This window comes from Manacus candei, unplaced genomic scaffold, assembly GCF_025592945.1.
Source record: "Manacus candei isolate 608988 ecotype Guabito, Panama unplaced genomic scaffold, ASM2559294v1 h1tg000065l, whole genome shotgun sequence".
Lineage (NCBI taxonomy): Eukaryota > Metazoa > Chordata > Aves > Passeriformes > Pipridae > Manacus > Manacus candei.
The window spans coordinates 12,678,451-12,799,467 of record NW_026138113.1 but is presented as its reverse complement, the minus strand read 5'-3'; the positions used below and the strand labels follow the sequence as shown (position 1 = coordinate 12,799,467).

At 44.6% G+C, this 121,017-nt stretch overlaps 5 protein-coding genes across 9 annotated transcripts; 4 read left to right on the top strand and 1 right to left on the bottom strand.

Annotated features, from left to right (window-relative positions):
- The first annotated feature begins 21,155 nt into the window (after positions 1-21,155).
- On the top strand, positions 21,156-74,643 carry BEAN1 (brain expressed associated with NEDD4 1). Its single transcript, XM_051805534.1, is given in 7 exon segments — positions 21,156-21,186; positions 22,528-22,602; positions 53,486-53,695; positions 56,869-57,010; positions 70,313-70,519; positions 70,521-71,515; positions 71,940-74,643. Coding segments are annotated over 6 exon segments (834 nt in total). The 3' UTR covers positions 70,690-71,515; positions 71,940-74,643.
- Positions 74,644-78,994: 4,351 nt separating this feature from the next.
- On the top strand, positions 78,995-83,859 carry LOC127479050 (uncharacterized). The gene is made up of 2 exons (XM_051805533.1): positions 78,995-79,300; positions 81,363-83,859. Exons 1-2 carry the CDS (start codon positions 78,995-78,997, stop codon positions 82,821-82,823), a joined length of 1,767 nt encoding a protein of 588 aa, XP_051661493.1. The 3' UTR covers positions 82,824-83,859.
- A 2,804-nt stretch (positions 83,860-86,663) lies between these two features.
- TK2 (thymidine kinase 2) lies at positions 86,664-99,425 on the bottom strand. 4 transcript variants are annotated; one of them, XM_051805794.1, is made up of 11 exons: positions 99,299-99,425; positions 99,032-99,244; positions 98,126-98,163; positions 97,499-97,573; positions 96,041-96,094; positions 93,947-94,036; positions 92,913-92,986; positions 89,177-89,265; positions 88,805-88,884; positions 87,511-87,591; positions 86,664-87,117 (listed from the first exon to the last, which is right to left on the bottom strand). In XM_051805794.1, exons 1-11 carry the CDS (start codon positions 99,423-99,425, stop codon positions 87,019-87,021), a joined length of 1,020 nt encoding a protein of 339 aa, XP_051661754.1. In that variant the 3' UTR covers positions 86,664-87,018. The 4 variants fall into 4 exon arrangements, with proteins under 4 accessions (XP_051661754.1, XP_051661753.1, XP_051661755.1 ...); XM_051805793.1 differs by having other exon boundaries at positions 99,032-99,425; XM_051805795.1 differs by lacking the exon at positions 99,299-99,425 and having other exon boundaries at positions 98,920-99,035.
- On the top strand, positions 99,351-102,839 carry LOC127479172 (chemokine-like factor). Its single transcript, XM_051805806.1, has 4 exons — positions 99,351-99,492; positions 99,656-99,814; positions 100,739-100,834; positions 102,448-102,839. Exons 1-4 carry the CDS (start codon positions 99,424-99,426, stop codon positions 102,550-102,552), a joined length of 429 nt encoding a protein of 142 aa, XP_051661766.1. The 5' UTR covers positions 99,351-99,423; the 3' UTR covers positions 102,553-102,839.
- Positions 102,840-102,957: 118 nt separating this feature from the next.
- On the top strand, positions 102,958-119,498 carry CMTM3 (CKLF like MARVEL transmembrane domain containing 3). 2 transcript variants are annotated; one of them, XM_051805799.1, is made up of 5 exons: positions 102,958-103,554; positions 112,861-112,970; positions 114,637-114,732; positions 115,957-116,074; positions 117,634-119,498. In XM_051805799.1, the coding sequence occupies exons 1-5, from the start codon at positions 103,083-103,085 to the stop codon at positions 117,660-117,662; spliced, it is 825 nt and encodes a 274-aa protein (XP_051661759.1). In that variant the 5' UTR covers positions 102,958-103,082; the 3' UTR covers positions 117,663-119,498. The 2 variants fall into 2 exon arrangements, with proteins under 2 accessions (XP_051661759.1, XP_051661760.1); XM_051805800.1 differs by having other exon boundaries at positions 102,975-103,554; positions 112,815-112,970.
- The last annotated feature ends 1,519 nt before the right edge of the window (positions 119,499-121,017 follow it).

Sequence of the window (121,017 nt, the reverse complement as noted above, 5' to 3'; positions counted from 1 at the left end):
AAAGGTTTTTTTACTCCCACCCCATTAGAATTTTCAATGAAATAATGACTTGTGATGAGAATCTTTGATAGGTATCAAAGCAGCCATGAAAACTCTTTGAGTGTGAACACCTGGCCCAGTGCCACGTGTCCCAGGTAGGTCAGGGGAGCAAAGATCCCCTGATCAAAGCAAATTTCCACTGTTCAGAGAAAGAAAGAACACATTCTATCACACATTATCTGATCACAGTCCAGTCCAACTGACATGCTGGACACAGGAATTCAACAGCAAATCCAGGGGGAACAGAAGGATCAGTTATAAAAGAGAAAGCAAAGCATCTTCTCTGAGTTCTTGTTCTTCAATAAGTGGGTTCTTCCCTTTTCTCCTTTCGGCAAGAGGAGCCTGGAATAGCACCAGGAGGGTCCTGCCAAGCACAGGAATTGTGCCCCAGCCAGCACTGATTGGAGGGAAAGCCATGTAAAGCCCTGCTGGTTTCTGGAGCTCAGAGTTCAGAGCACAAATGCACCTATGAACATTTATTGTAAATGTTTTCACTGCTAGACTTATGTCACGTGCAGGGGAAATGCTCTGGTGGTAGTAAACGTGCTGATATACAATCCTATTTTTGCTAGAAATAATAGTTATATTTATTTTCATTATATTTCAGGTGGGGCGAGCACAAAAGAAGAAAATTAACATCTTTTTTGACCTATTCTCTCTTTCTACCTAATTTTTTAAATAACCATTTCAAGTTTGAGAAAGTAAGAAATAAAACTCTGGTGGTTTTACCTTCACACACTTCCTGGAATGAAAGACATCACTAAGGTGATATTTTCCCCACTGAAGAAGTTATCACAATCTTACTGTAGCACAAGTCATCAAATCTTACCAGGAAATTAATAAGAGTCTGATCAGATCACAGCAGATGCTTTAGTTTGAATCTAGCCCATAGAAAAAGCATGACAGAAAGCAAAACATAAAGACACCCTTTTGGTCTGCATCAGGGAAAGAAGAAAATAATACCAAAAATGTTCTTTTATGAGCAATAAACACCCACAGCTCTTTGCTGACCTCTCTCAGCTTCCTGACTTTGTTTCTGCCTGATCTGATGGAAAAGGGAAAGCCAGCATTTCCTTCCACTTATCCTCAGTGAGAGGCTGTCCCACCTGCTGTCCCACCTGCTGTCCCACCTGCTTTCCCACAAGCTTCTCTTAATTCATTCCAGTTAACCCCTTCATCAATGCCACAATCAATCAGCAATATCTGCAATTCCTTAATTGCTCATTACAAAGGAACCTCCACTTCAAAGCCAGTGCTCAGGGTGAGGTTACCAGAACAACCAGAACGAGCCAAGGCAGAGCTCCCCAGGCAAAAACACCTAAACAACATAAGCCAAGGAAGGTTTGTCAGGAAGTCAGCAAGACCTGGGCTGCAAACAGTCCCAGAGCTCTTCTGGCAGCCTCGAGAGTTCGAGGCCTGGCCTGCAGTGTCCCTACAAACCAGTGCATTCCCAGTCGGGAAGGGTCAAAGGGAGCCCCCTGTGATCCCCTCTGCTCAGACCCATCAGACCTCCCTCACTGCAGATGTTCCTGGGGACACTGTGCACCCCACAAACTGCCCTAACTGGGGCAGGACAGAGAGCCTCAAACTGAGCCCAAGACCTGTCATCTAAAAGAGCCTTAACAAGCGTCCATGCTTCCCTCTCCCCATTAAAGAGCAAACCCGAAGAACCTAAAAATGCCAAAACCCCGAACTGCACTGGGTGTGTCCCCCAGCACAGAGGTGTGAAACGCAGGCTGGTGTCATGGCAGGAGAGCACAGGGGGCTTTATTGCACATCCCTGCTGCCAGCACGGGACACCTCCCTCCATCCCACATCCCTACAGACAGCCCGGGACACCTCCCTCCATCCCACATCCCCACAGCCAGCACAGGACACCTCCCTCCATCCCACATCCCTGCTGCCAGCCCGGGACACATCCCTCTATCCCACATCCCCACAGCCAGCACAGGACACCTCCATCCATCCCACATCCCTACTGCCAGCACGGGACACATCCCTCTATCCCACATCCCCACAGCCAGCACAGGACACCTCCATCCATCCCACATCCCTACAGCCAACACGGGACACTGCCCTCCATGCCACATCCCCACAGCCAGCATGGGACACCTTCATCCATCCCACGTCCCTACAGCCAGCACGGGACACTGCCCTCTGTCCGGAGTTCCTGCCGCTGGGACACTTTTCTTTATTCCCCGTCCCTGCTGCCCGTCTTGGGACACTTCTCTTCCTCTCGTGTCCCTGCCCTCAGTACCAGCACCATTCCCTGTATCCCGTGTCCCTGCTCTCGGCACCATTCCTCACCATTCCCTGTATCCCTGCTCTCGGCCCGTTCCCTGTATCCCGTGTCCCGGGGCGGGGCCGATCCCTGTATCCCGTGTCCCTGCTCTCGGCCCGTTCCCTGTATCCCGTGTCCCTGCTCTCGGCACCATTCCTCAGCATTCCCTGTATCCCTGCTCTCGGCCCGTTCCCTGTGTCCCGTGTCCCGGGGCGGGGCCGATCCCTGTATCCCTGCTCTCGGCCCGTTCCCTGTATCCCGTGTCCCGGCTCTCGGCCCGTTCCCTGTATCCCGTGTCCCGGCTCTCGGCCCGTTCCCTGTATCCCGTGTCCCGGGGCGGGGCCGATCCCTGTATCCCTGTATCCCTGCTCTCGGCCCGTTCCCTGTATCCCGTGTCCCTGCTCTCGGCCCGATCCCTGTATCCCGGCCCGAGGGGCTGCAGTAGCCGCCGGTGTCCGCCCGGTGTCGCCCGCTGGCAGCGCTGCCCCCGTATCCCGATGGATCCAGCTGGATCCCGCTCGGATTGCCGCGGGATTCCAGCTGGATCCGCTCCGCTGTGTCCCCTCCCACGGCCCCTGAGCCTGTTCGGGGACACCAATAACGCCCCGAGGGCCGTTCCACCCGGGCCACACTTTAACGCTGAATTCTCTGAAGTTTTCAGACTTTTCTCTGCAGGAGCAAAGCCTGGATTTGTAAAGGAAAGCAGTGCCCTTGTTGGGGCAGCAGTTCTGAAGGGCAGAAAGGGCAGGGACAGAGCTCTGGGGGAAGGACGCCAGTGCCAGATGTCTTCTTTACTCAAACGTCGGTCCAGATCAGCCTTCCTGGGCTGTGTTTGCCTTTTGCCAGAAGGAGTCAAACAGCAAGTCCTGCTCTTTTGTCATATGACAACTGCAATCTGCTTCTGGTGATGAAGGGCCAACCCTACTTTTTTAGAATATTTTCCTTCCAAACCAAACTACAACTACTAAACAGGATTTTCTCAAGCAACACCAAATAGTTTTTATTTTCAGTGACTCTTGTAGAATAGTCATGTTTTGCCTTGCCTTGACTGAGAATATTTGTGTACAAACACACTCATTATCCACTAGTCACTATTTGTTAATTCTTTCTATATTATAACCGTGCAGCAAAATTTTCCCAAGTAGCCACAGAAACAAACCAGTACAAGGCACCTTTCAGTGACCACCTAAAAGTTGAAATCACTTGTCACACAATCACAGTTTAACAGCTACACAAAAGTCAAAGACTTTGCAGGGGGATTCAGTTCAGTATTTGTAATCATAATTCAATCAGACTCCTCTGGACAAATTCCTGCAACTCTGCTGGTCCACCAGCTCTGCCAAGCTCCGTGTGCAGCACGGTGGGAAAAGCAGGCTCTGCCTTTGGGACACAGAACCATCTGCAGGTCACAGGGATGAGCTCCAGCTGGTCAGCCCCAAGAAAGACAGGCGAACACCTAGGCCAGGTTCAGATCTGTTTGTAATATTTCATGGGGCTAAGGTTATGATAAAGGTTTATGGCAGATAAGGGACTGTGCACACAATCTGCCCCATAACAGCCCTGGACAGCAAGCATGAGCTAGGATGAGGAAGCAGCAGCAGGTGAATTTGTAGGTCAAATACAGGAGAGAGGGAAAACAAGTTCTTTCTCCCTCTTATCCAAAAAGTTATGCCATGTGCAACAGCAAATGTTCTGTAAGCAGAGCCTGCCCAGAGGGACACAGCTTCCCTGTTCCCCAGCTGCAGCTGAGCCACCTCAGCCTGCTCAGCTCTCAGATCTGCTGCCCTGAGGCACAAGGTCCCATCCTGCTCCCTTCTGCTCCTCTGTCCTCCCACAGACACCGTGTGCAGCTGCCAGGGCCTGGGGACACATCCCACTGACCCCACCCTGCCAGGCCTCCTCCTCCCCTAGGGAACCAGGGGCAGTTCACCAGTGCCTGCAGCTGCAAGAGCAAGGATTTCCTCACAAAACCACAGTCCTGGCAGACTGCCAAGCAGGAGTGACAACTCTCAGGCTTCACTCAGACCAGCAGGTCCTGCACCCCTTGCAGATCATCCCTGGAGCCTCAGCCTGCTCCAAGGGCAGCCAGGGGAAGTTCTTCACATGTCTGTGCAGCTGCCTCTGGGATTTGCCTTGCCTTGGTGTAGAGATGAGGAGGGGCCTTCCTGGTTGGGGAATTACTGTCTGAACAGGAGGGAGGATGGATAAGATGGATTATATGAGTATGTAACACAGCTGGGGAGACTAAGAAGGTCTCCTCTGTATCATCCAGTTGGGTAAGTTATCCACAGGGACACTGCAACACCCCCAATGTCATTGCTGACTACTCCAGCTCTGGTGTCTGATGAGTTCCCACACCAGGAGTATTTTGCCATGGGACAAGCACAGGCTCTTAACAGTACTGAGCTTGAGAATGACATGAGCTCTGCTGCTGCAGCCAGGTGAGGACCCAGAGCAGCAAAACCCACCACCATTGTGACCAGCGCAGCCCAGACAAGGCTCAGAAACACATGATGACCATGGCCAGTCCTGCTGCCTCCAGCACTCAGCCAGCACCTGCCAGCAGGAGCAGAAGGCAAGGCCAGCAGGGATCCACTGAGACAGTCAAGTGTGTAAAAGATCTGGCACCAAGGAATACTCCTGGAAAGCTGGCAGAGGGCTGGACACTGGGCAGTCAGAAGTGCCAGGCAGCATGCTGGCAAAAAGATCATTATCTCATTCTGCTGATTTGGCAGTGACCACTTGTCACCTGACTGAGCAATCACACCTTGAGCAGCCTCAGATCTGTCTCTCAGGACGCGCTCAGATCTGGCAAAACTGCTCCTCAAGCCAGGCAGGGCAATCCTCTGGGGTGGGTACAAAGCATTAAATCCTTAGTGAGGAGCCATAAAAGAACACAGCCAGCCTCCTCTGCTTCCTTCAACAGAAGAGCTTTGAGTTAGCTAGAAAAATTAGGAGGTTCTCTTCAATCCTGGTGAACAATCTACATGATTACTTCCTTCCTATAAATAGGCAATTAAGCCTATTTAAGCCTTCTAATTAACCCTAATTAGAACTGGTTTTCTTGGATTTCATCACAACATCTGGATTTCTTTGCATGTCAGTGCAAATCCGTGGCCAGCAGACAAGGCAGTCTGTGGGCAGAGCTGAGTGACCCATCTGCTGTCACATGTGTTACTTCTGAGGGAAGTGGAAGCACCACAGCACTTTCCAGGAGAAGGATATCTGGCAGAACATTAAATAGTGACCAAACAGACCTATCCAAAGCTGATTGCCTTTGATGTAGACATATTTCAGGAGAAAATTTGTCATTTATAAACAACATGCTCTAATAAAGCCTGTTTTCAAGAGCAGAATTTAGGCTCATATACCCAGACTTCCCTTTTCATCTCAGGTGCATCATGTGTAGCCCAGACATTTGCCTTTACACACCAAGTGTTCAAAGTGCAACTCCCTTCTGAAAGGTCCTCTGGCCACTGCATTCCCTTTCATGTGCCACAGCAACCACACACATACACACCTCCCCCAGCACCACAAGGGTTAGTGAACATGCACAAAACCATTCTAAATCATGCTTATTTTCTACTGTTTATGCATTTTAAAGATGAAAGTTTACTACTAGTCATAATTTTACAGCAACTTCCAGCCACAAGATATTTTTGCAAAATATCTATGGAGACCTAATTAAGACACCCTCCCCTGCACCTATTTACAACTCTGCATGACATGTACAGTCATTGCAGTGAACAGAAAACCTGTAGCATAACCCGCACTGCTCAGGTCACTGTGAGCCAGAGTGATGGGTAACACAGCTAACAGGAGGGAGTGTTAAAACAAGGTAGTCACATCACATCTGGAAGTTAAAATTACCGTGTAATTTTAAAATCTGTGGCATAGCCACAAAGAGTATTGATTGCATGCAGAAAACACTGGTGAGAAATAAAGCATAAGTTTTATTTTTATGAGATGCAAAACATAAGAACAACATACCTCACGTGGCTCCATATGGGATGGACAAAGACATTGAGTCAAGGGATTTAAGTTTCAGTGCCTTTCATCTGCCTCTGAGCAAATGTTTATCTTGGCCATGTGTAGTCCTTATGTCAGACCTGTAATTTAGCTGCCCAAATTACCCTTTTCCAGACCACAGCAATGAACCAACACTCAGCTGGTTTTCTTGTATAAGTAGGATTACATTATTTTAATTTCTACCCATCTCTGATGTTTTCAGCCACAATGTTCCAAGGCCTCTGGTTCCAGTCCTTTACAGCACAGGAAAGGACTTCTGAAACACACTCACATCTAGTTAATATTTTCTTTGACCATGGAAAGGTCATCCCAAGAGAGTTGTGAAGTTCCCAAAGCTGGAGAAGGTTTCATTCCCATGGCAGAAGCTGCCTGGAGTAACATCCAAGGGATCAGCCTTGGAAGCATTTTCATGTAGAATTTTAACTTAAGATCTGACACACTTCAAATGAGGCTAAACTGGACTCCATTTGGCAGAGAACAGAAAATCCATGTGCACAACCAAGGTTCCACACTGTATGTGTTTATGTGGCACATTTGATTCTGATGCTTCTCAAAGGAGCCTGAACTGCATCACTATGAGCAGGACCTACTTCTACTTGTCACTGAAGTGACAGGAGCTGGGGATGCAGAACCTACCAAAAAAAATCACTGTGGCATGTCCCAAAACACAATAACACAGGCACTGCTCACAGGGTGCTCCTCTCACAGCCCAGCCTACAGCAGCCAGTATTAAACATGCAGTGCCTCAAAACTCCCTTATTTTGCTGGGAAAGGACAGGCCTTCCCACACCAACATTCATATTGCTGTTCCAAATTGGGTTCTTTCACCTGACCCACACACAGGGTGGAGGTGTTGGATTTATTTAGTGTTTTTCCAGGACAGGGAGATGGGTGGTCCTCACAAAGCCAGTACTCCAGAGGCCAAATACAAAAACAGATGTGTACAGTTGTATTTGGACAAGATTAGCACAGTGAATCTCCATCACTCTTGGCAAAGCTGCTCTTGGCTCACCTCTCTGTCAGCTCGATTTAAAGGTGCAGCACATTCTAGATCCATTGTGCTTGTTCTGGGGGGGTGTCTTTATTTGAGGGTGGGCAGACTCAGGGCTGTGGGTTCCACATTACTGGTCAAAGTCCCTCTAAATCACAGGACTTCAGCTGATTTAGCTAATGAGTAAAACTTGCACAAGCCAAATGCAGTTTTTAGTACCTAACCCAAGGTCTCTTTGTTCATACTATCTCTTTACTTGTTTTAAAACTATTCTGCAAGACCTTGCCATTTCCCACTTCTCTGGGTCTTAATAGTATTTATTGTTCTCTTTTCAATGGTTCATTCTGCAAAATCTTTTCTTTAAAACATTCATCCTCATCCATATGAAGCCCAGTAATGAGCAAATTTTAGTTCAGAATTACTGTATATATTTTATTTTAAATCCCTGGATTTATGGCTGGCAAACCCCTTGAATGAATATTATATCATCTTTACTTATTGTTGGGACCCTGATACATCTATATTAATCCCAAAAAAGACGGGAGAGACTGAACTCCAGGGTAGCTAAACTGAGAGCACCAAGTTCTGAACTGAATATCCACCGGTTCTCAGAGACAGCACAAAACACTGAGCACCTTCAAAGCCCCAGGAAAGCGCCTCTGCATTCCCACCCGGGGTGAGAGAGCATTGTTAACGTGCTGCCTTGGGAAACTAAAGTCTTCCTGAGGCTTCCTTGCTCTCTGAACAAAGGCAGGACACCCACAAAGGAGATGCCTGCCTGAGTCATTGTGCAGCACCCAGAGTGTGCAGGAAGGGAAGGTTACTGAGCCTCTTTCTTCTCCTCACTGCACTGAACTAGAAATCTTCTCTGGGTCCCTTGTCAGATGAACTGTTCTGAATTCAGATCCAAACTTCTGCCCACCCACATGTGCTAATGCACATTCAGTAGCTGTTGGATTCTCTTAACCCTGAGAGACTTTCCAACACTGCAAATGGAGAGAAAGATGCTGATTACATCCCTCCTCTGGCAGAGGAGATGAAAGAGGAATCAGCTTCTGACTGTCAGTCCACTGTGATTCTCCTGCCCTCCTCTGAGCACTGCACAACTACTTAATCATGCAGGAATAAGGCTCTTAGTGAAAAAAAACCATGTGATTTCACAATATTCATATATTCAGCTGCCCATTCCTCCACAGGCAGGACAGGCTGCAAAGAGTTTACATGGTCCATAGGCCTCTGGAACACATATATATATATATGTATATATGTGTATACATATATATATATAAAATAAATAGAAATGTAGATATAAATATAGATATAGAAAGGTATAGATATAGATATAGATAGATATAAACAGTTTGATTGGGGGTCATCCAGAGAAATGGGTTTCACAGCCCTGAGAGGAGATAGTGGGAAGTCAAAAAAAAGAATGCAAGGCATTTCTTCCGAGGTAAACGTAGTTTTAACTTGGTCAGCCCCAAGTTTGTTTTCCCTTCATCCCACCTTCCCAAACCAGGAGCTGTTCCCTCCACCCAGTCCCCCACCACATTCCTTCTCCCTTACACCCCCACCTTTTCCAGAAAAGAGCCCAAGCCTCCCCACCCAAAAACTTGTCCCACCCACACCTCCCCACAATGAACAGTTCCAATCTAAATTAATAAAATCTGCCTTGTTTTTCTACAATTCTAATTCATGTCCCCTAACTCAGAGAGAGACACTTTCTACAGCTGATGATGTGGCAACAGAGCTACAGGGAAATCCAGCCCTCTCTGTCCCCAGGGAATCCCCCAGTGGCAGTGACAGCAGAATCTGCTGTGGAAGAAGAGCATGAATTTGACCTCAAAGAGCAGATCTGTTCAGTGATAATCATCTTTAATGTTCAAATTGACTCATCTTCAACGACAGGACATGACCTAAGCCAATGTGTATACAAACATTATTATCGATTGTCTGCATTTGTCCTCAGACTCTAATGTCATGTTTCAATATTAAGGTATTTTGCTTAATCCCCTCTCTAGCTGCAGCTTCCCTGGGATTCTGATTTTTCTTATAAGTAATCCTGTTTTTCACATAAAATTGTAGTGGTCTGTGAAAAACTAGTAGATTATTTGCTCAAGTAATTGCTTATTTTTTAATAAAGTCTTCTAAAACATAGGTAATGATTGTGGGGTTATATATCTCTAAGGAATAAGTAAGATCAGACCACTAGAATTTTTCTTAACTTGGCAAAATACAAAAAAGATGCATTATTCATATATTATGTTGTCTTTTGTCTTGATATACCTTTTTTTCATTAGCAATTAATTCCACTCAATTGCAGGAAGATAATTTCTGTAAACTGATCACTTCAATAAGAATTTCTGGGTGAATTAACTAGGCCTGGCATTCTGTGCATCATAAAGATGTACTTTTACTGCATCTTTTGTAAGCTTCTAAAGTCACATGAACCCACCCAAATAACAGCAGTGACTCTCTCAGTTCCTGGGTTTCCCTCTCTCTCGTGCCCATTTCATCCAGGCCCTCCGAGGGAAGCACCAAGTGGCTCCCAAATCCAAGGTCATGTAGAGCCTGCCTAAAAGCCACTTCAGGATAGATGGTCTCTGTAAATATGTCTCTTCATAGCAGCACTGATCCCTTTCCATAAGTAAAGGAGTGCTCTTTACTCTCCCTCACCTCGGAGCTCCTGCCCCACAGCTTATCTGCACTCATTTAAATGCAGCTGCAAACTGGTCTCTGCCAAGTGTAAGACCTGCACCAAGTCCCTCCTGAGGGGCAACTACAGAAAGAGCATGCACAGAAAACCCTAAGTGGGTGGGACATATTTTCATTTTGTTTTCAGTTCACATTGTCAGATACAAAATGATTTTGAAAGTAGCAGAAAATCAGTGCAATAACTGTTCTCAGCGTGGATTCAAATCGGCTCCCGGGAGCCCCCGGGGACACACCCTGGGGATCACAGCTCCAGCCAACCACCACCACAGGCAGGGGGCTAAATAATTCACATCCCTGGTGCTTTTTGCTGAATAAGTGATCATTCCACACTTTAAATTTATTGCTTTGATAACACACTCCAGTAGCTTCCCAGCCAACAATCTCTGGAAGATTTCGGGTAGAGGAACAATCCCCTGAACAGACAAATGTCCCCGAGGGAGCTGCACTGTCCCTGCTGCACCAGGACTCAGCTCCACGCAAGGAACGAGCATCAGTCAGGGCAGTGAGGGCCTTGGTGCTCCTCCAACCCCACACTGGAGGTTCCCACAGGACTCTGGCAGTGCTGTGTTGGAGGGAACACGATTCAGGATGTGGAGAGAAGCGTGCAGCAATTGGCAGGACTTTGTCGTGTGGACTTTGCTGTTATTAAGTGGTTAAGATGGCCCGTGGAATACTGAAAAAGAGTAGCAGAGTAGAAAACATTTCTTCCTGCTTTGCATGGAAGTTAGGAGTGCCAAAATTGTGGTCTTTTATTTTATGTTCCTGAAAGCAGCAGTAGGTGCTCTTCTGCTCAATCTTCATTTGAGTCAATATTGCCTCCTACCCCTGAAAAACAGAGTGCTCTGCTCTTTCCTCTTCCCCAGTCTAATCCTTCAGGACTCCTTAGTGCAGTTTTGCAGAGTCAGAGGAGAGGAAGCTGAGGAGGAATTAAGTTGCACAGTTGGAGAGGTGAGGATGGGCAGGTGAGGACACAGGGCTCTTCTTGGCAGTGGTCACCTTGGGCAGGGGATTACAGGGGCACAGCCAAAGCTGGCTCTCTGTGGCCAACACCTCAGCTGGCTGCAGATCATGCCCCCTTCCACACTGGCATGAACTCCCGAACCTCCTCTGCCTTCAGCATGGCAAGTGCAGGTAAGCAATAGTTTGCGGTTGTTTTCCTCTAGTTGAAACAGGGGCATTTCTGGAGCTGACTTAGGAGCTCAGCCCCATAATTTTGAAGGATAGTGCAGGAACATCGAGGGCTTTCTCACTCAAATCCAGCACTGCATCTCCATATGTGTATCCTCGCTGGGCTTTCAGGAGCAGGTAATATTTGCTGGATAATTTTGCGGCATAAGTGGATTTCATGATTTAACTAGGGCAATGGGAAATTTTAGTGGCAGGAGCAAGATTTGGGTTATATTTTCCACAAAACCTGTTAGTGCCCCAAGCATTGCTTGTCAGTTCCTCCCTTGCTGCATGAAACAGATTTCCTGTACCTAGAGGGCAACAGAGCAAGGTACTATTTGGTGGGTGAGTCTGGCAGTGGACTGCGTTAGTGTCCTGGGTAGTTATGTCTACTCATTTCCCAGTCCTTCTCAAGTGCAGTGCTCTGCCTGTTCCTCAAATTTCACGTACATTTATTGTCGGTTTGCAAAGCCATTCACGTAGCAGTGACTCAGAGTTGTGTCGCGGCCCCACGTTGGGCGCCAGTTGTGGCGGTGCGAGGAGGGGCCGGGACACGAGGAAGGATGGAAGCAGAGTTCTCTGTTCAGGTGAGTGAAGAGGGGCCGGGACACGAGGAAGGATGCGGGCAGAGTTCTCTGTTCAGGCGAGTGAAGAGGGGCCGGGACACGAGGAAGGATGGAAGCAGAGTTCTCTAGTCAGGGGAGTGAAGAGGGGCCGGGACACGAGGAAGGATGCGGGCACAGTTCTCTGTTCAGATGTGCCCACTCTCTTTTTATCCGCTCGGGAGCGGAGCGGGCCAGAACATAGGGCGGAGCATGAGCCCAACAAGCAGAGGGACAAACCAGCATAGGGACAAACCAGCATAGGGACAAACCAGCATAGGGACAACGGCAAAAGGGGGAGGAGTGGGGGAAACTCATGGCAAGCCTGGGCCTGTCCAGGCTGTGCACTGTGCAGTGTGAATACAATGAAACCACATAATAACAGCGAAGTCCACACGACAAAGTCCTGACAATCGCTGCACGCTTCTCTCCACGCCCAGAACTGCTCCATCCTGAATCGTGTTCCCTCACACTGTGTTAATCCACATTCCTGTGGCTCAGGGCAATCCAGGAGCAGCAGCCACAGTCCCTCTGCTGCCAGTGGCTCTGCAAGCACAGTCAGCTCAACATGTGAGGCATAGGCTAGGGCTTCCTATCTTTTTGTAGCATGCACCAACTCTCTTCATACCTTTCCTCTTCCTCAGGGACAGTCTTCCTGCATATTCACAGACAGGTTTTTTTATTTTGACTTGACCATCAAGCCACAACATTGATTTTTGTATCAGTATTTTCCAAGCTGGACACATATGTGTGTCAGCTGGCACTGGCTTTCACACTGCCAAGATAACAGTAAATCCACCAAAGGCAGCAGTTGGAAGGTGATCCCAGCTATTTCTGGACAGTACTCATGGGAATGTCTGTGCCAATTTAATATGACATTTCAGAGCAGAGTGGAGACATGTCCTTCCATTTTAAAATGTGGTCGCTGGAAACTGGTTGGAAAACTGACATTGCACTACTCTCTGTATTCATTCTCCATTATTAATGTTTGTTGTATTTACAAGAAAAGAAAGGCATTTTCATTGCCAGGAAAGCAAATGCATATGGAACTTACAAATCTACGTGTTCTCTTTTAAACCTTGGGAGTTTAAACCCAATCTTCCTGGTGTTACAATGTGTTACAATTGCTCCATTGTTATTTATGTCAAAATCTGGTAATAGAGATCATATAGAACCATCACTTATGTATATATGAATAAATATTTTCAGTAGTGAGATTTAATAGCTATATAGTTTTGGTCTTGTCTCTCACTTAGTACTAAAATAAAAATGTATTATCTCCATTTTGGCCAAGATTGACATGCAATGAGTTTATTACATATAAAATACCAAACTCTACCATTGTATAAATTATTTCTTCAGAACCCAACAGGACTTACATTCCCTTGTGCACTAGCTGACCCTGATCTCTGTCCACACACACTAGCAGTCAAAGCTGCAATCCAGCACCAGTTCACCACTGGTGTTACTGGTGGAGATATTCCCTAAAAGCTGCCCCAATAGGTACTAGCCCAGCTTCAAACAGGAGCTGTACCTGGAGTTTAAACTATCTATAGGTAGCATGGATACAAGGAATAACCAACACAGCACAGTCAATATGCTGATGAACACCCTCATTTAATTTTTGGAACTTTATTTGGGGAAATACAGCAGTTTTTCATGTGTCACTCTAAAACCCCTTACATTTACTTGGGTGGTATCAGCAATACAAATGCCCCAGAATAAGCAAGGCTAACCTTACTAATATACTGCAGAGTCTGAATAATTGTACCTTTTTAAAAAAAATGCTCTCAGACTCCTTTCCAGTGTCTCTCTCAGTATCCAGAAGCAGAAGCAGCACAGGCTGAGTCTTTTTCCTCTGTAATGATGGTTTGAGCAAAGGTGACTTTCAAAATAAAATAATGGGCTCCTGAATGGTTTTTTGACACAGGCAGGGAATACTGGGAAGTGGTTTAATATTAGCTTGGAAACCAGCTCTTCATACTGTGATTTTACTTAGTTTTGCTCCCTCTGCACGCTTGTATTCCTAAACACAGGGAACCACCCGTGGAAAAGACAGGAGCTGTTGACTGAAGGCATCATTCCTGAGTTGTCCCAGCTGTGCATCTCAGCCACTGCCAGGACACAGTCTGGGGAAACACTAGGGGAGGGCACAGGGGGAGAAAGCAGAAGGGAGAGGGTTCCTGAGCACACACCTCACTCCTTCAGCACTGGAACGTTTTCATTCCAGCCAGACAACCACCCCTGCACTGCCAAGACCAAAGGTGGTTTAGATGTACAAGAACCAAAATACTACTAGTGCTAGTGAAGATCATAGAATGAAGATCATTACTCTCCCTCACAGTCAAACTTAATCTGTTGGGAAGAGATCCAGGGAAGGCACTGCAATCAAATTCCTGCTGCAGCACAGAAATGCAGCAGTAAATACCATATTTCTGGGGCCTTATGCTCCTGATCACATCAACACTGGATCATATCCTTCCTTCTGATGCTGGGTGATCTGAAAGGAAAAACACAGTCATATGGGACAACAGCTGTTTTATTTCCCCTAAGGCACTTGCTTACATTTTTGTGTAGCAGAACTGAAAAACCAACTGCTGAGTCATACAGGGAAAAAAATGTATTTATGTAGCTAAAAAGTCCAGAAATTAAATGATTTTTTGACAAATCATAACAACAAGGCTCAATTCTTAAACCTATTAGGGTAAACTGAATACTGCATTTACAGTATTTAACAGATGCTCCTTTTGGGACACCATTTTTTTTTTGTTAGACCTCTGAAACAAATAGGATGAAAGATAATTGGTTAGAATCTGCTCATGGGTGTACTTTAATCTTTAATGACAGCTAGATACTGGTAAGAACTTTAAACAACCTGAATAAAGGAGTCCCTAAAATACTAACCTATTCCAAATAATAAAGTACAAAACATGCACTGGAATTAAAAATAAATAAACAAAAGAACAAAAACCAAAACCCAGCCAGTTTTCAAGCTGACAACCAAAAAAGTGAAAAAACCACCCAAGGAAAATCCAGTTGCCCTTTACTTTCTGCAGCCTCAGTTTGACAGTCAGTACATTTTCAGTTATGCTTGGACCAAGTGTGGACCAGCAATAAAGCCATGTTCATTGTCCAGCTTGTGCTCTAAGTAATTAGAGCAGGAGTGGCAGGGACACAATTCAGTGCAGGGTTCAAGTCACTCCGTTGTTTCTATTGGGCTTTTGATGAAAGTCAATTGTCATTTTAAGTACCAAGGAACAAAAACTGGCTTTTGGAATCACAAGTCACTCCCTCGGGCAGCCTGGGGCTCCCTCCCCCTTCACTTGTTTTCTTTTTTCTCCAGATATTTCATCACCATTCCCCTCACCAGACAGCACCAGTTGTACTGGCTGTCACTCACTCAGACCTGTGCTCAATTCAGAACTGCTCCTCTACCATTTTATCAACAATTTTGAGACTATCTTGCTTTGTCCAAGGGATGTACCAAGGCTGACTAGAAATCACTGCAGTTCCAGTGCTGCAGCAACTAATCTGAGTTCTTTTTGGCATCTTTTTACTGGTTTGTGCCACACTATTTGCTCTTCCCACTGCATTAAACACCACACACGCCCAGCCCTCAGAGACAAAGCTTTACCCTAAACCCCTGTACAATTTTTGTATTGCAAAACCCTCAAGGCCCATTCCTTTTTCTTTGTTTTGTCTCCAAGCCCACATTCCATTTCTCTGCTAGTGAATAGCAAGAGCCACCTCAGTGCCCTGGTTTGCCTCATTTGTCACTGGGCTTCTCTCTCTCAGCAACTGAACTTCCCTGCTCTCGAGGTTTTAAATTAATAACCAGTTTGCTTATCCTACTGCATATTTACTTCCACAGGGCAAAACTATCAAAAAAGAGAATGTGTTTCACCCTTACTTTGACCATTAATAGTTTATAAAAAAACATGTCTGACTTCAGAATTGGTGCCAGTCTGACCAGACACCAGGAGAAACACAACCTGGAGGGTGCTGATATATTTTTTTCCATATAAGATCTGCTTGTATTTGAATCATACATAGTGCAATTCCTTTTCTGCCACGGGTTTCTGCATCTCATGGCAATCTCTCTCAGGCAGGAGCCTCCCAGTTACATTAAACTAAGCATTATTTTCAGGGCCTTCTTTTGCCCTCCCCTTTGCCAGCACGGTTTCAGTGAAATTAGCTGGGGTTGCACATGGGCTTCATGAGCCTGAAGGTTCATCAGCAAACATTTTGATCCCCAGTCTGCATCTCTTCTTAATGCTGTGAGAAATGCTCAAAGTTCCAGTGAGGAACTTTGCCCCTCTGCATATTTATAAATTTTTTATCATCTTCTACAAGTTCTGCAGATGCACAAACACTTCATAAATAAAATAGTATAAAGTGGAGAGACTCTGACTTGTGTATTCACTGGTAAAACACAAAAACCAAAGAATTACGGGGTTTGTACTTTGCCAAGGTGAGCTAAGTATTTCTTGCTAGTACACAATGGTTTCAGAAAGATAAAATCAATTTGGAGTCACAGATATTCTTTTTGGGTTGGTGCCATGCTGGCCTTTCCTCATTTGCATTTTTGGTCTGGGTTAACAAAAGCCTGGCTGGATTCACCTCCTTGCCTGCACTAACAGCACTGCAGGGCTCCCTTCCCTCCCCAAGGGCTCCCCAGCAAAAGCCTCTTTTAAAAACCCTCCGGAGAGCAAATGACAAAATATTCATATTTGATGGGGTACAAATGGATCTGATCATCCAAAGGCAGGAGTTTTAGCACCAAGGGCAACAAGAGGGGACCTACAACTTACAGATTTGTAGTATTCTGACATGCAGATTTAGTATTATTACTGCTGTTACCTAATTTTAAATTCTTTTTATTACATAATTCAGTATTTCTTTCTATATATTTCAGTATATTTATAGTTATGTATCTCCAGGGACATTGATATTATTATTTGTTAGTAATCCATTGACCATCCTTAATTCTAAATGTCCCATTAGAATTTATAACAAATTCATTCAAGGATTCTTGGAAATAAACAGAGAGACTCTATATTCACTGTAAGATGCTTTAAGGTCCTTGAAAGTTCAACACAAAATAAATTGCATAATTAACTATAAATTGAATTAAGGAGTCGCAGAATGAGAGGAAAAAGAACACTGAGATATAATTTGCCATTCTACCTCCTTAAAAATTAACTCAATTGGCATCAGGAAGATTGAAACCACAGTCAGACAGGGGAGATATAACTGGATTTTCAATAACAATCTTGGACCCTATTTCTTAGGGCATATGTAGAGATTAAAATATATATATATACATCAGGCAATGACAGCATAACTCTCCATTCTCCTCAAACCTCTGCAAGAGGTGAATAAACAAGAAATTAATTCTGGCCCCAGAGCCTGAGAGCACCTTTTGTTCCACAGAAAAAGACAGTTGTCAACTTTCAAAAGCAGAAAAACAGCCTCTGAGAATTTGGGCAGGACATAAAATTCCTACAGAATCCTTTTTTGACATAGGAACTATGGGAACAGAATGAAGAGCCCCTTCAGTCCAGGTCTCATTTCTTTCCATAGCATGTAAAAGAACACGACTTCTGCCTTTGGGCTTTCATGCTGCTGTAAAATATTTGTTACTGATATCCTTCATCTGTATTAGTAATTTAAAATTATTTTTCCTCTTGACAGATTTTATGCCTAAAGAAGTAAAACACTTGATTTAAAACTCTAGAAAATATTGTTCAAATAAATTTACCTGTCCTATAAACGCTAGCTGAAAAATGTTAGGCAGTAATTTTATGTATTTTTAATTCCACTATTTTCATTAAAATAGCTTTCAGCACAGAGGAATTTCCTTTGTTAGCAATTATACAATATGTTCAAAGTCAAAAAATCTATAGTATCTGGCAAATATCTGTCTGGTTGGTTTTTTCAGAAAATTTGAAATCTCTTCTTTCAAAGGATTCAGTTTATTACATTTCAGAACTCAGGGAGCTGCGAAAGGATGGGGTGCTTCCTGTCAAATTCCAGACCCTCTTTTCCTGACCTCTTTCGTTTCCAGCAGCAAGCACAGATTTGCTCAGCCTGGTCCATCACACAGTGGGAGCTCCCAGCAAGGAATTCCCTCAGCCCGGGTGTGATGAGCTGTCCCAGCACTGGGAATGCCCAGCTCTGCTGGCACTGCTGGGCAAGCCCTGGTCAAGTGACAGAGAGATCTGAATCCATTTGGTGATGGGACTCCTGCAGCAGCCAGCACTGAGGAAAATCACTGCTACTTGATTTTCCATATAAAAAACACTTATTAATCAATTTTGCTCGTCCTGAGGCATTTTATCTATGACTAATTGTGTAATCCAAATGACTGTGATTTCATTGCCACCTTTTCCATAAAGAAAAAGAAGGAAGTGAAAACAGCATCCCCCAAAGCCTTGTTATGAATACATAAAATTCTCAGTCGAAAGGAGACCTCGTTATAGCAATAGAATTTATTTTGCCTTACAAAAATTGGCTGTCACCAAGAGCCACCACACTGCAGCATCCCTTCAGCTCCAAGAATCCCGAACGAAGCCACAGGAGATGGGGCCTGAGCCGAGATCTGTCACTTCAGCACCAATGGCAGCTTTATAATGAGGTCCCAAGCTTGGGGCAAGTGTAAACTCATCCAAGAATAGAACTATCTGTCTTCAGCAAGGGTTCCTTGCTCATTTTCCCTTGTCAGTAAATTGGGAAACACTCACTGGCTACAGCAACTCTGTCCAGTTCCATCTATAAGGAATACCATTCCAAACTTTACCTAATGTACTTTATTTCCACAGGGCACACTCCTCATTCCTACAGATTAGGAAAGAACTTTCTTGAGAAGGGGCAGAATTCAGATGGGACACACAGGCCACGAACCACAGAGACAGATATTACCTTGGTCTCTCTTGCTCTGTGATGTTCTAAGTCAAGCTAAACTAAAAGCAGCAATAATCCTGGATAGTGGTCATCTTTGTTCCAGCTCTCCCAAATACAGCCCATAACCAAACTCCAATGTATAAATAATTTATTTGTGGAGAACTTTCTTTAATATAAATTTATTTTATCGAAACAGAAAAGTAGATGCCACAAGAAGAAACCAACAATGATGTAATCTGTCCACAGCATCACCCTGCCAGCAGGAACTGCAGAGTGTGCAAATAACAGTCTGCCCTGAATCCCACACCACATCCAAGTGCCAGTCAGGTGCTATTGAGGAGAAAAAGGGGAACCCCAAAAGCTGAAAAAACACAAAGGAAAAAGGGGTAAAAACCTACCCCATGTCCATATGAATGTGATGCAGATTTGGAAATCAGTGGGGTGAGCAAAGTTTGCAACAGTCGAGTCTATTCCAGAGGAGCACACCGAGTACTGGTGAGTGTCCAAAAGGTTTCTGATAACTGGGATGATGTTTCTGCAGGCTCTGATGGATCATGTGTCCACTGTGTTTTCTGACCCAGAACAAAGGTTCTGTCTCAGAAGCAGTTGCAACTCCTCCAACAGAAAAAGGACAAGACTATCACAGAAAGGGCTCTAAAGCCAGACTGAGAGAGAGATTTCTGCAGATCTGCCAAACTCTGAGCAGTTCCCCTGCATCCAGAGTTAGGTACTAAGACCTCTACATTTCCCACAGTTTGTTTTCAGTCAAACATAAAACCCCAAGGTTTTATGCCAGGACTAAAGTTAATACCAGTATCATGAGCAAATGTAGGGTGCCAATGGGGAAAGATGTTATCACCAAAATTTGCAGAAGGGCTAAACATTAGAAATTCCTGAAATTTAAAGTGGAGAATGTGTTTTATTATCCTTGAGTGCAGCATTACACATGCACATGGTTCTTCAGATGCAGAATGAGGCCAAGAGGGCACATATCCAAAATCCAGCATACAGGAAATCAGCTTATCTGCTGCATATGCAGATTCACACCTTCATATCATGGCTAAACAACAAAGAGCCCTAAAATGAAGCCATGCAGTTTCCATTTATTAAATAAAGAATTGCAATGAAAAGGTCTTTCAAGGAGTTGAATGTTCTGAGGAGGTGAAAAAGTGAATCAGAAGATAACTTCTGCAGCAGCATCTTAAGGCCTTTTAGGGTACTTGGGTACTACAGTTTTGTCCAGAGGAGCCATGAGGAAACACACCTGTAACATTCCCTAAACCTTGATTTCAATTGCCTTGTACTCACTTAATGCTTCCCTAGACTTAAAAAGAAAAGAAAAAAATTTTAAAAAAAGTTGATCAATGGCAGCAGGAAACTTTTTACAGAAAGACCAGAGAGTTCACAAGCTTTACATCCACCCCAAAGTCCAGCACAGCCCCGAATCCATCACCACTAAACCAAAGAGAAGTGAACAGCTCAGAGCTGTTCCTACGTGAGGGAACTTGCTCTCTGGACTACAAAGCCACCTCGGGCTAGGGAAGCAAAGAAGTCTGAGTACACACTCAACACTCGTGAAGCTCCACGTCCATGTCCCTCACTCACCAGCAGGATCAGCGCCACCACTCTGCGAGATCCTGCAGGTCCAGCGTGTGCCCGACAGACAGAAACTGCCAATGGAACTCGGATCCTAAAAAACCCCAAACTGCTGACAGACCACACCATTGCATTGTTTACCTCAAAAAGCTAATGACACCCTATTCTTACAGGTAAACACACAATTATGGAAGCTCCTCGGCTTTGGTACCGGCTGCAGCCCTGTTTCCTCTCTCTCTAGCACTAGGGCATATATCATCCACAGTGGGAAACGTTTCCAAGATCCCTGGTAACAAGCAGATCTTACCATTTTAAAGCGCTCTTAGCTCGACTCTAGACTACATTGTTCCCCTGTCCCTATCCGGCCCCACGGATTCCCTGCCTCTGCACTGCCAGCTAATCCCGTCCATCCCCGCGGGTTTGCTCCAGGCAGTCCCTCCCTTTCAGTCCGAGTGCTGGGCTGGACTCGGCTTTCCAGCGCCGTTATCCGCCTACGGTTCCTTTTCCGGGCGGCGGAACCCCCGCAGCATCCCCGAGCCCCGCAGCATCCCCGCTCCCCGCAGCATCCCCGAGCCCCGCAGCATCCTCGAGCCCCGCAGCATCCCCGCTCCCCGAGCCCCGCAGCATCCCCGCTCCCCGCTCCCGCTGCCGGGGCCCGCACTCGGCGGGATGCGCGGCGGGATCGCCCCGGGCCCCCCCGGCATGTGCGGCCCCGAGCCCCCCCGTGCCCGGCCCTGCCCGCCCGGCGGGGGTCACGGAGCGGCCCCCCCGGCACGGCCCCGCTCCGGCCGCGGCGGGCGCAGGGCACGGGCAGGGAGCGCGGCGGGGGCGCATGGAGAGAGCGGGCACGGCGGCGGGCTGCGGTAAGGAGGGCAGGGACACGGCCGGGGAGGGGGCATGGACAGGGATGGGGTGCGGATGGCATGGGCAGGGATGGGGGGAACAGGGATGCACAGGGATGGGGGGATAACGGGATAGACTGGGATGGGGGAGGATGGGGATAAACCGGGATGAGGAAAGGTAGAGAATGAATAGGGATAGAGTAAAGACGGGGATGAATCTGGATGGGAGAGGACGGGAATGAAACGGACTGGAGAGAGAAAAGGGGATGAACCGGCATAGAGAAAGCAAGGGAATGAACCTGACTGGGGTAAAGGAAAGGGCTGAACACGGGTAGGGTACGAAAGGAAGGAACAGGACTGGAGTAAGGCAGGGGCTGAACCCAGCTGGAGAAAGGAAGGGAATGAACCGTGCCAGGAAAAGGCAGCGGCCGTGCTGGGGTAAGGAAGGGGCTGAACCGTGCTGGGGTAAAGCAGAGCCGAGCCGGGTAAAGGCAGGAGGAGCCGCGGGAGCTGCGGGTCCGGCGGGGCAGGTCTCGCACCCCACAGGACCCTGCCCGGCCGCAGAAAGTTTGTTAGTCGGGAACTCCTCCCGAAAAGGGAGAAGCCCCTTCCCCGGCCGTGCCCCAGAGCCGGGGGTGGCGGAGCCGCCGGAGGGGCAGGAGCCGGGACACCCCCGTGGCACAAGGACGGGGACAGGGCTCAGCCCGGGTGCCACAGCCCAGCCCCGGACAAGGGCTGGGTCACACCCGAGTCACTGCCGGAACTCAGCTTTGCAATGCAAACGAGCCCATCTTCTGAGAAATCCAAAGATTTCTGTTATTTAAGGACACGTTTTACTCATGTGCATTTTGTTGCCTCTAAGTATAAATCTTTTAAGTGCAAGTTATAAATATTAAAGCTGGAATGCAGAGGGGGAGTGTTGGTATCAAATTTTACAATAAATTTATTCCAGCCCAGTTCGACACACACCAACCTGATGCATTTAAGCTGCACTTAAAGAAATTAGGGGAATTATTTGGTTTAACAGTGGTAGGTGCCTGTTTCAGGGACTGGTGATTGACTTAAAAACAATAATGAACATATTTATATAACACAGTGTTGTTTATATGTGGGGTTTTGAATCTAAGAGGTATTCACACCGTTTCCTGAACTGGAGTGATTCCTGGAGTAGGAAGCAATGACTGGTTTGGTGTTTCCCCTCTGTTTGAGCTACATCTCTGTGTACACTCAGAATCTGAAATGTGCAATCCTGCCCAGAGAGAGCAGGGGCACATTAACACAGCGTGTCTCCAACAGACATCTGGTTGCAAAAGAACCCCAAACTGTGGTGAAGGACTTTTCTCTTATTTTTTCCTTCCCTAGTTCTTTTCTTCCACCTTCCTCTCATCTCTGGAAGCTCCACTGGTATTGGAATAGGCAGTAATTATTCCAATCTCCGTAAGTAATCTCCTTTTCTTATGCTTTTTTATACTGCACTAATGGCATGCCTTGCAGTCATATACAGCTGTAGGAATATAATTTTTAAAAGTCCTCTACCAGATACACATCAACCCATTAAAAAGGAAATAGCTTCCTGACTAAGGAAACAACTGAGTTAACAGAAATGTGCTTAACCTTGTAATATTTATAAAGACAAAATTCATAGAAATTACAGAATTGTCTGAAATTGAGGACATAAATTTTGTGTCAGGTACAAGTACTTAAATATTTCATTTTTAAAAAAATTAAAATGCTCTTTTTCAGCATTTTCTCCCATAACAACAGATTAGCACATAGCTGCTAAAACTGATTTACACTGACATCAATCAAAATTTATATCATTTTGGCACCCACTAGTGAAAAAAATATGGCTAAAAATTACTTCCAGTCACTGAAATAAAACAATTCCTGACATTTGACTTGCTTCTACTCTCCTTTTGTAGTTATTACATGAAGGCTTTTTGAAAAGGAAATACAGCATTGAAGGAGCCAATTATCCTTGTGTCGCTGGTCCTATTTTGGCAGAAAACCATGTGAATGCAGGGAAACAGAGTAGCATGTTCAATGTCTTAGATGGAAGAAATAATGACAAAAATAGACACACACCAATTAAAATCCTCAAGGTCCCTCTTGGAGCAAGTGCTGCAGCTCAAGAAAAGCCATGTTGTAACTAGACCATGACTTTGTAACCATGTTCAATCAAAGATGCCCATAATGGATGAGAAAACATAAGATTATGTGTAAGGTTTAAAGAAAGAACAGACAAGAAGTTCCCTTATTTACTCTTGACTGTGCATAAAAGAACAACAAAGTGAGAGAGCTACTATCATTCACATACTAGAAATAACAAGATTTTAAATACTTGCTATCACAACCTACCAACTTGGAGAAATTAGTCAGAGTCAAGACCAGCTTCTGTCAACACCAGGTATTTGTAGGATCTACCCCTAAGAAAACTTTGGTAACTGGGAGCATTTTGGTTGGTAAAAGTGAAGACAGTGCAAAACCAAGTCAGTGCCAAGTGTTGTCTCTCAGGCTGCCTGGTTACCCTTAAACTCCTCAAAAAACCTGTTAAAATTGGGCTGAAGAGTGAGTGCAAAATTAGCAGCTGCTGATTAAAACTGTTCAGCCTCTGGCTACCTACTAGATGACAAACTGGCACCACCTAAGTCATGGAAAACACATAATAGCAGTACAATAATAACTGCAAAGTGTAAATGCTACATGTGGCAGCCTCCTCATTTGTTAGTGAACTGCCTGAAGACTTGGTGAGAAAATACTCACAGTGATGTTGAGAGTAATGTTGGGTTTACATGATGCACAAAATGACATTTCATAGCACTTCATTATATATGTAGCCAGTCTGTGCTTAGTTTGGAATTCATACAAGAAAACCATTATTTCCTACCTATTCTCTGCTTTCATGATCCTTGGCCCCCAACTCGGATTTTTCCCTGCCACTCTCCCTCCCACTCCTCCATGGCAGGACAGCTTTTACTGCATTGGCTTCAGGTTATGGAGCTCTGTAACAGAAATGTTGTAGCAAACAGTTCAGAGCAGGCTGAGTATTGCACTCATTTCCAAATGGGCACTTATATCTCTTAAAATTAAGTTTTTAGACTATGTGTTTTTTTACTTTGGCCTTACTGATACAGTTCATCAGGCCCAACATTCTGGGCCTCTCCACCAGGACTCTTCTCTTTAATTACTGTAGGGCTCAGACTGTGAAATGTTCTACTGACAAAGAAGATAATATTAACAAAATGCCAGGTAGGCATTAGCCAGGAAAATAACCAAACCAAACTGTGGCCATGGTTCAATTTTATAGTGACTATGGAAAGAGAGTGGAGCTGTCCCAGGCTTTTGGGAGGTACGACAGGAAGGAGACTTCTCAGTGGACTCCTCAGCTATAGAGAATTCATGTAAACCAGGGATTGAACCTGCTTACTCCCCCAACACTGAATTTCCTGAGCAAGAGCAAAGGCTCAGAAGCAGAACTGCAGCTCTTCCCACAATGAGAGGGCTGTGCCTGGAGAATCCTGCTCTTGTCCAGGACAAAGGGGTGAAGTCACAGGAGCAAAGTCCAGGCAGGAATGGAGCTTTGTGACTTCAGCCACTGGCAGGCTCAGCATTTAACACACCTTTCTGATCAGAAACAAACTTTGCTGTTGGCTTTGTTGCTTTAGATGTTTGTTTCTGAGAGAAACACAGGATTTTCTTCGCCAAGTGTTTCTAGGTTTTGATCAGCTATGTTTGGTTGGTTAAGTCAAGTTTATCTCTAGAAAGTATTGACAATAAATATAAATCATTATTAATCAGCAGTCATGAACCTCAGTCACTGTTTCAAATACTTGAATGAAGAGGGCCTAAAAGTGTCAGATAAATAAAAAGGTAGAAAAATGTTTCTACCCAAACTGCCTTCCTTTCCTTCATATTGGTACCTCCTCTACCTCCTTCCTAGCACTTCTGGGATTTGTCTCTGAAGGAATTGATTGTAGACATAGGTAAAAGCAAAAACAGTTATCCAGGTTGCCAATACATATCAGGTATTATAGAAAGATAGTTATTATCCAAACTGTATAGTTATGTATTCAAATATTAAATCTGCATGATAAACCCATTTAATGATATTCACTCTTATATCCAAAAGCACAAGGAACGTCCAGAGATATGTAAAAGGTTCATTTGCAGGCCTGAATGAAAAACACCAAAACTAGGAAATATACAGACAGTGCTTTCAAATCCAGCATTAAGATTCCTGTCTTAGAACCTCTGGAGATCCTACAAAATTATTCCAGTGACCAGAGTTCTTTCACAAAATGAGGAAGGAACAGAATCATTCCTGCTGTGGCTCTGCTCTGTGCATGAAATCCCACCTGGGATTTCCCACCACAGGGACAGCCACCTCCTAAAGGGAAAGGTGAAGGAATGACCATCCTGGAACCAGCAGGCCCTGGAGTGTCCCCTTTGAATGCTGTCCCTGGGGGTTTGGGAGAGCTCAGGGAGCAGCAGTGCCAGCCCAGCTGACTACACAGCAAGAATAAAATGCTCTTTCCATTGCTAGGGAGCCTGTAGGCAAATCCTGTCTTTTTAGCAGAATGGTGTCCCAGCTCTGCCAGTCTAATGCAGTTCTCCAGGACAGGAACACAAGCTCCCACTGACCCCCAGCACAACTCCCCAGAGCACACCCAAACCTTCGCTGCACAGGGGGAGCTGCTGCCTCAGCTCACCCAGGGGAAGAAACAGGCTGGGGTGTAAGTACCTCACAGCAGTTCTCTTGGCTGTCCCAGTTTTGGGACATGCAGAAAGACAAGGTTTCCAGCCTGGGTGTGGCAGCTTTGCTGGGAGTTGGTCTCTGGAGTGAGAACGTGATGCCAGGAAGTTTGAGACAGAGGGAATGGCTCTGCACCGAGACTTCTGCACAGCACAGCATCCCCTTGAGAAGTGTCAGCGATCAAAGCACCAGCATCAGCCACCCATCCTCAGTCTCTCTCTTCTCCAACACTGCCAGAAACCATGTGGGTCTGTGACAGCAGGCAGTGAGGGAAACATGCTGTAGTTGCCCCCTCTTTTCTTCAGAGCACAGTAAAGTTTGATCCCCAGAATAATCTGCTCTTTATCTTCATTCACTCTATTTTTTTCTCAGTGTGGATGTTTCCTGACAGTGCTGAAGAGGTTCCCACCTCCCTTTCCTCAAGGGCACACCCCGTGTATCCCTGCAGTTTTCCACATGCACTTCATGTTTTAATGACTGCAGCTGTGCAGAAGGGTTCTCAGGTCTCCAGAACCTCACCTCAGTTCTTTGTTCTTCTCCCCTAATAAGTAATATCCTGCTCAGTATCTTTCTACCATCAATTTATTTTATGGTGGCTTGAAATCATCTGTTATACCAAGAATAAATTTATCACCTTTTAATTTATTAGGCTGGAATCTGCCTAATAAATGGATTCACTTCCCTTCAAGCCTGACAGTTTCTCATCCTCCTGTTCATACAGGATGTTTCTTGAAAACTCCAAATTGTTCATTTCCACTGTAACTACTAACTTCATGTTTTGTTTAAAGCAGCTTCTCCCAATTCCCACCTCCCAGGTCTGATTTTTATTTAGTGGAGAGAATAACACATTAGAATTCATTCCTCTGGACCTTCATGGCAAACATACAGAGTCTAGTCCCAGCCTGCCCCTATCAAATGAAGAGAAATGATGCTTTAGTTTTTGGAGGGGATCCCATCAAGCTGGTACAAACAGCCATGCTGAGAAACTTCTCAGAGAAGGGTAGGGGGGGAGATGCTTTAGAGGTGATGATTGCATTGCAGCTGTTTGTTCAAGCACCTAAAAGTGCAGTGGATGCCCAGATGCCTTTATGCAGAGCATCCTTCAAGGAGAGGTGGACACCTCTGGGAAGCTTGCACAGAGTCTCTGTCCTCAGGTGCTTTGGAAACTTGGCCTCCAACTCTGAGCTGGCAGAAGAAAGCAATTGAGCTGGCTTTGACAGCATTTCTGCCAACAGGGATTTTAGCCCCAAGACTTAATATGTACCTTGCTAGAACTTCCTGAATCACCTCAGACTTTTTTAAAAATTACCTCACATGACATCATGACCCCTACAATCTTCAAGGACCTGTGTGAAGATAATTTGCTGAAGGACATTCCAGCCAAAGCCCCATGATTGTTCTCTACTCTTAATGCAAATAGTGCTTTTATGATATTTTTTTTCTGTGGGCTCTTTAGTTCTAAGTTCCTCATCTTTTAGTTGCTGGGTTTAGCTGCAAATATGTTAATTCCTTTATTCCTCTCCCTAAAATGAGGATTTGTCTTTCAGCAATTGTTTTTTTCTTCATTAGCAACTAATCTTAGTTTTGTGGCTCAACAGAAGCAGCTCTGCAAGCATCTGATCTTTACAGGTTTTAAGCATCAGAGCTTTATTATTAATTAGTTGCAAATTTGCTACAAACCTACCTCTGCTTAAAAAACCCAGCTAAGACTGAAGCTTTGTCATGCTGGATCCTGCACAAAGTAACTGGCCTTGTCCTTCCACATTACAGGTGTCCAGATAAAACTAAAGGAGGGAAGAGAAAAAAATTTTGGCAGAAATATTAATTGCTTTGTATTACATGGCAATATAAGGAGAAAGCCTGGCTCTCCTGGATTGGTATCTGTCCATTACCTGGCACTGACTCTTGTTAACAGGAGAGGAATACTCCGAAGGTACACTTCAATTTTCAGCTTCCACTCACTTAAGAACAGTATGGGTTTTATGGTTAGATGACAAATCCACTTACTGAGGAACTGTAGTATTTTTTACATTTGCATGACAAATACAGGGGTGTCTCCCTTCCACTAGGGAAGGGATTTTTACAGCAAGGACTCAGGGTCTCCAAGAAAGGAGCTTTACAAAAGAGATCACAGGTCCTTTATGGGAGAGAGTAACACAGCACATGGCAGAGCAACCAGCAGATTGTGAGGACAGTTGGAAGACCAGTTCTTATTATGACCACTTCATTTTGAATTTTGCTTCTAATCCACACTTAACCATCACTTCTTGTTTGCAGAAGTCAGTATTTTGTGCTAAATGCTCCCTGTTTGTTGTTATTTACAAAGTTACACTCTGTGCTTGAGGTAGACTGGCCATTTTCACTCTCCAAACACCCACAGTGTGCAAGTCCTTGGCCCAAAACTGCTGGCAAGAAACACAAGCTTTATTTAAAAAGATGGTCACAGAAGGCCCAACAGAGAAGACTGGAGTTTCTAGCTAGTTGTAAACCATATTTCCTTGTTTCTCCTTAATGAATTGCCCTGAAATCTGCCTCTCCCAGTGCAGTGATTATGCAATGAGACCCTCGCTCCCTGCCCAGCAAAGAAATATTAAAACCCTCCTGCCTTGAACAGACAATAAAGCTCTGAAAGGAAAATTAGCACTGCTGGTTTATTGCAGCTGCATGTTGACAAGTAATATCCGGTCATTTGATGTTGTAATTCCAGCTCTGCCTGAGAGAGGCACATTGGGAAGGACGGGAATCAAAAGTATTTCTGGTTTGGCCTGAACTTGGTGCTGGAGGAGGAACACACACCCTGCAAACAGGAGCAAAAAGAGTAGCTGTTTGGGAAGCCTTTTGTACATCATTGGAAGAGTATTTTAACTACACTAATCACAGTCCTCATAGTAAATGTATTCCTTGTGTTTGTGGAACCAGATGTTCCTTTAGAAAGAATATGGGACATCCAATAAGAGACTGAAAATGCAGTTCCAGCACACTCGTGCTGTGGTGTGTGGGCTGTGCTCTGAGCATCAGCCCCAGTTAGAAATGTCCCAATGTTTAGAGGGAGCACAAAATCAGAATACCACCAACAAAGACTTTGTACATACATAGACACTTTTTAGAAAATGCTTTCCTTTTAGAACAGCACAATCCTAAATGGAAACTGTACTTTTGCCACTTGATCCTATAAGCCAGCCTGAAGGATGTCTAAAAATCTGACAGATGCCTAAAATAAGAAAAATGAGAAAAAAAACCCCACACTAATTTCACATTTCTGTGCTTCTGATTAAAGAAAATATTTCTATTGAAGGAAGAAATCTGTAAATTGGAAATTTTCCCAAAGTGGGAGGCATAAGATGATGCATCTGTAGAGGTAGAAATAACAACTTTTTTCCCAGATTTTCAAGCATGCAAAATTATGATTCCCAAGGACCACATGTTAAAATGCAGGGTTAAAGGCAGTGTCAAGGTATGTAATAAGATTGAAATGACATCTTGTGTCTCTCCCCTGATTTAAGGTTATTTTAACTTTCTCTAGCTGCCATCAATGAAAAAATACTGAGGAATTGATGAGTACAAGGAGCCACCAGAGAGATGAGAATCTGTCTTCCTTATATCGTGTTTTGCACAGGTTTCTGTGTCATCCTCAGATAAATCACAGCAGCAGAGCAGAGCCCTAGACACCAAACCCACATGTGCCATGTGTTGTTTACTCTCTTGCCAAGCTCCAGGGCTGTTAAATCACCTCCATGTCACTGGAGGATCCTTCTTCACCACCACTGATTTTCCACAGCTGGCTCAGAGGTTTCAAAGCCAGGCTCCAGGCAGGAGTGAGGACTTGGGATTTTTAAAAAGTGGAGAGGGTTACACAGCAGAGCCCAGTTCCTGCTGGTGGGACATCAGAGCATTATCACTCAGTGGTGGAGGCAAGAAGTGTGTCCTCAGTTTAACAGATATACAATTCAAAGGTCATGTGACTAAAAAAAAATGGTATTACTAACATAGGAAAACTCTCTGTAAACTATTAGCTGTATTTTAATAATGAAGGTTAATTTTCAGACTGTGGATTAATTTTATACATCACATTTATATAATATTGCACCTTAACCTAAATTTTGTATGATCATTTTGATTGTTCTTAAATCACCAATTTTCACTGCAAAATTCATTCAGATGTGTGCTGAATAAGAATACAAACCCTAAAAGTCATTTGCACACCATCACTTGTCCCAAATGCTCTGTTTGGGAACACATGGGGTTAGAACCAGAGAGTCCTTCTCTGGAGGCTTTGTCATCTCCCTCTCGCCCGGAGTAAAAATGGTTTCAAATCAATTTTACTTTTAAAACACACTTTGAAGATAAAATACTTTATGATAGCATCTACTGAGAGAGAAACATCACCTTGGAAAGCAAAGCATTTTCTCACAAATGAAACTCTCAGGATCAAAGGAATTTTCACTGCATAGAACTGAAACATTATTTGCTCAGTCTGTGACACCTCCGTCCCTGCCTGCTGTTTGTTCCTGAGTTTCTTCCTCAAAAGATCATTGACATATCTTCATGGGGTTTGGGAGTTATTTTACAGCTCCTTTTGAGAACAGGTGGATGATTTGTGTCATCTGGCTTCACAAAAGACATCATTTGCTCTTGCTACACCTGGGAAATACAGTTGGGATAGGTTTGCACACACTCCTCTCAACCATCGTTGTACCCACTGCTTCTCATCCACAGAAAATTGGATCTGCCCATATAATGTTTTACAGCTCACAGTCTTAAATGGTTCCCTCTGAAGATAATAAACATCACTGTGGTGTCCTGGGGTTTTCATACAGTCCATATCCCAGAGGGACTTCCCCAGTTCCACCAGTAGCAGGGAGAAAAGCATGGCATTACCTCCTGCATGAGAGGGGTGTTCAGCCTGAAGTGACCTTCAAAGTAGAGCCAGTAAGTGGTGAAAAGTAAAACAGGAACTTTATGTTGAAGGAACTGTGCAGAAGGATAAAAGGAACTACACCATCAAAGGACAAGGCAAAATTACTCCTTTTGCCCCTCTCTAGGCAGAGATGAGTGATCCAGTTTCTACTCAGCCCCCCAAAATCAACAGTAGTCCTGGGAATTGGCTTCCATCATTCAACAGAGGAGCCAGTAAAACATTGGGTTCCATGCAGATCTGTAGACACTCTACATAGGATTTCATGTCTCTGCAAACCAGACCTGTTTATGCCCCTACAAATTTACCCAAGGCTTTATTCAGAGTATTCAAAAAAAATCCTTGCCCACTCTATCAGACTCAGTTCCTACCCTTTACTGTCAAACTGGGGATTTTGAGATAATTATACTTAGAGCTAAGAAGTCCTTAATCCAGTCCTTCAGGTTTATGCAAGATAACGGATCTCTTTTTTTCCTCTCATTTACCCATTTTGTGTGTTAAACTGGGGCAAGGATGGATTGTTTAGATGGATGTTAAATTTGGATGTTAAAGCATGTGAGGCAGCCAGCAGGCTCAGAGGCACAGTACCCCTGTGATTTCTTTGTTGTGCTTCACCTACACCTCCTCTGTCTGGAGCTTAAATGACGAGCAGCAACGGGATAGGAAATGTTTGTTTCAGTCTGAGGCTCTTTTCATGTCTGACAAAGAAAAGGGAGTGTTGTCATCCACCCAGGGCTTTCAGAGGCAGGAAGATTGACTTTCAGGAGACGTGGCTTTGTTGCTCGGGAAGTAATTGCCTGTTACCCAGTCATCTATTGTTTCTCCTCCTCTCAGCTGAACTGAGCACTCTGCTGTGTCACACACAAGTGCAGTGTGGTGACAGACTCTGCCTCTCACACTGGCTGTGCTGTCACTACAAGGGGGGCTGTGGCAGAGACCACAACAAACTCACTGCTCAAGGGAGTCACCCTTCACTTCCCGAAATCCTGACACGACATCCCATCAATGCAAATCCATTTGCTCACCAAACCAATATTTGTAGCAATTATACTGGTTTGAACATTAGATTTGATCTGGCTACTTAGAGGTTTATTTTTTCATATGTCTAAATGATTTTTGCTGTGTGCAGATTTCAAGGAGAATAGGTGGTTCAGGCAGCAGTGGTGATGGAAGATTTGGTAAAGCTCAGGATGCATTAAGCTAATGTATTAAGAAGGCTACTGCTCTGAAATGCCAGCTGAGTGGGGAGAGGGAAGAAAGCCTCAGAAATTCAGTTGCCATTAGCATAAACAATTAGACACTGGCAGCTCTGCAGAGCAGGGGCTGCTGGCTGGGCACTGCATCTGGAGGTGTTAATGTGAATAATCACCCTGCCAGCTGATTGGAGTCTTGCTCAGGCAGGGGAAAGGGAAGAATTACTGTCAGGTCAGGGATATCCAGTGCGTTTAAAGGTACTTTTTATAAGCAGTGCGGACAATTTTGGCCAATTGTTTAAGGTCCAGACGTGTTGCAAAGGAGTCTAAAGATGTGTTTGGAGATTTCAATGAACATAAGTGTGTTGTGGTCTCAGCAGCTGCTGTTTACTACCAAATTTTGTTATCTAACATCCTCAAAATATTCAATTCCTACTTTGGGCTTCTTATATTTATGTGTTCATGTCAACCTACAGTTTTAACCATGAAACTCCCCTTTTAACATACTCATTTTGTAACCAACAAAATCTGAGGACAAATTACTTTTAGACCTCAATTCTACCCCTACAAAAGGATTTATCACACCCTGCTGGCACTAATTAGTTGCCAGAAACACTTGGAGAATTGGTGATTATAGTTAACACAACATTGTACCCAGAATTTAGTCTCAGTTTTGTAAAAGGACCAGAAGGTAAAACAGGGAGAGCAGAATGACACCTCCATTAAGACACTTCAGAGGAAAGTAAATCAAAAATGAGGTTCAGGAGTGAGCCCAATACTCTCCATCCTCGAATGGGCATTCAGAATCATGGAGGTAAAAATCCAAAGTAAAGCCCTCTGAAATATGCCCAGTGCAGTCAGCAGGCCCTAACAAGCATCCCTGGAGGAACCACCTCCCGGGATCCACATTTCAAACCCTCACACAACACCAGCACCCTGCAGAACTGACCACAGGCCATTAAATAGAGAAGGATTCTTCTGTTTTAGAAGGGTCAGATCCATGGAGCACAAATGATTAAGAGTTTTTAACTGAGAATTCAGAAGGGCTACAGTGAAAATGCATAGGAGGACACACAAAACCTGAATTTAGGCAGGACCTCGGCTTCTTACACTCTTAATTCCTAATCTAATCAGCAGAGATTACAGCTGAACATGGAGCTTTGTGTTTTCCTCTGAGAAAACATACTGGGTGTGGCTGTGGAAGGTTTAATGGGGACACATCAGTTTTGATGAGTTTGCACTTTGCCAGGATCCCACGAAAACATTTAATGAATTTGCTTTGCATATTGTCAGGCTGGATGGAGCCTGGAGCAACCCGGGCTAGTGGAAGGTGTTCCTGGCCATGGCAGGGTGTGGAATGAGATGAGTTTTAAGGTCCTTTCCAGCCTAAACCATTCTGTGATTCTGTGATTCTATAAGCCTGCATTATGTTCTGCCCCTCTGTAAAGCTGCACATAAAGTAGTGAGTAGTAACACACTTCTTAACATAGGTAAAAATATATTTTTTAGTAAATGCAAAGCTGTCAAGAAAAAACTACAACAATGACAGCTGACAAAATAGAGGCAAATAGTGCCAGGTTTGCTCTGAACAAGTTACAGTAGTTAAGAGTTCAAAACACAAACTCAACAGACCACTTGCAATGGGCACAGATGTGCACACAGCTCAGGAATTGCCTAGAGGGAAAATCATTATTTTTCAGTGAAACTACTGATGATCTTCAGTCTTCACAGACTGACTCTCCACAAATGAACCTGAGAGCTGAGTGCCATCCAGAGAGCACCAACATCTGTCCCTGCACAGGCACAGAATCATTTCAGCCCAGGCAGTGCCAACACACCTCCCTCTGAGCGGGTCTGGCTGAAATACAGCAAGGCCTGTTAAAGGTCAGCAACCACAGAAAACCTGCCCAGAGTCACTGCAGTGATTCCTTCAGTCCCAGACTGTCCCCAACAGCACTGCTGCCCAGGGACACAGGGCAGGGGCAGAGGTGGTGGAATTCCAAAGCTGACAGGCTGATTCCCACAGGCAGTTGTACTCACGTTAGGAAGTCATGACTGTGGCTAAATGAGCACATAAAAAAAGTGTTTCTGCATAAAAACACCCACCATTATGACTAATCTATAGGCTACATTATACAATGTGTATAAGGTGGTGTGTACATATAGAAATTTTTATGTATCTTATTTATTAAGATGCATTTGTGTGTGTGTATCTATCTGTGTGCAGGATAGAGACACTGCACTGGAATCATTTATTTGTCTTATTTCTGACTGTCTGCTTTTGTAATTCTGACATCTAAACATTTAGTCAATTGATTAGAAAGTACCTTGGTTCATTCAGACTATTTCAGCCTGATCATCTCAGAATTTCCTGGCAGGACCCAAGCACATGGTGCTGCCCACTGAGGGCAACAGTACTCTAAATTACCACACCCTTGAGCCACAAAGCATGAATGAAAATATCAGGGGGTTATGTATTAATTACCATTTTTCTTTCTCGTCTTAAATTTGTTGCATTTACTTTACAGTTCATGACTAATCAATTCAGAAATTTAATTGTCTTTTCATTTTGACCAAGAAAAGCTTCATCTACTTCATATGAAACCCACACAGAATAAAAACCAGGTAGCAAGAAGGAAATATATTTCCATTATTGCATGTTTTTCTGTTCAGTCATTACCAATAGACATCTTCAAAGCTTGTCTCAATCATATAACCTATCCATTACTTTGTGTGTCCTTGGACAACTTGTCATGCTGTTTAAAAAACTGATTAAAAATGTAAATAGATCTATGGCATAAGATTGTTTTTTACTAAATCTCATGTTTTCAGAGACATGGGAATTGTCACCTTTTTTTTGACTGAAAAGGATTATATATATATATAAAACTGGGAATATACCTTTTTTTTAAGAAATTTACTTGCATATTATTATTTCAAAATGTAAGAATCTTTTGATAAGTGGCTTGAAGTCACTTTAAACTGATGCAATATTTTCTAAGTCCCAGTGCTGCTGTTCAGCAGTGGCCTCCCTGGTCTGTGTATGTCTGAATGCACATGCCTGGGGTGCATTAGGGCCTTTTACTGCCTGTAGTTATGGTGAATTAACTGGGAAAGAGCAGGAAAAAGCAGCTGTTGTTTAGGGGGTTTTTATACCCCAACAAAAGTCCAAATTTCTGCCATGAAATGTGGTATTGCTTGACTAGAAATGCCTCAGTGGATGCTAAGCAAATGTTTTGAAATTAATTTCCATTGAGCTGGAGGTTTATAATTCTCATAAAAAATCATAGTGTAAAATGGTGCATAGATAGTTAAAATTGCCATTTTTATTGTGTTACAAACAAGGAATTTCAGCATTAAAAAAATTTAACAGAATAAAGTCATGTCTCACCACTGAGCTCTCAGTGAAAACAATCCTTGTCAAAGTTCTTCATTACCAGCCAGAAAGGACAACTTTATATTTGAAGAGGAGCTTGAATCAGCTCCTCAGATTTTCCCAGCAGCTTATTAGGAAGATTTGTGTGATCCTCAAGAATTATGGGGGGAGTAGCAAATAGGAAAAGGGAAAAACTGTCATTAAGGAGATCTTCACAATCATCTGCTCTTGTTTAAAGCTTGACCCAGAGCAAGCAGGCTTGAGATTACCTGCTCAGCCTAGTGAGTAGAGAAAGCCCATGTGCTGTACTGGGTGCAGATGGAAGTGTCCATAAGTGCTGGGGGGGTCACAGTCCCTGCTCCTGATGGAAGGATTGAACACACAAACACTGCACAGCACTCAGCAGGCCAGGAAATGAACCCTCCAGTACTGCACACCAGACTGCTTTCCATCCAATTAGCAAAGCAATTCTGGGATGGAATCAATTAATTACATTGCCAAGCAGCTGGTGATGCAGTCACATGGTGTGCAGAGGTCTGGTTCTTAAATTCATTATCTGGAATATTTATCAAGGTCCAAAAAGACTTCCAATGTTGATAACATGCTTTATTGTGCCATTTTGCTCTGCTCCTTCCCCCACCTCTGGCTTTCTAGAAACACAACTATCTTTTACTAAAGGTGGAACAGCAGCAAATACAGAGTTTGTGTTTGGCAACTAGTGATCATGCAGCATACACACCTCAAAGAACTCACCTGTCTTTTGGAACTGTGTTGAAAAACCTGGACAATAATTTTGCTTTCAAACACACATCAACATGCAGGAAACTGGAAAATGAGAACATTTACAGGTGCTTCTGAAAAGCTGCACAGTTCACCCCCAGCAAATACCTACAGGCACGACTTAGGGGCTTAATTGTTTCTACTCCCAAGCAAATCTGGCTTTTGAGACCGTGGAATTTTTGATAGACTTGGGTTGTAGAGGGATTCCCAGGGAAGCTGATCACACAAAACTTCATTTGGCAAAGCTGGAATAAAACAGCGTTTCAGTCTCAGCTGTCAATTAACACAACAGAAGTGTCACCAAAAAGAAAAAAATATATCCACCAAACTAAAATGAAGGAATGTCTTCCCTATTGCCCCCAAAAAGTTATCCGAATCAATCTGAAAACTGGTCAAACATTCCCATCAGATCTTAAAAATGCATCACAGAAGTATGGTGGGGTTTGCTTTGTACTGCACTAGATCCTCTCTGATGGTACCTGGGTTTAAACTGGCAGCTGTGGTGTGAGCATTCAGGCCTTTAAACTAAACCACAGATTCAAAATACAGAATCCAAAAGCATGGAAGTTTGTGCTCTGTGCGGGTTTAAAAGCAAAAAGTCTTTTTTTTTAAACAGAGGAATAATGGGCAAGTTCCTCAGCCTGTTGTGTGCTCACTGTGCATGTGCATCCCCTCCAGGGGCTTTTGGATCTGCCACTCCCAGGGGATGTGCAAGGTCTGCTCCCTTAAACACTGGCAGCACTTCAGCCACAGCAGTAGAGGGAAAGGGAAGTGACTCTCCAGTACCTCCTGCTCAGTGTCATTAATGCCTAACCCAATATCCTGGATTCACTGACTCAGGCGCTGGGAGGGAAGAAAATGAGAACCTTTTGTTCCAGCATTTACAAAATCAGCTCCAGTGGTGTCTGCAGCAGGAGCTCCCTGTTCCAGAGAGGTCAGCACTCCTTTATCCTGAGGGACAGCTCCGGGTCAGCCAGGCAGCACCTCCGAGAGGAAAAGGGCAAAGGAAAAAAGATGCCAACAAACGAGTTCAGAAATAAACACCCAGGAAAGGGAAGAACCAAAACAGGCAACTCTTTCTCAGCTTTATTTTCAACACCAGTTTTCCTATCCCAGAGCTCAGGGAATCTCTTGTGGCCCACTGTGGGGTGGGGTGGGGTGGGGTGGGGTGGGAAGGGAAGGGAAGGGAAGGGAGGGGAGGGAAGGGAAGGGGAAGGGGAAGGGAAAGGGAAAAAGTTGAAACCTGGGTCCTCAAAATGAACATCCACAGTGTCTATTAAGAGTAAGAGGGACCTCCCAATGAGGCTGTATCCCAGGAAAGATTTCCATCATATGTTTAGCATATTGCTACAAGATGGAAAACCTCTGTGCTATTGCCACAAGCCAGTCTGGCAGGAAGAGCCCGAACAAGTGGAGGATGAAACAAGAAGAATGTGGGAGGAGGGAATCTTTTTTCTTGAAGCACCCCACACATCCGGCTTCCCAAGCATGGCATTGTGGGAATATAATTAAAATAGCAGTCCCAGTCAGTATGTTGAGCTCTGATATTCCTAAAAGGCTGTTTTTTGCATCCCAGTAATCAACAACAGCCTGACAAGATATATTTGTGCCTTCAGAGAGATGATTCCTACACAGCTCACAGGATGTGCTTGCCAACAGATGATGTGTGCACACACACACACAGACACAGCTCTCTGCCTTAGTGGAGAAAAAAAATAAAGTAGATAAATTCCATAGTGTAGGATAAGCCCCCGGAATGTAGTTAATTCTCACCCTGCATAGCTGCCTTTTCTTTCAGAGACAAAAGAGTTACATCCTTGGCCTAATCGGAGAGCTTAATTTCAGCACTTAGGAAGCAAAACCCTGAATTTAAAAGTATTGCATTTAATGTTCAGCTACCATGAAATTCAGCTTAATGGGCAAGAACATGATCTATTTAAAGTGCATTGCAAGTGTGAATATATTTTTCTATTCCTTTTTGTATCAGTTAACCAGAATCACAACATGACAAAAACACAGTCTTGTGTCTTTCTTCCTCTCTCCTTCTCCCCCTTTATCCTCCTTGTTCTCTCCTCTCTTGGCTGAGGGTGATTTTTGGCTGTTAAATCCTCTTGGATCAGAAGTAGAACCACTGGTAAGACTCAACAAAAGCATTGTACTGCTTGTACCCAGGGAAAGCTGCCCTGAGAAGCAATGTATGGATTTGTTCCAGTTGAGGAAAAAAGCTACTATTTCCCTTGCTCTGAGAGGAAATCAAATGTATAATCTTTGCTCAAGGCTTAACCATATATTTTTCAGAAAATACAGAAAACATATGTGGAAAAACAGTGTTGAGTTGTATCACTTAAGATGTACTTACCTTCATCTACTCTTTTTCCAGTCCTCTAGCCAATCATTTAGTTTGGGGCTTTTTAAGGCTGTTTTATTTATCTAGAAGCTGTCCTGACACCATGAGGAAGTTATATGAAAGGGTAGAATTCTGCTTCAGATTTAATCACACATTTTCATGGGCACCAAGGAACTTGCCCCACTGAAGCCAAAGACAGTCATAACCTGTGTAATCATTGCTCTCCGTTCCAAGGGTTATGACTGGAGGCTTTCAGAACAAGGAAATTCTCTTTTATATCACTTGGTACTTCTCATCTGATTATTAAAGTAATTAAACACTGCACAAAAACTTAACTCTACCACGAAGATTTTACTTAAGACTCACATTGACAGGAGGTTTCTCTTTGTTCCAAGAGCTGTATCCCACAGATCTCCTCTCTAGTAATCAATCCACTTGGATTGATGACCCCCATCACTCTCTAGGCAGCTTTATGTAAAGTCACAGACATAATCCTGCCTCTGGTAAGTCCCCTCTAGGTAATCCTGCCTAGAGTCAGCCAGGACAGCAACATAACCATAGGGGTAACTATAAACACTATCCAGACTTGGATTTTTTTGGACAGTTCTTGCCAGAAAAGCAGATTGCAGGAGAGGCAAGGTACTGTTATTTACACTCCTATTCCATCAATGTAACAGCTTGGACTATTTAAGATTGTAACATTTATTATAATGGCTGCATTCTTTGTTTCCATTCATTCCATTAGATGCACTTTTAAAGTTATTCCAACTGAAGAAAGGAATGTGCCATTTCACAATCCTCTCACAGATTTGTGTCCCAGCCTCTCCCAGTCCCTGCAAACAATCTGAGGGCAGGCACAGGGACCCTCTGCCAGGTTTGTGTGCCCAGGGGGTCAGACAGGCAGGGGCTCAGGAAGGGGATTCCACAGAGGTCGAATCTGCCCTGTGGGTGCATCCAGGCTCTCCTTTACCCCCCAGATGGGAGATGGAGAAGGCAGGGATTGCCAAAATAAGATCCAAAGTGAAGATCCAAAATGGATGAATACTCTTAATCTGTGTGATACTGTTATGGACCACTGGAATACATGGGAAACATGGTTTTAAGCAATCTTTTAAGGAAACAGAAATGGAAGGCTTGTCAGAGGCACAGTCTGACAGGAAAGAATAAAACTCAAGAGCCCCAGACTGTCCTGTGTCTGCCAACCTCCTCCTGAGTCATTTCAGCCTCCTTTAACATCACTTTTTCACCTCAAAATGAAAGTAACTGTACTTGTCAGCTTTGAAATTGCTTTATTAGAGGCACCCAGGACACCCTTGAAGCAACAAAATGATATTGCTTACATTCCTTATAATATAAGATGGTCTATTAGGAAAAGCACTAAGGATCCCAAAAAGGATAAAGGGAGGGGAGTGAAAGGGAAAAAACCCATCAGCATCCAATTTAGGGGCAGCTTAGTAAATCAGGTCTTAGAATCTTGATGACTAATTCAAAGTTCTTAAGACATAAAATTGTTTGTTGTAATGATATTTTAAAAAATCTCTGTAGCTCTGAATTCAGTGCTGCTTGTTAGTCTTATTTCTTCATTACTTGCTCAGTTACAAGGAGATGCTTTGACCTTCAGAGAGGTTTCAGTTCTTTGGAGCATTCATGGAATCTGTCAGTGTTTAGTAGGAGAATTTAGCTTGGTATTAAAGTCACTGTCAGCTCTTCCTCTGCTACAATAAAATGCACCCAAACGAAAATGCTGTTGCTGGGCTTGTTACAAATTTCATATATTACCTAAGTCTGGATTACCAAAACTAACAACAGCAGTACCCTCTTCTCTTACAACTTTTACTTATCCTTTCTAAGGATAAATTTGGAAGGCTGCTTCTTCCAGTACTGCTGTGTTTATTCAGTATATTTTTCCTCTTATCTTTGTTGGCATTAAGTTTTATTTAATGTACATTGTACTGCCTGCTGAGTGTCACTATGTGTTAATCTTGCCTGATATAGAGAATCCTGCTGATGCACTCCCAGCTCCTGAAAGCAGACATGAACAATGGCCATAACTGCAATAGCCCCCAAGTAATTGTTAATTAGAGCAGAACTTTTATCCATGTTGTGCATCTCTAATTTGACAACTTTTCTTTTCATAAGCACCTAGCTAAAAAGAATAAAGGGTTTAGAAAATAACAACTAAGCACAGAATTGTGGCCCACAGTAAATGTGAAATGAAAGCCTGGCCCCCTTTGCCTCCCAGCTGGAGACTCCAACAATAACTAATGGAAATGAGGAACCTTAAAACAGGACTATCAAGCACAGACACCAATGCCAGCTCCTCCAGCAATGGGACAGTCATTCTGCCGATGACCTGTGAACTTAGAAAATGCTCAATTCTGCTGAATACAGCTGTTTTCAAGGCAGAGGTAATGACAGTAAATTATCTGACAGGATATAAAGAATGACCAGCTCAATTTCATGGTGAGAAATGATCAGTGGTACTCTTATATTTTGAAATATATTAACATATTTCTGTGAATATTTTTACAAGAAGAGAAGCCAAGGTTTAAAAGGGAAGTTTCTATCAAGGCAGCTGCCAAAGGCTGTTCCATAAACCCCCAAATACAGACAAGGAGCTCTTCTAGTTAAAAGAGTTACTTTGATGTGCCTTTTCCTTCCTCTGTTATACGAAGTCTATGAATTTCAGAAAAAGCTATTTTGAAACATTTCAGTAATTTTTATTTTAACACTTCTATAATATAAACTTCCAAAACAACAAGAGAGGCCCATCAGTGAGGCAAAATACCCTCCTGCAATGTAAATAGGTAAACACATGACAGTTTTAGAATATGCCTCTCCTGGATTTGAAAATTTTGTAGGAATGAAATCAAGAATGAAACTACAGTGTCTAAACTGTGCACACAAACCCCTTCCTGAACTGAGCCCCACTTCTTTGTCCACAGTCCCTTTACAAACAAAGAGCAGAATCCATTTTTTGGCACGTTGGCTTTATGAAACATGAGTTAGTGGAAATTGAGAATGAGAGGAAAAATACAGAGAATAGAAAACAGTCAGCAGGGCCAGGGGGCATAAAGGCTCCTTGAAATCCTAAATTCAAATTGCCTTGAGTCATAACTGAAATAATGTGGTTTGTTCCATCTCAGTGGAGAACAGGAGAAACTTGTTGCTATCACTACACTGCAAGAGAATATTTATACCTCCAAGGCTTGAGAGAATAATGACAAATAAATGCAGATTATATTTAAATACATAAGCAGGGTAAGAGGAAAATATAGGTAGTGGTAGACAGCAAAATATTCTGATCTATCTAACTGAGTATCACTGGTGAACCTTGCACAAAACAGTAATTCACAGAACTAGGAAATGGTGTTTATAAACAAAAGAAACCCTGATGACGCTCTCTCTGAGGAGAGAAGGAGAAGTAATCACCTCAATCCTGCTGCCTGGGAGAGCCAGAGAAATGCACAAAGCAGGGAGATGGGAAAGACTAAAGAGTTCTGGGTCTGACTTAAATAATGCTCCTGCCTAATGCACTGATTCCTTCCCAACCTCTGGAACAGGCACTGTCCTAACTTTTAGGGGGGAGAAGATTCTTTACTGCAAATTAAAGCATCCTTTTAATGTAGTTACAGGGATAGCCTTTGTTTCCCATGGCTTCAGTTGCCTGGCCCAGGAGTGCTGGATTAAAGTGGAATTCCTGCTGTGCAAGGGTTGGATGTGCCCTGGGTGAGCCCTGTCACCACATCGTGGCTCTCCCACCTCCTATCAGTGCACTTGTTTGTGCATCTTGCTCTGGGAACCAGGCCTGGGGACCAACCCTGGGTCTGCCCCAGGTCCCAGTCCTGCTTCCAGAATAAAACAGTTGTGGGAAAGGTGTTTATTCACACCATAGGAGGCCATAAGGGGTTGTGGTGGCACACTCAGGGGATGGTGCTGCAGAGGGTGAGGGGCAGGAGGGGTGAAGGCTTCACTGCTCCCTGGGAGCCTCCAAGCCTTGCTGAGAACAAACACAGCCACTCCAGGGATTCTCCCAGCCCAGGGAAATGTCAGAGCTGACACAATGTTTGCAGTAATAAGCTGTGTTGGCAAAATTCTTGTAGATGGCACCAAAATGTAAACGAACTCTGCTGACTCAGGGAAGCAAACTCCAGAAGAGAGACACAGAACTTATTTGCATTGAGCAGGGGATTACAAATATCACTGTTCTCTCTGCTCCCCCACACTGAAGCTGCTGGCTCAGTGTCAGCAGTGCACAGATGCATTTCCCTTCCTTGAAACTAGTTTAATACCATGAGAAAAACGAGTGTATCCCTGTGCTTGGCAGCTACCTCTTTTTCACATATCCTTTGCTGAAGGAATCCTGATTCTCAATACTGGGAATGTAGTGTACCAGACAGTACAGCAGAAATATTTAGAAGTAAATAACTGGTGCAGAATCAGAGAGATCAGTCAGTGAAAATACAAGAGAGATTAATCAATGAGATACAGTGAGTTCAGTCCACTGTATCCAGGCTTTTGTTGGGCTCCAAAGGTTTTCTTGCTCCAAATACTACACTGGATATAGGAGAAAGCACAGGCTTCACAAAGTGCTACAGGACCCCCATTCTGGAAATATTTCTGGGGAATATGAACTAACAAGAAGGACAGTTTACTCAATGATAAAATGAGACAGGTATAATGGAACATCCTAATTTTTGGAGAAAGGAGTTAATCAGAGTAAAAAAACACTCAAAGACGGTACAGGAATGTGACTTACATCTCCCAATTTTTAAGGAATATAAAGCAAAATAATGAAACACTGACAAAGGGCAACATGAGGAATAACACATTGTTAGGCCACCTCCAGTCTCTCCTCAGGAAGTGTTTATCTCCAAACAACACAGGAGATGAGCAGGAGCAGTGACTTTTTTTCTGAAGCAAAAAACCCTCTGAAACAACAACGTTGCCCACCCCAACCCAGTCAGGTATATTGTCAGCATCGAGGCCATCTGTTCTATCATCAACACTCTCTTCCTTGTCCCAGCCCTAAAATCTGGCATTTTAGGAAACTATGCAGCAGCTGATACTTGGAAAAATCTCTGATCTCATTCCCAGAAGGACTTAACAAGATAGTATTAACAAATGACACAGTAAATATGAATCTGTCAGTTATTTTAATAATCCAAGCAGCAGGATAGTTCCTGTCTCCCATGCTGGCAGCTCAAGGGAGAGCAGAGGATCTAAAGGAAGAGTCCCTGCACTAAATGCTGTCCAGTACAGCCTTTAAAACAAATTGTGGTAGCACAACATGGACAGGCTGACCATCATAAACCTGTAGATGTAGCTCTAGAAAACACAGAGGTTATCCTTGTTAACATTTCCAGGACATTTCTCCAATTAATACCAGTGCAAAGCCATTAAGAAGGCAGCAGGGGTTCAAACAGGATTTATTGTTGCATAGTTATACCTTCCTTAGTAAAAATTGCAATCTGTCCCTTTATCTTCAGTAGCTAAAAAAGGCAAACAAACCAACCCCAACAAACAGAAACCAAAACCACAAACAAACAAACAAACAAACAAAATCAAACCACAGAAACCATCGACCAAAAACAAAACACCACAAATAATTTCAAACCACTTTCCATTACCCATTTACAGTGGGAGACAGGACCTCTCCCTTCTCCAGGCCATGAACACAAGGCTGGAGCATTTTCCAGACACCCCCACTTTGGTTGAGACCCCTCAGAAGACACCTTGTTATGCACCAGAAAAGAATGAGGAGTTCCAGGAACTATGTGAGTCATGCAGAGATTTCAAACCTTTCCCATTCCATGGTTTTCCCCAAGCTTTGGGACAGTGGGCACTTCGGATTTTTTCAAAATCATAAATAATTAAAACAATCAAAAAATATCCACTTTCCATTGCCATGCAGCATTTTTGCCAGTACAATTTTATTCAGGACACCCTCTGAGGTTCATACTTTTATAATTCAGAGTAGCAGGTGAACAGCTCTTTCTCAGAGGTAACATAGATTTAAACATTGCTTTGAGGCAATAAGGTAATTCTGAGTTCACTTCTCTGCAGTAGATCAGCACTGGCTGTTAGCTTTTTAATAATTAATAGGAGGCTCATCTCAGCTTTTTTACTAATCCCTTTCCAGTTACCATAACCATCAGGAGTTCATGCTTACACTAAAGAACAAGAGGCTTTAAACAGAAAACAACCACCTTTTCTAAACTTATTTTTGTTGAAATCTCAGTAATCTGTCATTGCACTGCTCTTGCCTTAAGCAATTGATGTTCAAGGTTTCTGTATTTTCTGAGCACCATTTCCCCTTTTCTTTACTTTCAGTGCAACATCCCTTCCACGAACAAACATTTTCAAAATACCATTCACTTTTCTGCAGCTCACACACTGCATTTCTACTGTGTCATATAAATTAGGAGCTATTTTCATGCTCTCAGTTCCTTCACCAAAAAAATTCATTGTCTACTCATGCAAAGAATATAAAATTTCCTCATTGGATTTCTCTTAATCTGGTCGTTCATGCACCAGAAAATGAAGAGCTCCCTCTGTTCACCCCAGAACTGAAGCAGCAGCACATCAAACCACTTCAAGCAGTTATTAGTCCACAAATTTAAATTTATCAGTCTCTTTTAGATGGTGATAAATTCTGCTGTGAACTCTCTACATTGAAGGACGTTCTGGGTTCTCCTGTGACACAAGATTTCCTTTGGGTAGGGAAGATGTTTAGCTGGTTTGGATTGAAGCACCTTAACTGGCTGCACCACATGGATCCTCTCAGCCTCATTTAGCACCTGACAAATAACCCCGATCTGCCAGCACACAGTTAAAATGAATAACTAAGGCAGGTAAGAGGAAACAGAAGAAAGAGCTCCATAATTTTTTTTTATTCCTTTCTGTTAATCAGCAATTGCTCTTAGCAAATATGTAGATTAAAATCTCTCTGCAGTCATGTGTGATCAGGACAACCAGGAACAGAAATTATTCCCCTTTCTGTTTTGAAGTTGTTCATATCTCTCTTCATGGATCTACCCATGCATTTGAAGGGGTATAGAAGGGAATTTTACATCAGCCTAGATTCTAGTTTCTCCACCAAGAATCCCATATCTTTGCTCAAAAATTCTCTTTTTTTCCTCTGCATTGGAGAGAATGGGAACAATTTAACACACATTTCCACTATGACTATTAACAGAAGAACAACAGTTAGTGACATTTAACACAGATTGAACTTCAAGAAGGTGGGAGCTGGATGGTATCCCTGGATACTTCCAGGCAGTATCCCTAAAAGAGCTTTCATTTAGACAGTTTTATTAGAACCAGCCACGCAGGGTACACTTACTTTCTGGGACTGAACCATTTTCTGGCCCCTTTTTGTTTAAAAGGCCACAAAAACTAACAAGCCTTAAACCCAGTCGGTGTTCCAGGGTCAGACATTGTCCAGGGGGCTCTGTTGGCATTGCAGGGATTCTAATCTACACCCAACACTGATCATTACAAAGGGATTTACAAACCCTTTGGATTCAAAATTTAATCAGCTGTCCCATGACATGTAATTTTTTTAATGGAGTATAGTTTCAGAAACATTTTACTCACAGGAAAAGCCCAAGATCTTGTTCCAGCCTTACTCTGCTTTTTCCATTATTATTCTTACTCAATCTCACTTAGTTGCAATGCAGAGCAGTGCACACTGAATTTCTGTTTCCATTAGAAATATTCCCTTCTTAAAATCACCTTTTATTTTATAATAGATAGCTTTGTTTGAGGGCTAGGGAGGAGTACCTGCAGCCTAGACTTTCAGCTCCCAGGGAGGGATATGTTGAAGCACACAGAGATGATTCTCAGGGTGTCTAAATATCAGCCCTTCGTAGCACAAATGTGTTTGGGGCCAGCTCAGGCCCTCTTCTGACTTCCCAGCTGCCAGAGATGATGTTACCCCCATGGGGAAACTGGCCTTGAAGTGGAAACTACATTTTCTGCTTAAAATACTCACAATATACACATTGCAGCTTATATTGAGAGAGGTGAATAAATGCACTTCCTGAAAGTCCACATTGGGATGGGGGGTTATGTTTGCTTTTAAAGTCCTTCCTCAGCCACCTCAAATGAAAGAGCAACCAACACCATATTGTTTAGGAGAAGGAACTCTGTGGAACCTATAAAATGAACTTATTAGGCAGCAGAATGTTTTGCTACTTCAGGAGAAACCCCATTGCCCATCAGCTGGGGGAGGTACTTTTTCTACCCCCTCACTGGGGTGTTGTCCCCTCTTTGGGGCTGATCCAGCTCTGCCAGATAAAGATAAATACACTCCCATACACCAACTCTTTCACCAAATGGGTTTTCTACAATAAGCAATAGGGATTTCCCCCCCTATTTTTGTGAATAGTAATGTTTGAGTATTTAATTTCTACAGATCCTTCAGTGCCCTTGAATTTCAGTGTCTCCTTTAGCAAAAAAGAAACCAGGTGATTGAAACTGTCCCAGGAATCAATATCTGGTTTGCTATTATTGACATTCCTGCAGCTGCCTAAGCAGAAACCCTATTCCTATTCAGATGGAATCTGAGGGTATTAAATCACTTCTTAATGGCACAAGAAAACCCCTTGATTTATGCAGGCAGATACTGTTGTAGCTTTTACAGATACAAATGATAATGTAAGTTATACTCCAGGCTCTGTGTACTCTGCAACATCATCACCATAATTCATGTGGGAGTGCAGAACAGCACTGCAAACCATTTTAATTAATTTTAAAAATTCACATCACCTTGAAAGAAACCAGTCACATCAGTATTTGAGTTGTCAGTATTCTCTAAGCAGTAAACACCAGTCATTCCTCCAAATTCCATGAGTGTCAACTTTTGGTCACATTAGATACAGTTCAGACAGAGCTCAGCCTCCTAAAGACATGAGACATCAAGATCACAGTTCAAGCAGACAGACTGCCAAGGTAAAATATACAGTTATTTGACAATTATATTTTTTTTAAATCTTAAGAAAAATTACTATGGCTATATTTTTTTCCCAAAATTCTATATGAGAAGCTTACATCCAAAAAAACCCAGAGTTTCTCACAATAAAAGAAAAAATTTATTGCCTTTTTCCTGGTCAAGTCACTTCCATCCTGAGTTGGATCTGAGTTATGAAGGTAACTTTACTTTAATGGGTAAAAGAGGATTCTCATCATTTTAATTTCTAAGGCTTAATACAGAGTTCCTTAGGAAAGGAATTGGTTTGAGTCCTGCTTATAAAACTGTATTAGTTCAAAGTACTTTGAATATGAGAAAGTAGGGGGAAAATATCTTGTCCACCAGAAAGTGGGCTGTTATACTTCCAGAGTGATTTGTTTCTCTGCAGTGGTATTTATCAGTGTTGATAAAATAGCCAATGGATATGAAAATTGGAAGATTTTTCCTGTTAATTTGAAACAGCAGCCACACAAGCTGCTGTGACATCAACATAATGCCCTAAACCACACCATCTGAAAAGATTTATTTCCTGAGCCCTTATGCAGCCACATTCTCTTTGCTCCTGACATTCTCAATTTGCAGGCTGCTGGTGATCCAATCTCGCTCATTCTGGCTCCATAATAAGGATGTCAATGCAAGAAGAGAAAAAGCCATTATCTGATAGCCAGCAGAGGTGATAAAAGGCAGAGGCAGCGACCTCAGAGGAGAGGTCACACTTTCTGCCTCAGAGGAGCTTCTCAATGTCATGGGCAGCTTTTGTACCTGCAAGTGTGCTCCAAATTCACTTTAAGCAGCAGGCATCAGACAAAGATGAATCACCCCTAGGACACAGTCTCAGTCTGAATAAGGTTTTGATTTTCTACTATTAATCAGTGAAAATATTTAATTCTGATTAGGACATAAATACACAGTGAAAAAAGAAAAGAGACAATGTGAGCTGCTGAGAAACTTAGTCTGCATTCCTGGGTCCTGCCTGGTTAGTTGAATTCATATGGGTTTGGATTATGCTGAAGTATCTCCCACAAGAGCAATAATCAGGCAAGACTAGTTAAACATTTATATAGGAAGAGTTTTACTGCAAATTTAGAGACAATAATTAATATCATCTGTTTTGGGCAACTCTTAAAATATCACTGATACAGCAACTGACTGCAAAAATCTATTTATTAATCAACTTTGCCAAATAACTACTAAGTACCTTTCCAAGAGACAAGCCTCACTGAGATAAAAGTTTGAAGCAATCCCTACACAGTTATTATTGAATATCAACTGTAGCTGAAGAGGCAGTTTAATTTTCTGTGTGGAAATCAGAAGAGCCTACAGGAGAACTGTGTGTGAGAGCAGTGTGAGAGAATTAAACAGGCTCCTGGGCCTCCTGGGTTGAAAATTCCTTTCCCCATAGTATCTGTATGTCTGTAAAACTGATTTACAGAGAAGACATTTCCCAGACTATTCCTGTCATCCACTCATTTTCCCAACTTTGCTACAAGTGAATAAGATAAATACCATATACAAAATAGCCTTCCCTGTTCTTGTCATGATGATCACTTCTTTTGGCTCCCATAAGCAGATCACACCCTGGAATTTAAGCCTAAGTGAGGTTTAAACCCTTCTCAGGATCCAATGGAACAGCTTTGAATCCAACAGAGACTTTTTTTTAATGAAAGATTTATCTCCTATGGGGCCTTTGCATTCAATGACTTGAGTAACGTCCCTCCCTCCCTTGCTGTGGGGATGCTCTGGACAAAGCCAGCACCTGTGATCCAAACCCTTTTTCAGCTTGTTTTTGTCCTACCCCTCCTTTACTCCTTCTGAGAGCTCCTGTCTGGCAGCTACAGCAAGGAGCAGAGCAGCAGCAGTGCCAGCCTTGTGCCCCAGGGCAGCAGCAAGTGCAGCATCCAACCGGGCACTCTTGGCCAGACTAAATCATCTTTGAACAAGAACTGTTCATAAAGGCACAATCAACAAAATCATGGTTAATTCCACTAATTTAGTGTATCTGTGAGCCTCGCTGGGAACTGTCAGCTCCTTCCTGACATCTATCACTCAGCTCCCTTGAGGAAGAGACTGCACATTCCAACCAGGGATTTAAATAATAAAAATATCAGGAACGTGCTTTAAATTGCTTCAGGCTTTGAAATGCTTTGTTGTGATTATTTAAAAATCAGGGGGTACTGTGCATTATCCTAAACTGACCTTCCCCCTACTCATTTCCAGTCCTGTTCACTTTGTTAATACAGTGTATTTCAAGGTAATAGGAGTGTTAGATCACCATCCCCAAACAGCCTGTACTAACCCAGGTTGTCCATGTGACACCACCTTCTGTCCATGTGCTTCAGCTCCAGCTCAGCACATCATCACCAAGGCCACCTTGTCCTCAGGCAAGGAGTGTCTGAGGATGATGGGGTGAAGAGGTGGATGATTCTGCACAAAAAATCCTTCCAGTACAACTCACCAGCCCTTCTTCAGGAGCTGTTCCTGCACATTTCAGTCTGGTAAACACAACCCCTCCATGTCTCATCTTCTCCACCAGTCCTAACATGAATTATCATCCTTATTAATATCACAGAATCCCAGAATGTGCTGAGCTGGAAAGGACTCACAAGGATCATTGAGTTCAACATTAAACCCTGCACAGGCCCATCCCCAGAGTCACCCCCTGTGCCCCAGAGGATCATCCAAACCCTCCTGGAGCTCTGGTAGCCTTGGGGCTGTGCCCACTGCCCTGGGGAGCCTGGGCAGTGCCCAACCAGCCTCTGGGGGAAGAACCTTTGCCTGAGATCCAACCTGAGCCTGCCCTGACACAGCTCCAGACCATGACAGATTGTAAACCAGGGGAAGATATTTGGTTATCTTAGCAGGATCCAGCCTTAAAATTATCTCTGGTATTTAAAGGGTACAAAGAAAATCCATCACAGAGACCACGGCAGCCCCTGCTGTGCCTTTGGGGAAAAAAAAAAGAAACAAAACAACACACCACCAATCCCAAACTCAACTATTTCATAATGGAGAGAAGAGATTTTCCTTTCTCTCTCTTCTGGGACATAAGAGGTAAAAGCCACTGAGGAAGAATGGCTGTATCTTGGGTGAACTGAGCTCCCAGGACACATCTACATACCAAGATATTCCACTCTGCCAGGATGTGACCAACTGACACTTCCACATCACTTGGGGTTGAGTTAGAAAGGGATCACAAGTCTCCCTTTAAAGACAGGTTAATGGGAACAAGAAAGTACAAAATACAAAAAAAAAGTCAAGTTGTGCTACACCTCTTTCAGTTAAGTGGAATCATTTACAACTGCTCTGTTGAGATGCAGTAGCAGTGAATAAAATAATATAATGTGCCATTTAAGGGATTCTGCAGATTGATAATTTATTGTCTGACACTGAGTGGATAGTTTGTAGGCAATTTTCCACTAGTCTTCACTCTAAATTAAGTGTTCTCTCAGCCATGTTCCATTTGTGCCCATGTCCAGGTAGTTGCACAGCTCCCATCACTGGATAAAAGCAATAGTTTGTGCATCCTATATAATTAATGTTTAGAGGATTAGATATAAAGTATTTATGCATGTATTGTTTACAATTTGCAGTTTCTTGGAAAGAAATACAACTTTTCCCAAACCGAAAAAAGTCACCCCTCAGTTATAGGTGTTGTATTTATGGGCTTCACATACATTTTCAGAATGCACTTCTATTCTGAAAGAAACCTCCTAGCATTTTTACATACAGGATGCAGAGGTTATCATAAGAAGATGTCTTTGAATAAACAGAGAAAAATTTATTACATATTCTTTTGCCAAAAGTAACATAAACATCTTTTGCCCCCCAAAAATTCAAACCCAAAGAATTTATGTCAACACCGCCTCTCATTCTGTAGTTGTTTGGCACATAGTAGTAAGTCAGTGTGTAAAGTCTGGAGAACTGGACTCACAGCCTCACATTGAAAATAGTGCCTTGATGTTCATCAAGTCCATATTTTGTCAGCAGCTGGGCTAGGGGGACTTATTCCTTCTAATAAGGCAATATTGCAATACATCTTCTCTTTGCAAGAGACTGGGTTCAATTAGATTAAAAGCAAAAAAAACCCAGAAAGAGTCATGGTGGTGAGAAGCAAGAGATAAAATAGACAAGATTTTTGGACAATTGAGGAAGCCCTGAGAATGTGGTAGATAAATGGTGTGTCTTGAAATAAAGCACAGCACCTCGAGCACTAGTGCAGAGCACATGGCAGAGGACTTCCTATCTGAAGTCACTGTGCATTACAGAGCTTGCTATAAAGCAAAATAGGTCCAAATATCAGTGCTCACACTGGGTGGCACCACAGGAATGTCCCAAAGGGTCAGTGTGTTAAGATACCAGCTGGTTTCCATATACAACCAAAAAAAAACCATCTAGTCTACTCTTCTTTTCCTTAGACAGTCCCTCTTCCTATTTAGAAGATCATTTAGTGTCTGTCCCAAGCTTTAAAAGATCTGAGAGCACTCACTTCAGCCTCTGTGTTCTTCTCACTGAAGCCTCTTTTCTTTCCCACTGACAGAAGTTTATGACCATCTCCATTTCAGCACTATTTGACTTCAAATTGAAATGATAGTGCACGGAGCCACCTCCCAGCCCAGGCTCATTTCTCAGCAGGCTGGCAACAAAGTCCATCTTTATTTCACCTTTGCAAGTCAGCCAAAGTTCCCAATAAATTACCTGCCAGTACTTTCAGTTCAGGTGTCAGCCCCCCACCACTGGGATTTAAATTGTCACTGCTATGATATTTGCATATTTCAAAGACAGAATTTGCAAAAATATGAATAAATAAGGCTTTTGATAGCCAGCAAGATTGCACACTTGTTGGACATATTACTAAGAGAGAGAGCTAAAAAATGTACAAAGGAGTAGCATAGTCAGAATTTTGTAAAGTTTGAGGAAGGTAAGTTCTAGCTCAAGGGCCATAAGATCAGCAGAATCTCCCCCCAAACATATCCCCTACCCCAAATCTCTTTGCACTAACACTATTAAGGAGCTCAGTTGTCCATAACCTCTTGATTTAATGCTACAGCATCAGTTAAATTTTCAGAGAACTCAGTTTTCTCTTGGTATAAAATACTTGGTAAAAACTCAGCCCATTTCTTGGCTGTGTCTTAATTGCTTATAAAGTTTCTCAGCCAATGGTCAAGTGCTTCTAGAAAATTTTGTTGGTCTTGGTTTCTGTAGGAAACAAATTCTTTATCTGTTCAAATGACATAAAGCCTGACACAAAAGTATATCCAGGCCATATTCAACACCCAGTCTTGGTACACAGGCACCTCCAGGAATTTAATTTAACCTTTTAATTTGGGAGGGGTGTGTGGGGATATTTTATCTGCTTAGATCCTGAATCCTTTTTCACATAATTTGTACCATTTACCTCCCCTCCCTTAGCATTGCAATCCCCTATAAATACACCTGTGGGCAATTAATTCACACATATCACTGGTCAATTCTCTAAGGAAAACTTCCAGTTTAACTTCTGATACTCTCTCTGTAGCTTATCTCAAAAGGATATTTGACTTGGGAATAAATTACTGGAGCTATTCTCCCTTAAGCAGATTTATTATTGAATTTAAATAAAAAATTTATATGTATATTGGAGTTTTTCCCACCTTTAACAACGTGGAATTCCTCTGTTCTGCTTGGAGCTCAAATTTTGGGATTTGCACATTCCTCCATGTGCACTTAGGTTCTTTCAGCATCATTCAATTCATGGTACAGAGAATTTTGCCAGGGAGAAGCCATAAAAATTACGGACCATACTCCATTGGCTCCGGCAGGATATTCTCTAATAACAGGGACACTCCTGCAGTCAGCTACTGACAGTCCAGGAATCAGTTTAACAAAGAGGTTTTCCCTGGGAGCATGAATTGACCCGGTGGGTCTGCCTCAGGCTCTTCAGGGCTTTGCCCCGTGTGTGCATCCCTCTCCTCCCGCCTGACCCTCCTGTCTCTCTCTGTGCAGCGCTTCCCTCCAACGGGAGCGGCCCGGGCGGCGGATTCCCCGGCTATGGCGAGAGCGGCAGCGACTCCAGCCTGCTGGTTTCCCCGCTGCTGGTGGCGGGGGTGGTGATCGGGCTGGTGCTGTCCCTGTCCTGTGCCACCATCGTGGTGGGCAGCCTGCGCAGGGACGGGCGGCTGCGGCACCCCCGGCCCGGCCCGGGGCCTGCGGACGGTGAGTGACGGACGGACCGACCGCGGGGACAGCCCGCTGCTGGGGCAGAAACCTGCCGAGGGCGACGGAGATAACACGGTCCCAGGGGAGTTTGGATCGACAGGGAGCTGAACAGGAGCCAGAGTGTGCCCAGGGGGACAAGAAGGCCGATGGATCCTGGCCTGGCTCAGGAACAGGGTGGCCAACAGGGCCAGGGAAGGGATTCTGCCCCTGGACTCAGCACTGGTGAGGCCACCCCTGGAGTGCTGTGTCCAGTTCTGGGCCCTCAGCTCAGGAAGGACATGGAGGGGCTGGAGCAGGGCCAGAGGAGAGCAACGAGGCTGGGGAAGGGACTGGAGCACAAGTGCTGTGAGGAGAGGCTGAGGGAGCTGGGGGGGCTCAGCCTGGAGAAGAGGAGGCTCAGGGGAGACCTCCTCACTCTCTGCAACTCCCTGACAGGAGGGGGGAGCCAGGGGGGGTCGGGCTCTTTTCCCAGGCAACCATCAGCAAGACAAGAGGGCTGGGTCTGCAGCTGTGCCAGGGGAGGGTTAGGTTGGATATTAGGAAGAATTTCTTTCCAGAGAGAGTGCTCAGCCATTGGAATGGGCTGCCCAGGGAAGTGGTGGATTCTCCATCCCTGGAGGTGTTTAAGGACAGACTGGATGTGGCATCAGTGCCATGGGCTGGGAACCACGGCAGGGTTGGATCAGGGGTTGGACTTGATGATCTCAGAGGTCCCTTCCAACCCAGCTGATTCTGTGATTCTATGATTCTCTGAAAACTGGAATGGTTTATTGGATTCACAACCTCATATTTAAAGGGTTCAGGGTTTACATATTCAACAGGGGGTTCTACATATTCGTGGTATTAAAATTGGGGGTTTCACAAAGATGAGATAAGGGAAAAACCCGGGTTAACACATCCTTGGGGTCTTAGGAATTACCTCATGGGAAAAACCCACTTTAACTTGGGAGATTTTATAGGGGGGACAGGTAACACAAAAGGAGAGAGAAAACACAATGGGTCTTCTGCATAGGTTGATCAACTCAGGGTATGGTCTCTCTGGCTTGGGCAGGGCATGTGATAACATCATGCAAGGAGTCTCTTCCATGGTGCTGGAGGAGGCAGGAAGAATCCACAGTGATGAAGTACTAAAAAGGGTTTTTCCCCAGCTTTCATAGCTCATGGCATTTTGCAGAGACTGCTCAAATTCTTCTCTGCAGAATTAATATTTTTTGAATCCAACAAAAATCCACTGTGCAAGGTATAAAAAATAAAATTAAAACCCATAAAAAACAGGGTATGGAGGTCACAGGCAGCCTTGCAGTTTAATGGTGCTGGGACTGTGTTCCCACAGTTCATGGTTAACATAACCCAGGCCAGTGCCCACAGCAGGTCCTAAACAGATCATTTCCCCTTGATATGGTATAAGATTTCTTTGTTGCATTTTCACATCCCCTCATAGCATGTGATGTCATTTCTATGTTGGAAAGCCAGAACTGTTTTCAATTTGTGCACCAATCTACATCAATGACTGGGAAAATGTTGTTTTTCTGACCACAAAAATTAATAACTGGATATAAACAGAAAAACAGGGCACCAAAATGGCATTGCAAGCATCATAGTTGATGACATAAATGTCATTACCATAGTCATCCTCATACAATGGTCATCATCATTACAGAGTCAAAAAGGTGCCAGATCCTATTCCCTACACCCAAGAAACCCCAAAACAAACAAAAAAAACCCCACCTACCCAAATAAAGAAAAAAAGCCCCCAAAACAACAAGAAAAATCTTTAAGAAGTTTTGGGACTATCAAGGACTTAATTGTAGAGTTATATTTTTGACTCCTTCTGGGTTTGCTGACCAGAAGCTAAAAGCCATTTTATGACAGAATCAGATTATTTCTCTTTAGAGGAAAAAAAAAAAGTTACAAAGTTACTCTGTAAGTCCACCTTTTAGAAATTCATATTATAAATGGTGGAACATCAACAATTATGTCCTCTGTGGCCAGGCTCCTCTACCTGCTGTTTGTTGTGAGTGCAGTTTTTTGCATATTGCTGTGGTGTTTCTATAGAAAAGACAATAATAGAGAGCAAGATAAAAACACATTAGCTTAAATCTTGTTTTCTGAGGTACATCAACTGGACTTCATTTAATTGTCTGGATCAGGAATTTTTGTGTCTAATGGACACATTTCCTACGATCAGTTTGTCCACTTGGAGCTAGGAATAGCTATTTTTGGCTTTTCCAAAAACATTTATCCAGGTAAGGGATTAACCTCTCTATTTGGGAACGAAATTTAGAATCCAAAAGAAGTGAAATGCAAACTCCCATAGACAATTACAGAGGGAAAAATGAAACAACAGAATCCAGAAAACTAATACCTACTATTCTGGTAACATCCATTGTTCCTTATTTTCAGCAGGAATAAATGGTTAAATTGGGGTTACTCTTTCACCCATGAACAGCAATATTTTGGCATGATAAAATAATGACCACTAAGATTAAATCACTACATTTAAATCTACTGCTCTAGTATTTTCAGTTCCAATAAACCCTGAAAGCAGGCAAAAATACACAGGGTAATTTTCAAACTGCTTGTTAGCAATAACAGTGCTAGAGGAATGGAAAAAGGAAAGCATCTTTTCAGAGATACGAAAAAAGAATAATCTTAAACTAAATTGTGCCACACTACCCAAGTGTGGAGCTGCTCCATAAATCCTAAGAAGTCAGTGCTCTTTTCTGTGTTAGACTTGTTTCTGTGTTGTTAGTTGGAGCTGTGAAGCTCTTGTGTGGAAGCCTCAAGAAAGCCCTGGAGCAGCAGCAGGGTGATTTTTCTCTACTATTTTCCAGCTTTTCCCATTTTTGTCCACGTTTTGTATTGAGAACAGCATTTTCTCAAGACACATAGCTGCAATCAAAAGCCTACCCCTGCTTGGAAAACCCTCATGGAATGGTCAGGGTTTCCATGTGTGCAACCCCCGGGAACTTCAGCAACCCCTTCAGCAAACACTGGTTTGCATTTCACTTCTTTTGGACTTTAAATTTTATTCCTGAAACAGAGATGTCATTCCCTCACCCAGATAAGCGTTTATACAAAAGTGACAAGCTCATGGCAGTGTTATGAACAGTGACAGGGAATCCACCAGGGAAGGAAAGAGCAGCAAATCTGAATTGCTTGTTTTGCAGCTCCAGATGGCTTCTCCCATGGTGGCTCTTCTGGAGAGCTGAGATCCTCCTGCACCGAGGAGTTCCCCCAGGCTTGTGACTTTGGTTCCTACCTGGACATACTTTCTCAGGTCAACATCATGTACCCTGACCCACCTCCACGGTAAGCACTCTCCTGATATTCTGAGTGTTATAACCTTGCACTTGCAAAGCCTTTTAAAGAAAATAAAACTGCTAGACCTACGCCCAGTACAAAAATTCAGGTCACACAAAATCCAAATGCAGAGAGACTTCAGGATTTTTTGACTATAAGTTCAACTTTTCCTTAGCAGAATATATCTTTACTAAATACATGTACAGTTCTCATTTAGTGATATCCACATTAAAATTTAACATATTGATGACATAGTAATGAAACACTCAAGTAGAATTACTTGCAAACACCTTTCTTTGAAAGAAATTACTTTACAAGTGAAAGTTTCTCCAGGGGAAAAATACATATTTTTTCCAAGAACTTTTATGTCATATTTATTACCGACCTTGAGAGTGTTCAGATCAGAGGAAACAGAAAAAAACAACAGCAAGTTTTTGTAGTGCTGTGTCTTACAAACAGCAAACAATGGTTGAACAGCCCCCTTCTTTCTTTTTTAATCTCTTTTTAAGCAGACTGTTTGTAGTTAATACATTATAAAATCAGCCCTTTTTTAACTGCTTTTATATGTGATACAGAGCAAGTCAGTAGTATGAACACACAATATATAGGTCTCTGCTTTTTTATTCTATGCATGGTCTACAAGTAACCCTTTATGTATTACCGAGTCATATTATAATAAATGGGCTTTTAGACATGGTGTAAATATTTTAGCAGAAAGCTCACATGTGAAAAATTATTCTGAGCCTAGCATCTATATTTGTGGAAATTCATATAAATCCACTTTAAAATGCAGACTGGTTTTTGGACCCACACCCACAAGTCTTTACTAATAAAAGGCAGCCAGCTGACACCAAGCAACAGTTTGAGTGGGCACCAGGCCAGATTTCTGGGAACAAACTGAGACTCTGAGAACAGATTTCTTTAGCAGACAGATCACACATGATTATACCAAGGATTGCTTCCACTTCCAGTTTGAAACAGGCCCAAAGAAGGATTTTTCCAGCTCTGTGGATTTCTGTTGGGAAGGAGATACCTGGGTGACACAGGCCAGGAATAAATGAACCCTCTTTCCAGTAAATTCTGCAGTTACTTCTGTAACAAGCCTGGAATGAGTTAGTTATCTTGTGTCATCCTTGTTCTAAGAAACTGTTCTGGGACACCAGTGCTAAGAACAGAGAGACACAAAGGTGTCCTGCCACCACCTCCTCCAGATTCCCTTCTAGGTGAGAGCACTGAGCCCACGGGGCCCCAAATGTGACTGTGCACACACAAGGAAGCAGTGCTCAGCCCAGCAACTGCAGCTCTGCATCACAGGTCCACTGTAAAGATTATTGTTAATGGTTTTGCTGTTTTCTCACTGCTACCAGAGTTAAATGTTTTAGAAAAAATAGCTTCAGCAAACCATTAAAATTTTAGTCATTTTTATATCTTAGCAACACAACTTGTAGAACACTTGAGGGAAAGCAGAGCTCAGCAGATGGCTCAGAGTAAAGCTACATAGAGACTTTTAAGCTTGCTCTTAATGCATTATATAGACAATTGTAACTTCAGAAAAGGGCTGGGTGAGAGGCACTGAGGAATTACTGCCTTATGTAAAAGCCTGAAGAATTTCTGTACAGCCACCTTTGTACTCTCCTCCACGGCATAACTCTGAAGGGTATTTTTTCAATTAGTAGATCATAAAGATTATTCGGACTGATGGGTGCAAACAGCAGGAAAACTGACTGTCAGACATGGCCTTGAAGCATAAACAAGACATGCTTGACCTTTTGCACTTAAAATATTAACTCCCTGGGATCAGTCTTGTTGCATACAATAATATTTTGAAGAGTTGTTCACTGAAATATAGCACTGGCTAAATTAATGTAATTCCTCCTTGTAATTTGGTCAGTGCCAGATGTAATATAGAGATAAACCAGCAGGGCCAAAAGCTAATCATGCACTGGAGCATCAGCAGAACACGAATGAAGAGCAGCAAGGAAAGCAACTTCACGAGCAAATAACTGTTAAAATGTATTTTCTGTGAAAGAACTGTGAGTGAGAAGCAGTTTGTGCTGCCAGGAGCAGCACCAAAGCATTCAGTGCATGTATCCCCTGGGTAACAGCCAGAAGCACCAGCACTCAGACCTGGGGTGAGGAATCCAGGGCTCCTGGACACACCATTCCTGATAAAAGCACACTGCCTGAAATGATTTCAGTAGAAACCATGACACCTTTATTTGGACAAGGGGGTGATCAGTTTAGGGTGTTTTTGTTAGATTTTACATTTGGCCTTTAAGTCGCAAAATGAATGGAAAAATAATTGAAGGGGAAGGCTGATGAAACACACGACTGAGGTTGAGGGAGAGCTCCCAGCTCAGGATTGCCCACTCTCAACCTTCCACCTGAAAGCCCAGTAACACTATTTATATAAAATGCTATTTATATAGAAACTTTTATTCATAAATTAATTAATGAAAAATGCCATGGAGTGTTTATAATTGTTCCAATATCTAAACCATGAGTTTCTTTTGAGACTCAGCGTGATGATCACCAGACTAAACTCTTCTCACTAAACTCTTTATTGCACTAGATTTTGTGTTGGATTTAGAGGGATACCATGCACAGAATTTTGTCATTAGCCTGCCTCAGTTGCTGGGTGGTTACAGAGAAGCCATTTGGTCAATTTGTCTTGACAGCCCAAATTACACAGTGCTGCTATCCATAAATATCCCTTTAGGATAATTAATGACCATCTAATGAATCTCAGATCTGTGTTAGCATCTGTCAGATGGATTTTACAGGAGGTGCAGAAGGAAAACATAAAAACAAAATAGAGTGTGTATAAACTAAGAAATTTCAGGATAGTAGGGGCTTGTATTTTAGAGCCTATTTTTAACATGTACAGATACTTGTAGCATTGCTAGAAGTTAATGGTTCATAGTCTCTGCTATCAGAGATGGCAAAGAATTTGTTTCTAAGAAACTTAGTCCTCTGAGGAAGATGATCCAGGGGATATAGCAACAATTCTGTACCATTCTATGTTAGAATTCTAATCCCCCCAAATTAGCAAACTTGAAAAAAATTCAGCCAGGACAGAACATAAGAACAATCCTACTGCCACAGCTTAACTATCATCACAGTTAGTATGATTTTGAAAGGAATTACTGGAAAGCCTGTAAATCCAATATTTGTCAATATTTGTTCAATGTTCACTGTGCTGGTGTGGGTAAAATCATGCCTCTGACACATGGGGATCATATCTTTATAAACAGAGATCTTGAGCTTGTGTTCACTGTGACAAGTTCTTTGTAACACTCACACTTACAGTGAGCTTTCCTGATTATCTTTTCATATATTTAAGGAGTAAGAAAGCTGCTTAAAAATAAGTTGAGCTCACGTTTGAAATGGCTTCAAGCACAGTACCAACCAAAGTCCAAGTAAATGAAACACTATTACATTTTCTTTGTGAGAGTCTCTAAATCCAAGAAATGAGGAGGGATTTTATCAACTGTTCACCTTTTGGCCAGAGGAAATGCATCTCACCCCCCTGGATAAGTACTTTTTCATTCCTTAGTGACTGGATATTAAGGAATGTACAGAGCTTTAGGCAACCAAGGTTATCACCTTTTCCATCTGTGACTCATGAGTGCCCAAAACAGAACATCCCTGAGGAATGACTGCTCAGGGAGATGGAGGGCTTTAGCTTCAGGAAGAGTTTTAATGCAAGCCAGAAAAGTCCTCTCCATATTTCAGAGTGAAATGTGTCCCACAGGGCACATGATAATAAAAAATATTAAGTCACCCATTATCCCAATATTCCCACTAAAACACATCCATAGGGGGTTTTGTTGTTCCAGTGGGCTCACTCTACCTTATCTGCTCATCTTGCTTAATCTATGTAGAATCAGTTCTGCAGAAAATTGTCTTGTTTAGACTTGATAAATTCCAGTACTCTCAATATCCATGTTCAGTCTGTATTGTTTAAACAAGCAAATCCATTTAAAAATTGCTTTAAAATGGCAAAAGGAAATGCTGGGGTCTTAAAGACAGACCCTAATTTCCCTTTAAATATGAAAATCAAATCAATCAAACTACTTAAGGGACTTTTATTTCTAACACATTCTCTTCCATCCCTCATTTCTGAGGATGCAAATTAGCCTTATCACAGGGAGGAGCCTTGGACCAGCTTTCCAGATTTTCTTGAAAGGCAGAATTAGGCTTGCAGGGAACTGACATTAAAACTCATTAATTTCTGGTGTGTTCCTTTGCCAAGGCCATTTCCCTGCAGCAGGCCAGGTAAGGAGCTTTTGGCACATTCCAGTGCCAGTTGGCAAAGCATGAGATGGACATTTGGGCTGAAGTTCAGTTCTCACTTCAGTACCCTCACTGAGATTTCAGTCAATAAAGTAAAAAGTGCCATTGGAAATATGACAGTTTTAAATGAATTGGATACCATGACATCAGCTAAGACTCTCAATTCTTTTAACTCCAAATTCCACACAACCAGAGCATCAAAAGCCCCTCCCTTCCCATCCTAGTGCTATTCCCAAATTTCAACAGAAATGTACCTATTCCATAACAGGGTTTGCAAGGATCTTTTGTCCCCATTATACTCATTCTGGAATACCTAAGGACAGACCATTCCTAATTATTATAGCAAACTGCTTCTTCCCAGCTTAAATTTGTTTACAGCCATTTGGCAATAGATTCTTTTCATGGCTTTTCAGTTCCCTCTCATATACCCACACCTTTCCCTTTACTTGCTTCTTGCATTTGCAGTCAAAAATCTTCTCACACCTCAGTTTGCATGTTTTGAAGCTGAGACACAAAATTCCCTTTGCTTTCTGTCATCAAAAATATCTGTGGGGAAGCTGGATGGTCTGAACAGCCTTTCTTTACACCTGTCCCAGTTTCACTCTAGAAGTGCAAACTATTCCTGCATTTAAAAAACTCTGCAGCAAGTGAAAGCAGAAAAACATGATGAAACTCAAGAACAAAGTATTTCTAACAATAAATCTGCTGTGCCATGAGAACAACCACAACTGAAAGCTCTTAAGTCTTTGATAACTGCATTTACAAAAAAAGATTTTCTCTGATTTCCCAGACTTTCTGTTGCATCCTGCAGCTACTATTTCCATCACCTGCACAGAATTCACTCCTATAATAATTAAAACAAAGCCCTTTCTAGGAATATGTTCTTAAAACCTGTCAAATTACAAAATTCCTCAGATATCAGCAGGTCCTGGTGACATGCAAGGATTGGTGATGTTGTTTAGGACCCTGTTTGTGGATTAACTCCATGGCTTGGGAGGCTTGGGAGATTATTTTAACTTGTCTCAACTGATTATTGTTACTCACCCAGTGCCCACAGCTTCACTGTCCTTACTGTGAAATGGTTACAGAAATGCAGAGACCAAACACTGCTTATGATCAAGTGGTTGATCAATGCATCACATAAACTCTTCATCATAGAATTACTTGTTTTACTTAAAACATTTATTTTCTATTGTTTAAAGGTGCACGATTATGCTGAAACTGCATTATAAGTTTCAAATGTTATCTGGTATATATTCAACTTGCTCTGAACACTGCTTACATTGAATTCTGGTTTTCATCTGAAATATTTGTGCATCAAAGAGTCATAGCTTCCTCAGGATTATCCTGATACAGAGTACAGAATAAAGATGCAGACTTCTAGTGCTCATGAACACAAATACTCCCATTGTAGTTGTGAGGAACTAGAAATTCCAGATATAACTATGAAGAGGAAAAAGGCAGAAAAAGAACAAACTTTAGGTTTCTTGTCTCTTGGGTGCTTAAGTTACTTAAGCCTTAAATGTTTCCTTGATCAATACTCTGAGTTGCTTTTTTACTATGAAAAACATTAAAATATGTAATAATAGTGATAATTGTTCATGGTTACCTACTCCAAGATCATAGAGGCACCTTGGAGGTTCCCTGGTCACACCTCTGGGAGCTTAAAACTCAGATAAATCAAATCAGCTATAGAAAGAGATGTTCCTCCAGGACATCTTAAGAGGAGTCTGCCCCTTGTTTAAACAGCTACATTTCAGATATATGATGCAGCATTCCCAGAAAATACTGCAGTGGTTCTATTGATGGTTCCCCCAGGGCCCTGTCACACCGACACTGTGGGCTGTTATCTCCAGGGGTTAGGTTATATCCCCTCAGCCACTGGCATTTGGGATCAGGCACAGGGAAAAATTCTCATGGAATGTTATCCAGGCCCAGAGGCAGCTGCAGTTTGATTTCCTACTGACACAGTAACTGGGGGGCCTGAAAGTGCACAGGAGAAGGTGCCACTGAACTCCAGTGGCTTATTCTTGCACTGTAATTCCCCTGCTTACCATGACCCAGAGCTCAGGCTGTTTAGTTTTTAATAAAGGAAGAAGTTTCTGTTTATTTTTAATAAACAAAGACCTTTTGGCTTTTCATTCTAAGTCACTGTTCAAGAATTAAACTACATGAATCACTGAGACAATCAGCAATATGGAATATATTGCTATTATATAAAACTATTAAATTAGTGCTAATAATTCACTGACAAAGCATGAAAATAAAAGTTAAAATACAGTTATTAAATGCACTGTATCAAAAATAAACATAGAAAAACATCCCATCTCATGACATATGTTATTATAAGAGCAGTTCTGCCAGAAGTTATACACGTCCTCATGGCAGTTATACATCACCAAAGAATATATATATTCTAAGAAAACACATCTCAGAGGCAACAGGCACAGATTTCCAAGCTGCTGTCCTACCAACGCAGCTGGGAGCAGCCAGAGATGGTGCTGAGTTCAGCATCATCAACTGAACTGCCCATGTGGTCATCAAACACAGAGTTTATTTTCTTTGGATCCTCCTTTCAGAGATTTACAGCATAATTTGTGTCAACTCAGCTTTTGTATTAGGTAACAACAGGATATGAACATCCTTGGTGGTGTTTTCATGGTGGTTAAACCTGCCAAGCACATTTATCTGCCACATTAATGATTCTGTTTGCCATTACCAAAAGAAGGCAGTAGGTCATCAGCAAAATGGAAACAGTGCAGTGGAGCAATTTTTTGTGGAGTCATAATCTATAACAAATGAACAAAGGAAACCAAAGACATATATTTCACAAGGAATTCTTCATTCCCCAGATTTGCCTTTTTTTTCCACTAGCAATTGTTTGCATCTTAAAAAATTCTGTAAGCAGAACCTTCTTCTTGCCCCAGAGAGTAGGTTATAATTCAGGAATGACAGCTGGTTAAATAAGCTCTTTTGGGTTTCCTTAGCAACAAACCAATCCTAATACTTGCTGCAATGAGACCTGACAAATTTATAAAGTTATTTTCCCCCCCTGCAACATTCTAAGTCAAGAAGGTCAGCTTGAAGAGCTGTTGTAATTTTTTTTTAAGCAACATTCTCCTCTTTGCAGTCACATTTACACACAGTAAGATGTTAACAGACATCAGCCCTCCTTGCCTTTATCAGTAAAATTACCCCTTAAAAACTCAATAGCATAGTCCATAATGACAATGGGGGTAGTAAAACAAGAAACAAGGCCAGAAAAAACAGACAGCAGCACATTTCATGGTCAGGAACCCCTTCCTCCTGATGACTGCTTGTAAGATACACCAAACCTCAAGATACTAGAATTTTAAAAAACAATGGATTTAAGTGGGTTCACCATAAGTACTGTAATCAAGGGTTTGTTTCAGGGCTGAAAAAAAAGACCCATGGTGTTCACAAGATGCAGTCTAATTAGTTCCTGTGGCCCATTATTATGTTATGGTAACATAATCCTTTCCAAAAGCATTTGCTTTCTTGTCTAAAAGGATTTTCCTGTGACTGCTGTAGTGGACTTGAAGCCTCAGCTACTTTTTACATGTGCAATAACTTCACAGAGCTGAATCTCTCAGATATTTTATAAGTGTTGTTGTATTTTTTTTAAAAGTCTAGCAAGTATTTTTGGTTTTCTACTTAAGTCATACAGGCTTCATGCTCTTGCAGTTTCAGTTGCAAAACATATATATATGTATATACATGTGTGTGTTTATACATATAATATATATAATTACATATTTTATATAAATATATATAAATACACATATTACTTATATATATATATATATATATATATATATATATATATGTATAATGAACACACACTACACAAATATATATACAGCTCATTCCCACAGCAGTTACTGAGGTTGCACTTTTATGAGTGGCCAAAATGTTCTCCTGTGAGCTGTGGCCTCAGATCTCCCCCCTTCCTCCATCCCTCACACTTCTCTTCTTGTGTTCCTGGTGCCCATCTGATTATGCTGATGCAGTTAAATCAGGAGAAATCTGGCCCAGAAAAAAACACACACAAAAATATACCAAAAAAACCAAACAAACAAAAAGTACACCTCCAACAACACACCCAAATAAAACAAAAGCCAAACAAGAACATCCAAAAAACACACACACAAACTTTTTGCCTATTTAGCTCCAGGCTGGGGATCCTGGCTTGGAGGAAGCAGTGCAAGGAGCAAGTGGGAATGAGCAGCAGGGCAGGGGATGCTTCCTTTCATAAAGTCACAGAATGGGCTGGGCTGGAAGGGACTCACAGGATCATCAGTCCAACTCCTGGCGCTGCACAGAGTCACCCCCTGTGCCCCAGAGGATCATCCAAACCCTCCTGCAGCTCTGGCAGCCTTGGGGCTGTGCCCACTGCCCTGGGGAGCCTGGGCAGTGCCCAACCAGCCTCTGGGGGAAGAACCTTTGGCTGAGATCCAACCTGAGCCTGCCCTGACACAGCTCCAGCCATTCCCTGGCTGCTGTCCCTGGTCCCCCCAGAGCAGAGCTCAGTCCCTGCCCCTCCTCTGCCCCTGCCCAGGAATTGGAACTGCACTGAGGTCTCCCCTCAGTCTCCTCTGCTCCAGCTGAACAGAGGTGACACAGAATTGGCTCATGTTGACACCAAAGCTTTACACACCCTGAGCTTTCCAGCTGCCCCTTTCCCAGCTGAAACAGCAGCATTATTATCACACTGAAGGGACTCATATGGAACACTGTCATTCTAATATCAGGGGTGACATCTCTGATGGTTCTGGATCCTTCCAGTGCTGTCCATCACTGCAGGCACCTCTTGGCCCCACTGGTACCGAGGTCTCCACACCAGCTGATGAAAAGCAGCTTCTTCATTCTGGTCTAGTTCACAAGTTTGCAAGTGAAAAGAGCCCTAAAAGCTGTGTCAGAGGTGCAGAGGTCACACTGCAGGGCTGGTTTGGGACACACCTCCCCGCACTGGAATGCAAGAGTCTGTTCACCTTTTCTCCTCAAAGGTGAAGCTTCACTTTAAGGTGACAGGAAGGATTTAGTTCCACCATCATTCACATCAATACATGCTGATCAACTGCAAGACAGTACTACTACTGCAATTTTTTATAAGTAATCCTTTAAATCTCTGGAGGAATGATTTCCCAACCACAAACACACGTGGGCAGTGCATGCCTGTCCAACTGTGTGTTACTTCTTATAATACTTGTTTAATTCCTCTAATTAAAATAAAAATATCATAAAGCCCTATAACCTTAGACATTAAGGTCTTTTTGAAAGAGAAACTGCAAAATAAAATTCATGCTTGTAGTGTTTATAATACATTAGTTTCATTACAGGAATACCTCTACAACAGCACTCTGAAAGTACAATTAAATTGCTGATACTGTTAAAGAGAAGGGGGAAAATTAACAAACAAAAAAGCCAAAACCCCCAAACAAACAACAAAAAAAACCAACAAAAATAAAGAGACAAACAAACAAACAAAACCAACCCAATCACAAAACACTTGGAAACTAAGGAAAAAGACAAAGGTGAAGTGCTTGTATGACCTTAATTCACCTCCATTTTATCCTTAACAGAGGATACCAGGAATCTTATCTGCAGCCTTCACTGTTGGTAACAGCAATAGCTGTTTGCACTGGCAGCTCTCCAAGCAGAGATACCGTGCATAGAAAAGCACATGGGAAACCAAGTATCAAGATCATAAACTGCTAATACAAAAAGTTATTAAAAAAAAAAACAAACAACTATCTGAATTATTTGTAATTCTCTTCTTGGCCACAACAATCTGTAGGTGCAGCTGTGAAGGTGCCAAAAAGCTATTTAAATTGAAAGTCTGGCACGTGTCCTTTATTACCCTATTAAATTTTTTAAGTGTCATCTTAAGGGCCAAAAATGATGGGAGGAACATTACCTGCTTTTGGAGAAAAAGAGATCATTATTTTTAGCCATCATATGTGTGAAGAAAAAGTGCCCTGACACTAATATATCAATATTTGGAACTAAACACTAAAATGCCAGGCCTTGAATACCATCATTTGTACCCATTTGTCTTGACACTTAAAAGTCACCTTAACAAGAGCTCAGTTTGCTGTTTACCCCACCGAGCAGTTCTGCAAAGCTGAGCTGAGGCTCAGGAAAGGCAGTAAATTAAATCCAAGGGAGAGAAATGCAGGTGCTCAGGTAACACCAGGAAGAAACAGTTCCCACTGTGCCCAATTCTCCTTCAGCTCAGTGGCAGATTTCCCACGTGCTGGGCCTGGGCCCAGAATCAGGAGGCAGAGAAGCTTCTCTTCTTTTGTGTCTTGGCAAAAGGATTGAAAATTTTCCACCTTGAAATTCCTGTGGGCTTTTCTGAATGGAAACGCTTCTGCTGTGGTAACAGTAAGTGCTCTTCATTAGCCTGATTAAGTCAGTCAAAATCTGTGGAAAGATTTTAAATAAATTCGCTGGGCTTTGGGTCAGCAAAATGTAAATGAAATAAAGATGCAGCTCATAGCAAGTAATCCTGCAAAGAGTGACCTTTCCTTTACTCACACTGAGGTCAAGGAGAGTTGAGGACATCAAGTCCTTGATCTCTGACTTAGGTCCAACAGCTTTTAAAAGACTATCAGGTATGTTTGAAAGCTTCAGTGTATTTTGTAGAGGCTGTGGTGAAATCTTTTTCATATGTTATAAAATAAAATAATTCCAATTCCTGTATGCTGGGACTTTTTCTGAAGTAGCTGGGTGCCCTACTCAGGATCTTCAGAACAGACTTATGTTTTCAAATATCATTTTCTGATGGGGAAATCAAAATTTTCTTGTCTGAACTTAAAGCCATTGTCCTCATTAATATAAAAATTAGAAAAAAGGGATGTAAACATAAAAACACTTATGGATATTTGAGTTTCATAACCCAGTACTATGACTTCACTTTCTTACCTTTCCCTTGCCAAAAACCATTTCCATCTCCTGGACTAGGGACAATAGCAGCAAAACCTATTATTTGTATGAAAATCATGAGGGGCACTCTGAGGGAAAGTCAAGATTGAACCAAGGCAGGGCCTCCAGGTTGGTCTGCAGGAGGCACAGCACCCACAGCACAGCAGGGTTTATTAGCTTGGTTTAGCCTGGCAGGACACAAGTAAGGGGAAGAATGTGTGCCTGCAGTCTGCTGAGAAGACATATGCTAAATATCCCAGGCTTCAGGAAATATCCTACATCATAATAGCTCTGCAGTTCTCAATTTGTCTGCCTCCAGACAAATGTTTTTCAGGTGGTTTTTTTTACAGGAAGCATTCCCTTGTTCAAAATTGAATTTAAAATGCTCCGGAAATGCTTAAACACGGCAGCCAACAAAACAGGTCTAACATTTAAGGTCATGGCGTTATGGCTCTGTCACACTCTTGCCTGTAGCCAGTGAGCTGGGAAAACAGGAGCTTCCTTCAGCCCACTGGAGCTGAAGGATGGCAGGAGTGGAGGCAGGGTCGGTGTGTGGGCAAAGAGGTGCTGCCAGGATAGACCCTGGAGCAGCAGGGACAGCCCAGAGGGAGCAGAACCCAGGACAGACCCTGGAGCAGAACCCAGGACAGACTCTGGAGCAGAACCCAGGACAGACCCTGGAGCAGAACCCAGGACAGACCCTGGAGCAGCAGGGACAGCCCAGGGGGAGCAGAACCCAGGACAGACCCTGGAGCAGAACCCAGGACAGACCCTGGAGCAGAACCCAGGACAGACCCTGGAGCAGCAGGGACAGCCCAGGGGGAGCAGTTGTGCTCAGCCCCTCTGGGCTGCAGGGCACTCCCTGCACAGCCCTGGGCTCGAGGCAGGGCAGTGCCCAGCACCAGGGCATGGAGCCTGCTCGTGTGCATTCCCTGTTCCCCCCTGCTTCCTGCAACACACAACACAGGAAAACACAGACACCCTGCTCTATCCAGGCTTGCTATCTACAGAATCACAGAACACTCTGAGCTGGAAGGGACCCATGAGAATCATCGAAGTCCAGCTGTGCAGGCCAAGCTCCCATCCAAGGAGCCTGTCTGCATTCCCAGCAGGACAGAGAGCACAGAGCAGAGTGAGGAGGGAATGAATAGTTTCCCCTGGCACCCTCTTGGTGTCACAGACAGGACTAAAAACCTGGGTACACCTGAGCTGGCTCCTCATGGAAACCCCGCAGATCCATCTGTTTGCACCCCTCCTCGTTGGCAGGGATGTGATGGACCATCTGCTGGGTCTGCCAAGCCTCAGAATGACCCACACGAGTCAGGATTATTCACCACAACTCTGCCCCTCAGCACGAAATCCTGCTGCCCTGCCAGCACTGTCTGCAGCCCAGCTCTGTCACAGCACTAGGGATGGGGGGTGTGGAGGACAGACCTCAGTGACAGTACACTGCAGAGAGCCCTCAGTGACACTGCACCTCAGACAGCCCTCAGTGACACTGCACTGCAGAGAGCCCTCAGTGACACTGCACTGCAGAGAGCCCTCAGTGACACTGCACCTCAGACAGCCCTCAGTGACAGTGCACTGCAGAGAGCCCTCAGTGACAGTGCATTTCAGACACCCTCAGTGACAGTGCACTGCAGACAGCCCTCAGTGACACTGTACCTCAGACACCCTCAGTGACAGTGCACCTCAGACACCCTCAGTGACACTGCACCTCAGGCTCCAGCAAAGGTTCATTATCAAACAGCAACACCACTTCCTCTTCCCCCTCAGCCATTTTCCAACTTGGCTCTTCCAGGCAGGTGAGAGCAGGAATGAGCCGTGGCTGCATTGTACTGGTGGTGCCTGTGCACCTCGGGGATTATCCAGATGGATTTGGAGATGTGCTTTTAGGGATTATGCTCTCGTTGTCTCACATGGCAGGGCAAGCAAAGATGTGGGCTGAGGAACAAAACACCGTATGATCCTTTTCTTCTCACTTTACCTGCCCTTGTTACTCTGAAAATAATGTACTGTGGTTTTTTTTTCACAGTAGTCTAATAAAAAATTCCTTTTTTCTTTCAGCTATGATGAATGTGTGGGGCCAGGAGCAACACAAATATATATTCCCACAGATGATCCCCCCCCGTATTCTCTCATGGACCCTTGTCAAAGAAATGAAATATCTATAAATATCTATATTAGCCAGGAAGAGGAGGCAGCATCTGGGACTACAGGACAGGCTGCAAATTCTGCAGTCAGGCTGCAGGACTTGCAGCAGCCCATTCCATCCATCTCTGTCATCTCTCACCCTGGAGGCTATGCCCCTGTTCAAGACAGTGGGGTGTGAACAGAATATCCCCATCCCACGTGTTCCAACAGAAGTACAGAGCAGTTCTTCCACTGACTATCAGGCCCCAAATCATGTGAACAGAAGTGGCTTTTTCCTTCAATTCTTCTGAAGATCTCAGACCAACAAAAACACTTCAATGGAAGAATAAAACCTCTGGAAGTTTTACCTATTTTATATCTTTAAACAGGGATGCAACGGGATTTTGTTTTTTACAGTGACTTTTTAAAGTTTACCTAAACTTTCCTCTTTGTGCTTCAAAGTGTTCCGTGACCTCACACAGCATAAAAGAGCAGCAGTGACAAGCAGTACACCTGACCTTCCTGAAGCATTTCAAAACACACTGAAATCAGACACTCCTAATGCAGATATGTTACCCACTCAAGCCTACTTGTTGATTTTAGGATACTTTGCATGTTTCAGAGCAGAAGGAAAAAGAAGAGCATTTTATTGTCATTAAAGGTATCACAAGTACATTTCATTCCGTTTCTTGGCAACAAAGCATTTTTAAATAATTTTTTTGGTCTAAGTATGTATTTCAGTGTAGAGAGACAAGGCACTGCCTAAAACAGACGGTGAACAGTACCACAGAGAAGCAAAAGAAAAAGGGAGTGTAATGTTTGGATAGCCACATTTTTCCTTTGCTGCCAGACTTTCCAGACCATTGCAAAGCCTACTGTAAGTCTTCCTCAAAGAAACCATCAGCAAGTGATGGAGAAGTGGCAGTGGATGCTCAAACACCAGTTGGCTTTACCTGCAGAAGTGCAGGCCTGGGACCTTCATGTCCTTCATGGGGACTTGCCGTAGCCAAGGGAAGGGCACAGGAATCCCAGAAGATGCTTTATGCCAATTCCCACCCAGGATGCATTTTCAGGCATGACCTGGGCTCTTCTTTCAATAAGGGGTTGCAGTTTTGCTGCAGTGACCTCTAGGAACTGGTGAGTGTGATGTAAATAGTGGATGATGGGCTGGGCACAGGAGCAGAGAACTCACTGTGAGCACAAACCAGGAAGGACAAAGCCAGTGAGCAGCAGCAGGACATTTCCATGCTGCTACCAGGGTTCCCAACCAGCTGCCAGGGCAGTGGGTGCAGGGACCTGGAGCTGCAGGGCACAGGGACAGCAGGGGGTGACCAGGAATGGCCAGGGCACTCCAGCCCCCTTGTCCCCTTGGATGCCATCGCTGGGACACGTCTGCTCTGACAGTGAGCCCCCCTGCACCCACCCAGCCCTGGCTGGGGGGGACACAGAGTGACACAGAGGGGCTCCCCAGGCAGGGCATGTGGCCCTGGGGTGGGCAGGGCAGTGGGCACACCCTGACAGCCCGTCCCTTGGTCACCTCTTGCTCCTTTTCCCCATGCAGATGATGCCAAGCCCCAGGACCCTGCAGCACCCTGCTGTGCCCAGCTCCCCTTGTGCTGGGAACACCCCTAAAGGACAACACACCCCAGAGATCCTGCTCTTCACCTGAGGTGCACGTGTGCCAGAGGAAGAGCTGCTTTCCTCTCTTCTTTTTCATGGCCCAGCAAAACACGTTGCAAGACTGGGACTAGAGGACAGCCCTGAGATCAAAGGGTGAGCCATGAGCACAGTTCCACCTGACTGCCTTAAAATAGTTTGGATCCTACTGTTCACTTCTGCTTGGAATAGTCCCACTCCTCATCTGGAAGCTGCTGTGGGTCTGGCTGAGGACAGACACAACCCACACAGAGAGCAAGGGGAACTCAGCCCTGTGCTTTCCCTGGGGGAGCACCCTTGGGAAACTTCTTGGCTGTGTTGTTTTGAAACTGGTAACTGCAAGAAAACCAATCCCTCTTGTGTTTGCACTAAACATTTTTAAGTAATTTTTAAGTTCTCTGTCTCATGGAAAACCCCTGGGTATCTACATCTTCAGTGAGCACCACTCAGCAGAGTTATCAGAGGCACATTTCCACTAAATCTTAGGGGTATTTTCACTGAAATTAAAAAAAAAAAGGTTTTCTTACACTTGCAGAAAGGACTTCATTTACTATTTCCACCAAAGGATACATAAAACTGAGTATAGCAAATCTGTAATTGTATTCAAAAGGAACCATCATCCAAATTATTAAAATTGCACTTAGATTTTCTGTAAATACGGAATGATTTTCAGCTGTAATCATCATTCAACACTCCAAAGATTGACACAGTTATAATTAATACTTAGATGGGAAGTAATTATATGGTTCTTACTGCTATATAAATTATACCATTACTGAGTCATATGCACACGATGAGGTAAGGTAAGTATGCATTTTTTGTTAAGTAGATGGCAGTAAATATGTATTTTGCTAAAATAACAGAATTCTTTTGCAGTTCAGTAAGATTTTCAATATTCTCAGTGTACTCTACCCAAAAGAACAAAAATACACCATTTTGCATTGCAAAACTGCTGGCAGGCATTGGCACAACGTAGGCTATATTTCATATTTTTATTTTTTAGCAGAGAGAACAATTCCTCTATACAAAGTACTATTTAAACAGTTTTGTGGTACACAAAGTATCCTGCAATAAGAGAAACAAACCCCTTCGTCACCTATAAGGGGCCAGGGATGAAAACCAGCCCAGAAATGCACCAGTCAGTTTTATTGGCAGGAAACCCAGAAGTGAAGGAGGGCACAGAGGTTTGTTTCTGCAGCAGAGGAGCTGCTCTCAGAGCTGTGCCTTCCTGCAGCTCTTGGAAACCTGCCTAGAACACAGAAAGGCCAGGGGACCAGCCCAGCTTCCTTCAGGCTCAGGCTGGGGAGGTGCAGGGGGAAATCTCATCCACAGAAATTAGAAGGCAAATGTAATTTCTTTTGTCCTCACAGCGAGCCTCTTACATGCAACATGACAAACCTGAACATTGCAGACAAGCACAGAGGGCTCTTCACACGTGGCACACAATGTGTCTGTGCATGGTGGGGGACCCTTTGGACCTATTTGGCTTTTAACCTTTTTAACAGGGATTTCCTGCCCTTCCACTAACTCTCTATCTGTAGTTCACAAAACAGGGTGATTTTAAGCGGACCTCTGATGAAAATGGGAGATGGACATTTTACTTCATGACAGCAATGCATTAGGAAAGTTATAGAAAACTGATCGAAGTCTTTCATCCTTTGGTAATATTGGAGCATCCCCAGCACTGTGGACTGTCAGTGGCAGCGTTTCTCACACTCCCTGCTCCCTCTGGTGGTGTGAACCACTGCAGAAAGTCTGGGCATCCTCACAGCACAGGTTCACCAAAATAATCAGATCAATCCCAGCTGCCTGGTCACACGGATATGGAGCCACCCAAAACATACACTGCCATACTGTAGCATTTTCTAAGTTATCACTGAACACAAGGGTGAACACACAGAGTGATACCTTACCATGATCACCTGCAAGAGTGGCTTAGAATTCTCTGCTCTTGTTAATGTTTTTAACTGAGTGATGTCCAACAAAGTTGTGGGGGGGAAAAAAAGTCTTATAAATCCAACCAAATACCTCTGCAAACAGACAGCACTAGAAAGAGAAGTTTTAGCTCTAAAACACTACAAAGAGAAGTTTGCAGCTCTAGATCTGCTCCAACTGCTTCCAACACTACTACTGCAACAGTGATGAGATTTGTTGTAATGATGCAATAAGAACCTGTTTTAATTTCTTTAAGAATATTTAAGATCTCAGATAAATCTCAGCAAAGTGGGCAGTGTCTCTCCTGATGCTGCTCTTAAGAAATTCCTATTCTGCTGTCAGATTTTATCCTAAACTCTTGGAAAATTCTAATGCCAGTGCTAAAAGCCAGGTTTAACACAGAGCTTTCATTTCTTATATGACTAATAAACTGCTTGGCCATGCTGTTCCTTGCTATGTGATCACAATCCTGTATTTCTGTAGTCACCTCTTCTGGTTCTACTTTTAGTACTGATCTTTACACAGAACTTTTAGTAAAGAACATTCACTCTTGGTATGGTTCCTGTGCTTTTTTATGTTGCCAGTACCACTTTGGGACACCCACCTTTAGTCTCTGGGTAATCAGGCAGTTCAGGAACTGCTGACAAAGCAACACTGTTCTTTAATCACTTCCATTTGGATTTTACATTTGTCAGGAATAAGCAACCACGGGAACACTCAGGTCAGTGTGTGCCCAGCCAAGGTCAGAGCAGGAAGAAGAGTCTACAAAGTTGAAAACTGTTAGCCTTGAAATGCTCTCAGGATTTCTAGAAGCATCAGAAACCCTCACAAGTACTTTCATAGATACCTGAGAAAATCACTGAAGTCAGGACACTGGAAAATAGCTACATACCACCAAGGGAAAAGATGAAATGCTGGGAAATAAAAGGTCAATTCTCCCAGAAGTGTTCAAACAGATAATTTTTTAGCACAGCGAGGCGAGTAATGTTTATTCCTGAATGGAAAGCACATCAAACTGATTTAACTGGTCTTTTTACAGTCTGACAAATCATTCCCCTCCTTAAACTACAGAAATACTTTCTATATAAAATTATAGCCATAGCCTTCTATGAATTAAAATAATAATCAGCATACAAGGGAGTCTGTACCAATTTCTTTGAGTTAGTTTGAAAGGATGTGTCAGAGATGTCCTAATGAAAATACTGAGTGTTGCTGGATTTCAGAGCTTTCAGAGAGAATGGACCTATTAAAATCAGCACACTACATCAAACTAGGAGAAGCAGCAGTATGTAGGAGGACAGGACAGGAATTTGAAGAGAGAGAGAAATAGCCTGGAAAGCACAAGGTGCAATTCAGTGGACACATATGCAAGTCCTGCACTTGAGAAATGTAGGTTCCAATTCACAAATGCACCACACAGTGACCTGTCAGAAGGCAGGAGAATGTCTGAGGATGAGACTCAGGCAAGTGTGGGCTGAATATGAGCCAACAGTGTTACACTACTAGGAAAAAAAGGAAAAATTAACATCAGCAGCCTGGAAATATAAACAGTGCTACTGTTCTTAAACCATTCCAAACAGCTGTCCATTCCCTCCTGCTCTGGTAGGAAACAGAGCCCAGGCTTAGCTCCACAATCTGATGGACCTGATGCCTGGAGGAAGGAACAAGAAAGTTAAATGGCCTGGTTATTATTTTTCTTGGGTTTGCATGACAGAGAACAGAAAGCTGTTCTTCACTGCCATATAGAAATGAGATTTTAGAACTGAGGGGAAATGGAGAATTAATATTTGATACATCACAGAGGAAGAAAGATTCCACATTACTAGAGATGGAAAGGGCAAGTTTCAGTTCTCCCCTTCCAGCAGAGCTTCCCATGTGCTCTCTTTGTCACTGTCTGGCAGTGTCTGATGGTTCTCCATGGTCTGGGAGTTGGCAGTTGTGGTGTTTTCAATCTGTATTAGCAGCTCTCCAAACCCCAGAGGCTCTGCCAATACCTTCTGGAAACAGATTCTCTTAGCCCAGACCACACTGGTGACCCGTGGCTTCCAAGGCCATACTGTTGTCACAGCAAAGACCTTTCAGTGAAAATACTCACCACCAAAATTATATCCAATATATAGAGAGCACCTCCAGCTCCACTGATGTTCTACATGTGAGATGGAAATTGTAGATAGATCAGATACTAAATTCATGTTTTCTGAATTCCCAGCAGCATTTCATGCATTAAAACTTCTCAGCTAACAAAGGACATACTCCTTTCCCTTTTCCTCAGCTCACAGTACTTTGTGCTTGAGCACTGCTGACTGAACTCATAAGAGTATGAGAAATTTGCAGCTCAGATTTCAGACAGGTCCAGATGTTCTCATTTCCACCAAAGCAAGGAAAAATAACAAGCAAAACATCTTCCATGTCCAGCAGAGGCACAGAGTTAAAGCTTTAGGAACACAGAAGAATCCAGGGTGGTTCATTCATGTTTTGGCTCCAATGCCTTGATCCTCTTATTTGTTCTCCAGCATTCTCTACCAATATTGTTCCAAAACCTTGCTCAGCCTAAATCAGCCCAACTGCAATAAGAGTCAGGTGTGTGGCCTGATGTGATTCACCAGGTATTGGCATTGTGCCTTTTGATCTCCAGGAAATAGCAAGTTTGCAGGAACAGCTGGAGGTGGCCATTCCTCCCTGCTGAATTCCTCCTTCTCTCCTATGGCCAGAGTTTTGCCTTGCTGTAGTCTTAAAAAAACTCATAGATTCTGATTCTGTTACACTCCAAATGAAGCCAGTATATTTACAATGGAGAGACTTCTTTTCTAAAATTTAAATTCAAATTACAATGAAGCAGCAGAAGAAACCTGTAAAAATTAGGATTATTTTGTCACAGCTTTGTCATAGCAGGATTTTTTATTTCTGCAAGAAACTGAAATCAGTAATAAACAAAACTATTATAGACAAAAAAAAAAAAAAAAGATAAAAACTTCTTTGCAAATCCTTTCAAAATCTCACTGAAGAAGGAAGAGCCTGATAGAAGATCTCACAGCTCAGGGAACTGCAACTGCACTTTCAGGTACCCAAGTGCTCTGTCCCCTTGGCAGTGATGGGATTGGTACCTCGTTGGTACCACACACACATGCCAGGGAAGTGATTAAGCTTCCCTTTTAGAGAACAGAGTTTTAGAACACTAGAATCTTCAAAACACAGAAAATAAATCCCATCCTGGGAGTCTGTACAAGCAAAGTAATTCAGGGAATAACACCTCCCAGACAGCCGGACAGAGACACCTCGGTGTTTGCTGTGTGATGCAGGTACAAGACGACCCCCCTTTAATATGGGAGCACCAGGGGCATCTGTCCCCCCTTCCCTCTTGGCTGCACCAGCAATTTTTATACAACAATTATCCACACAGAAATTCTACACAAGTATTTCCTAATGACATGTCACTTGGAATGACGATCACCAGCACGTGTTTTTGGAAAGTCCTCTTGCCTGGAAAGCCAGAGAGGAAACCAGCTTGTTTGCAACACTCCACATGCACCTTCCAGGGGAAAAGACACAGGACTGGGGAGGCCAAGCAAGGACAAGATTTCAGTGGATCAGGAGAAGCCACCCACTCTCAGTGGTTAGCAGTGAGACAGATATTCACTTTTAAATCTGTCCTGTCATGGGGACAATCTGTAATAAGATGAGGCATTAAAAAGACATGAAGTCTTTTTAATTCACACCTGCAGCAAGTCAAGTCAGTGGAGACACCACTGATGGCACTGGTCCACACAAAAATTAAGGTCATAGGAGGCCAGTGCCAGCACTGGTTTGGGAAGGCACACAGGTGCACAGCGTCGTAGTAGCCACAGGTGGTGACTCAAAAATCCACATTCCAAGTTCAAGATTAGCAAAATCACCTGGATCACAGGTGTGATTTCCAGCTGCTGGACCTGACCTCCATTGAAACCCATTCCAGGACATTGTCAGCCACCTCAGCAGACACAAGTCTGTTCCAGCTGTTCCCCAGACGTGGTGGGACTGTTCTGCTGTGACACCTCATGACAAGAGCAACACCTCACGACACACCCTCACTCCCAGTGACACACCCTCACACTGACAGCCAGACCCTCAGGATCTCAATCGGACTTTAACAACGAAAATAAAAATTCAGTCAGTAGCTGTAACTGCACAGTTATGATTACACAAGTGATTTGAGAATGTTTGAGCTTGGCTGACCTTGTGTTTTAAGGCAAAGGGAAGACAATTCCAAGAGGAGTGGGCTGTCTGGGAGAGAGGCAGGAGCGATACCGGCAGGACTGAGCAGTGCCTGGGGAAAGGCAACTCCAGCAGTGAGAGCTCGGGCCAGCCAATGGAGCCGCTGAGCTCAGAACGGAGCCAGCTCCGGAGCAGGGCAGAGCTGCCCCTGCGGGCTCAGTGGAGAGACACAACGAGCACAGAGGGGCTGAGCACTGACTGACAGCAGGTGATGTCAGCTGTAACCAAGGAATGCCGATGCCTTTGTTTGTTAAAACGTACGAGTGGTGCAAAGTTTCGGTGATGGGGAGCGCCCTGTGGGCTCCCTGCTTTGCGCAGCTGCGATACAAACAGAGATGCATCGCCTCGGTGTGTGAATCGGCGCCGTGCCGGGGAAGGAGCTGTGGCACAGCACCAGGCCGGGACGCGCTCCCATATCGCGACAGAACCTCACGGGTCGGGACACGCCCCCAGGACAAGGCATGCCCCATTAGGGACACGCCCCCTTAGGGACACGCCCCATTAGGGGCACGCCCCATTCCAGGACACGCCCCATTCCAGGACACGCCCCATTCCAGGACACGCCCCATTCCAGGACACGCCCCCATGTCGCCACTTCCGCCCCGCCCTCCCGCCTTTCGCTTTCTGTTCCCGGGGCTCCGCCCCTGCTGACTGACAGCCCGCAGCACCAATGGAGAGGTGGCCCTTGGCGCCGCGGCCAATGGCGGGAGGTGTGGGCGGGGCCCGCGCGACACGGCGGCCAATGGCGGGCGGGGGGCGGGGCGCTGCCCGGCCATGGCGGCGCGGGGCCCCGAGGCGGCGGCGTTGCGGGCGCTGTACCTGTCGCGGGTCGCGGCCCGGCCCGGGCCCTGCGCCGACCCCGCCATTGCCGCCCGGGCGCGGCAGCTGCTCCTGGGCCCGGAGGGGCTGCCGGGCCTGGGGCACAGCGCGGCCCTGGACGTGCGCGCCGTGGCCGAGCGGTGCCGGCGGGCGCGGGGCGATCGCGCCCTGCGCGACCTGGTGAAGGCGCTGGAGCTGCTGGAGCTGCTCTGTCTCAACCTGCTGCTGTGCCCCTGGCGCAGGGAGATCCGCTCGCTCAAGGTACGGGACCGGGGGGAGCGGGGCCAGGGGCACGTCATGCCCGGGACAGGGCTGGGAGCGGTTTCATGGGCACATCCTGCCCGGGACAGGGTGCCGGGAGCTGGAGCCGTGTCATGGACACATCCTGCCCGGGACAGGGGTGGGAGCTGGAGCAGTGTCATGGACACATCCTGCCCGGGACAGGGTGCTGGGAGCTGGAGCAGTGTCATGGACACATCCTGCCCTGATCTGGGAGCTGGATCAGTGTCACGGGCACATCCTGCCCGGGACAGGGATGGGAGCTGGAGCAGTGTCATGGACACATCCTGCCCTGATCTGGGAGCTGGAGCAGTGTCATGGACACATCCTGCCCTGATCTGGGAGCTGGAGCAGTGTCATGGACACATCCTGCCCGGGACAGGGTGCTGGGAGCTGGAGCAGTGTCACGGGCACATCCTGCCCGGGGCAGTGCCCAGTGTGATGTGTGGCTGCTCCCTGGGATGTCCCCGCCGAGGCCGGGCGTGCTGAGCAGCTGCGGGGCCGGGAATAGAGCCGCGGTTGTGGTGAGGCAGCAGAGAAGCTTTGCCTCTCACCGCTCTGAGCCCTCACCTCTGTTTGCTGTAAGGAGGGGGTGTTTTCCTCGGTGTTTTGGTGCCAAAGGCCCCTTATCCCAGCTGGGGGTGGGCAGGAACAGCCCCTGGGAAAGAGGAAACGCTGTTGCTTTTCGCAGCAAGGTGGCCACGGTGACCCCACTCCCCAGCACACCTCACACATCTCATGGCCCTCAAGAGACACAATCTTCACACGTGCAAAATCTCAACAGAATCCCCCAACACCCAGCACGAAAACTTACTGCCCTTCCTTCAGCAACACGTGCCGGTGAGGAAGAGCCTTTCTTTGCTTCTCCCTGCACGTAGGTCCCCCCTGTGGATTCTCAAACAACTGTAGGTTTCTGTTCTCATTCGTCTCCTTAAAACGGGGCAAAGCATAAGATAATCAGGCCTACAGTTGGTGGGTTCAGCTTCTCCTAACACAAAATCTTAGGTTTCATTAAAATTAAACTTTGAAAACCACTGTGGGTAACTCAAAGTTCAGGCCTGCTGAAGGTGGGGATTGCAAAGCACTGTTGACAAATTTACCCAAGAATGGACTGAGGTTCAGTCCTGCATTATACATAACTGTGGCCATTTTGGGGGGCAGTTTGGTTCTCCCCAAAGCTTCTGCTTGTGAGACCAATGCTCAGGTCTCAGCCTTAGGCAGTAGTCCCAAGTCTGGCTGTCCCAAGGTGGGCAGCCTGAAAACAAGGTCTAAGTCTTGACTTTGCATTCCTACCTCTGTTCTGTGCTGACTTGCCAGGAGTTGATCATGCTTAGCTTGACAGAGTCTCTCCTATCTCAGTATTTCAGACAAAACCAAAAACCACTTCCACTTTACAAACTGGGCCTCATGTCTAGGGTAGCTCTAAAACCAAGCAAATGTTATTTTTGAAGTTGTTATGCAGCAATATTTCTGCTAGGATGGTCTGCCTTCAAAAAGGTGCTTTCAAAAAAATGGCAATTTAATTCAAAGGTAGTAAAGTTACAGCAGGAATCTGAACCGTGGAAAAAGGAGATGTTACAGCCTTGTCACCAGTTAGGAAATGCAGTTAACAGTGAGTGCATCTTGTTTGCTTCTTTAGGAAAAGATCAGACCTCAGTGAGTTAGTCTATGAATCTTTGTTTAAAAAGCTTATGTTCTTCAGTAGAGCACATAAGATTTATTTCTGGTTTTCTCTACTTTGACTAAAATAATTTCCTCACTCTCTTCCTTTTTGAATGCTGATGCTCTTAGCCAGGACCTCAGCAGGTTTCAACTGGCATCACTTCACTGAAACTAATGTGCTGTAGCAAAGCTCTGATGCTTGAGAGGCTGACAAAATAATGCTTTAGAAAAGCCTCACTCACTGCGATTCACAATTCAGGCTTTTAGGAACACGGGTTTTTTTGAAAGCTGTTAGCAATTTCTGAAGTATTTTTGATTTTCAGTCCTTCATGTTTTCTTCCACCCCATTCCCTCAGTGTTTTTCTGTTCCATTCTGTTTCAGACATTCACTGGTAACTTTGTCTACTATATCCAGTCAGTGCTCCCAGATGACATTGTCAAAGCAGTCCTGGAGAAAATAGGGTACGTTGCAACAACAGCAACAGAGTTTTCACTTGTCAAAAAGAGAAACAATGAGGAAACGAAGCAGACTGCATTTGAAATATTCCTGGCAAGGATCGAGTGCGAAACCATCCTGGAAATGACAGGTGAAGGAAAAGGTGGCACTGTGGAGGAGCCCCTCCAGCAGAGAACACCAACACGGCAGCACCGAGGAGAGCAGGACAGAGATCACCCACCCCAGAGGGGAGACACGGAAAATCCAGAGAAGGAAGAAAGCAGTGAGACATCTTTGTGCCTTGCTCTCCAGCAGAACTGCTCAGCTCCCTGCCCTCTGTCCTTTGAAGCTGCTGGGAATGTGGAAATCAAGGATCAGCTGGCTCAGGCAGCAGCTGCTCCATCCACCTCCATCCCTCTGGAACTCCCCAGGCAAGGCGTCGGCTCCGCGCGGCTGCCGGGGCAGTGCTCGGACAGCGAGGACTTCCTGGTCAAGTACAGTGACATTGTCATAGGCCAAACACCTATTTTCAGTGAGAATCGTTCTCCAAGGGCTTTTGAGACAGAGCCAAGAGCCAGTGTGAGTGAGGAATGTGCCTTGGCTGCAGAGCCCCGGGGGGCTGAGCTGGGGCCTGTGCCGCTGTCCCCAGGAGCCAGCGGCCCCCCAGCCTTTGCCATGTTTGCTGACAGCCCCTGTGACAGCTCAGCCCACGTGGAGTTCAGAGCTTCACAACTGCCCCAAGAATCCATTGAAGCAGAAATCAAGGATGCCATGAACTGCATAGACCCAGACCCTGCCCAGGGACCCGCTGAGCTGAAGTCTCTGCCCTACACAGACTTTGCCTCTGCCCAGACTGTCCCCAGGGAGGAGGAGGTTTGTGATCTGTCCTTAACTTTCACAAAACTACAGATCAAGGACACTCAGGAAGATCTGATGTATCCAGTGGAGGAAACTGGCCAACCTGCAGCAGCAGCATGTGCAAGTGCCAGTGACAGGCACAGAAGAGAATTTAATCACTCCAAAATCAAACCCGCATATCTGGCTGATGCTGAGCCATCCTCAGACCTGTGCTGTACTGCTGGGAACACGGAGCATTCCACCACTGGTTCTGATGGCAAGAGACTGTTCATGGATACTGGTAACACACCTAGAGCCTCTGAGAGCTTCAGGCACATCAGAGAGCCCCCCAACCTCACCTACATCCCACCCCAGAGTATCGATGTTCGGCCTTCACAGCCAAGAAGGACCAGCACACAGGACAGAAGGACCCTCCTGCAGCCTGAACCTGACCCTCCTGAATCCAGTGAAGTAACTCTGGAGAACTGGAATTCAGAACTGAGTGAAAACCAGGAGCCTTATGTCATTATTGACAGGACCGACCAAGGAATGTTATGCCATCACATTTGAGTCCACCAGTGCTTTATCTCTAATCTGCCTGGGGGTTCTGCCTCTCACTTGTGGCCTTGATCATCTTTTCAAGATGATTAGTTTTGTCAAAACAGTTTAAAAAAACCCAAAACCACATTACTGCTTTTGGACAGTACAAAACAGGAGTAGTTTGTTAGCTCACTGCATTCCTTGGAAGCTCATCTTCCTCCTGCCTTCAGCTGAGAACAAGTTTAGAAAGTTTGACAACGTTCCTCTAGGTTTGAGGAGGGAAACAGCCCTGTGAACACTCTTGGGTTTGGAGAGGCAATAACCTGTATTACTGCCTTCATTTATAACCAGAATATTTTGTGGTTACTACCACAGTTTTCAAGAGAAGCTTTGAGCATCATAACTGTTCACTGCCACCAGGAGAGAGATCCAGCTACTGCTGCCATTTCCCTTGTCCCTGCTCCTGCCACTTCATTCTGCACCAGGATTCACAGAATTTTTCTGTAAACCAGTTCATTTATTTGATTTTATTTCATCATAAAATTAAGGAGGAAAAACTGCCATTCTGTGCCATTTTAGTGTCAAGGAAATGTCAGCAGAGAAGGTTGCAGTGAGCACCAGAGCCAGGATGAGGGATTCTCTGGAAGTAGCAGTGCTGTGTGCTGAGGGGGAAGGGGAGCAGGAGTGTTGGATCAGCTGTGAGCTGAGTCACACCAGGGAGAGCCTCTGTCATACACAACATTTAATTCATTTAGAAAATGAATTAAATGTTGTACCTAGTACCTAGCCACTGGTACTGTACTTAAGCAGAGTCTTCAGTGCTTCTTTATACACTTGTTACCCAGAAGGACACTGTAATACTGCACTGAGTAGCTTTTCCAGCAGCACTTCAATGTGTGCTGGTTTTGGCTGGGGTGGAGTTAATTTTCTTCACAGTGGCTAATATGGGGCTCTGCTTTGGATGCTAAAAGTGCTTTGTTGTTTCATGTATAGTTTAAACAGTAGCTGAAATTAATTTTGTATAAATAGCTTATAATTGATGTTCAGCCCTCAAAAAATTCAAAGAGGAGCACATGGATTACACTAGAAAAAGCTCAGGAGCTAAAATGTAAAGATCTGCTTTTTGAACCACTAATTGCTGAAGTTCTGCCATCTCCTGGTTCCAGCAGTGTGGGGGGAACAGAACTTTGCCCAAGGGCTGCCTTCAGCTTTGGGTGAGGTTGTGAGAAACAGTTATTATGGACAAAAAATGTTCACAGGACTCTTTCCTGACAAATCACAGTGACATCCTCTGGGCTGTAGGATTCTCTGTACTAAACCATCAAGTGAGATTTTCTGGACTGTACAAAACATGCATCCTGGGCTTCTACAACCCATAATGAAATCAGAATTTAGAACAAACTGCTGACTGAACTTCAAATTTATAGAACCATTTCCAAAGAAACAGTTCTTTTGGACTCTTTTACAGAAGAAAAACATTTCAAAGTTTAACAGAAGGTTTTAAGAATAATCACTATCCCCCTACAAATAAGCTTCAATAAGAAAGATAATTAATTAGCACACAAAATCTTATTTTTAAGCTAGAATTCTAAAGATTTACAACAGACCCATAGCATGGCATTACTGGGATCACTGGGATCCTTAGTACTAACTCAGTACTAAACCAGGAAATGCTCAGTGCACTCATCATTAATAAGTCGTAGTGATTTGGGAAAAAAAACAGCCCATCAAATGGGACTAACGAGACATGAACTGCAGTTCCTGACTTGGTGCAGTCCCTTCAATGCAAGGTTTTTAGTCATACCACAAAACTGCAAAAGAAAGGCAGTGATCTCCAAGAGCAATACCATCAGATGGTGTTGAAAGGCCACGACACCCAATATTTGTGTCCTCCAAGTGCCAGACAAATGTCTGCAATCCGTGATCAAAGTGCTCACTGATGCCTTTCTTGCTCCAGCTAAACCAACAAAACCTTTAAGGAAAATATATGTATATTGTACTTCAGGGGTCATTCCCCTAAAATTACACAGAAAAAGTAAGGTGAACACAGTCCAAACTGCCTTGAAAGGATTACCTTGAAGAGAACATTCAGAGGGTAAAGCACCAGAGAAGGGCAACTCAACACTTGAGCTGATGAGTCCTGAATGAAACCCCCACTAGTTCACTCTCCAAGTACCTGCAGGTCATAATAAACTGATCACAATCTAAACTCAAAGAACCATCTGTATTTTTCTTTGTAAAAAGAAGTAAAATCAGAGAATCTGAAGCAGTTAAGAAACCAATTAGTTCTAGGATTTTTATAACCATTTGAAAGGAACAACAAATGCCTTTCTGTGCACCCTGTTTTGTCACATGTCCTCAGCCATAGCAGGGCTGGGGATCTCATCAACACTGGAGAGAAATAAGCCCTCTACAGAAACCTGGCTGTGATACAGCCTGAAAGCCATTCTGCAATCACTTACAAATCTGTGGTTTGGGTTTGTCTTTTTTCACCACTGAATTCAGTGGAACTGCTACAGAACTACAGCTACATTGTGGTGTCATGTAGGGCAGAAGGAACGTGCTGAATTCAGTGGAACTGCACGAGGGTAGGGTTAGAGTAAGACCCAAGATTTCAAACTGGTAAGACCTATTTAACAAAGCTGCTTCACTTGATGCACTTCATTTGCTTCCTCTAATAATAAAAAAAAGAACATCCCACCTCTTCCATTCCTTGAACACCTCCAGGGATGGGGACTTCACCACCTCCCTGGGCAGCCTGTTCCAACATCTAATCACGCTTTCTGTGAACAAAATCTTCCTGTTGTCCAGCCTAAACCTCCCCTGGTGCAGCTGAAGATTGTCCTCTTGTCCAGTCACTTGTTCCCTGGGAGCAGAGCCCAACCCCCACCTCACTGCAGGCTCCTTTCAGGTTGTAGAGTGAGAAGGTCCCCCCTGAGCCTCCTTTTCTCCAGGCTGAGCATCCCCAGCTCCCTCAGCCTCTCCTGGTGCTCCACACCCTTCCCCAGCTCCATTCCCTTCCCTGGACATGCTCCAGCCCCTCGGTGTTGTTCCTGCAGTCAGGGGCCCAAAACGGGACAGGGCCCTCGAGGGGCCCAGCAGTGCCAGCACAGGGGAATGGGGGCTGTCCTGCTCCTGCTGCCACACTAATCCTGATCCAGGCCGGGTGCCCTTGGCCTTCCTGCCCCCCTGGGCACACCTGGCTCATGTCCAGCCCTGTCACCAGCACCCTCAGGGCCCTTCCCACTGGGCACTTTCCTGCCCCTCTGCCCAGCTTGGACCTGCAGGGGGTTGTTGTGGCCAAAGTGCAGGACCTGGCACTTGGCCTCTTTGACCCCACACCCAAATTTGGTAATGGTGCACTCAGTCCCCTCATCAATAAAGACACTGAACAGGACTGGGCCCAGCACTGATCCCTGGGGACACCACTGGTGACCAGATGCCAACTGGGTGCAGCTCCATCCCCAGCACTCTCTGGGCCTGGCCATCAGCCAGTTCCTAGCCCAGCACAGGGTGCCCCTGGCCAAGCCTGCTCCAGAGTGTCCCATGGGAGATGGTGTCCCAGGCTGTGCTGAAGGCCAGGCAGACACATCCACAGCCTTCCCCTCCTCCACCAGGTGGGTCACCTGGTCAGAAAAGGTTGGTCAGGCAGGACCTGCCCCTCCTAATCCTGTGCTGGCTGGCCCTGATCCCTGGCTGTCCTGAGTGTGCCCTGTGAGCACACCCCAAGGGATCTGCTCCACAGCCTTGCTGGGCACTGGGGGTGGGCTGACTAATAAACACACCCCCCTCAGACACACCCCAGTCACGGGGGGTCCTTTCACCCCAGTTCACCACAAGGGTTTACCAACAGCAGCCTCAGTTCTCTGCTTCAGAAGCAGGTAGTAACAAATCATTTATTTTAAATTACAAAACCAGGGTTGTCTTTAGGGAAAAATAAAGAAGAAACTTAGGTTACTTCTAGGAAGCAGCAGTGAAGTGGGAAATAGGGGAAACAGCCATATTTTAGCTGAAGAGATCTGACACAGTAAAGCTGATGGAGAACCCAAAAACACAAAAAGGGATTGGTTTATATTCTGTTCCTGACTTGAACCTGAACACTTCATAGCCATAAGTCCACAACATTCTACAAAGCATAGTGCAAAACCAAAACTAGTTATATTTAAATATTAAAAATACCAAATCAGACTTCATAAACAGTATTGGGTACAACAATCACAGGCTCCTATAAATGGTGTTGTCTATTGGATGGGTTTAGTATTTGGTCCCGTTTTTCTTCATACATTTCTATCATTTTCTGCATGTCATGGTCAGCTCCAATAACCTTGAAAAGAAGAACATGAACATTAGAAATAACTGACACCATAAAACATGGGGGGTTTTGAGCAAAACAGAAGAGGACTAGCACTGAATCCAAACCAAGACACTCCTGGGGTCTGTCCAAATCACTTTCCATTTGAAATTTGGCATTCCCTGAAAAGTTACATGGCTGATCCTGCAACCAATCACAGTGAACAGACCCTCAAATTCCACAGATGGAAAACCACACTTCCATGCTATACACTACACATGTCTGTAAACAGTTTTCTGAGGTTCTCATTCTCCAAGGTTACCAGAAAAGCAGATTTATTTACTTTTACCACTAAATAATGCTCTTATTATTTGAAAAGTACAATCCTTCACATGCCTAACTGGTTATAATTAAAGTAATACTCACAAGCACTGGGCAGGAAACTTCAAACAGTGCACGTTTAATGAGCCACTCTTCATAGAGCTCATGAATAGCTTCTAAATATTCCTAGGAAAGAGGCAGTGGAATAACACATATGCCCAGGGATGAAGCACACACTGCAATTTATCCATTTGGTAAGCAGTTAACAAACACTGGGAAAAGCCAGCATTGGATATTTCCACTAACAAAACATACAAAGCTTTCACGAAAAATTAATTCCCAGTACAAGGTTTTACTCCATGAAGAACCTCAAAGACAGTTTACAGGAGCACAGGGCTCTCAGCTCCTTTTAAGATCAAGCAACTCTGATTCTCTCCCACAGGTATCATGTGGTTCAAGATTTTACAGAGGAGAACCCAACAAAGAGAAGCACACAAAGGGCAAGGCTGCAAAGAATATGTACTGGAGGCACTTTGTGTGTCAACACATGTTCCTAAAATTCCCAGTTCCCTTGCTCCTGACTCACTCAACTTCCTCTAAAAGCTTTTCTGCCTGTCATCAACTATTGGGTGTTTTTTTCTTGCAGACCACATTGTTCATTCCAAACTGCTCCCTCAGCAGAGCTGTGAAACAACACAAGGATCTCCGAATCCATCACAAGGATTTCCTCTCAAGGCAAAATTTCACATGGCCCAAAATGGAGCTCTTTGCCACTGACAGTTGCTTCTCCTGGACTGCCCAGCACTGGAGGTACAGCAGACAGGCTGTGTGTGCAGAGGGAACCTCATTTGTGTCTGGTCAGGCTTTTAGTTAATTCATTCACCAAACTGGCACTGAAAGGGATCCTTCCTTACCACAGTTAATTTTAAAGCACATTCCCACACTTAAAATTTTCCAAAAGTTGCTTCTTTTCAGACACAAGCAGAGACACTTTTCCTGCATAAACATCCTGGTAACAGCAGACAACAAAGTGCCCACAGAAATCTCCAGCACCTGCATACCCAGGTATTTGTGCTTCAACTGGGTGCTTTTATGCCATTTAATGGTACAAAAGCAATTGACTTTTTACATCTTAGAGAAGATTAACAGTTGATTAATACTCCACCTAAAGTCAGCTATAGTACAGTGATTACTAAAACATAACACTTGGGACAGTCAGTATGCATGACAGATCATTTTTTAAAAATAAATCAAAATTAAATACTCAGGTTCTAGTTTGCAGTGGAAACAGCTGCACCACATTTTGGCAGTACACTCAGGACACCATTTTAGTATTTGGATTGGAATCATTATGTTTTTAAGTCTCCTTGTAACCACATACATTGGAGGAACTCCTTACCAGAGGAATGATCTTTTCTTCTTCTCTGCATCGTGTTTTTAACCTCTCATAACAAACTTTAGGAGACGTCTGCAGATAAACTGTTATAACAAAAATTAGAATAGTTATGATCAAGGATCAGCTTTAAAAGCAAAGAAGAACTACAGAAGGAAAGAATCCTGACTTGGATACCACCAGTGAGCCCCCCTTTGGCACTACCATTAATCCATCCACGAACCACCCACAAATCCAAGCTGTCTGATGCTACATGTTACAACCACTATTACACTGAATAATGTGATTATTTATTACCCAACAAACAAGAACTATTTTTACTCCCAGTAAAGAAACCCACCCAGAAACACACCCCTCCAGATCCCATGGAAATTTTACCTATTAAATCCACTGAAACATCGATGTTGTTCTTGATCCAGTCAAACCATTCACTTAGCACAGCATAATCCACCTCTGGCATTTTTCCACTGAACAAACAGAAGAGCCATCACTCACTGAACAGCATGCAGAGATCAATTCTAAACTCTGGGTTTTCTCACCAAACTAGAATTGCTCCCCATTTACTCCAGTATATATGAAATGAAAACAACACCAGTGTTATTCCCACTCAAATTGAAGGCCACATAAACCACTTTCTATACAAGAGAAAGATCAAATATTTTTCTTTCAAGTGCTTATTAAAACAAACTTTCTATTATTAACAGTTACAAACATTAATTTTTTTCCACTACAGTTAAGAAATAATAACTTGGTGACAAGGAAGAAAATATTACCACAGTGACATTCACACAATAACAGCAAATTAGTGTCAGTGGTTATTTACTGCTCAGGTTCTTTGGATCAAGATCACTTCAAATCTATCTGCAGTGCATGCCACCAGAAGGGCTGGGTTTACTCAGCAGCACTGACAATTCCTTACAGAAGCCACAGTAAAGAGCAGTGAAAAAATAATGACACTGTAAACAAATTTATTCCCACTGTAAGAAATATTTGTGGAAAGAGTAGTGAAATATTCAACATGCTTAATTGGAGCTCTGTACTCAGAGAGCACAGACAACATAGACAACAGTCCCAACTATCTCACCAAGAATAATAAAATATCAGACAGGGAGTTACAGAGAATATGTTAAGAATCACATTAGTATTTTATAATAAAAACATTCTGGTTTTATTAGTCTCAGATTTTCACTTATTACCATATTCTTAGTAGTCAAATATTACTAGTTTTACATTATCCTGTCTTCAAAACTGGTGACAGTAACACATACTCCACACTCCTTCCTAAATGCCTCTGCAATAAAAATATAAAAAGAGATGGAGTTGGAAGGCTCCTGTCCTCTGCAGCTGAATGATTCACACCAGTTACAACATTTTAAATAGTGAAGAACGAGATTCCACAGATTTCTAAGCCCTTCTCCTGGCAACATCCTTTGATCACTGGCAAAACTGAGGAGATAATACAGGAAGGTATTTCCCTTTATGTTTGTAAGAAAGCAAACCCCATATTTGTACCCCCTCAATTCTTTATCTGCCATCCAGCTGAATGTCCCACCTCCTAAAATGGGATTTCCCACTTTCTAAAATGGGATATCCCCCCCAGAAATGTGATAACAAGTCATTGCTATTCCTCTAATATACCAATCTGATACATTTCTGGGTAGCAGGGACCTACGTAAGCCAAATACTGATTCTGCTACTTTTCTCCAGGATAGATGGGGAAAACTGAAAGGTCAAAAGGAATTGGAAATAAGAAAAAGCACCACTATTCTTACCCTAAAAGATGGTAACATCCAAGTCAATTCTGCACTGACCTGCCCTATAGAAAACCTGCCTTTGCTTCCCCTTTGTCATGGAGTACCCTGGATAATCCTGTGTGGATTCTGGATCAGGCTCAAGATCCATAAAGATACAGAGAATGTACAAGGCACAAAAGGGTGTTCTCATTTCTGAGGTTTGCTGACATTTGACTCCTGCCAAGTCAAGTTTTCACTGCAGAAGTTGAACATGAACAGACCAAGCTCTGTATTATAACAAACTACAAATTCCAAGGGGACAGAGGGAATTGGTGGTGCTCACACCCTGCAGCACAGCCTGCACACTCCTGTGCACACATTTAGATTTCTCCTGGTTTTACACCCAACATGAGTGTGCCTTTCATGCCAGACTCAAGACACAACTGCACTCAGACTGCAATCCCAGACCTTGGACACTCGTGCCTCTCTCCACCTGCCACGGGCACTCCCAGCAGCTGCTCACAATTGAAGCCTTCCAGCATTGTTGTAAATCTTTCTCTGGTTCTCTCTGGGACAAAGCCTGCAGAGCCAAAACTGAGTGACTGGATCAAAGAACTGATATCCCTGATGTTCCCACAGCTCTTCATCCCTTGCTTCAACTGACCACTCTCCTAAAGGAGCAGAGTTTGTGCAGACATGAGAGAACAGCAACAGGGGGGACCTTCTCAGCCTCACAACTCCCTGACAGGAGGGGGGAGCCAGGGGGGTCGGGCTCTGCTCCCAGGGAACAAGGGACAGGACAAGAGGAAACGGCCTCAGGCTGTGCCAGGGGAGGATCAGGTTGGAGATTAGGAAAAATTCCTTCATGGAAAGGGTTGTCCAGCCCTGGTGCAGCTGCCCAGGGCAGTGGTGGAGTCCCCATCCCTGGAGGGATTTAAAATCCATGTGGATGTAGCACCTGGGGACATGAGTTAGTGGTGGCCTTGGCAGTGCTGGGGAACACTTGGACCTGATGATGTTAAAAGTCTCCACCAACCTAAACAATTCCATGATTCTTCTCCATCTTTAGGACTGGGACCCTAAGCAGTACCTTCTCTTACAGAAAAGAAAGCACAAAATAACCTCTGCTCTGCACTTTGCTTTTGGCCACTACCAGTGACAGGGTATGAGGGAGGCCAGATTTACTTATTTTTTTTATGTGATACAAAATAGCTGTTTTCATACAGCCCCAATTATTCCTTGTTTTATTTAAAATCCTTTTACACACCCTTTTCTTCTGGCTTGTTATTGGTAGCACCAGCTGCCTTCTAGCTTGCTGCAACAAAACAAAGCAAATGCTTTTCATCCAACATTAAAGAGTGCTAAAGCCATGGAACACCTTAGATGCCCTTAAAATATTATTACAGAATTATGGAGTTGACACAACCAGACTTTGCCTCATAGCAACTGAGTTCTGAGTCTTTGGGACAAAAGCACTTTGTCTACAGTGAAAAAGAAAAGTCAGTAATTAAAAACAAGAAGGATATTCCAGGACACTTCCACTGGGATAGATAGTGTCCTTCTGTTTGCCTCACATCCTACTGTGTCTCTCCCCACTCCCAAAGCCATTCCTGCAGCACAGATGACACCTTGTGGCAAGAAACTGGTTCGTGCCTTGAGGCCACTGAAAAACCCACTAAAACAACAGCCTGTTCAATTAAAGGTCAGCATTCCAAACAAACCAAACCCAAAACACTCAGTGGTGGTTACTGCACTGCTTGGTTAGTTTGGGATGGGTGAGTTGGACATGGGGCAGGTAATAAGTGATTGTTCTTTCTTCACTCACAGCCTGCCAAGGTTTGCAGCCTGGTTTGATCCTGTAAATCCTGAGCCAGAACAAGTGACTCGAGTTCCTGCTTCTCCCTCAAATTCCTGCTTGCAAGAAACACCAGTCCTGGGTGCCAGGTTGGGTAACACTACCTAGTTCCCTCCTTCCTACAGTGTTGTTCTTTATATCCTCATGGGTTTTAACCTGTTCAGCGTGTTTGCTTTGATTTAGCAGGATTTTTGTATTCAGCTGGAGAGCAGATAACTTCAACAGATGTCCAGCTAAACTCTGTGCTAAACACACAGGAGCACTGCTGAGAAAGGCTCTCCATGTCCTACAGGTTTAATTTTACCCATGGGCAGCACATCCTGACCCAACACACTGCCACTCCAGCACAGAACTGACAGATTTCACAGGCCACTTGGATGCATATTACCAAAGAAATTAGCAGCTGATTTATATATATATATATATAATATATATATTATATATATTTTATATATATATAATATGTATATATACATATGAAAATTAATTAATCCAAGGAAGTGAAGTATAAATCCATGTACCATACCTTCTGTACAAATTTTCCACAAAGACGTGTTTTGCACTGTGAATTGATCTCTCCATCATTCGGACTGGAGAAGTCTACAAAACAAAACTTGACAGTGTACATTTTTCAGCATGTTTGTTATCTTTTCAGACTCACACTGCACATTATATGAAACATATATGATTTTCAGATCTTTCTTTCAGATTTTGTGACAAACAAACTTACTGGGAGGGTGGGAACCACTAAAAAACCAAGGATTCCTGATCTTATTTATGGTCACTGCATTATTAAACAGCTACATAACTAATTTGTTATTCATACACAATTTTCAGCATTTGGTTCATTTGAATGAATTTTTTCTGCAACAGAACAGGATTTCTACTGTCTTGGAAAAACAACTCTTCAAAAACCTAATGTTAGTATCACTCACAAGTGGTACTGCTGAAAAGTTTGCCCCAACACAAACCCAGAAAATAAAACTTAACAACAATCACTAAGATATAAGCATGGCATCTAAGATTAGATCTTGTAATCAGGGAATGGAAGACAGCATGGAATGCAAGAAGGCAGGAGAATAAACAAATCTTGGTAAAAATGTAGAGCATAAAAAATCAGTATAGAGAAAGAAAATATTACAAGAAAAAAAGGATGTAAACCATCTGAAAACAAAGGGGTAGAAAACGTCAGAAGCACTTGGAATAAACACAAGAAGCAAGGGCTAAATGAATTCTAACACGAGATTATTTAATGTTTGCCAAAGATCTGAAATAGCAAAATTGCAGACAAGGCACTGAGGTGAGATGAGGAAGATTCCAGCTCCTCGGGCTGCTGCCAAACCAGCAGCATCAGTTTGGGGAAGTCAAAGTTCTGAGCAGGCAGGAGGCAGATGTTTTGCCCCCAGAGCACACGTCTTTGTACCCCAAAAATTCCTCCTCAGTGCAGGAACAAAGAATGAACACAAACAGATCCTAACTTTTGAATGCAAGGTTAAAAGCATTTTGCACTCGTAACCATATCTAATTCTTTTTTAAATTAGAAAAGAAATGTCTCTTTACCATTGGTCTGGTGTGCTGCTCCAGCATGGTCAGCTGGACATAAGTCTGTAACGTTATCCCCCATCTGGAAGCATCTTGGTACATTAAACCCTGGGGTCAGGGATGGAAGGAAGACACAGACATTTGTCAGGTCAGAGAGCCAAACAGGGAAGGTGGTATTTTGTGAGCTCTTGCAGTACAACAGCATTGCTACAAGAAGGGCACTTACACAGCAAACACCAGGTTTGACAACAATTAAGGGATCATTTGCTCTGCACAATGCAGGTGTAAGAATTATGGCTCTGGTCCTAAGTGGAAGGCTCACTGAAGTCAGCAGGAATTAAGTACTCTGCACATGGGACAGTCAGAACCAAGGCACAGCTCATGTGAGACAGTTCAAATACATTTAGTAATTAAAAAAACATATCTACTACTTTATTTTTGTGCACTGACAGACTCTCAGTACACCCAGTCCAGCCAGAAATCATATATGGTCCAGTAAGTATGGTCTGGGCCTCAGAAAAGGTGTCCTTGAACATACACAACTGTTCTTCCTACAGGATCCTCAAAGCAGGTCTCAGGTAGCTCCTCCACTCTGATTGCTGCAATTCCACACACACACACTCACTGGCAACTCTCTATCCTGCAAAGCACAGAAAAGATCTTACTCAAAATAAGACATCATTCAGTGTCTATTGGGTGAGGTGACAAGTTTTAAGGCAGCAGCACAGCTTGAGCCCACAGATCTGACCTCCTCCTTCTCTCCCTGCCCAACATCACACTTTCTCAGTGTTCCAAAACACACAGACTACTGTGCTGATGCCAAGCACGCCCCACCCCTCTACTAACAATAAGAAAGTAAGGTATCAGTAACTCCTAGGAGGGAGAATTTACTTTGCCAGAGGACCTATGGTAGCACTGATGGTATCACACACACATTTGGCTTTGTGTGCTTTGAGGTGTGTCCACACCCCTGTGATGGCATCGAATTCCACCAGCCTGAGCACAGCTCTGTCCTCAGCCAGCAGTGAGGTTTCTGCAGGGCAGGGGATCCCCAAGCAGAACTGACATCAGGAACCAGTTCCAGCAGCCCAGCAAAGCCAGTGTGCAGTGCAGGCAGAGCCCTGGCTGCTGCCTCCAAGCACACCTCGGATCCAGGGACGTCCTCGTAGGGAACAGTTCCAAGGAGCCATGGCTACCCAAAAAAAAACCCTCAACACCTCAACTGGGTTGAGTTTTCCTAATCTTCAGCAGTCACAGAATCATAGAATGTTAAGCAATTGGAACAGATCTTAAAGCTCATCTAGTCCCATCCCCCCTGCTGTGGGCAGGGACACCTTCCACCATCCCAGGTTGCTCCAAGCCCCAGCCGACCTGGCCTTGGACACTTCCAGGGATGGGGCGGCCACAGCTGCTCTGGGCAACCTGAGCCAGGGCCTCCCCACCCTCACAGGGAACAATTTCTTCACAATATCCCATTTTACCCTACTCTCTGTCAGTGGGAAGCCATTCCCTGTGTCCTGTCACTCCAGTTCCTGATGAACAGTCCCTCTCCAGCTTCCCTGCGGGCCCCTTCAGGCCCTGGAAGGTGCTGTGAGGTCTGCACACAACCTTCTCCTCTCCAGGCTGAAGAGCCCCAGCTCTCCCCTCCTGTCTCCACAGGGGAGATGCTCCAGTCCCTTTATCAACTTTGTAGCCTCCTCTGGACTTGCTCCAACAGTTCCGTGTCCTTCTTATCTTGGGACACCACAACTGTGCAGAGTGTTGCTGTCAAACAACATTAACTGACCAGATCCACCCCTCACTTTGAGGGATTCTTTGAAACAGGCATAAGTAGATTTAGAAACAACTGTCACACTCAGGGCTTACCTTTATGGGAATTTCTTTAGCTCATACCATGTAAGAAACCCCTTACCAAAACCACATTTTATAGGCAATGTTTCTATTATGTCCTAATCATAGTAAAAACCTTTTGCTTCATGAAGCTTTATTTTTTGCTGTGTGAGATTCTGACCACAGCTTTCCCAACAGTTTTGCTGGTTGGTAAGAAGTTGTCACATGGGTACTTCTAAAAGAACAGTCACTGTAATTGCAGAAATCATTTCTGTCACTTACCAGGATATTATGACCACGAACGTTCCTCCACTTCATCAAAGGTTCTTTCAAAACCTCGTTAAAAAGAACTCCATGTTAACTCCATGTTAAACATGTTTTAGATGCAAAACACTTTATGTGACTCTACAAGTCTGCAACTATTTTTAAGGATTACTCATTCAGTAAGTCAGAGTATTCACGACTTGTATTGGAAAGCTCACCCCTCTTAAAAAACCAGCACTGAATCCTGAACACAAAAAGTAATAGCAAAAACTCTAAAAATAGAAAAATATCAACATATAACACCATCTTAGAATTTTTAAACTACCAAAGTAAAACACCTAATGAGCCTGGATAGAATCTTTTTTTTTTTGAGTCAAAATCACTCCCACAGAAGGGAAAGTACTGCTTAGCAGAGCTCTGATTCCATTTAATGACCTGCCAATTGCCTCACAAATTCATGTCAGAGAAAGCAACACTTAGCAGAAAGAGGATCAGACTGCTATCATATTAGTTTTAATTCTATTTTTTTGTTTTAACAAACAAAATGTATTCAAAACCTTTACAAAATTAATCAGAAAAGCTTCTACCCTGAATAGGTAAAATGACAAGACTTACCTGGTTCAAACAGGGTCTAAAACTCCAACCACAAAGCCAGGCCTAAGAGAGTTAACTAGCTACTTAAAAAATGTTGCACTATATGCAAATTAAAGTCTGCTATCTCTTGGGTTAACAGTTAATTACTCCATAAGGATCATTTCTGTTAAATTACCAAATAACATCTGGCAATCCAGCATTTCCATGGGGACTCCTAAAACTTACTATCAAATGTATTGCCAGCTCTGCTGGGAAAAGCATTAATATCTGTTGTACACAAAAACAATTGTTCACTTTGTACACAACAACTGTTCACTTTGTACACAGCAACAATTGTTCACTGAGGTTTGATCTTGATTTTGTTTAAAAATACAATCAGCCTGCCCTTCCCTCAATCTTGTTATAAGCAACATGAAATCAAATCTCAAATCAGTCTACAAAATCTTCAGGAACAGTTTTAACAGATTTTCCATTTTTCAAAAAAGCCATATATTCACTAGAATCTCAAGTGTGTGACATCAGTATTTTTACATCATTACATCTTCACTTTGCTTATTACAAGACACACCTAAGATTTCAGTGACAAGAAATGGCAAACAGGCATGTTCAAACATGCCCAACCCCTGTGGGTTGCTGTTACTTTGCATAGGTACAGACTGCAATCCACAGGTCTTACTGATCTTTTGGCACCTCGTACTTTATTACTTTCTTTTCTGCAATCTGAGTATAAAAATTTGGGAGATGGGGAGGTACCTCAGCAAGCCCCTGGCTCACAACCTGCTGCTCCATTCTGTGTGCCTGAGGAGAACATTTCCAAACTGTCAGTTCTGTCAGGACAAGCAACTGCTGAATGTTGGAAATAAAGAACTGTAGATCCAGTACCTCAATGCTGGTAGTTTGTGCAAAATAATCCAGGCATGTTGTTTTCCCACTTGCAATGTTCCCCTCGACGCATATCTGATGAAAAACAGAGTCATTGTGAGAACAGTGTGTGTGAAAATGTACCCTTCCCATGGCACCAGGCTGGTTCCTTACACTGTGATGAGATTATTTCCCAGGAAGGATTGCTTAAACCTTAAGAGGCACTACATTTTTATTTTCAGAAACTTGAACAACTAAAATAAACTAAGAGAATTTTTTTTCAGCTGTCTTAAAATAATTTATAGCTTCAAGTGATTAAGTTCCAAATAAAAAAAAACAAAACATCACCTGCCAGGGAGGGATGCATAGGGCAATGGCTGCACATGCAACACTGACCCCAAACTGTCACCTGTCCCAACACAATCCCTCACCGTTTTATCCCTCACAATTTTTGCACAAATCCCTCACAATTTTATTGGAATTTACAGAACCAGACAAGCGTAGCCTTGCACTGACCCAGTGCCAGACCCAGCAGCACACAGTGACACAGGCACAGCCAACAGCTGCATATGCTCAAATTATAATAAAATTATAATGAAAGAGGCTGCACGTTTTACTTCATTTTCTGAACAAAATGCAAATACTTACAACTCTCTTTCTATCATCTTTCTTTATCAGAAGTTTATCTAGAATGGAAATAAACAACAGTTACAATCAAGGAGGTCTTCATAACTTAGTTATACTGAGCCTCTTAAGTGAGCCTCTCCATGAAGTTTTTAGGTTCTCTGTTGCTTAATATGCCTATTTGCTAAATTACCAACCTCAAAGGTTTTAGGTCATTATTGGGCCATGCACTAGACACGTTTTGGCACAGACTGACACAGTTCTAGCTGAAGTTCACCACTGCTAACACTACTGAGAGTGGAACGGTGAGTGCCCACATTCCCACCAGGTTTTTGTTGTTCCTGCTGCTCCTCGGCTGGCACTGGGAAAAAGTGAATTTCGGGAAGGCCAGTCAGGGAGCAGTCCCTGCTGGGTCCACAGGCAGGGGAAGGGTGAAGGCTCCAAGACAAGCAGTTCAGGCGCCTTACACCTCACAACTGCGGGGTAAAACCTGTGCAAGCCATGCTGGGCTTACGGGACCCCTCACCCCACAGAGCACGGGAAGGCGGTGATGGGGGGTAGAGGGGCCGGGGTGCCCGGCATGGCCGGGAGGCTGCTCCCCACGGGCACCAGGGACCCGAGGGCCAGGGTCTGACCCCGACCCTGCTGCCCCAGGGTCTGACCCTGACCCTGCTGCCCCAGAGGGTCTGACCCTGACCCTGCTGCCCCAGAGGGTCTGACCCTGACCCTGCTGCCCCAGAGGGTCTGACACAGATCCTGCTCCCCCAAAGCCGCTCCAGAGGTTCTAATCCGGCTCCTGTTCCCCCAGAAGGCCAAACCTCGCTCCTGCTCCCTCAGAGCCGCTCCAGCGCATCCCGGGCAGCCGCCCGTCCCTTTCCCGAGGGGTACCGGCCCTGCCCGGACAGCCCCGCACCCCCGCCCCGCACTCACGGCCGGCAGTGCCGCGGGGCCCGGGCGGGGCGCGGGGCCCGATCCCGCCCGCCGAGGGCCCGGGGGCAGCGCCGCCCGCAGACCGGCAGCCCCGCGCCCAGGCCGCGCCCCGCCGCCACATGGCCCATCCCCGCCGGCCGGCCCGGCCTTCCGCCGCCCGGAGAGCACTTCCTCCGCCCGCGCTCTGAGGCGGGGCCGGGGGCGGCCCGGCACCTCCCCCGGCACGGCCCGGCACCTCCCGGCACCTCCCCCGGCACCTCCCGGCACCTCCCCCGGCACCTCCCGGCACCTCCCGGCACCTCCCCCGGTCCCCGCCCCGGTCCCCAGCGGCGTCCCGCGGGTGCGGTGCCGGTGCCGGTGTCGCCCCGCGCAGCCCGGGCCGTGCCGCCGCCATGGCGTGTCTGGAGCTGGACCGCGCCTTCGCCCGCTCCCCGCGGGGCGCGCTGAAGATCGCCCGTGTGGTACGGCCGGGAGGGGCCGGGATCCCGGGGGTGCCCTCGGAGCGGCCGGGAGGGGCCGGGATCCGGGGGTGCCCTCGGAGCGGCCGGGAGGGGCCGGGATCCCGAGGGGCCGCGGGGTCCCGGCCCGGCACAGCGCTGACCGCCGTCCCCTCCCGTCCCGCAGCTCCTGGCGCTGGCCACCTTCCTCTGCTTCGTGGCCTCGAATGCCCACGAGGCCTACTCAGCGCTGGCCGGGCTGGAGATGGGCATCACCCTCCTGTTCCTCCTGCTCTACCTGCTCAAGCTCGACGCAAAGATGCGGTGGCTGTTCTGGCCGCTGGCTGTGAGTACCGAGGGGCCCCGGCTGAGGGGACCTGTGTGCCCCAGCTGTGAGATGTGCCCTGGCCGTGAGTGCCGGTGAGCAGGCTGTGAGTACCCATGTGCTGTGAGTACCCATGGGCTGTGAGTACCCATGTGCTGTGAGTACCCATGTGCTGTGAGTACCCATGGGCTGTGAGTACCCATGTGCTGTGAGTACCCATGGGCTGTGAGTACCCATGTGCTGTGAGTACCCATGGGCTGTGAGTACCCATGGGCTGTGAGTACCGCTGTGCCCTGGCTGTGGGTGCTGCTGTGCAGGATGTGAGCACTGATGTGCCATGGGTGCTGGTGCCCTGGCTGTGAGCACTGGCTGGCCTGGATCTGAAGGGATCACCTGTCAGAAGGGTCACTGTCAGTCAGCTCAGTGACTGTTTCTGTCCAGTTAAAGAAAGCCCAGTGTTCCATGGATGCTGAAGTAGGTTTTCCTCCCCGAGTGTTCTGTTCCCTCAGTTCCTGGATAGCTGGACAGATCTGGTGACAGCCCCTCCCTAACGGGCATTGGTCACTTCCCTGTGTAACCCTGTGCTCTGCATCCTGCACATCGCAAATTAGACATACGCTTTCACTCAAATATTAACGAGTTCTCTTACCTCTCTTTTGCACATCTATTTCCTGCAGTCTGACAAGTGTAGCCAAGTTGCATAAATTTGACTGAAAAAAAAAAAAAAAAAAGAAAAAGAAAAAGGGAAAATGAGGAAGTTTTATCTCAAACGCTCCTTTTACCACCAAACCACTGGGTGTCAGTGTCGATCTCGCTCGGATATTGCTGTAACTTACTTCCATAGCAAACCAGCCGTTTTTAAAGACCCTTACGGTGTTGGGAACTATCCACCTTCTTCTCCAGGTGTGTTCAGAATAAATATTTTGCTTCCACTGGCTGTTTCAGGATATTTTCAACTCGGTGATTGCAGCGTTGTTCCTCCTCGTTGTGTGCTTGTTTGCAGTAATAGTCAAGAGCAACAAGGGGACATTGGCTGGAGGAGTAAGTAGGAACATTGTTAATGAATTTCAGTTCTTAAAGTGCACGTGATTTGAACCTCTTGGTACAGTTACATCATGGTGGGACCATGAAAGCAACTGTCCTGGAAGAACACATTCAGCAATCACAAACAAAAGTGAATACACATTCATTGCATCTTACTAAGAATAATCCTAAAATCACTAGTAATTTAAAAATATTACAAGACAGGAGTTACTACAGAGAAGTTCCAACACTGAAAACTCCTAGAGTTTAACTAATTTGCGTAACTTGGATTTACTTCCACAGGTTGAAGTCCTAGGTGGGAGAATCCATAGCTCTTTTAGGACTATCCAGTTTGGTTACACTGTTTAGGAGGAAATGCCTAACTAGTTGAAAGAGTTGAAACTTTTTAGCAGACATGCTGGTACCTCCCTCCTGACATGTACATTATGCTTGCTGACACAGACTGAGGAATTACGCCAGTTGAAAAGGGGTCTTGTTCATACTATGATTGTAAGACTTTTGTGTTCTTAAGATCAAACCAGTTTAATAGTTTAAGCAACTGGTATTTTTAATTCAAATGGAAACTAATGTAATTAACAAACAAGAAGGAGGGAAAGTCTTTTTTAAAGTCTCCAGAAGTACAAGAGGAGCTGAAATGTGAAAAGCAACCAAAAAAAACCTAAAACCTGCCACAGGGGTTTTTCAAAATCTGATTAGGAGACGGTAAGATGGGAAGCTGATGTCTTCACTGGCAACAACATCCTAAGCAAAAAGGAGACTTCCTGGTCAAGTGACTGGCTCTGCTAGAATAGAATTTATATTCTTGGTTGGGAAGTTAATAGAAATTAAAGGTGGGAGCAGCAGACTAAGCTGGTAGCTGGGAAAACAAGTTTGGGCAGAACATATGACATCTTCAGTTCTGGGAGAAACAGAATTGCCCACAGTCTGTACTCCTGGGGCACAAACTGCCTTGAGCTGGGCTCTCCTTAGCATTATTCCCTCTGATCAGATAATTTAGTGCTTGCATAAAAAACCCTGGTGTGCATGTGGGATGAGGCTGAAGGGTGGGAGCTGAGCAAATTAACTCAGCAAGGCCATTCTGCAAACACATTTTTCCAGTTGCCTGCCTGAGGTTGTCTATTTTTTTAAATACTTCTGTACATTTTCTCCAATTTGGGATACGTTTCCCATTCAAAGCTTCAGAGGAGAGCAGTACTTTTTTTTCCTGCTAGGCTTGTTTCATAAATTTTGACTTTTCTCCCTGACTTCTCTCTGGGCCAATTCCAGTAATTAAGCCATCCTTACAGGGACAAGAGGCCTTTCATTTAGGATAAAAGCATTGTCTGGCATAATGCAGCATCAGCTTAGCTTTCAAGGAGAGCACCACACCAACTCCAAGGCTTCACACAAACATCAAACACAGCAGGGTGTAGACGACTCTGTGAGAGGCTGATGGGATGTAAATATGGGTGTTATTTAATTTATCAGCTCCCTCAAATCACACACGTGTTTCAAAGGCAGAACCAAGTTAGGAAGATGTGTTTACTGCTGCTTTGAGGAACAGTAGCTGAGTCTGTACAGCAAAAGATAGAGACTGTTAGGGGGAACTAACATTATGGTTATTTTTGTAGGTGTTGGGTCTTATATTGCTTGTTCTCTGCGTTGTCGACACGGTTCTTCTTTGCAAGAAGATTAGCCTTGCTAGACCAAGAGCAAGGAATGCTCCTACCAGATAAGACTGCCGTGTTAGTAAAAGGATTTCTCCATTGATGATTGTTTCACCACTCTCTTTTAAAGAATTTGTGTTTTCACATGTTCACCTTAGAATTTCCTGTGCATTGATGTATGTTTTTGCAAGTATTGTTTATACGGTTTTCAGACATTTCCAAATGTAGTTTCAGTGGTGCAGTTAAAGCTTCATAGAAAATGGTCTTGTTTTTCTGAACTTAATTACATTTTTACTCGTATGAAAATGAACTTCATGGTTGTCTTCTTTCTGTAATAAAAAGAAAATATAAACGGGCTTAAGTGCATTATTTAATATTATTTATTTAATATTATTTATTTACTAAGTGTACTTAAAGGTGTCGTGTACCTTTAGAATGGAACATCCTTAGAATGGAATTTTTTCCACCCTTGTGTTGCTTCATTCCCTAGCTCATTCTCGTGGCCGCTGGCTGGCTGCTGCCATGGGAATTCTTGTTAGAGCGTTGGCCGAGGCATTTCGATCCTTCGAATTCGAGGCTTTACCGTGGGGTTGGACTCGATGGCTTCCAGCAGCCCCTTCCAAGCCGAACCGCTCCGTGATTCTGTGATTTATCTGTTCAGAATGGCACGGAAAAGAACCTCTCAGCCTCCCTGGCAGGACAGCGCTGCAGTGGAGAGCAGATTGAATCCAGTCGGTACGATCAGTGCCTCGGGACCGGCCGGGCGGTGCCTGCGGGGCCGGGGGCGGGCGCGGGGGCCGCCCCCCACATCTGGGGATGCTGAAACTTTTTTCACGTTTCCGCAGTGTCACGATTTCCGCTTCCCTCCTTCAGAAAAAAAAAAAAAAGGGGGGGGAAAAAGTCCCGGCCAAGCCCCCACCTCGAGCCCAGCCCAGCCGAGCCCCAGCCCAGCCCAGCCCGGCCATGGAGGAGCCCGAGCCCGCGGGGGCCGCGCAGCCCGGGCTGCGCTCGCTGCTGCCGCCGCGGGAGTTCCTGGGCTCCCGCAAAGGGCAGCTGCTCCTCGCGGAGTCGGTAAGGCCGGGGGCGAGGGGGATCGCGGGGACAGACCCCTGAAAGCACCGGGTCCCGCCGGCGGGGCGGCGCGGACGGAGCGGGGCGGACGGACCGACCGACCGCGGGGTCGAGCTGCGAGCGGGGGAAACAACCGGGGGGAAAGGGGGGGACACGAACCGAGGGGGAAACAACCGGGGGGAAAACAACCGAGGAGAACGAGGGGAGAACAACCGAGGGGGAAGCGTGGGGAAAACAACCCAGGGGGGAAAGGGGGGACAAGAACCTCGAGGGAAACGAGCGCACTGCCTTACCGGGGTGGGGGAACTGCAGGGCTGAAAGCGTAATTGATTGAGTTAAAGAAACCAAAAGTCTTGTCACGTTAAGCTTCCAGTGCTTCAAGTCTGTTCCTTTATCAGGAACCCGTTTTCGGTGACAAAGGGCTTTGATTTCGTTTTATCCTGTTTGCAGCGTGACTCCAGTGACCGCTGCAGCCCCATTTGTGTTATCTCCTGGTGCCAGGGGACACACGGGTTACCAGAGAGCCTGTTCGGAGTGTGTCAGGAAAGGCCCTACCCATTAATGTGTGACATGTGCCATTAGGCAGGGCATCAGGATACTCAACTTTTGTGCGAGCCCTCCAGAGCTGTGTTTGTCCCTGGCTCACAGAGGGATACCCTTGCTCACTGATGGCTGGAAAGTGCCCAGCGGGAGAGACCCTGGGGGTGCTGGTGACAGGGCTGGACATGAGCCAGGTGTGCCCAGGGGGGCAAGAGGCCAAGGGCCCCTGGGCTGTGCCAGCACTGGTGTGCCCACAGCCCCAGGGCAGTGCCCATCCCTGTGCTGGCCCTGCTGTGGGACGTCGAGGGCTGTGCCCAGTTCTGGGCCCTCAACAGGAGAGACCCGAAGGGGCTGGAGCGTGTGCAGGGAAGGGAACGGAGCTGGGAAGGGGCTGGAGCAGCAGGAGCAGCTGAGGGAGCTGGGGGGGCTCAGCCTGGAGCAAAGGAGGCTCAGGGGGGACCTTCTGGCTCTGCAACCCCCTGACAGGAGGGGGGAGCGGGGGGGGGTCGGGCTCTGCTGCCAGGGAACAAGGGACAGGAGGAGAGGGAACAGCCTCCAGCTGTGCCAGGGGAGGGTCAGGCTGGACATCAGGAGGAATTTCTTGCTGGAAGGGGTGGCGAGGCCTTGGAAGGGGCTGCCCAGGGAGGTTTGGAGTCCCCATCCCTGGAGGTGCCCAAGGAAGGCCAGGCCTCAGTGCTCTGGGCTGGGGACAAGGGGGGCATCGGGCACAGGGGGGACTCCACAGTCTTGGAGGTCTTTTCCAGCCTTAATGATTCTGTGATCCTTACTGGGAAAGTGCCAAATAATGAGCAAATAATGATCATTAGAAACAAGCATGGCCTGGCAATGGAAACAGTGCTCCCCCAAAAATACACCAGGGTTTTCCTTTAGATACAGGTTCTGAGGTCAGGGCTGGTGGTAATTATAGGCCTTTGGGTTTCAGTGTGACACTTTCTGGAATTTTATTTGTAAAGGCTTAAAGCCTGGCAGCTGAAACAGTACCCACATGATAGGGAAAGAGATCACTTAACCCAAGGGAAGTGGGTATTTCACAATAAAATTTAACTTTTGAGTAGAAAGCTAGTTGATTGAAATCAGACCTTCAACATAATTTTTGTCAGAAATAATGATAAATTTAAACACTAAGTTTTGTATGATCTTACCTAGAGCTTGGGCAGCCCAAAAGAGTAGTCAAGTCTGTGGAGTGCTGTTTACATGTGCAAGGTGACTCTGGGTATTCACTGTGTGAGCTCAGGGAAGGAAACAAGGAAATTCAAGCAAGAGAAAGGGAAGGAAGAGGCAGAACTGTCCATGGCCAGCTGGGGGGGACCAGCCCTAAGAGTGTGAGGCTGTGAGCACTGCCCTGTGGCAGAGAGCACAGGGAGATGTGAGGCTGGCTTTGAGAGGAAAAGGCTTTCATTCAGGAGGTGAGGATGGCTTCTGTGGTGGGGAAAGCTTGGGCTGAGCAGCAGCAGTCCATGAGCTGTATCAGCTCCACTAAAAAAATTCCAAGTACCCCATCACTCATACAGCATAGCTTACAAAAACACACATTTAGAAGATACCAAAACCCAACTAACTTGGCTCTCTTGGCATGTATTTTTGTTACATACTATAACCTACACTGGAATTTCCTTTACAAGCTTACAGCCAGTTAATGATGGCTTTCAGACAGACTGGCTTTTAGCATCTCTGAATGATGACATATTTGAGGAATACTGTTTTGGTCATGGGATCAGACTCACCCTTTTGTTGTCATAGAGAAGTGCTGATTATGCCTCCTTGGAGTAATAAAAACTGCTCTGTCTTGCCAAAACAGGGATTTATCCTCTATAAGGCCACTCAGGGCTTCCCAAGGGTTTGGCTGGCCGAAAGCAGCTCTGAAAGCCCATCTGCTGAAATCTCTGTGTGCTGTTGCAGGCCAGCCCATGTGCTTAGGACGTGGTTTCCTGGCAGAGGGCAGGCAGCAGTAGTTTCTCTCCAGTTGTCTAAGCCTTGCCAGAAGAAACCCTTGAGGACAACACAAGCCCCGGAATAAATGCAGTCTGTATACAATTAGAGAAGTGCAGTGCCAAATAATTGAAGACGAGTCCAAGTTCAATCTCTCACAGTTTAAATCTGTGTTTCATCTTCAGCTTTGTATTTCAGGTCTTGAATGTTTCATTTTCCCTCTTTGACACAGTGCTGATGCGGGATGGGGTTCTGCAAAGACCTTTGTAAATAATATTCATGGGATATAGAGTGTCTTTTGTTCAGAAACAAAGTGGGGTCCTCATTACTGTTATCAAATGTCACATTATTATTCAGCAGCTGGGCAGTTCACCAGAAATGCACTTTATTTCTTGGCTTTCCAGCTGTGCAAGCAGCAGCTCTGCTGCGGGGGATCGGTGGGAGCTGCTGCTCCACTGCAGGAAATGCCAAGTCAGGTTTGCAGCCTTCAAAAACCACCAGACCCTGCACAGTGCATTGCCACCAAAGCCCAGCAGTACTCTGGGCAAACCCTGACTGAGCAGAGGGTTTCACTTCTCCTCTGTGGGCTGTGACAGTGATCACGAGCGGGCTCAGCACACCCGTGGCCCCAGCACCACGCTGGGGAGCCAGTGAAAAGCCTTGCTCTGAGCAGCAGAAGGGGCTGGCAGGTGACCAGTTCAGCTGTCACTGGCTGCCCCAGACTCTGCAGATGGAGACAAGTGCCACATTCCCTTCCCTTGCAGTGCTGGAGGCTGCAGGGCCTGGCAGTGCTTGTCCCAGGGCAGCTGCACCGGGAGCTCCACACTGCCCAACAGGACTGCTCTGTTCAGCTGGCAGGAAACTGCTACAGCCACTTTTTAAATAACAGTCACACATTTCCACATGGAGGATGGATCTTTACCATGTTCAGGTGTAATTTTCACACTGGTCTGTAAACTGCTCTGTGGGCTATCAGGTCTGGGTATCTTGGTGTTTCCCCAGAACAAGTCAGGCTGGAGATGGAGCTGATTACTGCTAGAACTGTAACTATAACCTCAAATTTTATTCAGATAAGGAAGTTATCCTCCCCACACACACACCTGCTTCTTTTTCTTTTGATCTCCACAGAATCTCACAATGGGTGGGGTTGGAAGGGACCTCTGGGGAACATCTAGTGCACCCCCTGTTAACCTGCCTTATTAATTTTTTATTCCATCTGGGATACCTACAGAGCCAGAAAGAAGCAGCAACATCAAGTAAATGAATAAGCTTTGCTCTTTCCTGATCCTGTTTATTCTCACTGCCTTGCTCCATTTTCTAATCACCATTCTTCATCTCCCAAGATAATTTTTTTCTTTCTATTCCCCCCATGCCATTATTTCTTCCATATATTTTAACACTCTTCTTGAGCTACTAATTTTTCCCAAATACTCAAGCTGCTCTCTCGAAGGTCAGCATCTCATCCATGCTCTTTCTACCCTTCAGTGCAGTTTTCAGTTCTCTCTGTCCTGTGTTGGAACCATTTAACAGCCACTCTCATACCTGCCACCAGAGCTTGTCCAGGCAAGATCCCCATGTCTGCATTCAGCTGCTCACCCCTACTGCTTCAGTCTGGCTTTGTGTTTGTCCTGGTGACTAAACTGGCATCTCCTTAGTCTCCTCAAGCCAGTATGCAGTGGCACTACACTTTATTTTTCTATAAAAATGCAGCATGAATATGTGAAGTTGTGCCACCTTTGTGGTGACATAAAGGATGTAGAAATCATTGTGCCTGTTTCTCTCTTTTCTTGTCTTTCTTCTGTCTTTTCATTCTCCTCTGAACTGACCTTCCTAACTGAAACTTCCACTGCTTGGTGTAAAATCTCCTTTGAAGAAGACTCCTGCACCTTTTTCAGGGTCTGTAGGCAGGAGGCCACCCCTCAGATAATTCTGGGGACCAGGAACTTCACCTGCACAAGTACAATGGAGAAATAACTGAATAGCAGAGCTCACCAAGTGATGTACTTTGTCCCTCTGCCAAAAAATAATTACAAAATGCACTCTTGTCCAAAAGATGTCACCACTAGCCACTTTGAGAACTTTGAGCAAAGCTGTTCTTTTCTGTGGAGGGGAGATGAGGAGCAGCCTGCAGTGGTTCAGCTGCACCCCAATATCTGCCTGTACCCATGGGAGGCACTGGGGCTGTTCCCTTCACAGAGCAGACAAACACCTTCTGAGCTGCCATGACCTCAGACTCCAGCAGTCCCCCCTCCCTTAAGGGACACTCTGCTCTCTAACCAGTGTAACTCATATTTTAGACCTTAAATTGCAAGCTGATTATACAATGAAGTATAACTTTGTAATGCCTGGCCAGTTTAAGAAGCTCAGCAACACAATATTAAGTAATAATTACATGGGACAAAATTACTTTCTGAAACACAATGCCAAAGAAGTTCCTTTAAAAAAGTACTATGTAATATTTCTCTTTTTTATTTTGTGGGAATGGGAATGTACATAAAAAGTACTCACTGAAAAGTCAGGCTTCTTTTAGCCAGGATCTTTTTTTACTTGTACCATTGCCAAGCTATGAAAGGATCCTGTCCTGCTCTTTGCTGCATTAGAGCTTTCTGCATCCAGATATTCCTCCATAGTAAAGCTGGCAACAGTCACACCAACCTCTCAGCAGCAGCACAGGAACAACTCAGACTCTGAGCTGCTGTCAGTGCCGAGGATGTAACCCCAGTGGGGGGAAGTAAAACACCCTGTGTAAACACAAATGGATAGAACTTATAAAACACTATTAACTTTTAGTTTTTCCCAGAAGCTGCAGTGCTTTCTGAAAGTGCTAGAAATGAACTTGCCACTGCATTGAGCCTCACAAACTTCCTCTCTTAGCTGCCTGGTTTTTAGCATAGACACAGAGTATTAGAAAAACAAGGTCCCTTTGCTTGACCTTTCTCTGAAATCACCCTTAAACACACAGCTGCAGGAAAAGAGGTGCAGAACAAGTGTGATGTGCAGTGGAACATTTTACAGTCTTCAGAGGGGTCAGGTTGTATTCTGAAGGTTGCTTTTGAGTTTTAAAGCAACTTTCACACTGACAGATGTTTGTCTCAAAGACTTGAAGTCTGGAAAAGTAAGTAGGTAGGTGTCATTATTTCTGGATACACACTGGCACTTCAGTGTGTGTATTGTGGGAGGAGAGGTATATTTTTTATATTTCCAACTTTTAAGGTAACATCAAATGCTTGAATTAGTGGCAGTGCATTTAAATGGTCACACAAGGTAACAAGATAACTACTCAGTTTTATAATTCAGAAAAGACAGTAGCAGATGATAGCCAGTATTGCTCCAGGAATCCATGCACTCCACATGTCAGAAGGGCAAATGAGCTCTACACAAAAAGAAATGAGAAACCATCAAAACCCTACAATTTGTGGGCTCTTGCATTACATAGGGCTGTCCCCAAGCTACTGAGTAGGTTTGGCACTGAAATCCATCCATGTCAGGGCTGCAAAGAGAGACAAGGAAGAACCATCCCTGTAGCTATCACCTGGCAGAGCCCTTGGGCACCTCCTTCCCTTTGTTTCTCTTGCTCTTTCTTTGCCTCTCTCCCCTTCCTGCACCTTCTACACTTCGCCCAAGGAAGGCTGTAGCATCTAAAAACACCACCCTTCAAACCTGCATCCTCAAAATCTGGTCCACTATTTTATAGATGGGTTTTTCACATAAAATCCTCCTTGGGCCTCCTCAGTCCCTGAGTGCCCCCAAAATGAGGACTGACGCTTAACTGCAGAGCAGTTATGACTTCAGGTCAGAGTCTTTCCCCTTTACTAATAGAATCAATAATCTGTTGCAATCAAGGGACTTCTTGTGAATCCAGGGTGCCTTTTTTACTGTGCCTTGACGTGCACCTCTCCTGCACAACGGGACAGGCTGGACATCCCCCTCTCAGGGGATGTGGGAATACAGAAACTGTCCTTCAGGGCTGAGGAACAGGCAGCAGGTCACTGCTGTGACCTACCAGTGATGGAGGGGTTTGTTTGAACAAGTAACTGCCTGGTAACCAGATTTTAAAACGAACAATATTTCCCCAGCTTCTCTGGATCAGACCAAATCAGAAAGGTGAAATGACTGATCTTTCTGTGTCTTCAGCAGCCTACCTGGCACAGAGGCAGGAATCCCACTGGCACACAGCACACTGGAGCAGGAGCTCCTTGACTTTTTCTTTCCACAAAAGAAGCTCCTGTTTGCCCCCTGAGCTGTGTTACAGCAGGACTTGGGCTCCTGTTCCAACCCACGTCCGGGTGAGGGGGAGACAGTGGGAACCTTGACTTGCACAAATTCCCATAAAGCTGATGATAAAAGAGCTCAAAGGCTCTGCCTTTCACCTCCCCACTTTCTGACAGGAAAACTCTTTTCTCTGTACAAAGGCAGGCAGAGCACAGGACTTACTGCATCAAACAGAATCGAGATCAAAGGGATCTCAACTGTGCACCATCAACTTACATATCTCAGATTTGCCTCTCTGCCTCCCCTTGCTGCTGCAGTGTGATGGATTATTTAACACTGCATTTAATCCTTTCATAAGAGATTACCAGGTTTAGTTCAGGTCTAACGTTCTGCCATTGAAAGGACTTTGGTAGGTGACCCCTATCCTGAACATCTCCTCCCTGCTGCTGTTCCTCCCCATCACACACTTCCCTTCAGCCACAAAAGGGAGATATTTTTTCAACACCAGAACAAGAAAAATGTCCTGTGTACATGGTGATTTCTTTTTAATCCAAGAACACATTAAACCATGCCTAAATTATGTTCCACAAATGCAGGTGAAGCAGATTCACGAAGTCTAGTCTTTGTTCTTGGGGAAGGGGGGGAAGAGAGCAGGTGTGATAGGAAGGAGGAAGAAATCCTCTCTCCTCTTAGTAGCTTTCAAGCTCTGTTATATCCACTTCTCTTCAAAGACCACTCACCACTCTCCACTCACTGACAGAAAATACCAGCTGAGGATGAGATACAGTGAATGAGTTCCCTCTGCTGTAGGAAAACTAGAAAAACCTGCCAAGAGGCTGTGTAAGCAATAACCAAAAAATAATAGGATAAACAGCAACAAACAGTGTAAATATGAAGAGGTAAGAGCCTATACTGCACCAGATCAGCTTCTTAGTGAAACAAGAACAATGCATAGGCAGTTTAAGATAAATATAGTCTCTTACTAAAAATGGCACATCCTCTCTAACTTCACCACCCACTCCTAATGGATCAAAACAATATTCTCCAGCTCTCAGCAGCCTGGTGAAGAACTGACTGCTTTCCCCCAAAAACAGGCTTAGAATAAAGGCTTCTTAATTAATTACATAAAAAAATTATTTCATGGGATTGAACTGCTTAGTTGCCCCCTAAACTTAAACAGGCTCTTTTGGTACATGTATTTGAGTGTTGGCTGACATCTCCTAGGCATAATTATTAATTAATAATTATTTATAGGAGCCTTATCAGTCAAGTATAATAATGATTTTTTTTCTGAGGTCCAGGTGAACACAAGCAAAGAAATCCATTGAGCTGAAATTTATCGAGGCAAATACATTGAGTGGCTTTGCAGGAAGCCACACCTGCCTTCAGATATGCCATCTGGGAGAAAATAATACATTTATTTTCAGTCTTGTATAAGTGGGAAGGTCAGTGTCACAATTTAGAATTTAGAAGTTCAAAAAATCCTTGTGATGGGATGCTCAGACAGTACCCAAAGCATCTCTGAGCACTGGGAAGGCAGGGATTTGTCTCCACAAGGGAAGAGCAGCCCAGGTGCAAACTGGCACATAACACACAAAATGTGTAATTCAGTATCCTGTTTTTGTTACTTTAAGCTGATTTGATGACAACAGCAACCAGTTTCCCTGCAAGGCAGTAAAACAGCAGGGCTGGAGCCTCTTCCTGCAGGTGACCAACTCCCAGTACATCATCTGAGATGTTCTGAAGTTTCTCCCTGGTTCCCCCCCCTCCCACCTTCACCAACAGCAGCTCAAAGTCCAGAAGTGCAGGACAGCACTGGTACTACCTGGTTTAGGTAAAAAATCATTTTCTTTAGCCATTTTCCCATTGTGACACTTTCTATCTTGAACCATAAACTGTATTCCGAAGGTATTTTAATTGAATGGAAAAAGAAATGCCATTTTTATTATTTTGTAGTGTTAGGAAACATCGTGGAGATAAATTTATGGGAGTTATCTACCCTAATACTATCTAAAGCAGCTTTCTACACTGGAAAACTAGAACCAGAGACTTCCAGACACCACAGAACAATTAATTCTTGGCTCTTTTCTATCCATCATCAGCAGACTTTTTTCTTTCCACTCTAAGGAGATTATAAATGCTGAGTTACTTTGGGCTGTCTGAGCAATGATTTGGGTTTGAAATGAGACCTGCCATAGCTGAAAGCTTAAAGCTCTGCTTGCTTGGCAGAGCCCCACTCTCTTTTCAGAATTATGTTGTCAGAACTGTTTACAATCCAGAGCAAATCACTGACTCAGAGAGGTGCAGATCCACCCAGCGCTCCGGAAAAACGATTTCACACGCCTGGAAATAAACACCATTACTTGAGATTTATTCCATGCTGAACAAGAAAATTCATTTGGCCCAATATATAAAAAAAACAAACCAGTAAGAAGCAAAGCAATGCCTTCAGCAGCAGCACTGACAGAAACACACAGGGAAAACAACCCTTCTGAGCTGCTCAGCCACACAGCTCTGCTATTCCAGGCCAATAACGATGAGTTTTCCCTCTACTCCAGGTGCTGTCATTTATCATCTTTATCTGCTATATTGCATCTCTAGCAGCTTCTTTCATGATGGCACCACTCCTAGAGTTTCTGCTGGCACTGTTTCTTTTTTATGCCTACGCCTCCAAGCTTAATGAGAAGTTTAAAGGACTCTACTGGCCTCTGACGGTAAGTGGAATGTGCAGCACAAACCCCCCGACTGAACTGGGCAGGGCTGCAGGAGGAGAAGGGACTGCACAGGAGTTTAGGGTCACTGTTAACAAGTTCACCCCCTTATTAGAAACTTGTCCGTGTTGCCTCTCGTCCAGCAGGTCCCCCAGCACTCTTTGACCCATGCTGTGCTGTACACTATAGCTTGTTCTGGTGCTGACACAAAGCTTGGCTTTATCAAAGCACACAATTTATGCCTGATTCCAGGCATGTGGCTTGGGGCTGGATCTTCAGAGGCAGCATCAGCCTAAGTCAGCCTGACCAGTGCTGGGGGCTCCTCACCATTGCCACCCTGACCAGCAGGGACACAGCTGTGCTGTTAGTGAGGGACAGACTTTACTGGGATGGTTTTAAATTCTCAGCAAGCGCTGCAGAGTCATACCACAAACACAGCTGCTTCTGGAAAGGGGGAGCCCTGCAGCTCCTGCCCATTCCTGCCCACACAGGAGCCCAGTGCTGGGGCTGCAGGCGATCCTGGCCACTGGATGTCCCTGCTGCCTCAGACACTGCACAGGGAGCAGCTGCCTAGAGTACAAATACTGCCAAAACCCCTGCTAATCTAATCAGTCTGGAGTCTCTCTTGGTACCAGCAACAGTTCATCACAGTGAGATCTGAACTAGAGCTCTCAGTGCATAAAAACAATGTGAGTGAGGCCCTGGTGGGTAAAGCGGCATCGGTGGCTTTGGCACTGCACAGTTTTCACTTGGTAATCTCAGTTCCATCATTTTCTCATTTTCTACACCCATCTGATTCCAGGACTAAGACAAAAAAGGCACTCGTGTGTTTATTGTGGCCATTACCTTAATATACTGCAGCCACAGAATGTAGATAATTGACCCTGTCCTGACTTCAGAAGAGTCAAGTTGCTTGTAGGATTTGTGTTCTGAGACATCATCCATCTGTTCTGAAAGGGCAGAAGAGCTAACTGTGAACAAAGCTCAAGTGCAGCTCCCACGATTTGCACATCCCTGGGAATCACAGCTCTATTTCACACCCACTTCAGAGACATCCCTGCTGGTGTCCCAGGGCATGGCCCTGCCCTGCAGAGCCACAGCAGCACCTATCCCAGTGATCACAACAGGCACTTGGGCAGGCTGCTGGAGTCACAGCAACATGCTGAGCATAAACCATTTCAATAAACAAAGTGGTTAATTCCTGACTGAGGAGTTCCTACAGACAGATCATCATATAGCCCCATATCCATGTAGGGACAAGCACCCACCTGTTCCCACAGGAGCTGTAGCCTCCTCCTGAGCCCCTGGTACCACAGGAGTTCTGCTTAAAGATGAGACTTTCAGGCATTTCAGATGGTTCTTTCCTTGCTGTGCTCCAGGCAAATGCCACAGGACAGCCCTTCCCAGCCCCACACAAGTTAAAAGCAGGAGTCACACAGCAGCTCCAAGAGCAGAAGCTCATGCCAAGATTCCAGTCATCCCTTTAGAACATTCATTCCCCAGAGGAGCAGTTCCTGCAGCACAGGGCTGTGCTCACACAGCAGCCCCAGGGTGGTCACTGCTGCAGGAACAGAGGGTTTGAGGGGTCATTTCCCAAGGCATTTGCAGAGGGGTTTGCATGCTGGAGCTCCATGACTAATCTGGGAATGCACCACTGCTTCTTTCACAGGATTTCTTGCGCTGTGTCACTGCTGCCATCATTTACTTTGCCATTTCCATTGCTGCTGTCTCCAAGTACAATGATGGAGCATCTAAAGCAGCAGGGGTGAGTAGACATGAGCTTTCCACTCAAGTATTTTGGTGAACTGCCTGTAGATATAGTTCAGAAACAGTTCAATTTTGACCCCATTGCAAGTAACAGAAGTTTCTGCAATTAACTGAGAATTCCTTTGCCCAAAGCAAAGAGGAAATGGTCAGTTATTCAGAAAAATATGTTTTGAATCAATAGTTTTTCATTGTGACAGTGCTGCTCAGTGTTAACTGTGCTCCTTAGGGAAGGCACCTGTTCTGCTTTTTAACTTCCCCAGATGTACAGGGAAGAGAAACTGTTCCTGCAAAGAGTATCAAGATCCTTGAATGGAGGGAATAATACTAATGATTAAAAAAAGGAATCAAACCTGTAACTGCTAAGGCCAGTCTAAATTAAGTCATTTCAACCTCCTGCCTCTACCTCTCAATTTTACTTGGGATGAGTTGAAACAAGAGCAGTGTCATTTTACCCTCCAGTACAAGGGCTGCCCAGGAGAGAGCCTTTGCCATCAGCATTTTGTGTTCAGAAATACAATCCGGCCTCTGCATCTGCAACCTGACTCTAGGCATCAATAATGGATGCAACATAAATAAAATCTGCATCATAATTTTTAAAGATAGGGGAGAACAATACCCAGTAGTGCTGACCAGGAGCCCTTATCAAACCACCCCCAGTCACACACAGCTCCAACACAGACCTTGTTTTAATCTTTGTCCCTCAATTTAGAGGTGGAGGAGTACAAGTGCATTTACCCCAGAGTGAAACCCAGCCTGTTCTTGGCACTGCTGCTGCTCTGGCTCTGAAGGGAGAACTTCAGAATCATTTTAATCTCAGTCTAGTTCACTCAGCAATAGACAGGTCTCCTTGCAAACCAGTAAGAAATTATTTCCAGAGAAATCAAGGTGATTTCTTGGTGGTACAGAGATGCCCTGGGGTGGTGGAGGTGCAGGTTTTGTTCTCCTGCAACTCCCAGCAGAGCTGATGCTCAGAACATGCCCAGAGGGACCTGGGGAAGGGCTAAGGACACATCTGATGACTTCTCAGGCTCCCAAATTAGCTGTAATTTAGCTGAGGCCAATGGGTCACAAGCCATTTCCCTTCCCTGTCTTCATGGAAAGGCACAGGCCAAAACCACCAAGCTCAAGCTTTGAGTTTTTCTTGTGTTGGCTCAGCCTCATTTGGCTTTGTCATTGATGGACGTGGCCTGTTGTTAAAGAGAGTGTTCTTTTGCCCTTGCAGGTGTTTGGGTTTGTGGCCACCATCGTGTTTGCCATTGATTTCTACATCACCTTCAATGACCTGGTCAGCTTCCTGAAGCAGGGCAGCTCTGATCCCCCCGAGGGGCACAAGTCAGAAGGTGGGTAAAATTCCCTGGTTTGTCACACGAGCAGGTAATGTGAGATTTTCTTCTCCATTTCACCTTTGGAGGGGAGCAAGAGCACTTAGTTTCTATTCCTGGCTGCCTTGGTTTTCTATGCCACAACTGTGCTCAGTTATGAAGCTGCTCAGTCCTTGAATACAACAACTGGGATTTCAGGGACTTACAAAGATAAGGAGCAAGCCAGGAATGTGAAGTTTCTTAGAGTTTCGCGACATCTAAATCTGAAAGGCCCTAAATCCAGTTATAGAAATTATCAGCAGCACAGACTTTCTTCCCCCATCAAAATATCTTACTGTAAAAACAAGCAAACATCTGCCTTTTTTCCTTGGTAACTTAATAATTAACATCCATTTGTCCACAGTCTTTTATGTCCAATAGTGCTCTTCTCTTTATCATCTCCTTATCATGATTGCCTGTTATGACCAGCTTTGACCATCTGTGGGCAAATGGCCTTGAAATCCCAGGGCCAAACAGCATAAAATCAACAAGATTATTATGAATTTGTTTTCTCTGTCTACTTCAGACAGATCCACTTAGACAAAGATAAAAAGAGGGACCCACTGTTGGGTGTTTAAATCCAATTCAGGTCAAGTCAGGCCAGAGGTAGCAGTTTTACAGTACCCAGCAGCCCAAATTGGGCATCATGTCCCTGTGACACTGCTCATTCCACATACACAGAGGAAAAAGACTGTTCCATGTTTTAAATAAAAAAAAAAGAAAATAAATCCCCAAACCCAAAACAACAACCCACACAAAACCAAAACCCACAACCTCCTCAAAAACAAACACCCAAGATGTGTATAGAATCCTAGAAGGTGTACAGTTGCACTAACAGCCTTTTCTAGGGATTTTAGTAGACTGTTAAATGTTTTGCAAGCTTTAGGCCAAAAAGAGAGACCAAAAAAGAAGAATTAAGTGGAACAGATCACAGGAAATAGACTGTTAAGACTAACAACTGAACTGACCTCAGAAGATGATCAAGTGACAAGGGCACAAAATTAGGGTACAGATTAGATCTAATTTCCCTGGAGATGGAGGCAGAAATACATAAACCCACATAAACCCACAGCTGTGCAGCCAGGCAGCTTTGGGGGGATGGTGTGACTGTGCAAGGAGGGCTCTGCCCTGACTGTTCCCCAGCACCAAGCTGGGGCTGAGGCCAGCAGGATGTATCTCTGTTGGGGTCCCCACCATGCCAGAGCTGCTGCTCTGAGGCTTTGCTGGCAGAGCAGGACCCCCCCAGGGCTCTGGAGGCAGGAGGGGCAGCACAGGCTCCTCGTGTCACCCCCTGCCACCCCCTGCTCTGAGCCAGCCCCTGCACGGGGGCTCCAGTGCCCCTCAGCAGCAGCTCCCAGCTCCTTTGAAGCACCCTCAGTGTTCCATCCTGTCAGCAGGAATGTCACAGGAGTGTCACTCCCCAGCCCTTCCTCTGGAGCAGCTCCTGCCAGGAGCAGCAGCGTCTCTCCCAGCCAGAGCTGCAGCAGGTGGGGGGTTCCAGCTCTCATCTCACTCTCATTCCTTGTTTTACCCCTCAGATGAGAACTCTGACTCTGACTCAGACTGAAGAACCAAACACCAACCAAGCGTGAAGGGAAGATGATCAAGCACTTTCCTCTGCTGAGTGCACTGCCAAGTGAAATATCTCCTTATTGCAGCCTCTGGATCCTCTTTCCACCTCACTGTTCGTGGAGTCACCAAGGCATGGACAGGGCAGTGATGTGGAAAAGGAGACTATTCCCAAAGCCATTAGAGACTGTCAGAACTAGAGATTCTGCAGTACCTCAGCCTTTCACAGAGGAGTGTGTCCAAACACAGCTCAGTTCTCCTTTGCCCCTCCTTCCTCAGCCCTACAATGTCCTGAGTAAATGGGAGCAGCATTTTAAACATGTAATCAGAGCTTTTAACCTGCTTTCTTACTTCCAAATCCTTAACACTTACAGCTTTTGTACTTCTTGACGTGCCAAAGAAGAGAGGTTTGAATGCCTCTATTTGTATTTTTCTTTTTAACTAACAGTATTTCTTTCTCTGAAGTCTGAGGATTCCACTCAGAAGCACTGAAGGCCTGGATTACAGTTAACTCAGTACATTTATATCTGCTGCCTATCTGTGACCAGAAGTGACAACTGGAAATCTGCAGCAAGAGCAAACCTCAGAGTCTGACTGCTGCAGGCAGCTGGCTCATCAAACATTCACAATCACTCTTTTTAAGCTGCTTGGATGGAGTCACATCCCATCTGCTGCCATTTCAGGCAGGACAGGGGAGCCAGCCTCTTCCCAGCCCCTTCCTGCTGGCTGTGTTTGCACAGCCAGGGAAGGCAGCCTTGCCAACCCAGCAGGATCTGCCCAGTGGAGCCTGCAGGTGTCTGTGCACAGGACACCACAGGACACCCCTGCCTGCTCTGCTCTGTGCTGGGGCACTGCTGCTCCCCCAGCACCAGCACTGCCCTTGGGCCAGGGCTTTGCAAAACAGGGAACTGGTTCTGCCACACTTGGGAAACCTGAGCCCCAGGAGGGCAGGGCATCCCCCCCTCTGTGAGAAGGCAAAGAAACCAAGCCCCAAACTACAGAAAGTCTGCAATGAGTTCATTCTCCCAGACCCCTTTCCTCAGTGGGAAGGGGGGGTGTGGGTTGGGCTTTTTCCTCTGGAAGGCCAGGATTTTTTGTGGTGCTGTAATCCAGGGAAAAAGCCTTCTGAATTTACAAGGCATTTTCACAAGTAGCACAGCCTACCTTGAAATGTTTGTATCCACCTACAGACACATGGTGCTTGGGAAGAGCATGGCATCTCCTTACAGATGGCAGCAGACAGCTCTGTGCCAAAGAAATCTGTATATATTTTTAAAAAATTAATATAGTACCAGAACAGGTGGCCTTTACAAAAACTAAAATGAGAGCAGATGGTACTAACAGAATAAATGAAAAACAGGGATAAAACAATGACAGCAGATTTCCTCTGGAATAAAATCACCACTTGGATTCCAGTTCCCTGGCAGCAGCTGGCTGCTGCCAGCAGCACACGGGACCTCACAGGGAGCAGGGGCTTGGGAAGGTGCTGGTCAAATTGGAGTTGTCCTCAGGCAGCTCCTCCATCTCCTGTTTCCTGACCACTGAGAATAAAAGCAAAACAAGTGGTTAATTCTAAATGTGACAAATCACCTCTACTTTCATAAGAAAGACCTCTCTGGACCTTTTCCTGTACGAAATCCTGTGTTTCTTTCTCTTGTTGTCATATTTTACTGGCACACACTGTGACATCAGGGGACCTGGGCTTGTTTTTATACTCATTTTGTATTTCTCTTTTTTTTTTAATTAAAACAAAATGTACTGCATGTCACATCTGGAAACTAGTACATGGTTAATATTTAGAAACCACCCTGGATTAAACCTCTTTTCATAGAAATGTTGAGTGTCTTTACTTATTTTAAGACCTGATTTTACTGCCTTGCTTCTGCCCAGCAGAGGGATCAGTGATTTAAGGAACAACATCACTGTGTGCTGGGGAGGTGGCAGAGCACAGGGGGACCAACCCCAGCTGCTCCCACAGCTCCTGAGGAAAACATCATCTTCGGGGCATAACCATGAAAGAATTGAACCAAGAATTAGTTTCCACATATTGAGACCTTGGGGATACAGAGCTCTCACCTGGCAACTAATAACACTGCAAAAACAGTTCCCTTGGGTTCACCCTTCACACTCACTATAACCCAAAATATACTGAGGTTTTCTGGTCATTTTTTCACCTTGGATCACTCCTAAAGTCAACAGAGGCAGCAAACAAAGTGGCTCATTCGTTGCTTCAGGATTGCTTTACCAGTGAAATGCCTGCCCAGAGAACTCGTTATTGGCTTTTAAGTACTTGATAATTTCATTCATTTCTAAGCAGTTTGCTCCCAGGGTCAAGCACTTGTGTAGGATTCCAGCCTTTTATTTAAAAAGATCTGTTCCCATGACTGAAGTAAAACACAGTTCTGTGTTTTCCAAATATCGTTACATAAAATTAAATTAAAAATAATTACTTTAAAGGCAATTTTGATGGGGGAAGGTGGGGACTGAGTCAGTCTATTGCCCATTTTCTGCCAGCAATATTGCACCAAGATCAGAGTCTGTGCAGAGCAGAGGACAAATCACCTTGGCTTTTTTGGCTTTTATGTTTGTTTGCTTGTTTTCCTCAACTGACAAGGTCCAAACAGCTCTGGGAGCACTGATTTCTCTGCAGGTCGGGTGTCCTGAGACAAACACAAGCTGCACCTGGGGTGTGCAGCCCTTCATTAAACCCCTGCTGCAGTGTGCCAGCAGTGGCCTCATCACACATCTCCTTTCAGAGCTCCACGTGGGAGCCACTTCCCAAACCCACACAGCCCAATCCCTGCCTTCCTTACAGCTGCCCCCTGGAATTCCTGACCAGCTCTCAGCAGTGCACAGAGCTTCCAACACCGACTGTGGAAAAATCAGGGGAGAGTCAGTGCCAGAGGTTTTATGGGCTGAGCACTGAGACAAAGCCACTCACAGGGGAGAACACCCAGCTGGCCCCACAGAGGAGTGGGTCATACAGTCACACTGGCTGAGGGGCTCTCACCCTCCTCCTCCTCTCAAAAACCTTTTATATTTATCTGTGGGCTTGTTCAGTCTTGTGTGGTGGTTTTTGGACAGGTGACATTAAGGAATTCAAGACCTTTCCAAGCAGCTTTTTTACATTCTGCCTGAACTAAGAGGCTCTGTTGTGCTTTGAGCATCACCTCACTTCGTTCTGCTTTTCACTTGATCCTGTCCAAAGTTCTCCAAGTCTTCCATTTCCCAGGGACACAGCCATTCCCAGGACACCCAGTGAAAAGCACTGTTTGAGAGAAACACTCCCACAGCCTGGTGTGCTGGTGAGCAGAACACAATTTAATGCTCTGCAGAGCAAGCAGATGGTTCCA

Coding starts and splice junctions, on each gene's coding strand:
- TK2 (XM_051805793.1), bottom strand. CDS start 99,425: ATGGCGGCGGCACGGCCCGGGCTGCGCGGGGCGACACCGGCACCGGCA. Junction 98,164..99,031: donor GCCCCGCGGCACTGCCGGCC/GTGAGTGCGGGG, acceptor TTTCCATTCTAG/ATAAACTTCTGATAAAGAAA. Junction 94,037..96,040: donor TTCGTGGTCATAATATCCTG/GTAAGTGACAGA, acceptor CCCTGACCCCAG/GGTTTAATGTACCAAGATGC.
- CMTM3 (XM_051805799.1), top strand. CDS start 103,083: ATGGCTTCCAGCAGCCCCTTCCAAGCCGAACCGCTCCGTGATTCTGTG. Junction 112,971..114,636: donor GACTCTACTGGCCTCTGACG/GTAAGTGGAATG, acceptor CTTCTTTCACAG/GATTTCTTGCGCTGTGTCAC. Junction 114,733..115,956: donor GAGCATCTAAAGCAGCAGGG/GTGAGTAGACAT, acceptor TTGCCCTTGCAG/GTGTTTGGGTTTGTGGCCAC.
- LOC127479050 (XM_051805533.1), top strand. CDS start 78,995: ATGGCGGCGCGGGGCCCCGAGGCGGCGGCGTTGCGGGCGCTGTACCTG. Junction 79,301..81,362: donor GGGAGATCCGCTCGCTCAAG/GTACGGGACCGG, acceptor ATTCTGTTTCAG/ACATTCACTGGTAACTTTGT.
- LOC127479172 (XM_051805806.1), top strand. CDS start 99,424: ATGGCGTGTCTGGAGCTGGACCGCGCCTTCGCCCGCTCCCCGCGGGGC. Junction 99,815..100,738: donor GGCTGTTCTGGCCGCTGGCT/GTGAGTACCGAG, acceptor TGGCTGTTTCAG/GATATTTTCAACTCGGTGAT. Junction 100,835..102,447: donor AGGGGACATTGGCTGGAGGA/GTAAGTAGGAAC, acceptor TTATTTTTGTAG/GTGTTGGGTCTTATATTGCT.